The sequence below is a fragment of the Perissodus microlepis genome, chromosome 14, assembly GCF_051167445.1.
Source record: "Perissodus microlepis isolate ML-2025 ecotype Zambia chromosome 14, ASM5116744v1, whole genome shotgun sequence".
NCBI lineage: Eukaryota > Metazoa > Chordata > Actinopteri > Cichliformes > Cichlidae > Perissodus > Perissodus microlepis.
The window spans coordinates 6,002,111-6,139,274 of record NC_140474.1 but is presented as its reverse complement, the minus strand read 5'-3'; the positions used below and the strand labels follow the sequence as shown (position 1 = coordinate 6,139,274).

Here is a 137,164-nt window from a genome sequence, read left to right as displayed (position 1 = left end):
TTATCTGTATAGAACTTTAGAGCACACCTTTCACTTTATTAAAAGCACCTTATCAAGCACTTTATTTAGCATTGCACTTTAAGCATGGATTTGCACAGTAAAACATTTGCACACAAGAAGTTTAATTATTTATTGGGAATTTTAAAATCAGTTGGTAGCCTTGTTTCAGATCCTGCACAGCTGCTCCTCATCAAGGAATGTGGTGGTTGTCTATGAGGAGAGAAGAATGGTGATTGAGATTGTGATTAAAGTTTACCAGTAAGGAACACTAATGCAAATGTGTGTGTGTGTGTGAAATCTAGGAATAAAAGTGGTGCAAATAAGTGTTTGTAAGATAATGATTACTCACCTTTCTTGCCTGTGTCCTCTTCGAGGTGTTTGGGCAAATGTTTCCCTGGTGGTCCAGACACCATTTAAAGGTTCCGGGAGAGACCATGGGTTAAGAGAGTGTGGTGAATCTTTTTGTGCTTGAGGTTTCTGGGTTTTTATAATATTGGGTTTGGTGTAAAATTAAAGTGTGAATTATTTATCAATATGAAAATGTGAAATGTATTTATGTATTTATTTATTCTAATTGGTATATTGTGTACTGTGGTGGAAGGTTGGGATTTAATAATTTACCTGAGAGTGGAATAATGGTTTAGTCTGTGACAGCTGAACATATTTAAGGCTGCCAGTTGTCATTAGAGGGGTTGATTGTGCTGTGAAGAAGCTCGACGAGTTAATTGTTGTAAGGCGAGCTGTATAGCAAATAGATACTTTTTGTTCCACTACACGTGCCTTGGTTGATCTCACTGTGTTTCCAGCCGCTAAGGGCCGCCCTGTTACAATGGGTAATCACTAAAACAGCCTTCAGTTCAAAACCTCACCTCAGTCTATTGCTTCACACAGTTGTTTTTTGTGTCTGACAACTATGATCTACTCAGACATTGATGTCTCTCCTGCTAGGTGTCCCTGGAGTAAAGCCTGACAGGTATGAGGAGGGCCTAGCAGTCAAGCACTGCGCCCTGTCCTTGGTTGGTGAACCAATCATGTATCCTGAAATCAACAACTTCATTCGCCTCCTCCACCACCATCAGATCTCCAGTTTCTTGGTAACCAATGCTCAGTTCCCCCAGGAAATCAGGTACAAGCAAAATGAAAAAATATCTTCTTTGTGTGTTACATGATCTTTTTGTTCTTACTATTAAAGTAATCTTAAAATAAGTTTGATCTGTTTTCATACTTTAATAACCTACCTAACCCTAACAAGAAGATCAAAGAGTCAGTCGGGGGGGGGTGTAAGATAATCCATTTTTCAGTGCTTTGAGCAGGACATAATTTCAATTAACCTTCATTAAATTGATGGATTTTTAAAAACCTTAAATGTTTGCATGTACTGGGATAATTTGAACGCTTTCCTATAATTATATTAAAAAAAACATTTAAACCATAATGGCTGATTGTTGGTACCTTTGCCTGAGTGTGTAAAAATATATTATTTTCTGACTTCCCTTATGAAGGTGAGGTCTCTGTAGTTAATCCGTAAGACATACTGTAGATTCCAAACCCATTTTTTTCACCTACTAAAAAATTCCTAACCACGATAAGAATCAAGGTCTCGATTGTTTTTATTAATGTTTCTTTCACGACAGCTTCACCACAAACACAGTTGTTAGATACTAAGTGTAGTAAGTGAAATGTGCCTGAGATTCAGGAAGGACTGTAAACATCAACATGAAAAGTTTTTGTGAGTCACACTCAGTAACCTCACCAGGTCATTATTCACAGCACTGCAGGTTCTACTCTGCACTCTGTCAACACAGCACTATAACTGTGTTGTTTTCTGACATCCCTTCAGTGTGTTTTTTCTCTTTTCCTCTCCTTATACCCATACACAGTGGCTTGCAAAAGTATTCGGTCCCCTTGAACTTCCCCACATTTTGTCACATTACAGCCACGAACATGAATCAATTTTATTGGAATTCCACGTGAAAGACCAACACAAAGTGGTGTACACGTGAGAAGTGGAACGAAAATCATACATGATTCCAAACATTTTTTATAAATAAATAACTGCAAAGTAGGGTGTGCGTAATTATTCAGCCCCCTTTGGTCTGAGTGCAGTCAGTTGCCCATAGACATTGCCTGATGAGTGCTAATGACTAAATAGAGTGCACCTGTGTGTAATCTAATGTCAGTACAAATACAGCTGCTCTGTGACGGCCTCAGAGGTTGTCTAAGAGAATATTGGGAGCAGCAACACCATGAAGTCCAAAGAACACACCAGTCAGGTCAGGGATAAAGTTATTGAGAAATTTAAAGCAGGCTTAGGCGACAAAAAGATTTCCCAAGCCTTGAACATCCCACGGAGCACTGTTCAAGTGATCATTCAGAAATGGAAGGAGTATGGCACAACTGTAAACCTACCAAGACAAGGCCGTCCACCTAAACTCACAGGCCAAACAAGGAGAGCGCTGATCAGAAATGCAGCCAAGAGGCCCATGGTGACTCTGGACGAGCTGCAGAGATCTACAGCTCAGGTGGGGGAATCTGTCCATAGGACAACTATTAGTCGTGCACTGTACAAAGTTGGCCTTTATGGAAGAGTGGCAAGAATAAAGCCATTGTTAACAGGAAACCATAAGAAGTCCCGTTTGCAGTTTGCCACAAGCCATGTGGGGGACACAGCAAACATGTGGAAGAAGGTGCTCTGGTCAGATGAGACCAAAATGGAACTTTTTGGCCAAAATGCAAAACTATGTGTGGCGGAAAACTAACACTGCACATCACTCTGAACACACCATCCCCACTGTCAAATATGGTGGTGGCAGCATCATGCTCTGGGGGTGCTTCTCTTCAGCAGGGACAGGGAAGCTGGTCAGAGTTGATGAGAAGATGGATGGAGCCAAATACAGGGCAATCTTGGAAGAAAACCTCTTGGAGTCTGCAAAAGACTTGAGACTGGGGCGGAGGTTCACCTTCCAGCAGGACAACGACCCTAAACATAAAGCCAGGGCAACAATGGAATGGTTTAAAACAAAACATATCCATGTGTTAGAATGGCCCAGTCAAAGTCCAGATCTAAATCCAATCGAGAATCTGTGGCAAGATCTGAAAACTGCTGTTCACAAACGCTGTCCATCTAATCTGACTGAGCTGTTTTGCAAAGAAGAATGGGCAAGGATTTCAGTCTGTAGATGTGCAAAGCTGGTAGAGACAAACCCTAAAAGACTGGCAGTTGTAATTGCAGCAAAAGGTGGTTCTACAAAGTATTGACTCAGGGGGCTGAATAATTACGCACACCCCACTTTTCAGTTATTTATTTGTAAAAAATGTTTGGTATCATGTATGATTTTCGTTCCACGTCTCACGTGTACACCACTTTGTATTGGTCTTTCACGTGGAATTCCAATAAAATTGAGTCATTTTGGGGCTGTAATGTGACAAAATATGGGGAAGTTCAAGGGGGCCGAATACTTTTGCAAGCCACTGTATACAATATGTAATGTGAAGTGTAAGACGAAGTACCAAAAGTTTTGTCAGGGCAACATTGTCATGCTACAAAAAAGTGCACATCTGTTGTATTATTAACAATGTTACCTAACACAAATGTTACTTTGTTTGCAGACATGTTTTATTCAAGAATAAGTTTTCCAATTGAGTGTTGGTAAATGGTAAATGCCCTGTTTGTATAGCGCTTTACTTAGTCCCTAAGGACCCCAAAGCACTTTACACTACATTCAGTCGTCTACCCATTCACACACACATTCACACACTGGTGATGGCAAGATACATTGTAGCCACAGCTGCCCTGGGGCGCACTGACAGAGGTGAGGCTGCCGGACACTGGCGCCACTGGGCCCTCTGACCACCACCAGTAGGCAATGGCTAAAGTGTCTTGCCCAAGGACACAACGACAGAGACTGTCGGAGCCGGGGCTCGAGCCAGCAACCTTTCATTTACAAGACAAACTGCCAACTCTTGAGCCACAATTGCCCATTCTACGAGTGTTGAATAAATCTGCTAAATTCTTGATTAGATCAGCAGACAGAAATTTTTATTGTATTTTTATGTTATTCTTCATTCCGAAGAGGAAAGTTACCACTTCTGCACTAACTAAATTTATCATTGCCTTTTAATCTTTCAGTGGTTTTGTAGCCACACAGACTCTTAGTGAAGATGCTGCTGCTTGTTTAAAAAAGAAAAAAATATTGTATGTGTTCCCATTTAGTACACAGAATACTGCTGCCACTTTCTATCAGTCTAGACTGTAAAGGATGAATGCTGCGTGAGCCATTTGAAATGAACAGGATATTGACCTCTCTATCAAGAACCACTTACCGGTTTTCACGACACACACTGACATATCCAATATTGTGGCTAACTGGCCTGTCACAGACTTATCACATAGTCATCGAGCAAGTTAAAGGCAAGGACACCAGGCATCAGCCATTTATCCTGTCTGCCAGAGCTACCTTATAGGAGATGAGCTGTTGCACTTTGGGTTGGAGAATCTATCCCACTGCTCTTTTAACAAGGGGACGTGTGTTTTTGTTTTTTTCTTTATATATTTTTTTTGTTCTTTCACCAGTATTATAAACTTTCTTCATGTGGTACTTTCTGCTCTATTACTCTTTTCTGATTACTTATATGACCAAAGTTCAGTTTCACCCAAATAAGTTTTTTTTTCTTACTTGATATTTATAATAGGTACTCTTTATTTTTACAGTTTCTTTCTCAGCTCCAGCTCAGTATTCTCCTTGTTTATTGATTATCTATAGAAAAAGAAAGAAAACCTTTCCTTTAACAACAATGAGTATTTGACTTGATGTTCTTGTCACTGAATCAAGTTGGCAATTAATCACGATGTCTGAATAGGATATAAGTGCCTGCATCAGAGAACTGTGTTTTCTTAGGAGAATGTAATTTTTGTTTTAAATGCGTCTTAAATTTTGCAGCAGCTACATAATTATTGTCTTTTGTTCTCAACCAAATTCTTTTTAGGAGTTTGGTGCCAGTTACTCAGTTGTATGTCAGTGTGGATGCCAGCACCCAAGACAGTCTGAAGAAGATTGACCGGCCACTTTTCAAGGATTTCTGGCCGCGCTTCCTGGATAGCCTCAAGGCCCTGGGAGAAAAAGTAAGCTTTCATCCAGGATCTTAGACAAGTGATTGGCTGGGCTGTGGGGTTCAGTTTGATAAAGAATCTGACTCCTCAGTAAAATTCAACTGGATAAAAAACTAGGATTATTAAATTATCTGCAGGCTTTTACGATAGCATGGTATTGAGCCCTAAAAAGAATGTGCTTGCTTTCCATTGGGACGCTAAATTAAAAGAAAAATAAAATGTTTTTCACACATTCATACATTGTTATTCCTGTCCTAAAAATCTTGGCCCAGAGCCAAACCACATAACTGTCCTGGGTTACATAAAAAATATAGCAAAAATTAGCAGTGGCAATGTAGTATTTTAATACCATATTTTAATTGAAAAAAATGAAGTCATTCTTAAACCTGCAACGCAGATGTGATAATTATCAGTTTTATACTGTGTCAGTCACAGTTACAGTTTTAATGAGTGGATGTTATGCTGCTGTTAAAGCCTATAGAATTTCACTAACCTGAATGTCACTGTAAATATGATTAATTTAGTGCCTATAAAACAGTTGCTGATATGTTTTTTCCCAGGTCATAACAGCTTACAACAGCAGTCTTTGACTAATACTACTTTAATATCATAGTGTAAGTGTGGACCTAATTCACAAACATTCACTAGCACATTAGTATACAGAATAAAGCCTGCGACAACATTGTCTCAGATTGTGAGATAAACTCGTAGAAGCAATTAAAGATTGTTGGCTTGATCGACCTTTGTAGAAACCTCAGAAGGAGGGGTCTTCTCTGTTTACCCATTTCCATATATTGACACTGAGATCCCAACAAATGACAGGGAGCAGCTGTTCAAGTGTGAAATGTCGCCTTGCTATTCTACCTGTTCTTTTTGCAATTTTAAGAGAAACAGAGACCTTTGTTTTCATTCTTATTGTGGTGACAGTGGCCTTATCGACTTGTCTTTGTGATCTGTGCTCATAGATTCATTTCAGCAGGTTTAAAGTGCTTTCAATAGGCTTTTAGAAGTTTTTGTCATTCCAAGAAGAGGGAAAATCCATTATCACAACCTCCATCTTGCTACCTGGCTGCTCCCCCCCCAAATAAATAAATAAATAAATGGGTCTATTAACCACCAAATGACCTTGAGAAAGATAAAGTCTGCAGTGTCTCTATTGCAAATAAAACCTGTTCAATAAGTATGCAGATACTTTTTTTTTCACATTTTATGTTGCAGCATTTTGGTAATGTCAACCCTCCTTCAGCTTGTTGTTTTTTGTTTGTTTTTTTAAACTTGTATATTAACTTATAATTAAATTACTGTACAGAAGACGTGAGCAATCACTCCTTCTCCCCCCAAAAGGAAGGGAGTATATAATCGGTTCAATTTGTTTGTCTGTTTGTTAGCAGTTTTCATGATATCATTTCCAAATTTTGTGTGATGGTAGATCCCAATAGTAGCTCGAGCTGATCTAATTTTGGTGACAATGGCATCTTGGTCAAGGTCACACCAAATATATTACCCACAGTTTTTATGGATAGTCTTAAAACTACACTAGGTCTTGGAGGCACATGAGTACTTAGGCTGGTTAAGCATTTGACCTTGACCCCTCCATTGTTAGTATCCACGGTCAAACTTGACCTTCAAATTCAAGAAACCACATCGAGTAATATATCATATGAAAGGGCATGGAGTGAGCTTTGCAACACACTTCTTATTTTTTCAATGAGATGCCCTACGACATCTCATTGATACATAACATGCTTATATTTGCCAGTATTTGCCCATCATAGCCCCTTATATATTGTATACAGGTTTCTGTCTGCCCACTCTACCATGAAAGTCAGATCAATGTACTGTACAGGTGTGGTTATGATTGTTTTCCTGGAGCTTTTTCATTTCCAAATTGGATCTCTGAAGCTTAGTGGTCATCAGTTTGCTGGTTACCTCTCTTACCATGGTTTATTCTCTGCCACTATTTTTTTTTATTCCCAACACGGAGCTGTCTCTTAGCATTGCAGGCAGTTTCTGTGAACATTTTGTTTTTTGCTTTGATATAAAATATTATATACAGTAGTGTGCCGCTATCGATCATCTCTAAGATCAACAAAGGAAATAAAAAGTATCTAAACTAAAATATAGTTGCCAAGCAAGCAGTCTTAACACAAATTTTGAAATTCAGTTTCAGGTTAGAATTATAAATACATTTACAAAAAAAAATCAAAACGTATTTATTATGGAGCAGCAACATAACATACAAATTTGAAAAATACTTTCTCAGCTGTATCTGTGATGAGCCTGTGTCCTCATGTTTAATCCTTTAATATTGGGACTTCTTCATTAATGCTGCCCAGCTTGAGGTGTTGTTCAGTGCTTGGCTTGAAGCAAACTACAAGTGATCATCACACTCTTTGGATCTATATCACCAGTTTAACCTGACCACAGCAGGAAAATATGAATGTGCTGTAACTGCACATATGAGATGTACACACACGTGCACACACAATTTTACCCTGTGGCATATTTACTGATTTCTGCCTGCAATCTCATTATTGTAAATATTGTTCCATTGTCTAAAAGTCAGATGAGGCATCAATCAATACAATTATTTCTGAAGTTGTCAGAAATATCTGATATCAGTTTTTCTTGGCTAAGCATTTTCATTTGCATATTGCATATTAGTGATACTAGCGATGACATTTAATGCGCACAATCTGTTTTGCATAAATGTCAGCAAAAGTCAAATCTGCAGACCTTGCAATTATGTATGCCGTGCCATTCTGGGGGGCATGAGAATGTTGCATATTGTTTGTTTTTAATAGTCTGAATTGTAGTGTATGTGTCCATAGGGTTGGCTGGAGCTCAGGAGGTAGAGCAGGTCATCTACTAATTGGAAGGTTGATGGTTCAGGACAAAGTACATGAACACAGATGTTTATCTAGCATTAGAGGTCATGTGATTCAGTTCAATATGGATGTTGTACCTGTACTTCTGTGTTTGCATATGCACATCTGACTGTAATACTACAGCATGTCTGTGTGCAGTGTCCAGAAATAACCTTTCTGTTGCCAATCCCCCTCCCATCCCATTCACCTCCCTGTTCGTAAGTCTTCATTTCACGGTGGGCTCTCTCTCTCCATCCTCTTTGGCGCTTATCCTTTATGCTCTCTGTTTGACAGCTCTCCTCCTCTCCCCCACTTGGTCTCCCTGCCAGTGCACTTGGGATTGATAGAGTTGTGCCTTCGTGTTGGATTTGGAATAGAGACAGCTTGAAATACCTCACCTCCCTGCTTCCACTGGCCAATTATCCCCTTCCCTATTGGGCTGAAAGGACTTAGTGTTAGAGATAATCTTCGAGTGCAAGAGGAAGATGGAGAGGAAATAAGGGAAAGAGTGCGCTTTCTTTTCTCGATGTTATTTGCTTGAGTCTTTGTACCAACCATTTGTCATGTCATCTGTTCTTACAATCTCTTGTCTTTCCTTGCTTCTCTTCCTCTCTGTCATATTGACAACAATTCAGTTCCTACTGTATGTACACCACTGAACTGTGATTCTATATTTCCTGTTTTACTTACCTGGGAAAAATGGCCGACTCATGAGATACAGATCAGGTATTCTTATCCCGTGTTTCAGTTCAAAGCTGTTTATAATTTTAACATTTAAGCCTGCCCAGTATTGTGTAGGTACCCTTTGGACTGCTGAGATAGGTCTAATCCACAGAGGCATGGACTTTATAAGGTGTCCTGTGGCTTCAGGCCCCAACATCTTTAAAGCAGATGCTTATCCTAAAGTGCTGTAAGCTGTAAAATGGGTCCTCCATACATGTCGGTGGACTTGTGACCCGCTGTTTTACAATTGCAGTGAGCAGTCATAACAACTCTGTCCAGGGCCATAATAATGCAGCCAGATCCTTACCCTTGTCTATATTTCCTGCTTTCAACACATCAGCTTAAGAGTTGACTTATCACTGAAGCCTTATATGAATCTCTTGACAAATTGTCATAAACCCGAGTGTGGCAGGCAGGTTGGGACCCAAATGCAGGACTCTCAGGCTTAACTGAACTGCTTTATTTCTGGAAAATACTAATAACTAAATCCTACTAAGTAACTGGCCGCCACTCCACTCATGGAAACAAACACTGGAGGCGCTGAACAAGTGGGACACGCAGCAAGAGGGAGATCGCAACAAGGAAAACAAAGAGACACATATGATATATACACATGAGGGAATCAGGGCAGAGAGGAAACACCTGGGGAACACGGCTGAACAATAATCTAACTAACGAGATAGGGGAACAGCGCTGAGACGTGACTGACTAAACAGAGCGAGAGCAAGGAGAGAAAGAGAATGACACCGAACTTGACATTAATAGATCGACATGATGGGCTACACACTAGGGACACATTGGAGGAGACAGCAAGGAGAGACTAAGACAAACTGGAGACGAAAGGGAACGAATTTTTTAAAAAAAGAACTAAGAACTAGAAACATTACATAACTCGGAGGCTCTCCAAACTGAACATTAGCATCTCATTAACCTGCAAGAAGTGAACAAAAGACTAAGCAAACTCACAAACCTGTATCAAAGACCCAGAACCATGACACAAATGACAATATAAACAAATGCTGCTCAACCTGCAAATGCATTTTCCTTACAAATTTGCCACCATTTAAGGGGAAATAAACAAGCTTTTCAGGCATATATTACCAAGAAGTATTGTTACAACAATCAATTGTCAGCCAAACACAAATTTCTGTACTTTTCATTCTAATATTTTTAAATAATTTAACTTACTTTGTTCACGTTAATATTTTCATAACAAACAGCTCAGTTTAGGGCTACACTCTCCACACTCCTGCTTATTGAATGTACAAAGCCTAGGGTTCTCAATTCTAGAGCTACGTGGTCTTTTGTGGCAGCTAGAACTGTGTCATTCTCTTTCTTCATCCTTGAAAGGGAAAAAAAAGTTCTAAAATTTTAAGATGTTTACCCAAAACATCATTTCATTTGTGTAGTGTGCCTCACGGTTGTTTTCTTTTTATACTTCTATCTCCTCTGCTCACATAGCTTATGCTTACTGAAGCCGAACAACTGAAGGTGCTGGCAGCTTTTTATTCATTAAATGTCTACATGCAGTCCACAATTCCCTCCACTATTCACTGGCTTACAGTACTGCTGGAGTCCCAGTGTTTTGTGGAGATTTTTGTGTGTTGTATCTGTAGTGCAAAGTATTGAATTTGAAAAAGTGTTACGCAGTAAATAATATAACATGCAGCTCTTTTGTAACAGAGGGTTAGCAACTATTTGCTAACTGATTTAGGAGGAAATACGGCAGCTGACATCTGTGAGCAGCTGTGTTGCCTCCAGTGAACAGATGTTGGTGATGACATACTGTCAATGGAAGTGATTTGAAAAAAAAAACCCCGAAGTGGTTAAGATCAAAAGTTTGAAATGACTCATCAGCTTTGTATACCAATGTGTGCCAGAGGTAAATAATGCATGCTTGTCCTTTCTAATTTAAACGAATATTCTATATAATACACAAGTCACAAAGGTAGCTGTGGCTTAGAAACAGAATTAAAAATGAAGTTTTTCCTTCAGTGTTCTGTAATCTATATGTAAGTGTCTTGCAGATATATTGTCACTTCAGAATCTTTTGAGTAGCACTAAGAACTTAAGTTTATAAGTTCTTACCGATGAAATGTAAACTAAAAGATTGATACATATGGCATCTCTTTATTGGATATCATAGCTATTCCCACACCTTATGACTCCTTACATCACTCCCAAAAATCTGTTTATTCATCCACAGAAACAGAGGACGGTGTACAGACTGACGCTGGTCAAATCCTGGAATGTGGAGGAGATGCAGGCTTACTCAGAGCTCATAGAATTGGGCCAGCCAGACTTCATTGAGGTCAAGGTAGGATTTAACAACATTACGTTATTATCTCAGCATGTATATTCATGTATATATCATTGTGGTGTAGCATGATTGCCTAATTGCCTGAAGTGTGTAAAACATTTGTGCCGTTCCTGTTACTACATATATTGGATAAATTCACTGAACTGGTGGGCTGTGTACCACATTCACTGACCTTATCCTCGGTCATTTGGCGGATATGGTATTAATAGTGTGGGAGGGGACACCTGGTGGCAATCTGAGCTACAGCTGTCATAGTGAAAAATGTGCAAGAGTTTGAGCTCATTATGAAGTGCACCACATCAAGTAGTGTTGGTGATAGAGCCCCATCTTGGATGTCTTTATCCCGTTCATGTCAGAAAGACACTAACAGGTAGTCGGAAGGGGCTTTTCTGTCAGTAAAGACTCCAAAAAGTTTCTAGATTGCTCTTCTCACCTGTAGTGGTGAAAAGGTTTGGAGAATGCTCAAAATTAAACAAGCCCCCTGCCTGACAGGAAGGCTTTTGTGGAAGTGTGTTGAAAAAAAGTCGTTGTCTCAATTGTTAATCTACAACTATGAATTTAGATTTTTTTTTTAATGATAATCAGAGTTTTTGACAGCTCTATGCTCCTATTGTAACTGTTCCACTGAATTTAATTTAATTTAATTTATTTATTTAGGACAGTGCATGTTAATGAACATAAATGTAAAAAAATTACATGAATGTAAACATACCAGATTTTAGCCAAGGGCCAATTTCCATCTGTTGTCCATAAAACATAAAAAAAAGACATAATAATTCATAAAAAATTCATAATTCATTCATAATAAAAACTCCATCACCAAACTCACACATACACACCATTCTATTCCCAAATAAAACATAGAATCTATCTATAATAATATAAATTTTTTGGTTTTACTGGGGTAGGCGTCAGCAACCTTCAACATCAAACAAGCTATTTTAGCTCCTCCTACCAAACAATGGGAGAAAAAGAGCAGGATTACGGTTAATCCAAATTATAACCTGTGGTTGCTAACCTCCGGACTGGAGTGTCCAGACATTTTAGTTAGGGGATGTCCCACTGGAAAGTTCTTAATTGTCAGTGTTGTATCATTAAATTGTAATTATTGTGTTCTAGTCCCACAGATTGCATCTTAAGATCTGTCAACACACGCTTGTAGTGCAGGTTTATTTAATTCCCAATTCTTTTTCTTCCATATTCCCCAAAAAACACACATCTTATTAAAGCACTATATGCCTTATGATTATTCTGTCATGCAAAGACACCATAAATGTAAATATTCACTTCTTTATTCACATCTTCTGTCACTTCTACTGTGATTTCATTATTTCTTTTAGGGTCTGTCAATTATAAAAGTACATACATATAGACATAGACAAATGAGGCAGGTTTAGTGACAAAACACAGGATTTTGTGACTTGTGCAATTTTAGTTGATTAATTAATTAACTAAATTAATTATTTCTATATAAAAATAATGTAGAGAGAAAAGAGAAACATAAGAGAAATATAACACTATAAACAGTTCTTTTCTTTTAAGTAAAAAAAAATTGTTTCTGTCTGGCATTTGCGTCATCTTGTAGTTTATATTCCTTATAATAGTAAGCCAGCAGAAACGCTATGTCAAACAGAGATTTTTAAAAAAGTAAACCAAAGTTGAGTATTACTTGTGTTGATTCTACTCTAACTTGAGTGTGGAGGTGTAATCTGATTGGTCTGAAGTGTTTTGCTCTACTTCTTTCCTTATCCATTTACACATAAATGACACATCATCATGACACATCTTACATGTGCACCATTACCTGTCCCTTATCTTCAGTGTCCTGATATAAAGGCAGAAGAAGAGGTGCAAGGTTTCCAAAGTCAAAATTAATATTCACCGTGAGCCTCTGTCTGCACGGAGCCTCACATGGCAGTGCTTCCACACATCCTCTCATTCATAATCCAGAGTACAGTTTAGGAGTCCAACTATGACACAGTGTCCGCTGGGATCTCACTGCTCACTGTTATTGTAGCTATTACTTTCTTTAACCTTCATTCACGCAGGCTAGATTTACTGAAGTGAATGTTTTGGGGTTTTTTAGTACTAGGCTGCCCACAATTACACTGAATCACACCTGGGAGCTGGGTTGTACAAGCACAATGTTATCTATCAGCCAGTCAGGAGCATTTGGGGATTAAAAGTCTTAATCAAGAGCATCGTTAAAGGAGGTTAAAGATGAGGGTTTGTCTTCTGTGTGTTTTCAGAAAATGAAATCCCTAGGTTTTGTTTGTTAGTTCATTCCCTTTGCATTATACACATTTAATGCCAATTTTAATCTAAGTTACAAAGTGGAAATTTATTTATTTTAAATCACTTGTTCTGCCCACCTGCATTAACTCCATGCTCACTGTTGCTCACACTTTGCAAACTCACTTGGGTTCAGAACAGTTTTTGTGATTGTTAGTCACACACTAACAATACATTTCAATGTGGGGCATGTTAGATATAGCTTAGATAAATAACATTTACTGTCTTTGCATTAAATAGTTCTTCTATCAGAAAGATTTGCCCTGTTCACTATATGTCCCTGCTCTAGACTATAGTTTGCTGTAATTCTGCTCCTGCTTACTGAGGTGTTCTGTAGCCCACCATAGCATATTTGAGCAGACTGCTGACACTTAAAAAGACCGTAGAAATGTGCCTGTTTTGCTATCTCGGTTCACAGTCTTGACTTCTGCAAACTCCACAGAGAGAAAGTGAGATGACACTTTGCAGAACTCAGCAGCAATCATCTCCTCTCCCGATTCATGTTCTGCTCTTCTGATGTTGCATCATGTTGCTGAATGTGCAACGACACACAGACACACACAACAGAATTTGTTATAAGCAATCTATGCAGGACCACAAGTAAGATTGTTGTTGACCTGAGCAGTCTTTTCATTTTGCTGTTCACACCAGACATTGTAGCACTGTCTGGATGTCATGTCATTAGATTAAACATGTTAGTATATAAAAGGCACAAGTGCGTTCTACATTTTCAGTTTAAATCTTTAGCCTTGATCTTTTATGTAACTTTAAAGCACATATTGTTTCAAATACTTTTTTAAGTATTGTTCAACATAGCAAAATCAGTCACTGTAGTTCTACTGTTTCTTTTATCATTTCCAAATACGACATGTATCCTTTCATGGTAAATCAACTTTTTTCTGTATTTAGATGACAGGTTGGGAAGACAAAACTTCTCTCAGGTTCTGGCACAGAACTTGGTAGGATAAGCTATCTTTCACCTAAACTGAACCTTTTAGAGCTTGCTTTTTGTGTCTTTAGCTAGATTATATTGAAGTAAGTTGCCATATGGAAATGGTCAACAGGTTAAAAATCATTTCTAAACATGTCTTGCTCTGAGCTTATAATCTGACTCTTTTAGAAACTGGCTGCATGGCAAGGATTGGTTAAGAGCATTAATGTCAGGCTTGTCAAGCGTTTCCAAGGGAGCTTGGAAAAAATTATTACCATAACATTGGAAGACTTCAGTCTTGTAAAGAATACTTGATGTCTCAAGTATGACATGCAACTTTGGTACTTAGACTTTTTTAAATGTAGTCTTTTACAGAGCTGCTGGGGATTAGCAGGGTTGGGCATATGTACTGAGTTACCTGTCTAGATACTCACACGTTAAGCCATAGAAGTATTCCAATTTATTCTTTATAGTGAGTTGTAGTTGTTTGTTACCAATTCATCCTTTTACCTGATCTTTATTTCTACTATTTAAAGTTGTGTAGTGACATACCTTTATAGCTTGCTTTGTAGGTGCTGTAGAAGAAAAAGGACTTAATTTGCCATGTGTGCAAAAATTCAACCGCCTGTGTGGTAATTAATGGGTCCCCATCTGTATCTCCCCCAGTTCTTTTATGTACATCGTACTAAGTTTGCTTTGCTTGCTGTGTTTTATTGCTCTCAAGTAATCGGCACTGTGCTTCAAGCAAGGCTTTGCTACATGATCGAGTTTATGATGTGCTCCTTTTTCAATCCAAGTTGTCTACTGAGACAATTTATTATTGACGTTCTCTCACAGGACTCTGTATTGACCCAACACTACATGCCATTTTATTATATTGAAGAGGCAGAACACTAACAAGACAGTGGGGAGCATTGTAGTGGAGAGGAAACCACCAAATATGGGACGTCAGACATTGAAATATTTTTGGCTTGTCTTTTCTTATATGCCTTTCTTTAATGAAGGCAAACTACAAACCCACATTAACAGAATTGCCTGTGCTCTGGAGTGTGTAAAAACGTCAGCCAATAAAAGACCACAGCCTCTGGTACAGGAGACTAACAGCGATGCCGCATCCAGAGACCTTGAAATGTCCATAAAATTCAGTACTGTAGTGATGAGTTACACTCGGTTGCGCTTATCTCAACTTGGAAGCTAGCATTTGAAGTGACTAGCAGTTGGAGTGATACCACTGATATACTGTATGTAAATGCATTAGGGCTTTAATTAAAATGTGATGCATGACAAGCAAACCGCTTTGTCTTGACGGACTTGAGACCGTCACATACACACCTGTGCTGTAAATAGTACAACTTGCTGTTTCCTTGTCATCAGTATCTGCACAGTGATTACCATAAAGTACAAAGGTACATAAAGACAAAACTAATTTGAAAACATAGATGACAAATTATTATGGATATTTTACACAATTCTCTGTTATTGATCACATTTAAGCAATATTTTTAATAATATATTGGAAAGTCATAACTTCTACAGCACTAATTTCGGCTTACTTCCTCACAAATACAGCCACATTTTATGTGGTAGCGGGGACAGCGGTACTTTATTGCTTTATTCAATGCCCACATTTGCCCTAGCATTTGTCCAATATTCAGTTGTACATATGTAATTATATATCTATCAGTCTTTATACAATTTTGGTCTCTCAAAGTCTGACCTTAAGATCACTGAAAATCACAGTGAAATCTCTGCCTCATCTTGACAGTTAATAATTTAAGCTGTCTCTCTTGCACAGGTCACTCTCAGGGTGAACTCTCCTTCATGTTATAAAGGCTTTTGTGTCTTTTCTTCCTTAATTATCTTTCTCTGTCACCCTCTTATCTCTCTGTCCTCCTCTTCCCTGTTTCCACAATGAAGAGTATATTGTCCCTTACTGAACAGATAAACTTCTCTGGCTACTGGCAGCTCTGGGCAAGCTATCAACTTCAGCATCATGGGTCCAGTAATTAGTACATCCCAGGATGCATTAATGACAGTATGATAGAGCGAATTCCTTTGTCATCATATCGCTAGCTCTCAAATTGGCTTTTACTGCTGACCGATGGGGTTGCTTGGGCCTGTGAATGGCTTTAGTAGTTATAATAATCTTAACTTGTCCTTTTTTTTAAGATTTACAGTACTTTCCAACAGTCCTAAACCACCCCTTGTTTCTTTATATTTTGGTAGGAAAATTGGGAAAGAGTTGCAGTGATTTACTGAAACACATGCAGACATGGAAATATTATGTCTGCATGTACTATACCAAATACTATTAAAATAATAGTATTTGGTATGACCACCTTTATTCTTCAAGACTGAACTCTCTTTTTCTTTTGTCCTTTATTTGTCCAGTTTCCTCATTTTATCTTTAAGGACACACTGCACAGCATGCCAAGATATGCCAAGTTTTAGGTTTTTGGAAATCACCTTGTTTCAGCAAAAAATACAATTTTATTATCAAACGAAATTATCTTAGGTGTTTATGTATTTTAAATTGGTTCTTTCCCGAGTTGTCTGTTATCTGTAGACACAATACTAGTTAACCCTTGAGTTAGGTGCCATTCTTTCCTCATGAATAAATTCATAGGTCAGTGATAAATGGCTTAACAAACATGCTTCAGTCTAAAAGTGCTAAAGTCCAAAGGTTTGCGGATAGGATAAGGAAAAAATGCTAGGTTTAAGACTTTTTTGAGAGATTACGGGTAGCAGACTAGGAACATATAGAAGTGGGAAAATTTATGACATTGTTACCATAGTTATGATCAGAAACATCTGGAAACCTGAAAAAAATCAACTTAATTACCTTCCCAGTGGTATATTACAACAATTTTTTTTCAACAGTTGTTAAAAATGAGCCTTCAGAACAGCTTCAGTGTTCATTGAGTCTGTATGTGTGTGTGTATAGCATCCATTAATTAAGATGAATTGTGGCTCTTTAAGAATGATGAATTGCATGCATATGTGCATGTCCACCATCACCAGCAACAAGACCTTTATTACTGACCCACTAATAACTAGTTCGTCATCTTATGTGGCACAACACATTCTGCCTGTACAGTTTACCATCCTCTGTGCAATTGCCCAGTGCCTAATTTATCATCTTAGTCCAGCATCAATACCATTTACTCTGCCACAGTCTCTCACTTGGTCTGAAAGGAAATGGATTACTGAGAGCAAAAGAGACACAGAAAGAGAAGAGCCAGGCCAGCATGTAAGCGTATTGAGATAAATTTGGTGAAAAGTGCACAGGGATATGTTGCACAGTGTGAGTGAGGCCTCAATGACCAACATTTATGATTTCCATTAAAGGTAAGAGACATAGATTATTTGAACAGGTGAGGGACTCTTATTATTTTGCTCCATCTCTCCCACATAGTACAATATCTTCTACCATATATCTCAAAGATCTTTCCCCATCTCTTCCTGCTGCACACTCCTCCTGCGCAGGCCCCTTCCTGATGATTTATACAGAGTCCTGAATGGTTGATCTTTATTCAGCAGGCCTCCGGGCAAGGCTGATAACTCCAAGGTCTCCCATCAATTTTGTACAGCGCTCCCACTGTGTTTGCTCTCAGCCACCCAATTTCTGTCTTTTCAAACCCAACCCAAAGAAATTTTACACTCTGTGTTAACTTTTTTTTTTTTTTGGTGCAGTGAATTTGCAATCAGTCTTAGAAGACATATGAGGTTGGATTAGTGTAGAAATGGCTGCAGCTCACAACTGGATTCACAGATCCCCTACAGCTCCTCAGTAGATTGACTAGAATAAATGTGAATGGCAGTCTTGAAATGGGTGGACCGGTGCGAGAAAGAGATCAGTTGTAAAACTGCTGTTTGGGTAGCCTCTCTCTGAGGAGTGGAGTAAATTCTCCAACAGAGAAATGAAACTGTTTGTTTCATTTGACAACCAATTCTTTCTTAGGTGAAAATTATTTTTATTGGATTAAAAAATTTCACCTCAGCCATCAGATTTGTTTTGTTTTTTTAAATCTGGCTCTGTGAAATGGTGAAGCATCAACTATTTTTACTTCCCTGGACATGTCATGTCTTCAAACTTCCAGAGTTTGAAGCCAAATAGATTATTTCTAACAGACAAATTAGTACTTGGGGCTTTTTCTTTGGGTCTTACTTAACAAAGACTCTAAAAGATAACAAAAGCAGACTCAGAAAAGAAGAGTCACAGTACAGTATTTAAATAGTGGATTGTACCAAGAGTGAAAGAGATGATTTACACAGCTTTAGTTACAGTGCTTAGTGGTGCAGTGGTTAATGTATTCGCCTAAAAGCAAAAGATCCTCAGTTTGAGAATGAGAGGAGACATAGATCCCTGGGAGTGTTGTTTCAGGAAAGGCATATGACATAAAAAATCAACAATGCAGATTCATCTAGTGTGATTATCTGAGCAGCCAAATTGAGTTTTTAGTGAGTCCTATGATGGTTTGCAGATGGTGACACTAAGAAAAAGTAGGGGCACCAAACTGGAGGTGGCAGAGCTGAAGATGTTAAGATTTCCATTGGGACCATTATGGACAGGATTAGGATTGAGCATTGTAATGGGCAGAGGAGAGAGAGTGGATATAGTGGGCAAAGGATGTTAAATATGAAGCTGCCAGTCATGAAGAAAAGAGGAAAACCACAGAGAACATTTTTGAATGTAGTGAAAGAGGACAAGCAGAGGATTGGTGTGATAGAGGAGGATGATGGGAGAGGCTGAGGTGGAGGCAGATGAGGAGACCGCTAAAGGAACAACAACTGAAAAATGAAAACTGTGAAATAAATGTTGACAACAATATATCATACTGAAGGAACTGTGTAAAACAGGGTCTTTCAGCTCATTTTCTTCAAGCTTATAAGAACTTATAAAATACTGTTCAGGTGTGCTTTATGCTGTGAAGATGACCTACAGCAGTATATTTAACAAAACCATTCAAAGGTTTGTGGCTAATGAAATTTTTATCTTTAGGCATTAACTTTATTGGTTTCACTGCCTTTCACTAAACTTTGTGAGAAACATTACGATTATTGTGAATCACACCTTTTATTTAAAGTTTATGCAGTTAGTCGTTACAGGAACATGATGCAGTGGTTCATGTGTAAAGCTTTAATTAAAATAAGTAATGGCTGACTGGGTCTGTGTAAAGATTTCTTCAAAAAACAGTTACGTCGTGTGCTGTGGATTCTTGCTTTTAACTTCTCTGTAAAATCGTTTTCTTAAATGGTTTTAGGTAACATCTCTGTTTGTGAAGGTCCCCGACTCTTTCCAGTTTTTGCCATATCAATAATCATGTGTAAATACATCCATTTTTCCAGTTGTACAGGACTGTTTTTTTCTGAAAATCTCATATCTGAATAGGTACTACTGAAAACGTTCCTTAAATCCTGATGCATACACTGATTTCTTCTTCCTCTGTACTGCTTTGAGAGGTGTAGTGAACTATTTAGAGGCTGGCTCAGTGATTATTCACTAAGAAATACAAAAACTTCAAGCTTCTACAAAACAGTTGTCTGTGGCCTCTACAATCTTTTTGGTGTATAATGCAAAGCCTCTTCCAGTAAGAGCAAATGACAGTCTGACACGGGGTTTTAGTCTGCAACAGATTCTTCCAGATAATGGCAAAAGTTCGTGAAAGGTGTATTCACCTTATTGCTTTCTCCTCTGCAAAAGTTTCTCTTTATCTAGCGCTAAATCACAACAGTTCAAGTTCAAGACCCTACAATAATACAGAGAAAACACCAACAATCAGATGAACCTTACGAGCAAGCAATTTGGCAACAACAGAAGAGAAAACTCCCTTTTAACAGAAAGAAACCTCGAGTAGAACCAGGCTCAGGGAGGGGTGGGCATCTGCCTTGACTGGTTGGAGATGAGGGGAGGATGACAAACTGTGGAACAGAGCCAGTGATTAATAACAACTAAAGATTAAATGCAGAGTAAGAGCCACTATTGATCAGAAGACTCGTTGCTGTATATCAAGTCTTATCAATTTCACAAAATGAGCATTAGTTAGAGTGAAAAACATCAGGGTCAAATGAATCATAAAAGTCACTACATAAAAGGTGAATGGTCAGTTGCCAGTCATTGCCCTCATGGAGCCAACAAAAGGAACTCATTGCAGCTTAATTAGATTGTAATTGACTTGATCAATCAATTACAATCTGGATATTTTTATGCTTTACATTGAACATCTTTGTGGTTCCTTAAGATCTATATTGGTTTAAAAATTAACCAGTTTCTTTTTTTATGTTTTTGGTAAAATGGTAAATGGTAAATGGCCTGCATTTGTATAGCGCTTTTCTAGTCCTTAAGGACTCCAAAGCGCTTTACACTACATTCAGTCATTCACCCATTCACACACACATTCACACACTGGCGATAGCAAGCTACATTGTAGCTACAGCTGCCCTGGGGCGCACTGACAGAGGCGAGGCTGCCGGACACTGGCGCCACCGGGCCCTCTGTGGACTTCTGTCTAGTCTTTCAGTTTCTCCTCAGGATAGTCTACTTTTGATTGCTGTACTCTAAAGAATTTTAAGCAATAATACTTTGTTTTCAGAGGAAAGTATTTGATCTAATCTTACAGTATCTCACACATGTTATTGGTCTGGTAAATATTTGAAAGTCATACCTGTCCATAGTATCCAAAGTACAAGCTCACCAGAAGAGACTCTGCATTTTCCAGTCTTAGATATTTCACTCAGTTTCATTTTTCAGTATTGAGCTTTTGATGAAGGCATGAATACAGAAGCATTTATGCTTTTAATAGCTGATGTTCAATCAAAAAACCACTTCTGTTAAAATATGTTTCTTGGAAAATCTATTTATGTGTTTAAAAAAGAGAGAAAGAAAACAAATGGAGTACTAAGCAACTACAAGTGGATGTGTTTTAATGCTCTACGATGGCTGTTTTGCAATTTTAAAGACACCGATTCAGATATGATCTAAAAATCGAACTAGTTCTTCCTTTGCTCAACATCTCAAAAAGCTTTTATGAATGTTGGCCTTGTAGTTCGTGCAGTCTTGCTGACAGACACTGCGGCACTAAAAAAATTACTCTGTCACTCAAACTAAGGCCTTTGTATGGAGACAAAAAGCTGTTTTGCTGAAGTTTGTGTAGGAAATTATTTGTCCTTTACTTGCATCGTTTCTCTTCTGTATTTTGTGGGGTAAAAATATGTTTGTTAAAATCTGTAAATCTTTCTTTTCTGTACTCTGTTTCTGATTGTCTGCTCACGTGTCTCCAGGGGGTGACATACTGCGGGGAAAGCTCTGCGAGCAGCCTGACCATGGCAAATGTTCCCTGGCACCAGGAAGTGGTCACCTTCGTTCAGCAGCTAGCTGACATGTTGCCTGAATATGAGATTGCCTGCGAACATGAGCACTCAAACTGTCTGCTCATTGCACACACCAAGGTAATAACTCCTTCTAAGCCTCCAAAGGTTTGTACAAAACTACATAATGTAGCACATCTGAAGTTTTTGACAACTAAAGAATATTTGATACACAGTTATTATTTATTTGGAGTTTCTTCTCATCATTGATAAATACTTGGATCTCACAGGGATCCAAGTAATTCCACACATTTGATGCAGTTAGTGTCAGTTCAAGGTTTTAAACTTATAGTAAGGTCTGTCACTTAATGTGAGGAAGATAATTGTCTAATTCTCGTGCTTTGCTCAAGATTATATGACCTTTTTGACAGATAATCTAGAAAAGGTAAGTTTTTAAACATTATTCCACAAGAAATTGATTTTCAGGAAGTTAGTACCATCTATGCATCTGATGGAAAATTCTGATTCCTTGTAAAAACTATGAACTTGAAATTAATAAAAAAAAAATGAATGTTATCATTAGATGATACATAATTCTCTGTAGTTTTCCAGACACACACCTTTTTATCTGTTTTCTCTTCTAAGGTTGTTTTCCAGGCAGCCCAGTGCAGGTTCCTAGTTTTCAAATTGGCTTTTTGATTTTTATCTTGTTTCATAATTTATATAGTTTAGTCTGCTGTCTTTTGAAAATGTCCAAGCATCAGCTGGAATTTACTTCTACAGAGGCAAACCCTCAAAAAAATTCCAGTCAGTGTTGGGTTCTGCCAAGGCGACTGTCCATCAGCAGTTAATGAATGATGATTAATTGCCATCTTGGCTCTCTCTGACAGGAGAAATTCAAGGCAGCCAGCAAGCAAGGCACCCACACCTGCCTATCACAAAAACACATACACACATAGTAGGAACTCTGTTTGATGTACAGTCACAATTTATGGGAGTGCCAGTGCTCCTTATCCTCCTTTTTTCATTTTAGATTTTTTTTTTTCAGGTTGGGGGCAATGGTCCAAGTGTTTCTCTCTGTGGTGTGTTTGTTGACTCCTACTGCCGATTTCTTCTTTTCATTTAAATGCAATTGCTTGAAGCTATATATATAAACTGCATATACTGTAAACATCATATCTCTTGAGTCTTGGAAGATTTGAGATATGATTCTAAATAAGCTTTAGTTTTAGAAGTGCTGGCAGCATTGCACAAAGGATGGAGTGGATGGAAACGTTAGCCTGGCTACTGGTGACCATTCTTTTCCAGACTTGAATATCAGTAGCACTACTGATATATATAAACACACTTTTAATATGTGCACTGCACTAAGCAAATAGATAAGAGACTTCCACTGAATAATTACTGCAGTGATTAATGTGTTTTGGCTGGCAACGGGTCATTTAACCTTAACTGATGCAGTGAATAGCTTCTCATTTCTTAAAATACCATGATGGTGGTTGTGGAGAACATGTTATTCCATTTCTAAATGCTGAAATTGTTTATTTATGTGCTGAAAGTACTGAAACTGAGTTAAGAACTGTCAAACACATTATTCAATCTTGAAAGTTAATGGTGAATGATCATCTTTGTGGTAGAAATGTGGTCAAAAAGCATCCTGAATGATCACGATTGGACGTCACTTAAACATTTGGAAAAATCAGTAGAAAAACAGTAGAACTCGGAACTCAGTTCTACAGCGCGTTGTGAGGGGATTTCAAGGGATTGGGACTAAACACTTTAGCCTTAACCTCCTAAGACCGGAACTCTTCCACAGTATGCATTTTTAATTTCTCTTTGATATTTGGGCGTATTGGGGCCCGATGAATGTAAAAACAAAGAATTACCAGATTTTTATTATTTTTTTTTACCTTATTTTTGCTTTTAAGAAAAATAAGAGCCACATATGAGGATATTCATTTAAAATTTTGATAGAACAGTAGCAGTATAATGTCCTCGTAAGTGGATACCAGGCCCTTGTAGAGCAAAATTTAGTATTTTGGTCTAAATAACCCAAAATGTGATGTCCACATATGTGGACGCCAGGTCCTAGGAGGTTAAGAAAACCACTTATCAATTACGCTAGTCATAAAAATGGTTCAGTTGTTAAATAGCATAAAGTCTGGACTTTAGAGCAATGGAAAATGGTCATCTGGTCTGATAGGTCCAGATTTATTCTGTTCCTGACTGATGATCAGGGAAAGAGCTGGATGAAGTGATGGAGCCGTCATGCTTAGTGCCTACAGTACTAACCTGTGGGAGCATCACGATGCCAGGAGTCATAAGGCTCAAACTGTGAAACGGTGATCCAGGGAGTAGGAGACATCGTTTTCACACAGATTAGCCAGCACAGAGTCCAGACTTTAATCCCAGTGAGAATCTCTGGGATTGTGCCGTGGTCCAGCTCTCCCACCAACAGCACTAGATCCTAACAAAAAATTAATAAAACTCTGGATGGGAATAAATATTGTAACACTACATGGGCTTATTGAAACCATGCCACATATTGTAACCAATCATTAACTTGTCGGAGATAGCAATGAGGTGCAATGTTTATTTAACATTAGCGACAAATTATTAGGTCTGGGAATCTAGTGGACCTTGTAGTTCATCGTATTATCATTAAGTTTCTAATGTTGTAGAAAGCAAAACATTAATTACACTGCCATACTTGTATATTCACTTGCAGGAGACGGTTTACATGTTTTATGTTTGCTCTTCAGAATCTGTTTCCATGTTATTTTTAACAGGAATAATAATATGATGCCATATCAGGCAGAAATAGTTTGGGGTGTTTTTTGCTGATTAGAATATTTTGGATGGATCTTAAAATGCGTACTCATGATACTGAATGTTAATAATATGAATATGTTAAGGCTGTCGTTCTGTTCTCAAATTCCGTGTGAGATTTATTGATAATTAGACAAGCGTTTTGACTTTATGGAGATAAACTGGAATGTAAGCCCATAGATGGTACAAGTGCACAATAACTATTCGCTGTTTGTGTCTTTTTATCTTTTTCTTCGGACACACATGCACGAGTATGTTGTTTCCTGTATCACACAGTCCATCTGTGTGTTTGTCTGTATCAACCTGAACTCACACATACTGAAAGAATGTGAATATGTTTTTGTGTCTGTATTTAAGACCATACTGCAATTTATAAAACTGCCAGGGAGAAATTGCATTATTATAGGTTGTTATTTTTAATGAAACTAATGAGCAATGTTAATAAGAAACTGAATTATATCTTAGGTGGGATTAACAAGAAAAATCAAATATGGAAGCACTTAATTTTAAACTGATTTGTGCATAAATACTATTCAATGTTCAAATTTGAGCGACAAGTTAAAATACTCAGCTGTCAAGGACCATTAATTGAAAGGTCACCGCAGTAAGAGGATCCCTCAGATTCCTTAACCAAAAAGAGTCAGCTAAAGCCTTTTATTTATTCACCCTATGAAATCTAAAACTAATAATAATTCAACTTCATAGGAGATGATGATCACCATCATCTCTAAATATACCAAAGCACCAAATGGTAAATGGTCTGTATTTGTATAGCGCTTTACACTATACACAATCATCCACCCATTCACACACTGGTGATGGCAAGCTACAGTGTAGCCATAGCCACCCTGGGGCGCACTGACAGAGGTTTAAAGCCAGTACCTGCCTTAGATATATCTCTACAGTGCTCTCCAAAAGTGCCCTGAAGTCAGAGTGAAATGTTTCCTTTTGCTACTTTAAGCTTTGTAATTTCTCATGAAAACATAATGCAGTTTTTGTTATGCTATTTAACAGTTAACTGTAAGTTGAAATGTGATTCAGCCGTTAACACATGCTCAGAGCAGTGTTAATTTTGACTGCAAATTTTGATTTAGTTTTAACTATAGTCTTTTGAATAAAACATCATTTTGTGTTAGTCGTAACTTAGACATCGAGATTTTTTTTTCATTTTAGTCGACGAAATATAAGACTAATTATAAAGTTGATTTAGTTGACTAAAATGTAAAGTCTGAAGGTTTGTCATGCTTTTACTGGCATCAAATGTGAAATGTGTATTTCTAATCTTCTCTTCCACCCAAACGTTGACATTTTGCTGCATTTTTATGAAAAAACGGAGCATGTGAGCTAGTGGTACCGTTTTCAAGTGAAAGTGAAAGGCAGTAAGTGAAATGTGTGCATCTGGTCTTTTTACACAAGTTAATTAGTTCTGATTGGATCTGGTCGCTCCAGAATATTTTCATCTCATTTCTATTTTTTGACAAAATTGTCAATGCATTTCATCAGTTTTTGGCCTTGTGTATTAGTTTTTATTTAGTTATCGTCCTAGTTATGGTCAGGAAATAAAGGTCCCTGACAAAGACTGTGACACAAATTATTGGTCAGTGAAATTTACACCGTTTCAGTTGGTACTTTATAGATGAGTTCATCAATATTTATAGTTTTAGGCAGAGGAAAAGAAATCGCGATTGGTGCGCCAATGCCAAAGTGTGACTGGAGCAACTACATAGACCAAAGTAAAGAAATAAAAGGAAAATCAAAATTGAATGAAAACTTGAACCTCTGATTGAATGCCTCCCAGTTATTTCTGTGTAAATATTTACCAATGTGTGCGTGCTGGCACACTGCTGTCTTTGGGCATTCATCAATAATCCAGCAACTTTGGGAATTTAATTCACTTTTAGGTTCCTCTTGTGAATGAGACTGTTTTGCTTACAGGTCTTCAGGGTTTTGAATATCTTTGTGCAGCAGGAAGAGAAATCAGAATATGAATTCCTTCAGGTTTTATGTCAACTTACATAACAGCAGAATTTAATATGCATCACAGGGAAGCACATCAGTCTCATTTTGTGGGTGTGTGTATATGAGTGTGTCTATTTCTCTATAGCAACTAGCAATAGATCCTCCTTGCACTGCCACATCATCATCATTAGTTACTTTTCAACTGCTGGGATCCTCCCATAGCTGGGCATTTCTTTCTCTTTGAATCTCTGCCTCTCTCATCCATCGTTTTACTTTTCCTGCCACCCTTTTTTCTCTTTTATCTCTTCTCTCCTTTCCTTCCCCCGACTTTTCTCAGTTATTTTCAGTCTTCTTTCATCCTTCTCGGTTTCATTTCTCTAAGAGCACAGTGCAACGAAAAAACAGTTGAGACCCAACCTTGTTTTTATGAAAGGCGAGCTCACTTGCACATCAGTGCTTTCAGTAGACTTGTTTAGTTTTTGTTTTAAAGCCTAAATTAAGTCAAACCTTACATCAAATGTTTGAACGTTTATTATAAATGTAGGAACAAAAACATCCTTGTCCCTTCTGGGCTACTGTATGTGTTACATGTGCCTGCATAGAGATGTATTTTTCAAAGATCTTGAGTCTACTTTTAATACAAATTATGCCAGGTACATTGCAGAGTGTGTCTCCTCAATATTTCTGTCTTTGGTTTTGCAAGTTTTCAACCAGTGTAATGACAGTGCTGTAGTCTTTTGACATTTCTGTGATCCATCTCACAGAGTGAGATATTTTAACTATCTGCCCTGAAGCTATCGTTTGATTGCTTTTATGAAAGGTTGTTTTTGCACCGGGCTGTGTAAAGCACTCAGCGTGGTAGTGCATTGGTAACCTGTAGGTGCTATGAAGAGCTGTGTTTGTTTCTGGTGCTTTTGCTCTTTTAGCCCCACAACAACGTCGAATCTTAAATCTTAATAGACAAAGCACTTCTTTGTAGTTAGGTGGTAAAATTGTTCACTCCAATTATTATCGCTGCATCTCATGTATAAATTTTTTATCATTGTAGGGTGGGGGTTAAAGCTTTTTCCTTTCTGTGATTAACTTCTGCTGTTTCCTTTCTGTTCAAGATAACTTTTTAACATATTAGCGTTTGACATTTACATGGCTTCTATCAGGCTACACACAGGACTGCACACAAGTGCCTCTCCTGGTTGAATACCTCCCTTTGCAAAGCCAAAGAACTACATAAATCCAGCATAACTTGGAAGAGTTGTTTTTCCCCTCTACTCAGAGCACTGTGCTTATTTCGAGTTTACTGTACCTCCAGTTGATTATAATCTATAGACAGAGAAAAGCTGGAGCGGTCTTCCATCCATCCAGTTGCTGAGAGCTACAGCTCAGTGACATGTTCTAACATGAAAGTAGCTCATTTAGTTAGTTAAAACCGCTGGGTGCCTTGTTCTCCTCTAAGACGGCACAGCTTTGCTCTCACAGAGACAGTAATTGTTTACCGACATGCCAGCTAAACAAATATAGTCCTTCCTCATTACAACAAATATCGACTCCCAACAGGTGATGCTTCCATTATTTTGACTCTTCTTGGGCTTCATTAGAAGTGGCAAAGAGATTTTCTCTAATGACCTACGAAGGCACTGGGTCATCAACAGGTTAACGTTCAAAAGCCATTCTCCCTCAGTGAGGCATCATTAGTCTTTAAAGGGGCAAATCAGCATTCATGAGTAAAAAAGAAATTCATCAAGTTGCTATCTTTTTTTCTTTTTAGAAGAAAGTCAGTGATGTGATGTTACTCTCTTTTCCACTTGTTTATGAATAAAGTGGTAGGAGCAGTTTGGTGCGTGAAAATTTTAAAGTGGTGAGCCCATGTGCACTCATGGGGGTCAGGCTAAAGCAGCAGTGAACCTGAAACAAATTTTAAATGCTAAAAGCACAATGTTTGTCCCCAGTGACAACATGGTGACATTTTGCATCCAGTTACAGCTTATAGAAAACTTCCAAGTCTTCAGGGACCACTTTGAAATTCAAGCTTTGCTGTACAGTTTGCTATAAATAGCATCAAACTTCAGAGAAGTTTGGTTTATATAACACACGCTTGCTTCTTTGCCTGCCCCCTGTTTCTTTTCAGTCTTTCCCACCTTTGCTGATAACAAGGAAAACATCGTATTGTATCAACTAGAGAGCACTGGTGCATGCTGGGAAAGTAGAGGTCACGCTCTTCACCCACTGTGCTCGTCAGGGAAAACAGGCAGGCTTAGCGAATGATGATGGAGGCTCTTCCCTCACTGTCAAACACACAAGCTGTTCTCTCTTTCCCTGGTAGTTTGTGTGCCCCACTCAATAAACACACACACACATATTCTTTCTCCACGCTCCCCTGCCCATTTATCTCTGCTCTTTTTTTCTCTTTAGTGAGATGGATGGCAAATTGGGTGACGAAGAAAGAAGCAGTGATTGATAAAACAAGTGATGGGATTGGAAGGGAAGTGGTGGAGTTGATGAATCCCACACCATTTAAAGAAAGGCTCAACTTCTAGCCAGTGGTGAATGTGGAGGAAGAAGCTCTTTAATTCACACCTGTGAATTCTTTATTGTTGAATTTACAGCACACAACACTTTTGTGTTTGTGTGGTAATTTGCTGAGAGCCTTTGCTTTCTGCTTTGCTTCAGTTCCAGTGAAATATCCTGTAGAAATGAAATATGTGCATCTCTTGTTTTACTTTCATGAAATGACAGATGAAATTTGATGGGTGATATTATTTTCTGATACGGAAACGGCTGACATCAGTGGACATGGTGTCAGGTGGCCGTCTCCTTAAATTAGTGTTGAATTGCAAACAGCCTTAGCAAAAGATTTGCAAAGGCACAGAGTTTCCGCATACAGATCCCTAAACTCTACTTGGATTACTGCTTGTTGCTCATCTGCAACCTTGTTTCTCTGTTTTTTTGTTTCTGTGGTTTTAGTTCAAGGTGGATGGCGAGTGGTGGACATGGATCGACTACGAACGCTTTCAGGAACTGGTCCAAGCTTATGATGAGAGTGGAGGACAGCAGACTTTCTCTGCCTTGGACTACGTAGCCAAGACTCCCAGCTGGGCTCTGTTTGGAGCCCAAGAACAAGGTTTCGACCCTGCTGAGACACGTTTCCAACGACGCAACAAAAGCAAAGACATCTCAGGATGCTGATAGATGAGCGAGCGAGAGAAACCAGACAGAGGTAGAGTTACTATAGTGAGCGCCAATACTTAAATAAAAAACTGAAAATTTAGGGTTTGTTGTTTTTATTGCTATCCTCTTGGAGCTTCAGAGTTATTTGTGTGTCTGTATGTCCACAGCTGCCTTCCTTGTCATGTGGACTCCCTGGTTTAATTTCTCTTATATTTCATTTCTTTTGACATAACCTCTAAAATCAGCCATGGACCAGAAGAAATAAACTCACTCCTATTTTCTAGGAATTTGCCGGAACATCAGGTTATTGCTTCTTTTTCTTCATAGATGTGCCTAGATCTTTAAAATACCCCACTTTTTGAAATTATTATTATAAATATGAATGGCATTGATCCTTGTAATAAGGCAGTGGCAATATTTTACTTTGTTGAAGCCATTGACGGGTTTTTCGCACGATCTCATCTTCATTTCTAAAGCTTTTAAATCCAGGTTTTAGTGATGCAACTGCACAGCACAAGACAAGATTAGCACATAAGGAGTAGTGCCTATATTTCTCCTTATGTTGTCCTTGGGAGCGCCGCATCTTTCCCGGGCACCTTTGCTCTTCCTCCTACTCATTAGGACTGTGGTTGTTTTTATTTAGAAGGAAAAGAGTTGAGCAGTGAGAGAAGAGCATCAAGGCTGCACCTCCATGGGAGAGTCTTTTTACAGCACATGCTTCTTGATGCTCTTTTTTTTTCCAGTTTTCTTCCAATGCATTGCATTCTCTCTTTTCTGGTTTCAGCACTTTGTATCTGGATGATAGAAAATATGTAGCTTTTCAAACATATGATGTGAACTGTTTTATTAAAAACAAAATCGTGTGTTTGAAGTATTTCAGTATCGCAGTCATAAAAAACGTCAACATTTTGTGTTTGATCATTTGAGCTAAACTAAGAAATGTTTAAAATGTTTAATATGATAAAGCAGGCATGGTTCTCTTACTGTTTTACATCAAAAACTCAGAATCTTAGTCTATAACAGGTCATAGCTTAATTTAAACAACACTGGGTACAAAGATGAACCAGATTAAGGTCCAAGTTTAGATTGGATTGGTACTGTAATGCTGCTTTTTGCTGTTTAAATTCATATGTACCATCAAATGTTTGTCATGTCAGAACAATGCAGAACCTCTACTAGTTTGTTATTCAGTCCATATGTAAAAAATCCAATATAATTTTTTCTTACATGGATGAAAATCTACAGAATCACATGAATTTGGTTTGTTTTCTCGGGTCTCTGACGTGTTGGTGTGTTAATGTATCACTGTAATAAATGTCTTTGCAATAAAGTTCTTTCTCACTCGTGAATTTCATACAGTTCAAAGAGATCTTAAAGCAAATAACAATAACTTACTGTACTTCTCGCAGATTTTTGTTGACTTTTTACTTGCAGCAGTACTGAGAAGTTGACATTTTAACAAAGGAATGATTGTGGCAAAAGCAAACTGGGCTGCACTTAGAGGCCACAAGGAGAGCACTAACTGAACAAAAGTGATTCAGACATACAGTAGCCCCTTTTTTTAAATTTCTACATGTAACTTTGGCACTTCAGAAATAAAAAATATTAAAGGTGATGGTAGTGGTGAGTTAGGCATTTTTACAAACACATTATCCTCTACAGAAAACATTATAGCTACAGTATTGTGCAAAGGTTTTAAGCCATCCTTCATTTCTTTATATTAATAAATAGAGAGAAAAAATGCTATGTATTTTTGGGGACTTAGATTTTTTATTTTTATTATTTTTTTGTTATGTGTAGACACAAAACTAATTTGTCCCTTGAGTTTATTGGCTTTTTATGCTTGAATGATTCATAGATAAGTGTTAAGTGGCTTAACAAACAAGCAAAAAAGCTGACGATTCCTTTAAAAATCGTCAGCTTCAAGGACTGGATTGAAAATGAGTCAAAAAGCAGCCAGTGTCCAAAATCTGGGGACTGGGGAACTATTGCTTCAGACCACTTTAAAATAAATTAGAAGCAAGGGACATTAAACTCACGGTGGCATTCAGCTGTTCAGAAATTGTGTTCTTTTCAAAATCCTGCGTGTCTCATTTTTTAGTCCACGAGGTGTGGAGTAATTTATGTAAACTGTGAGTCTTCGTGCAGTTGGAAAATTCTTTGAGCTGTAGTATTGTTAGGTTTTTAAGATTACATATGGCCAGGTTGGGCATAAAGTCACTATTTAGCTATTTCTAAGAAAGCAGGGCTTCATAGTTCCTGCTGATGCAAGAAATGTTGAGATTCTTGAGTGTGGAGATTGTGGGGTAAACTGAAAGGTTAAATAAGTAGAGCTGCATGGCTTCATCTTTATTTCAGTCTGCAATTACCACAGACAAAAGAAAAGAAAGCTGTCTGGTTGTCTACTTCTATATAAGAGTAGGTGGATGGCTCTACCGCAGATAATAGCATTTTTTTTTTCTTTCATTTTGCAATCAACAAGAAGCAGTTCCTTTTTTTTCTTTTTTAAATAGTGGGGCACATATCAGAAATAGCTGTAAAACATTAATAAGCACCAGTAATTTGTAATCGATATATACTGTCCTTCACAAAGTTGAGGTAAAAATGCCATACTTTTAATCCGAATGTATGTAAAGCATGAGAGCACATTGCAAATTTACACAGTTATTTCAGGCTTTATTGGTTTAACTGTACCCGTCTCTGTAGTTTATAGTGAAATGTCAGAAGCATCTCAGACACGTCAGGAGTGGGAATCTGCCTGGAGATGTTAGGCCTGGGGTTGAAGTGACTGGTAATAGCTCCTTTTCCACAGGAAACTCATGATAAAAGAGCAGTATATGCACATTTTTTGTTGTTAAGTTATTTGCCTCCTTGAAGACAGAGCTCCCATTGAAAGAACGTGATACTGTTGCATCATTGGGTTGATGAAGTGTTATGTGCAGTAGGTAAGTCTGACTGTATTGAGGCAAAGGTTCACTTGAAGGTGATTATTAAAACATCTAATTTCAGTTGGATTTGATTGATTATTCATCATTGATTCACTCACAACCTTGTGAATAGTGAATAGCTCAGCAGATAGAGGTCATCTAATAATTAGAAGGTTGGTGGTTCGATCCCTTGCTGCATATTTGGTCTGCATGCCAAATATCCATAGGCAAGATACTAAAAATTCCCATTTCACTTAATGGCTGGACTGGTGTATTTTAGTTTTTTATTCATTACATAATCTTAAATCTGCAAATTTATCCGCCGAACATGGCTGTTATTTTTATTGTGTTATTGTGCAACACATTTAACCAGCACTGCCTCCTGTCAAATCTTTGTGTGAGTTTGTGTGATTAAGCAAGACAAATTTCTAATGTCAAAAGGAACATAATGAAAGCATGTTGTTACGTCCACAGTGGAATAATGGATTCAAAATAATAATTTCCCCATGACTGACACGGTCCCCCTTGTGTGCTTGCAATGTTTATTGCCATTAAGACTGGAAACTGGTGCACTCTCAAAGTCACTTTGGATTCAGGGGTGCTTTTTACCAAATAGCTTTAATGTCAGTGTAACTTTGAAATGTCTCCAAAAGAGTTTTATCCAGTAATACTGTGAAGCACTTTGTTGTTGCAGTTGCAGGTGACAGTTCTGGGTTCAAGACTGTTTCCAGAGAAGGCCATTCCAATATACACAAGGATAAATCTAACTGAATAAAAGTATTTTTTGCATGGAGAAATTGTTATTATTATTACTATTACTGTTATTGTTGTTTTAATGTGAAAGCATTTTTAAATGAGAGAGAAGTGCTCTAGGAGGACTGACGGAGGATGATCTCTGCTCTGATCTCTCAAACAATACTAGCAACTCAAACAAACTGACCTACCTAAACAAAGGGGAAACTTAAATAGTGGCTGATCAGCACACAAAAACACAACAAGGGGTAGAACACAAACAACCTAACTGTAACTAACATAATTTCCAATTCCCCTCCTGATCCAGAGTTATGGTATGTGCCAATTTGCTGGTCTCCATATAGGCTTGCTCTGCCCCTTTTCCACCTCTTGGCTCATCAATCAAAGGACTGGAGCAGCTGCAACTGAGGTCACTCAGAAAACAAAGATTAAATCATACATAACAGTCTAAACTAAAATGTGCGCACTTATTTTAGAATACAGTATTATGTGAATATGTAAATTAATTCTAAACCAAAACCAGTTATTTATTATCCTGTAAATTGAATCCTATATTTAAAGAAAGAAAAATGTGAGTGTAGTGTTATGTGTAAGCCTCTAATATTTGGTGGCTATTACCACTGTGTGGCTGTAACTGCAGCTATCACAACTTATTTCATCCAAAATGCTTTGTTAGGTTCACATGTAAAGTGCCATTTTAAAGCAGGGGCTACCAAGGGATATTATTTTTGGCAAGTAGGAAATCACTTTTAATTATTTTCCAGCTAGGTGTGGATTCCACTGTCTCTTTGGAGCCCAAAAGAGTACGAGCAAGGGTCAGTATGGGGATTTGTCAATGAATCATTTCCTTTACAGCCGTGGTTAAAAATTGTTTTAGGTGTTCATTTTTTTTCTCCTGTTTATGTCCCAGAGGGACATCCATTTAAAGCTGCTGCCAGTGTGTACAAGCTCACAGGTAGCTTCTGATTGTGAGGCTGTAAACACTTTGTCTTCAAGTCCATGGATCATTCTGCCTTCAGCATCCACTCAGGACTGTAACCTGGGAGTAAACTGTGTATTTATAAAGGCATTTTTAAGGGTGTGTCTAGAAGCATCCTTTATACTAATGTGCCCAGACCTCATGGGAATGTGAAAGTGATAATGATATTTGCAGATGACTGGTAAATGTGTTGGAGGACAAGATTGCGTGTTTTTTCAGAAGAGAAAAAAGTCTGTTTGCCTCACTGGCGAGTGTTCACAGCCTGTTTCAAACCATTACTCAGTGCCTCTTCTTCGTCTTCAGCGTCTGTGGGCAGCGTGTAGACTTGTAGGTATATGCATGTAATGTTTATAACTGTGCATCTGTGTGTTTCCTGTTTGGGCCAGATGTCCAAAGAATCTGGGCTATAAGCAGCTTCCTGTTCCTGAGTCTGTGTCCATGTGCAACAGACCATCAGTCCTAGTTGGTTTACCTGTCTCAAAAACCTGCTCCTGGATTATGGTAAGTCAAATCTTTGACTTCCTGTTGTCAGGTGACCCTTCGCACTTTTAAGTTACCTGCTGACAGTAGTTTTAGGTATGTCTCCTCATGATTTATGACAATATTATATAACAAAACTAATCTTTTTAGTAATGTGAATGTCAGCATTAGTGTTAACAGAGTCATGTGAGTGAACTGAGGCTTATTTTAAATATTATTTTGTGGGGGGGTTTCTAGTGGGGCTGTGACAAGAAATGAAAAAAAGAATAAATATACATTGTGTACTCTACTGAATGCTTTCTTTGGTGTATTGTGCTTTGAATAATGACATGCTCATTGTTCATGTTTGGTCTAAAATGTCTGAAAAGGCTGACCTATAAGCCTGCTTACACCCAGCTGTGTTTATATCTATAGTACCTGTACATTCAGAAGCTTCTGTGACTGCTTTGCTTGTCTGTCTGAACATAAATGAATTCAGACGTGCAGGGACGAGTGTGTCGGCACTCTGTCAAATCAACAGATTTCAAGGGAGCAGGAGCCAAATGTTAAGATGCCCGCTGCCAAAGAGGAAACTGCTGAAAAAAATAAAAGCCTCACACAACTGAAACAGGGACCCATATCTGGTATTATAATGCTTTATTACAAGCTAATGCATTTTCCTTACATGTTCAGATTGCTGTGGTTCAAATGTGGCAGGAGAGCACAGATCACACCCCGAGAATGTGTGATGGGAATCGTTCTGCTCCAGCTTCTTTCTCGTGCGCTCAAATTCATTTGTCACATCACTTGAAGCAGCAGTGAAGCTCAACTGTTAGTACAAGCCCACAAATGTTCTATCAACACATACACCTGACCTCTTATTGGTTGGCTAAATTAACTTTGCTCACTCATTTATCATCTGGGTCGTCATAGTGCGTTACTCAAAGATGCAACTGCTTAAAAACTGGCATTTGCCCCCAGAAGTATTGGGATGCTGTATTGGTTGGTTGTAGCGTGTCGTGTCTGTATGAGACAGGTGGGGAGAACGACCTTGATTTAGCTCATATGCTAATCCCCTCTTAAAACAAAGTGACTCAGTTAACCAAATGACCGTCTAATGAAGGCATCGCCTCGCATATTGATGCTTTATTTTCAAAGGAGGATTTGCATTCTAATGGTGTAATGAATTTTCGCCTGATTGCTGAGTGGTGGTAAATCACACAGCAATGCGATGAATCATAGAAAATCTGTCTCAATAATGAGTGCTGAAATGCATGCAAGGCGCAGAGTGATTAGGAGAGATAGGTGCTAATTGCCTACTGTGTGTCCTGGATCATTGTTTCTTTCCTCAGGCTCAGCTGTCATATGGTCTGTTTCACAACTCAGTGAATAAAAGGGGAAACGTCCATGCAAACATTTGACACCATCAAAAGCAATTAGCAAAATCAAGCTGAAGGTTAAACTTCTTTACTGTCTTTTTTGCTTTCTTGAGCACCATTAATGTTGACCTGCAAAATAAGTTGTATCCAAGTCAAAATACCTAATTTCACAAAATTAAGTATGAAGAAAGTACAAAATGACCAGGGTATATCTCCGTTTTCTGGCTTCACTTACTGTAATGTAAGAGTCACATGAGTCACCTTCATTCATATACTGTACCAACCCAACAGACACCTATCAGCTCTCATGCCGTGGCAGCTGGGATAGGCTCCAGTCTCCCTGTGACCCTGAATTAGATAAGCAGAAGAGGATGGATGGTAACAAAATAATAAAATACTAGAATTTCATTCAACAAAATTTCATACTACTACCCATGTCAGCACACCTGTCAGTTAAGACAGCAATCCCCTCACTCCAGTATGTGAACATATGCAGACGTTATGAACTTCTCTGCTGTAAAGTTTGTCATTTTCATGTGAGAGTCTATGAGGATTGTTTATTTTTTGGAGCCAGCCTCAAGTCCCATGAAAGGAACTGTGTCATTTAAGCCTTGGCTTCATTTTTCAGCTCCAGAGGTTACCACTTGTTACCTCATTAACATAACCCGGAACTTCCCAATCTACCTGTGAGTATGACCAGTCACAAACATGGACAGGCCCAATCCACAGAGTGACATAAAAACAAGAAGGAAACTATAATATTAGAAAAATATGAAGCTGATAATACAGTCTGAAAGCAACACAGCTCCTAGAGCTAAAGCGGAGGAGAGCAGAGCAGAAAGAGGGACTGTGCACATGTAAAAGCTCTGTATGAAAAGCACCGTATTAATGGGTGCACTTCAAGACTTTTGAGTGGCCACAAATAATAGAAAAGCTCTACATTAAAAAAAAAATCTAAAATTAAATCCAAAAAAGGCAATCTGAGGAAAAAGAGATCGTCTCATTTAGCAAACTTCACTGCCCATCACGAGGTGCCATAATGATGCCTATAATTACTTCTGTATTTCATTGAATTAATGAATTGGTTCAATGAAGAAATTCCTATGTTGCGTAAAACTTATTCTTAGATATTCTTTCAGCTTCAACTTTATCGGTGTTAAACTGTCTGAGAGCAAAAATAAGCACATCTAAAAACATACCACAGACTGGCTTCCAGTGCAAGGCTTTAGAGTTATATCGCATCCCTTCAAAACTTATGGTAAACTACTTGTAGCCAATAAAGACAACTTCATATAAAATTTATATTTATGATTTTTGCCAGTCAAAGACTTTAAATCACTGTTACTTACTGTTACCTCTCTTATAGTGGTATTATTTTTCAGAGAGCTGATTGGTTATTAGGTTTTTGTTTTATATGTATAGATCCTTTATCTTAAACTAATCTGCTCCAGAGTAGATTAGGTCTGAAGAATAAGTTTCCAAGATCCTATCAAAAGCAAATCCAATTTGTAAAGAGTTGAACTTCCTTCTCTAAGCATCAAAACCTTCTTCATTATATAAAGTGACTTAAATGGTTATGTATTAAGTTAGGATGCTGTTGTAGTTGAAGGCACTGTAAGAAAGTTTCTACGAACTGGTGCACATCATAAAAATATACTAAATTACAATCGCAACCAGAAAGCCAGAGATAGTTCATTCAATGTTCTATGTCCAGGAAGCATATGTAGCACAATTTCATGTAAGAATAATTGACTTGGCTCTATCCTGTTTTCATCCACTTACAGTTGGTGGCTGTGTCTGTATGTACACTAAATATTGCATTAAGACTTTAAGGATGCTCATTAGAATAAACAAAGTGGCAACAAAGAGTCAGTGTACATGTAGTGGGAGCCCACACAATGCTCTCAGTACATCTCCTTTTAAATATATTATCATTTAAATTGAGAGAAAGAGAGACACAGTAACAGTCTGGATTTTAAAAAGGTTGTCATATGCTATTTATATGTTTCTGTCTCATGGAGACTGTGTGTAGTCTCAGCGAGCCTATTGGTGGGTTTAGAGCACATTATTCTGTAACCTTTATGTCCTGTAGTCCGCTATCTGCTGCTCAGTTTGACTGATGAATGGATGAGAGGCAGGTTAGCAGACAACAAGCCTGGGTTGCACAAGGTGACTGAAATAAAGACCTGTGATACTTGCTCCATCCATCAGGGAGCATCCATCCATCTTCTTCTGCTTAACCAGTTCAGGGTCAGGAGGGGGAGTTGACACCCTCTCCCAGCTGTCATAAGACAAAAGCTAAGCGATAAGCAACCACTCACACCTATGGCCAGTTCAGAATCACAAGTTAGCCTAACCCCATGCATGCCTTGGACAGAGGCCCTCCAGCTGGCAGGTAGATTCAAACCCAGGACCTTTTTAATGGGAGGCCACTGCACCATTGTGCTTGCCCTTAAAGAGAGATATTTTTTTAAACTGACCTTTAAGATGACGGTTTTTAGCTAACAATGTGTTAACGGTCTGTCTGCTTTGCCCAAAAATTGAACACGGTCTCCTTTGTCCTTTAAATGCAGGTGAGTCTTGTTCTGTGGAGGTGGTTCTTCCATGATGTGCCATGTGAGAAGACAGATGGTTTGAAAGAGGAGCAAAGGAGGCCATGCAGGTCTGCTGTGAATAATCATTGAATAGAGGTGTCGGCTTACATCTCCATCTATCAGCCAACTACAATGCAGTCTTAAAATCCCATCCCAGGTGCTTCAAACCCAACTCACACCTTGATGACTCAGGTGACCTCAGTAGGTCACATGATAGGATGGGGCAAGGTCTCACAGCGGTTTCACCCCACCCCCGAAGTGTTGGTACTGTAGTAACTTTCTGGAAGTACTTGCACGAAGTTTTGTCAAACTCTGAAAATAATGAAGCATAATGCAAATGCAACTTTTACCAACAAAAATGCAACAAAATGTCCCTGCAAAATTTAGACAGAGAGACGCCTCAGATTTCTAGGACAGAAATCTTTCTAAAATATTCTTATACTGTAACCACCAACTGAAGATTACCGTATGAAATGCTCTCCTTTTTAAATCACCTCTCTTTAGATCAGTTCTCCTTCATTCATGATTCATATCCAATAGGGTTATTTTGGCACATTTACAGACAGGCTGCTGTGATGTGTAACTCCAGCCTGTTCACTGCAGTTTTTGGTGATTAAGAAGCTGAGGTTGAGTAAGTGAATCGGTTTAATGTGAAAAATATTAATGTAATGTAAACAATTGTACAGCTATTTTAAAATATGTCTGTTAAAGCAGGACTTTGCCTTAAATCAGACACCGTCTCTCACCAGGGTTAGTATTCTTTTGTTCTTAAAACAGTTTAGTTTCATTTAGTTTCCAGAATAAGTTTTCTGGTTTTAGTTTAATTGTTATTGTTTAAAAATCTGAGTTAAAAACTGAGTTAGTATAGGTATTACAGTAAAAACACAGAACCTTTTGAAAGCAGCTGACTCAGTGTTGCAGAAACCCAATGTCTCAATAAAAATGTCCATTAATGCCTCATCAGTCAACCAGTGATAACAATGTTTTTACCAAACAAACAAATACTAAAACTAAGAATATTTCCTGTTTTGTTTTGGTTAGTTTTCCAAGTTTAAAGTAATTTTAGTTGATTTTCATCGTTTTCTTAGAAGCTTTCTTTCTTTCTTTCTTTTTAAATCTTAGTTAACTACAATATTTGTTCACATATATTTTAACTAGAATAACCTTGTCTCTCACTCGATCCATGACAACAGCACAGCTTCTCCAGATACCTGACCACCCAGCGTGATGGTTTTTTATTTTTCAGAAGCCATGGATCTGACCTCCGTGCAGAAGAAGAGACTTGCTCAATTATATTTGGCCACAGCTCCTTCTGTCAATAACAGGCTAAACCATGGTAACCGTGAACTGACTGCACTATGTTCCTCAGACAGGACTTGAACTTGAACTGAAAGGTTTTTTCTCCAGAAAAATAAATAAATAAAATATCTAAACTCTTGCTGAATTATAAAAATCGCCAGGGTGTATTTTTGCATTTACTTAATCAGATTTATTTGTACTACTTCCTCACAGCAACAATTGGAAAGCAGGCAATTTGAAAAGCTGCTAGCTAACAGGTCCTGTCTTTGAACTGTGGGAGGAAACTGACACTAAAGGCTCTAAACTGCCAGAAGTGTGAATCTCAGTGTGAATGTGTTGGACTGCTTGTGTGTGATGGAGCAGCAACATGTTCTAGGTGTTCTCTGCCTTTTGCCAATACATTCAGAGAAAGTCTTTTTGCCACCGTGTCATAACATTATTGTCACAGAAATACTGTTGATCAAACTCTATTTTTCCCTAGTGCTGAAGTCCAAAATCACATTCATAAGGATTGTTATTAGCGTTGGTTATTTCAGTTTGGTTTTAAACCAGAGCTCATACCATTGCTTTAAAGACATGGATGGTAAGCTCCCATTTCACCCAATCATAATGCAATGAATGAGATATTCAGAATCATGCCTCTGACAATAGCCATTTAGTATTCACATAGTTCTAAAAAGACAGTCCTCCTCTTTGTCCCCTACAGAGATAAGCAGCAGGGAGAAGCTTTGTGGTCTTCAGCTGCTGTCAAGCCTCATCATTGAGGACTTTAATTTTGTTTCAGCAAATCCAGAGCAGATGAATTGACGCATTAGATTCCATTTTGAAAAGTTACATGAAGCCACAGCAAAACCAGAGACATTGTGACTCATTCCATCAAGAACACACACACACACACACACATAGGCTCAGAAATGCTGTCACACTGACACATGCACATACACACACCTCATGGTGATGAGCTTTCTTTGGCTGAACTAAGCACAGATTGGTTTCGTGATGCATGGTAGCTGTATGTGCATGTTCGGATGTGTGTGCAGAAAAGCTAATATCAAAATAGCTTTCAACGCTGCCTGCTTGAGGTGCATCATAAGCCCAGAGCTGAAAAAAACTGCTAAGACTGCAATTTATTCAAACATACTTCCTCTAAATTGCTTGGTTAATGACCTACCAAGCTTACTTGTTTACCTATTATGGGGGTTTCTTTATAGCACAGCCTCAATGAGAAGCTCCTTTTCAAGTAGTTATTAGACAAACAAAAGATAATCTTGAGTTGGATTAGTTGTCTTCTCTTGTTGTTTTTACATTCACAGAACCAGCATAACTCCCATCCTATAAGCTCCTTTTAATCAATGGAATATATTTTCGTCACAACATCCACGTAAATCCAAACAGTAACCCTCTAATGCTGGTGTCACAGTGTATTTAAGCAGCTACGGAGTTACAGGCTGTTCCTACCAAAGAGTATTTATGTATGCACTTCTAACAGCATGAGGGTCAATCTGCATGTAAACAATAGACCTCACCGGAACCCACAATCAGCTGGATCAGGGTGATTTCTCTACTCTGATTGCAATGTACAGGACACTGTAAAAAATGAACTGTTTCATAAAAACATTTCTACCTGTTGCTGATGTCTAGAGTCCAGAGCAGCAACACAGTAGCTATGTGTTGAGGAAACATCACTGAACATAATAAGACATTAATTTTATAAATTCTGGTCCTCATTATAGTCATGGCAGGTATACTGTGTTACTGACAAGCTGTGACCCTAAAAACAAGCACTGTCCCTCACATTGCTCCTCCCTCATCACATCTGGATTCAAAACACCAATATGGCAACATTGAAACCACTCAACGTAAGACATGAAAACAGGATTCACTAACAGATGTGTTGATCTCATCCATCTTTTATATGCACAAGTAGTTTCTTGATAGTCTGTAACAGATCATGGACTGTGTATAAAACCTTTGTTTTTGCCTTGACCTTCTTGAACAAGAGTCACATGTACACTTGCTTCTAATAACCCCATGTAGTGCGTGGCAGCTTTGCAACGCACAGGGTTTTGTGCTCGCTTGATAAAAGGAATTTCATGTTTATTGGACAAAACTGTTATTAGTCAATATGCAGTACATCCAGCGTTTCTCAGACTACACTGTAACCAAATTGTCTGCCTGCTGACTCACTCCAAGTCAGACCGGGTGACTCCTTCCAAATGCCTTAAAATGTGAAAAATAATTGTTGCAACCCTGACAGTATAAACGTGGGTGGCACTTTTGGCAGGACCTTTTTTGTCCTTTGGCATTCCTAGTGGGCACATTACCCTGAATCTAGAATACCACTATTAAACATACAATACCCTGTTAGACATAGGCATTCATTTGATTAAACTGACAGGAATAGGAATAAAGAAAGTGAGTGGGTGTGTGGAAAGAGCTCTGCCGTCAGCCTCGTAGCCTTCAGCAGAAAACAGCCGCTGACTTCTAATCATTATTGAACAGAAAATCACGTATTATTTTCATTACTGGTCAGCTTCTTTAAATGACTTTAGCGACTCATTTGGAGATAAGTTCCCATTGTTATAGTCTTTGTGTATATAAACACTGCCTCAGAACTGAAAAAAATGTCAAGGTAAAATTACATTTGGTTAAAATTTTGTATTTGTATGCATAGAGGCTGCAAATAATAATCAAAAAAGCATTTCACGTGCTGTATTGCAACAAAGCTGGGGCCTCTGGTTGCTGAAATGCTGGCTAATTGCAAACAAAGTCCTCATATTTAAACACAGACACTGAAAAGTATTTTCACCTGCAAATCACCAACTAAATACTAAGCCTCTCTGTATTTTGATTCCTTTAAAGAAGAGTTTATTTTCTGGGAACAGCTTTCATTAACTATTAAAATGTGCACTGTCAACACTGAAAAGTAAAACATGTATCACTCTCACGGTAACTTTGAACAAAAAGCAACCAAACTGAAGGACACACCCAACCAATATTAAACAAAGGGCCACGTGGGCCTGCTGAGACATGAGAACATGAGAAACACCTATCTAATGAGGTCTGCAGTGTATTCAGCTCAAACTGGTATAGTAAAGGAGGTTGAGGTAAACAACTTCCTTTCTCATATTAGGTACCAGATACTCTCAGACTTTCTGGGAGATGTCCGTGGTTTGCTCACGGCTGTTCTCTCACAGTATTTCTCCTCATTAAGGTAAACGAATTCCCTGTTTCTGTTTGAATCTGCCTGCATGTCCACCAATAAGACAAAATATCCTTAAGGCAATATATCATACATGATCAGTGCACCAAATATGGACATTTAACAACGTGCAGTGAAAAAGACGAAATTTGGGAATGTGGTGGTGGTAGTGATAAACAGAGGGGTGGAAAAAATCTGGAAAGCCTTTTAGTTAATGAGACACATAAAAAAAAGACTAATAATGACACAATGTGAAGTAAATACATCCATTTGTTTTCTTATGGGCTTTTTAGGGGTCTTTCTTTCTTCACATCATATTATACTGTATGGTAGATGACTGTCTGGCAGTGCACTAAGAATCAGAATTGCTTTAGCTTTTTGTTTGGGCAACATATCAGGATAGTAACGTTATTTTTAGCAGCAGCTTTCAGCTATAGATTTCTTCTTCTTCTTCTACTTCTTCTCCTATACAGGATAACTTCCTTCTGTAAATGCATGTCTTTTCTCAGTTCTGAACTTCATTCATTATAAATTTCTCTTTTTCTTAAGGAGACATGTTGTTCAAAAGAACACACTGCACCTGCAGAATGTCACTGCAAGCCTTTCTGATATACTCAGTCATTCATCAGAGAGTTTGTTGCCGTTTTTAGTCATCAGTCTTGTTTTGGGTTCTGGTAAACATAAGCCATTATTCAGCAGTCTGAAGTGGAGAGAGAATGTGTGATTAAGGCTTTGTTTGGTGAAGCAGGGCAGAAATGATGACTGAGCGTTGGTGAAAAACCTGTAAAAACTAAGCTCTCTGAGGAGCAAATACATGAATATTGGAGCAGCGAAGAGAAATTGTTGTATTGTATTGGAAACGGAATGTATTAGGAAATATGTTTTCTGTTGCTGGCAGTAAATTAATTTGAAATAATCCTAACACACAAACTTATTTTGGCTGGTTTGTCACGATGTCACGTCTGAAATTCGGAGAAGAGGCGGGGTAACCAGAAGAAATGTGTCCGGTTAGGTATTTTCAAAACGGTGCAGGTGTTTCCTCCGCTTGAAAATGAGACGATAGACCACGATATAAGCAAACAAGTAAAAACAGCCAATCCGCTGCTTTCCTGCTCGTTTGCGTATTGGTTTGGATTGAAGCGTCTCTGTTGGGCACTGGGCTGCTCTCATCAATCGTACTGACGCTCGGCACTTGTGTGTGTGGATCTTCACTCCTTGGATTGTGACTTTGAAACAACAGACCCAGGGCAGTGATTTTTTCTGATTAGATTCCGCAGTCTCTGTGAGTATTAGGGGCTACAGCTAGATGATAAAATATTTTAAATGCTGATGAGAGTTTGGCAAAAAAGTGCAACTCGAATAGATGTGTCCAACTGCTGCTGGACTTCAGAAGCTATTAAAACACACGCTGCCCTGCCGGTGTAGCATGGCCACGCTGCACTGTCAAAACAAAGGAATAACTAACTAATAAGAAAGCAATCAACAGGATCATCGTCGTCAGGATCGATCGACACGGCTGATTGAGGGAGTCCACCCCAAGTCTCTAAACTGGAGCCTACTGCGAGCATCGATTAACGGATTTGACAGCTCACCTTCAGACATCTAACAGCCTCAGAGGTAAGCAGTGGAATTCAGGCTATAAAATATCTTCACTGGGCAATGAATTGGCTGCAGCGCATCATTGGAATATGGGGATTTTTTTCTTTGTCCGCATTTAATCACACAAGTGCTGCGCTCAGCCCCACACCTGTTGTTGTTTGGCCCCGTCAGAACCAGCGGATGTCCACTCGTAGGAATCTGCGGGTGATTTTCGCTGCAGTTTTATGTGCCTATGCAGACACTGTGGAGACTGGGTGAAAAATAGGCTTGAACATAAGTCCGCATGATACTTCGTTTTCCCTTCTATGCACTGACATTTGCGCAAGATTTCAGTCTAATAAAGTCTAGCACATTGTTCCTTAAAAAAAAAAAACATGAATGTGGGCCAGCTTAAGCAAAATCGGGTTGAGATATATTTTCGACTGAAGTAGGTGTTTCTGAGACGCATGTGAGCTTTGAGTCAAACAGCATAAGATCTGAACTGAAGGTGTTTAAATGAGAGGGGGAATGCTGTTAGTGATGATGATAGCTGTTGGAAAATGTCATTTCTATCACACTGATGACAAGAAAGCACGGAAAGTGTCTGTCTTGTATGTATCTTGGGTCGATGTGAGGAAGGACTTCTCACTGTGGACCCCCTGCCGGGACGCCGCCCCCCTTCCACCATCCCCATCCTCCTGTTGCGAGGCGTCCAGCGCGCACTCTTGCTCCACACGGTGGCGCACGCTGTTATAAGACTCTCCCAACATGTTCCGCTCTCTGTGGTTTCTCCCAGCAGGTCCCCGTGTAGACCTGCAGAGCGCACTGTAAGCAAAACCCACTGGGTTATTGGGACCGTCTGTACAAAAACACCCTTTCAGCCTCTTTCACGTTACCTGTCATTTTTCTTTCTATTTCCCTGTTTTCCGTCTTTTTTTCGTCTCTAATTAATCTCTAATAATTCACGTGTCTTTATTTTCTTTTTCTTCCTCTGTATCTCTCCCTTTCTTTTCGCCTCGCCCTTTCTCCCTCTCTGTAGCTTCTCCGTGTGTACTTTGCCAGTACAGCCGCAGGCAGGCAAGCAGAGCTGAGTCTGTCATCGGGACTCACTAATGAGCCCTCTCTCCATTTCCCCATGTGGAGGAATGTTTGCGCTGTAGAGTGAGCGAGCGAGTAAGGGGGGAGAGAGGGAGACAGACAGGAGAGGGAGGGAGGGACGGCGGGAGTGAGTAAGAAGCCAAGAGTGGAGTGTGAGAGGAGCTACCGTACCTGCTGCTCTCACTGCTCAAATATTAACAACGGATTTCAGGGAACTGATGCTGCTGCTCTGGGACAAACCCAAACTGTGGAGGCAGCCGGGTTCAGTGGTTTGTGGACAGGCACTGTACTGCTGCTGCTGGAGGCACTGCATATAAAAGACTGATGGAGGAGGAGGTCACAGAGCCGGATCCTCAGATGGTGGAGCCCTCCAGCATGCCATCGCCAGGGACACATGCGGAGGTAAATGGAGACTTGCCGGGCAACCCATACCTGAGGGATGATGGGACAGTGGACGTGGTGGAGAGTCCGGCAAGGGAGCCTGTTGTGCTGCAGTATCCTACAGAGTACAATCTCAGCCACCAGTGTGGGTAAGAATCATCATATGGGAGAAACAGAGAAAGGGTCTGTTGCTGCAGGGAGCAGCTGATAATATGTGCAGAGAGGTGGCACTTCTGTGGAACACTCCCGTCTTTTCTTTTCTCAGTTTGGAGATTGAATTCAGCTTTGTAGTGATGGTTTGATGAATTGGCTTTGCACTCACTTGGCCGATGTTTAAACCCCTTGTGTGCCTTTGCTGCCCAGTCGATGGCACTGGAAGTCATAGAGCCATAATTTAATTTCACAAAAAGTCCATATTTCATTGACAAATGGAAATGTTTTTCATGTTATGATTTCAACAGAAATTTGTTTTATTGCCTGTTGTGACTTGTCACCTTACACACCATTCGAATAGATAAAGTTGAATGATCAAAAGCAACAGGCAATTAAATAAGTGTCACCATGACTTTTGAGAAGGGATTACTTTGTTTTCAGGTCTGTTTTAACAGCTGTGTTGTGCATTCGCTGTATTGAATAATATCGTCTTATGGTCACTGTGTTTACACAAACTGAGTCATCAGATGGCACCAAAGAGCCTCACACCACAGAAACACCATTGTAACCGAAATGACCAACTTCTGGTTTGGTCTGGAAATTATTATTTTTTCATTGTTTTTATTTTAACATCTGTCATTTCTCTAATTGGCAATTTATTTTATGACCAGTTGACAGACTATGCTCTCATTTTATTCTCTGTAATGAAAAATGATTTAACTACACACAAAGTTTCTGCTGCATTTATTTCTGTGGTTGGACCTTTTCAAGAAATCTGCCAGTGTAGCCAAAGTCTGTGACATCACATCAGGTGGTTTTGGTTTGCTGTTACATCTTTGATGGAGAATGTATTTTTACACAAAGCTGTCACTGTATTATGTCCATTACGAAGCTGATCTTGTGGCTGGAGCGGCTGCTGTTGGTACACATTGTTCTCCTCGTGTCCCGCTCTGTATTGGCCCATTGCTGTTGGCTGTTGTGCTGCAGGGTCTGATGTAAGAAATTGCCATCTGGCCTCCTTGTCATGCAGGAAGCTCTGAGTAAGGCTGTGCTCTTTCATCAGGTTTTGCTTTTTTCAAAAGTGAAACCTCAGAAATGAGGACGGGCTGCTTTTGCACTTTTGATGCGGTCATGGGTCAATTACTGATTTCTTATAGGAGAAGAGATGTGAGGGATTCAAGGGACTGACTGAGTTGTTTGTATAGTTATGAGGAAAAGCATCAGTATATTGGTGAAACTCCGTTTGATCATTTATATCACATCATATATTTTTTTTGTTCAGAGAGATAGTGACTGTTTTTGGACATTTACATACAGTTACGGCATGAATATACCTTAAATGGAAGTCCATTGTGCTTAAATTGTAGTGCTAAAATGGTATGAAAATTATTGAATTGAAAGAACGTATTTTTATTACAGCTCAATTCCATTATATTCAAACAAACATTAAAAAAGAGCATTTGGAGAGTATCTGCCCATAAAAATGAAATATTTTGTGGTTTATAATTTTTAACATTTGGGATTGTTTTGGCTTTTGATGTGCATGTTCAACATTTTTTTTGTGACCGTAATCTTTGGCATCCAGTTGATGGACAGTTTGCAGTGGAATGAGTTCATCATGTCTTCCCGCCAGTTATTTGAGGACATAAGACATTTTAATGACAGCTGCATAATTGCAGCATACTGCTTCTTCCTTTAGGGTCAAACAGTTTTGATTAGTCATGTCACCTTTGTATTATCCTTGAAGTGTCAGCACAAGTAATGCTTTCCCCGTAAGGCATGCGACTTCAGTGAGATTTTATTTATGTCTCAGGTGTAATAGGGTTCATTTTTGCAGTGACCCAGTCTTTACAGGACTAGAAAGTCTTAAGAGTATTAAATTGGTGCATTAATAGTTTGTTCTCCCTTCAGCTAATGTGTAATACTAATATTTTAAAGTGATTAAAATGCTTTGAAAACAAAGCTGTGAATGCTCCAAATGGCATTTAATTTTCTTAGATTTGCCACCTTCAAATAAAAAGTGGCTTTTAAAATGTCTTTCTTATATTACTGATTGTCATCCGTATTTACACAACCATCTACCATGAGTCATCTGTGGGAACTTTAATCATGAAAAAAGGAAACATGAGCTTCACTTTGCTCATACTCAACTTCAGCCTTTTTTTTTTTTTTAAACCATGACTGTTAAAAACATTCATGGACTTTTATCCATCTGAGGAAGATCTGTTTTTAAAATCATGTTCATGGTTAAGTTTTAATGTCAAGGTTTGTGGTTAGACATTGCAGAACAGTTCTGTGTTCTTTTTTTGAGCTTTTAATCTTATTACTTTTATCTTTGGGAAGAAAGTTGAGGATCTAAAAAATTAGAGACTTCAGACTTTTATCTGTGACCATCTCCTTCTCACCTGTCATATTTAACTGTCACCTCTACAGAACCTCTTAAAAAATCAAGACTCTTGATGTGACAGCTCGGCCCATGATTAAATGCCACAGGTCTAATCACAGCTAGTGCGAACATCAACAATAGTGTTCAGTCAATTCATACACTGTCCTTGAGCCAGATTCTGACTCCTAGCTCACTCCCTCACAGACTGAAAGTCACTTTGTGTAACAGCATCAGCTAATGGCCTCAACCTATTGTAAAATTTGAGTTACTATCCTATAAAACTATAGGGCGGGTTTCATCTGCTTTTAGTGCCATGCTCTTTTGTGAATTTACATAAAATGTACTTTTGGGCAAAATATCTTCTAATCCATTCTAGTAAAAATGAAACAATTAGTGGATTAATTGCTTTATGGATAGTCTCTTAAATGTGTGAGGATATGGTGCTTTTCTTAATTCTTTGTCATTGTGAGCTGGATTTTAGGCTTTTTGTCAGTCAGAACGAGTGGAGCGATGACATTCGAGCGGATCATGTTGTAATATTTCTGATTTAAATAAGTAAACGAGTGAAACCAGTTGTTTGTAACGGTTTGTAATCGTCCATCTTCAAATACATATACAGAATTTGTCATTCTGTGCCATTTCAGTAAAATCCTCAGGAACATCTGATGCTGATTTCTGTGGTTCACTTTTATCAGGCACTCGATCTGAGTATTAAATTCCATGATCTTGCCTCCTTTTCCCGTTCAACTAATATATATATATATATATATATATATCTCACAGCATGCAGAGAGTAAGGATTAGATGAAGGGAAAAAGTGGTCTTGGTTGATGCGATCACTTCTGATTTAAGTGATTACTGCATGCTTTGTTCCTGAAGGGCAAATTAGCTTCTTCAGCTGAGACCTTGATCAATTTAATCAGATCTAATGATGCTGAAAACTGTGAAGCGCTCTGTTCTACACTGTCTTTCTAAGGGGTTGAAGGTCAGTGTTTCATCGTCTCAGCACATTATTTCACACTTTATCTTTTGCGTTATTAAACACCATATCCTTGAGATATTTTAGTAAAGTGTTATCTAAATCTTATCCTTTCTTAATGTCCCATAGCCTTGATGTACGGAGCCCCGCAAGGGACATGGGAGAAAAAAAATTACGATGAACTTTTGCGAGATCTCGCAAAACTAACTCGGGATCTCGCAAAACTTTTGCGACATCTCGCAAAAGTTGAATTCCAACAATGGCGGCAGCTACTTGGTTGTAATATTACTCTTTCTGGGTCACAAAATAAACTTTTAAGATATTTTGAGGCGTGAATGTAGCTGTGTAAACGTCAAATATCTGCTCGGATTAGAAAATCACATATTTGCAAAAGTGCTCCGACGTTTTCGGAGATGTCTGACACCCACCATCTCGAAGCTAACAGGAGGTCGAGACCTACTACAGCCGGGAGGAACACCGCTCTCCCGGCACATCGTGCCTCGACCTCCCGGTCGGCTTTGAGCTGGCGGCCTCCGAAGAATGCGGCTAAAAGTTTTGCGAGATCTCGCAAAAGGCCATCTTAATTTTTTTCCTCCCATGTCCCTTGCGGGGCTCCGTACCGTACCGATGTGTAATTACATTAGTCTATATTTATTTTTATATTTCACAGTCGTTTTTTTCCTTTACATTTTGAAATTGAAACGTAAATGGACATATTTGGCATGAATAAATAAATATTTTGTGCCATTAACTGTAAGATGTCAGTCAGTCAGCTATTTCAATTTTAACATTTACATTAATTTCCACTGTCACTAAAAATACTGTATTACACCATAAATATGTGCAGTGGTAGGAAGACTGCAAGTAGCCAGTATTTACACAAGACAGTATATTCCTCTACAAACCTATCAGGAAGTGTTTTACAGTGTGCATTTTATTTAACAAATCTTGGTCAAATCAAATGATAGCATGAATAGCACATGAGGAAGAGATCGAAGGAATTGTGATGGAGTGGTGTGGGCATAACTGAATCAGCAGAGTGATAGCGGGAAGTGTCAGATTGAAACGTGTGAAGATCTGAAATGGCTAATACCACTGACTTCAGTGCTCTGCTTGAACTAACAGCATGCTAAAATGATTCTTTACTCTATAAATGTGTGGAAATAATGGAATATGTCTGCCACAGCAGCATATCGGGTTAAACCTAGTATAACTTAAAGGTCATCCTTGATTTAGGGAATTTAAGGAAAAAATGTCACCATGTGATTCATTTTCAACCAAACAACTACTAAACTGGGTTTTTGGTGAGATCAGGTACACAGATGACTGATTTAAAAAAATAACAGCTCAACAGTTCAATTACTGCTGGTGTTTAAAATTCCAGCAATCCAACAGACTAATAATTCTAGCTTGCACATAAAATCTTACTATCTGTTAAGATGCTCAACAACCATCCCAGGAATGTAAAAAGTAAGAATTGGATTTCTGCTGCTGAGTGTCATTATGTCATTCATTCTTAGTCTTGATTAGTGTGAGCTTTTCTGCTGAATACAGAATCTAATGAAAGTGAGAAAACTCACAATGGAAGCCACAATTTTCCTCCACCCTGAGAGTACACATAGTGCTGTTTGATCCTACAAAACCAAAAGTTTGCACCACAAACTGCCTTTTAATTTATTTGTGTCTCCATTGTCTGCTTTCAAAACATTTTCAATATGATTCTTGATATCATAATAAGCCATGTGTTGATTTCTGATATGAATTGAAAGTCGCCCTTGCATGGTCAACCATTCTGATCAATAGTTCCCCAGGCAACACAAATGCAGAAAAGTACCTGTGTAAATCAGCTGCTAACATGTGGGTTGGCTCGTAGCGATAAAGTTGAAAGAGCGGACAAGAAGGATGATTGTAATATTCAAAATGACAGCTGAGAAATGGCTGAATAATTGATGAATTAGGAAATGAAAAATCCTGACATTACGCGCAAGAAAAAGCTGCTCCTAATAGGCGGAGCTGCAGACGTCTTGATGTGCATGCTTATTAAACTGACAAACATGCAAGATGCAGAGACCGGTTGTGAACTGCGAGGCGACAGATGGCTGGTCGTTGTTGCAGGATGTAGGAAAATAAACCTTTCGAGATAAAAGAAAGAAACAAAGAGGGAAATATTAATGTATAACTATAAACTCCTCTAAAACCTTCAATGAAGGCTAAGAAAAGATCACCCCTGGCTTATGGTTGTTGTTATTTTGGTTTTGCAAGAAGAATGAGCAGCATGCCTTTGTCATAAAAACCTCTAAATATAAACTAACAGATTTTGAGGGCATAAAATTACTGTAACCCTAAGAGTGTAAAATCTTTTCCCTTTTCACATTTAGATGTATTCTAAATATTTTTGTCTAAGCTCTCATAACTGTGAGATGTATGAAACTCTGCTCTGCTGTCAACTTAACCCGTAAAGGAGATAAAACAATGAAAAATATGATTCTTTATGGTGCAGATCATTCAGTTCATTCTAAAAATCCTCCATTATGTCAAAGAAGCATTTCCTCAAAGGGCTCATCTAGATGAAATCCTGTCAGAGAGAAGGAAGTATCGCTAAGATCTCAGTGCTTTCACTTTCCCCCTGTGCCCTTGAGCTTTAATTTATTGAATAATTAATTACTTCAGACTCATTTGCACCTACATTGCACACAGGCATGCTCATATGCACCTAACGTAGACATGAATTCAGCACATTCACCTCAAGCTACACGCTGTGTTACTTTCCATTTAGTGAATGAGTTCTGTTTCATTTATGAAGCTTGTTTATGCCGCGCCTATTGGATTTGTTTTAGCAGTGCCAGAGTCACAAATGAGCGAAACTGTCGCTTTAAAATCTGATTATCTCTTATTTTCTTCTTGACTTAATTGTAAGTTTTGTTTGAAAGGGAACCTGCGCAGCTCGCAAATCAATTCTCACAGTTTTTTCTTTTTCTGTGGCTAATTTGAGACCCTAATAAGTTAATTCTACAGTGATGTTGCGGGGACCATGAAATGTCACACACAGAAGCTGCTGTTTTTAGAAATGTGTAAGGTGGGCTTTTAATGGTTTGTTTGTTTTTGGAATTAATCCTCCAAGAGAGAAGACTCCTGTACAGCTCCTCTTTTCTACCCTCACTGCTGTCTAAATGATTTCTTCTATTGTCTCTCAGGGAGAAGATGCCGTTCCACCATGTAACGGCAGGCCTGCTCTACAAGGGGAACTACCTGAGCCGCTCGCTGTCCGACAGTGACAGCGATGTGTTGGCCAGCATCTCTGTTGAGGAGCTTGACGGTAGGACTCTTCTGTAAACTGGCTACTGTCCTCCCTTCCTTATCCTTAATGATTTATTCAAAGGGAATAGGTTGCTTACAATCTTCCTACCTCCATAGTAATTGGCAACATCTTGCAGCTAATATATTAATATTCATTACTGCTATATGTTGTTACTCAAACCTGAGAAGAAAATCATCCATAAATGATCTTCTATTAAAAAATAAATAAAAAAATGATGTGTTTTGTGTCTTCAGCAAAAGCAAAGCCAGGTTTAGGCTTTTATTTACCAACTGTTAACTTATTTATGCAACAAACACAAATCCAGGCCTTGAGTTAAAAAAACAAAACACACTTTTTAGACTTAAATAGTGTGACCTGGAAATGTTGCTGCAGTGCATACAAATGATTATAAAGCCACTGTGGCTTCATGTTTAGTTACACTTCATGCCAGCTTAAGAAGGGTGTAGGAACAGAGTTAACCCTCTCCAGGCAGACGTTGCAGATTTGCAACAGTTAAGAACTAACAACCTGATTACCCCACATACATATTTTACGAGTTTTTTTTTACTCAGAAGTACCACTGCAGGACATGGTTGTGCATTAGCAACAAAAAACTTAATTTGGGCCTGAGAGGGTTAAAGGAAAAAGTTACAAAAAGGTCAGAGAACAATTAGCCTGTAATTGAAATCCAACAAAGGTATTGAACATTTAAAGAATATTTGACTGTGTGTAAAGGGAAAAAATTGTGTGCAAAATAAAAAAAACAAGTATTTTGGACGATAAGCCTGTCCACACTGTAGACTCTAAACCTATGTGGATCTCTTTTTCCCCCAAAAGAGTCTGTTCTGTTCATTTTATTGCCAGAAACGCTTTGAGAGACAATGCGGCGCTACAACACGAGCAGCATCTGCCTCACCGAGTCAACCAGCCACAGAAATGCAGTATTCTCTACATAGCTTATCTTACCAGGAGCATTTGTGGTCTGCTGGCCCCTCTCTGTCTCAGACGCTGTGTTTATGAACCCTTTGTTTTGCAGTATGTCTGAGAGTAATCACCCGGGCCCGTACAACACAAACCTGATCAATAATGGTCTGCTGGAGTCAGCAATAGCAACCTCACAGGTAGCAAACAAGCTAGACTTCCCAAGACCTTGAAAATATTAATCTTTTGATGCAACATTAAGCTGCTGCCTGGAAAATTGGCATTGCAAGGCATGGTAATGGCCAGATACTCTGTCAGGCTGGAGTTTTAATATGCACGAAGGGATTTGCTGTGTGTGAATTCCTCATTCCTGTTTCAATGGGTTCACGCTGTTTAGTGAATACGAAATGATCTGTGGTTATAGGGTCCTGATGAGGTCCATTTAAAAACGCTATGACTGTAGCCTGCCTGCACTGTAATTACTGCATAAGTATTTACCCTGAATTATATGCTGGATGGTATTACAGTGGGTTTGCAGGCAGGTCACTAGTTTGAATAGTGAAAGTCAGTAGAACCAGGTACGACTTACTCAGGCCCTCATAACTGATATTATTAAAAAAATGTGTCTCAGTCGTGCAGGTTACTTTTCCTAGTGATGTCTGTGATTACTACCGATGTCCAATATATCATTTAGAAATTAAAGAAGAAACAAGCTTTTCTGGGGAATTACATGTCGGAATAAAACCACGACTTGTGGTGAGGGGAGCAACTGTGTGCTTGGCTGTCTGCAGGTGCAGTGTGAAGTTTTGTGCCAACTAGAGGAGATGAAGAGGGGACTGTCGGTGATGATCCTAATTTTTAGTATTGATTAGTTTTTTTTTTTTAAACATCTTACAATATTCCAGAATATTAGCCTGCTTTCATGTGTATGTGGGATCTTTGTCCTGTTGGAACATCCAGTTGTGTCCAAGTTTTAGCCTTCCAGATGTTGATTTGAGGTGAAGTTGAGGAATTTGGAGGTAGTTCTCCTTCCTCAGTATTCCATCCACCTGTACCAGTACCACTTGCAACAAAACAGCCCCAGTGCATGCTGTTACCACCACCAAGCTTGACAGTTGATACAGAGTTTGAAAGCCTCACATTTTTTTCATGCAAGCACATCTTTTTTCATTGAGGCCAATCTTTATCTTGTCTGACCATAAAACTTTTCTCCAGAAGCCATTTGGCTTGTCCAAGTGGGCAGCTACAAATTTCAGTCAAGTTTGAAAGTGTTGATTTTGGAGCAGGAGCTTCTTTTTTAAGCCGCACCCTCTTAGCGCATGGTGATATAAAAGTCAAATTATTGTGGACAGTGCTGCTAGTGATCCAGCAGTTTCCTGGTCCCTGAACATCTCAGGGAATTTCCTCTCATCTGAGGGTGACAGTTTCAGTGTTCATCCAGACTTTGGTAAAATGGTGTCCAAATAACTTTGAATCTACAGTTGTTTAAAATTGACTCCAAGAGACTTTTCTATCTTGTGTTAATCTACAGTTTTCAATCATTAGAAGCTCTTTAGATCATCACTGTCTTCACTGACTCTGACTTTCCCATTGTTATGAGTATCGTTTAATCCAGTGAGTGCTATCTAACAAATCCTTCTTATCCTGACAAAGACAAACTGCCAGCTTTATTCAATAGTGATCACTAATAGGTTAATAGGCCTTGGCCTTGTCAAGTTAAACAACATTATAGAATCTTCAGCACTACTTATTAAAAAAAAAAATATTTGAGCCTGTATGTCCATCCAAAATAAATTCAAATTTTTGGTTTTTAGAGTCATTAAAGATGTTTGTGGGGCAATCATTCCACTCTGGAAAAATAACAAACTTGTAAACTTTTAACCCCTGTAGCCCTTCAGTTTCAGTCCCCTGATACAGATTACTCAGCCTCTGCGTTCTGCACATGTAACACTTCTGCTTCACAATATTTACTGTTTGTCCAGGGGTATTAAAAACCTTGCAGCTGCAGGCTGAGCTCTCATATGACTGGTAGTGTGGAATCATTCAGCTGATGAGTTTGTTGTTTAGTTTGTTAATGTTTTATCTCTCAGGAGGAGCTGCTGCTGCCAGCAGGGATTACTGAAGATAACAGCAGGCTCTTAAGTGTTTCTTACAGTAGGTACCCCACTGTAAGATTTAAAATATGTCAGTCATTAAGAGACTGCTGGCAGTTGTTCACCAGAAGCTGCACTGAAGGGCAACTTTAATATGTGAGGTTGATCCTGACCAGTGTTTTCACTCCATGTTACAGCATCAAAGAGAGTTCACGTTTCCGTGTATTTTCCTAAAACTAGAATGGGGAAAATCTCTTGTAAGATGTAGGATTTATAACTAATTCTCCTAAACACACTCGATAAGCTGTTCTCTGATCATCTGAATGTGAAATATTGTTCATGCCATTCCACACAAGCCTTTTTGCAGCGTTGCCCTTGCTCTGTGACCTGAGTGTAATCTTACGAAGCTCTAAAAGCCATTTGTAACCTCTTTGCACCTCATTGGTTTCTTTAAAAGTGGACAGTTTTTGTCTTATTCGTTACATAAATTGAATTATGGTGTAAGGAAGGCCCAGAAAAGAGCTTTTTGCAGAATAATAAGCCTTTCCTAACCAAGTACAAGCACAAACAACAAAACTTCAAGAGTTTTCCTGCCCTGTGTGCTCTCTGGTCCATCCGGAATCTATCAGGGAAAACCATGTTAATCTGTGGCGTTAGATCCTGAAAGAACAAACTGAGCATTTATTACAAAGATGTTATTATTACATGACTCACAGTAATATTGGGGCTGTGAAGTTTCACAAAATTGATCATAATCTCATAATATTTGAAAACTGCTACTTACAGAAGATCAAATGATTAACTGTATGCTTTGACCTTATGTGATCTCTTAGTCATGCTGTTGCTGAGTGAGGTTAGTACTCCAGGGTGAGAGTTGCATGAGGTCATTGACCTTTGGTTGCATGTGTGAATTTACAGAAACTCCTAGAGAGTCTTCATCTTTCAAGTTTTATGCAAATCAGATGACTTCATCTGTCACCACAGGGCAGCTTGAGAGAATTTAAACTAGTTCAAAAGTTTGAATTTCAAGACATATAATGAATTTTTAAATCTTTTATGACTGAAAACTAAATTTATTGAACTATTTTCACCACACAGCTGACATTTCATTCAGTGTAATTCTGAAGGTGCACTGGGACAGTTCTAGTGTAATAGCCCGGATGACAGACAGCATAATATCCAATAGCATCGAAACACTCCACCACAAATTCAGATGAATATGCATCCACAGAGGCAGACCTGGGTGAGTTCACAGTTTTTTCTAAAGGTTTTGTGAGGGTGGTGCAAGAAATTCTTCCTGGCTCTTCTGTCACAAAGCATGCTGAGTTAGAGCAGATGGCAGGAAGTCTACGGGTAATTTAGAGTTCCTTCAGCCAACCTGAAGAGAGACTCAAAGAGACACACAACAAACATTTCCAACTCCAGTGGGATAAAAGAAGCTGTTCCCACTTCTGTTTTCTACGAGTACCAGGACAGTTACCAATAGGGAAGAAACTGGTTGTGCAATTAGCGCGGAGAGTACCTGATGTATAGTTCTTGCATCCTGCAACAAACACAAAGAATCACACATACAGTCACACAGTTTTCAATAAACAACTCATCTGAGGAGGAGCTTGGGGAACTGTCCATGGTGCTGCCTGTGTTTTCCTTTACCTCAGTCACACTGGATACCACAGTACAGAATCCAATATTTAGTAATTAACACAGCACCAAACTCTAATAATAATAATAAGAATTATTATTATTATTATTATCATTATTTATTTATTTATTTATTTATTTATTTTAAAACGGTTAAAATTATAATTTAAAGTCAGGCAGCCTCTGAAAAATGTCTTCAGACATTTATCTACCAATGTAATGTTCATTCATTGTGTCTGCATCAATCAGTTATTTTATTCTCTGAAAATTGAAGTCAAACTGGACTGAAGTCAAATTTAAGTCAAATATACCACTGAATTTTTTAATAATGTTCTTTAAATAATCCCACAATCCAAATCAGGCCTTTTGAGATTTCAGAAAAAAACAAACAAAAAACATAATAAGAATTAGTGAAAAAAAATGAAGGTACAAATGAATAAAATCTGTTTTCTATGTAACACAAATATACAACAATTTGTTAACATTAAAAATACTTTTAAGCCAAAACATTAAAACAAATACCATTTTAAAAATACCCACGTAATACTGTGTTGGGGGTATGAATATAAGACCTCTCTCTAACACAGGGAAACAGGCATCTGCTCACACACACACACACACACACACACACACACACACACACACACACACACACACACACACACACACACACACTTACAACTAATTAGAATCATAAATCAATCATTTATGCATGAGGTACACTGCAGGCAAACTAATATGTATGCCTTTGATGTGATGGGTTGTTAGCATTTGTGTGTCTGTGTCCTGGGACAGATTATTTCCAGAAAAGTGGCTCGTGTTCTTGCAAACAATGATGATGTTTTACGTGCTCAGGACCAGCTGGTTGGGGAAGCAGTAGCGTGCCATTTTGAAAAAGGTCAACAGGGACGAAGTCCTCTTATTTATCTACAGTTGGCACTCTTCTTTGCTTAATGGCACAATTCATTATTTACACACCATTTATCTTTTATTATTCCCAATCATTTGCGAGAAGATCAGTCCAGAAGGACAGCTGTGTAACTGATAATTAGATGATTGATGGACTTGCTTTTTAATGACTGTTTTTTGGTTCTGGGTGCTAATTTCAGGTATAAAATGCTTTTAGTGTGTTGCTTTGCAAAGCAGTTAATTGCAACACAATGTCATTTATTTAAGACTTTTTTTTTTCTTTCTCACTTGTCATTAAAATATTTGCTATCATCCAACCATTTTTTGATTACTTTTATGCACTTGTGAGAATATTACAAAAACAAACACTAGCTACCATCAAATATACATTTTGTATGCAGGGATTTGATTCTGAGTCTTGGATGTGATGTAAACTGATTGTGACTGGTTTTTTTTATTGTTGTTGTTGTTGTTGTTGTTGCTTCCATAGTGATTTGGTAAATGTCCTCTGCTTTTACATTTCCTGGGAAGGATTGGGTTAAACCATGGTAAATGGCCTGCAGTTGTATAGCGTTTTTCTAGTCCCTAAGGACCCCAAAGCGCTTTACACAACCTGTCATCCACCCATTCACACACAGGTGATGGCAGCTACATTGTAGCCACAGCCACCCTGGGACGCACTGACAGAGGCGAGGCTGCCGGACACTGGCGCCACCGGGCCCTCTGACCACCACCAGTAGGCAACGGGTGAAGTGTCTTGCACACAACGACTGAGACTGTCCGAGCCGGGGCTCGAACTGGCAACCTTCCGATTACAAGGCGAACTCCCAACTCTTGAGCCACGATCGCCCCCATAAACGATCTACTGTGCTCTCCCGTCTCAAATTATTCAGTGCTCAACAGCGTGCTCATGCATGTCATGCAGTCATAGTGTTCTTCAGAGAAGTGACATTCCTCTTCTATTTAAAAAAACACCAGACGCCTGTCCGTCTCTCTCCCTTTTCTTACCATGCATCCTCGCTTATCTGTAGGCACACTTATGAAATATGCATTTATTAAAGCACTGCTGACTCCTTTTACTGATGGCTTGATCACACATCAAGCAGCTACTGAACCAGCTGTGTAAAAATAAGGCATTTTTGTCTCGGGTCTGAGAATTGGTGAGCTCAGCTTCAGTCGCTCAGATGACTAAAGAAGTCATTTGGATGAGTGATTAAACATTTATCCCATTGAAAACGGTACTTCCAGATAAATGGTATTGAATATGCATGTTCATTATCAATTTAAAGCTTTCTCAAATCATTCTATAAAGCAGAAAGTTTTTATATGATGAACTTATTCTCTTATCAAATGATGTGACCAGTGTGGGAAGCCGCATCTGGGAAGTCACCGGGTAACATTTTGGGGTTTCTGGGTCAAGATTTTCTGTTCCGTCTGTGTAAGAATGCAGATCCACTCATCCCTTGTCTTCACTGCTTTACTACACATACATTCACACCTGTGGCTGTGGGAATAAACATTTTTTTCGTTCTGTGATGATGAATGGTCCATTAACAGTGCAAAATTTTAACATACCTTGTGAGTTTAAAAACACTGTGCAATGATAAACGGTGGCGACAAAAGTAGTCCTTCTCTGACTGTATGTTTGCAGTCTTATTCAACAGAAGGCAAACTACACTGTAAAATGATCATTTAGCTGAATCAACATTGCTTTCAATCGCAAAAGAAGCTGAACATTACACACGAGCCTCACCAAATTTGTATTTTCAGTTTTATTATTCCCCTGTAGTTTATCTTCCCTGCAGTTACATGTATTCTCATAAGCACTGGTGACTCGAACAGCCAGAACATGCTAAACCACACTACAGCAAAAAACAAGGCTCAGTGTTTATCAGGCAACAACAAAGAAGGATGTTTAGCAGGATGGGAAGATGAAAATGTGTTTTTCTCTTATCTGTTGAATAGCATAGGTAGGGGTGTTATTCTACACAGTAAATGGTTCTATCGACTGAAGAAAAAATCCAATATCCTAAAGGTCACAAATTTAACGCTTGTAAGGGACGAAAAGCAGTGAAGCAAGTCCCACTCTAACTACCTCTTTTAGCGTAGCTTTGGATGATTGAAGCAGACCTAATCTGCTCATTTAGATTTTATATTTTTATTCTTGGACTCGACATAATATACAGTTAAAAATAATAATAATTTGCCTCGTAATCGGCCTCAGTGCAGTTCTTAAGTTCATTCATTGACTGAAATGAACCATTTGAATGCCTTTTTCCTCCCACTTTGAGCCAAGTTTCTCCTGATTGGCTGCCCCTCATAGACAGAAGGTTTAAATAGAAGGTGGAGTCAGCTTTTCTGTTCACAGCCAGGACTACATGTCTGAGTTGACCCTATTAGGGATATTAGAGCATTCTGAAGTGTGAACCTTTGGCTCAAATTGATTTCTTTTTTATATACATTCCTCAAAAAGCAACAATCAAAGATAATATCATATACCAGCAGGTTACAGTGGAGAAGGTGAAATCATGAAAAGCTGAGGTGACAGTGGCTGTGACAGCAGGTGGAGAAAATGAATCACTGGTCTGAATTGATCTTGTTAACTTGAGGCAGTGGTGCGAGACCAATTGCATCACACGGCCCAAAGCTAGGTCAGACAGGAAGTAAGGGAAAGGGAAGAAGATAGAGGAAGGTCTGTGGATGATGATGATGATGAATGAGGTGAACGTTTGACTTCATTGAATGTATTGTGAAATAAAAGTCTCTAGAAGCATATCATTGCCAAAGAAAGGAATCCCAGAAATGCGAAAGACCAAGCAAAATAACTATACCGAATAAGTGTTTGATTCCCCAAACTGGGAGCAGGAGGGGTAAGCCCTATTTATAGATGCTGAGTCGATATCCTGTTTGTCTTGGCAGAGATCAGAGAGGCGTTTAAGGTGCTGGATCGTGATGGAAACGGGTTCATTTCCAAACAGGAGCTGGGCATGGCCATGCGGTCTCTGGGTTACATGCCCAGTGAGGTGGAGCTGGCCATTATCATGCAGAGACTAGACATGGATGGTGAGTCACATGTACACACACACACACATGTAAAAATGCTCTGTGCAGTGCAGAATGGGATCCTCCCTCATGTGTTGCATAATAAAAATGTACACACCGTCAGTTTTTATTGTCTTATCAACAGGTAACTTCACAAATATCTACAGTAAACTGCAATATTTCTCTGTTCACTCTTTAGGCTTCAGATGCACTGATTACATCTCCCACCATCTCATGCATAAAACATTTATTCATGCCTGCATGACTTTGTACTATTCTTGTTTTCAGCTACTTGCTTTATCCTCTTGACACATTGAATTATCAAAGTGAAATTGATGCCCAAGGAGAGCAAAGTAAATGAAGAAATTTGGAGATTAATCAAAAGTATGCATGCATGAGATGGGGATAGTTTTTGTAGGTTAGGTGGGTTTTCACAATGGTTGCCCAGCAAGTACAGTTTGTATAATGTCATTGTAGTTCCTTCATAACTTGACAGTCTGGTATGTGAAAATACATTTAAAAAAATGCATTATAACAACAACATGTATAAGATTCTTGCAACATAAAGAAATTAGCTGAGTTTTATTTCTGCAGCACTGTCCTCACCTGAGACATTTGAACTTTTTGTCCTCAGAGAGAACACTCTCAGCACCAAGAAAATACAAACTTAAGCTTTCTCTTCTTTTGCACAGAGCATTTCTGCCAATACGGTCGTCTGCGTTAACTGTGACTGACATTTAATAAAGGGTAGACTCTTAAAATTATATAAGACTGGGATGGGAAAATGCAATATGCAAATGTCAGATTGCTGAAAAAATATTCACATTTTTCATGTTTCTATCAGAGGCTTTGATAAGTGCTTTTCAGTCTCAGAAAGAGTGAAATACTATAAATGTTCAAGGCTGAATATTAAAGTTTAAGAAGTTAGACTGCCTTTATGCTTCTGACTCATCCACCACAGAATCCCAGGAGACCCTAACTGCTGATCTTGTTGCATCGTCTGCCGCAACCAGAAGTTGAGGTTACTTTTGTCACAGCAGCTTTTGTCACCAACGTCCAGAGCTGTTTGTTTATTTATTCCCTTTCTTGTCATTTATCTTAGTGTATTGAATCTGAGTTTGTTGTGGTTTCAAAAACGTATTTTAATCAACTAGGTCAATTTGTTTGTATCGATAAATGTCTTTAGCAAAATACTGGGGATTTTCTTTATTTGGGCAGTATTGAATGCTGGAGCTGGCTGAATACAGAGTCAGGATACAGTCTTTATTAATTTTGAAAACGAACATAGAATAAGGTAACTCGGATCAAAAAAGAGATGGCACTAATGCAGGAGGCCAGTAGGAGGTAGGTTTTGTTTTCAAATAGGCTTAAAACATGGAACTGTGGAGTACTGGGAGCTTAACTGGAAATGTTATGGGTATTGTCATCTGCCAACACACACATCAAATCCTGCATGAGCTAAATGACCTCAAAGAAACACACAGTGCACAAACAAATATAAGAAAAAAATTCAGCACATGTTGTTTGAAAGAAATGATTTTGCAATTCAGCAATTCTCTTCTCGTGTGTATGTCCAGCAATGTATTGATGAAGAGCGTCAAGGGGACGCTGAATGAGGGAGAGTAAGGGTATTAGCAGATGAGTGGGAATGGATGATGGTGATTGTATCCTGGCCAGGTGGGCAGCTGTGAGGCTCTTTCACAGCCATTGATTCTTTGCCCAGCTGCCAACTCCAGCTGATCTCCAGAAGATACTGATCGGTTATGTGTTCTGCTTCTCTCTTCTGCCAAACCAATCCATGTGATAGTTGCTGAGCTCTGTTTGCCCTTCATGCAGAGGTGTGACTCCTCTTCTTTGTTCCTAATCACAGCATTGCACCAGTCTTTGTTGTTCACTCAGATTACACTTGTTCTTTGTTCTACTGATAATGGGCTTGATGTCTTCAATCTGTAAATTCTGAATACCAACATTTGCTTTTATTCCCTCCTGTCATTTGCCTGATTTGTTATCTTTACAGTGAGCAGGATTCTGCACATTTCTTTAATAATTCATTGTTCTGTTTCCAGCTGAAATGAAATGCTTGGTTGTGACATAACACAGGAAGAAACTGTTCAAAAGCAGGTGGCTTGGGCTATGACAGACACAGAAAGTGACTCAGTGACTTTGTGCATAATGTTCAGCTGTCAGAAACTGCGGATACATCAAAATGGGAGCTGAGATGCAACTGTGGTGTTTTAGGAAAGAGTGAATTACCCTGTACTGTGGCTTGTTTGTTTTTCTTTGAGGCTTTGTGCATGTTTGGTACAGCATCGAGGAATAATTTAAACAGTAGTAATTATCAAATTGGACAATCAACATGGCTTGTTGTCATTCAGTTTGCACACGAGTTTTTATCTGGTTTATCTTCTGTAATGGAAGTAAAAAGTTTGGGTGCTACTAAAACAACTGAACTAATGCATGTGTTAATGCACGTTGTAGAAGTATTCATGCACACAGGCTTGGAATTACATAAACCGATACAACAATGTAGCAAGAAGCAAACTGAACACATTGTTTCCCAGAGGAGCTGCCTTCCTGACAGCACCACTGGGGAGAAACACCTTCTTAGAAGTGGAGGGAATAAAATGTGCAACACTGGGGTAAACTATTTAATGCTCGCTGTAGTAATATGCACATAAATCAGCGGATTTTGTGTGTATTGCTAAATCCTGAGATTGTTCATAGCTCCCCTTTCTCACACTGGAGATAATTTTTTAATTTTTTTTACTGTTTTCAATTTCTGCGGGTTCATGCTTTCTTTTGGTTTTCAGACATTAAAGCTCTATATTATTTATAGTTTTCTTTAAGCGTGTTATTATTGGCTTTTTCGTGTTTATGAGGTTTTTGTTGTCTGTACCTTTTTTAGTTCTTGTTGATATCTTTTGTGTTGCCATTGTGTTTCTTCAATTTTGTCTCCATTTTTGTCTTTTTGTGTCAAGTTAGTCTTGTTTTTCTGTTCTATTTGGTTGTTGTTGGGTTTTACTTCCTTTGTCTTGTTTTCTATATTCGTTTTAGCTCTCCTCCCACCTTTTACCTCTCCCCTTGTTATCTGACATATGCACACCAATCAGGCATAACACTGTGACCACCTCCCTAATATTGTGCTGGTCCCCCTTTTGCTGCCAAAATAGCCTGACCCATTAAGGCATGAACTACACTAGACCCCTGAAGATGTGTTGTGTATCTGGCACCAAGATGCTGGCAATAGGTCCTTTGAGTCCTGTAAGTTATGTGGCGGGGCTTGATCAAACTTGTTTGTCCAGTACATCCCACAGATGCATGATTGGATTGAGCCTGGGAAAATTTTGAGGCCAAGTCAACACCTGAAACTAAACTCACCCTGGGTCTACACACCTGAATCAAATGATTAGTTCATTACCAGCCTCTGGAGAACTTCAAGACACATTGAGGAGGTAATTTAGCCATTTGAATCAGCTGTGTTGGATCAAGGACACATCTAAAACCTGCAGGACACCGGCCCTTGAGGCCTGGAGTTGCTCACCCCTGCTTTAGGGAATACCGTTCCCATGAAAGGATGTGCATCGCCTGCAACAATGATTAAGTAGGTGGTAGGTGTCAAAGTAACATTCATATTCAACATAAATGGCAGAAGCCAAAGTTTCCCAGCAGAACATTCCCCAAAGCAGCACACTGCCTCGGTTGGCTTGCCTTCCTCTTATAGTGCATTTTAGTAGCAGGTATTCCCCAGGTAAGTACCCGACCAGCCACATGATGTGAAAGAAAACATGATTCTTCAGACAAGGCAATCTTTTTCCATTGCTCCATGGTCCAGTTCTGATCCTCACATGCCCATTGTTGGTGCTTTTGGCAGCTGACAGGGGTCAGCCTGCCTGCAGCTATGCAGTCTCATCCAAACTGTGATACATTGTGTATTCTGACACCTTCCTATCAAAACCACTCGTCCGTTAGATTGGACCACACAGGCCAGCCTTTGCTCCCCACATGCATCAGAGAGCCTTGGTTGCCCATGACCCTGTCTCTGGTTCCCCACTGCTTCTAAGACATGAACTCTGAGGGCAAAACATTCACACGCTTCCTAATATAACCCACCTGTTAACAAGAGCCATGATAAAGAGACAATTTTTGTTATTGTTTTAGTGGTCACAATGTTATGCCTGATCTGTGTATATATTATCTCCTATTGTCCTTTGTCATGTCATCCCTCTTTGCGGTTTGTTTCCTTGCCCTGTGTGTTATGATTTTTGTACATTTTGGATTCCCTGCTCTGTGAATATTTTGGATTACCTGTGAGTGATCAGCATTAAAGCTGGATTTTGAGTTTATTTTCTGTCTGCCAAGTTCTGCATTTGGGTCCACGATCTGCCTTCCATGCAGCAAATCCTTAAGAGTCACTTTAACTCACTTTTTAGTTGATGGGTTTCTGAGGAGCTGTCAAAAGAGAGCGGAAAGTTTTAAAAATGTTACATTTTTGGCATGACAGACAAATTGAGCAAACACAGAGAAGCAAAGATTTCAGTGACAAATTAATTTAAACCACATTTCTCAAAGACATCAGTCAAAAAAGAAAAATTACCACCTATGTTCAGTAGTTTAGGCGTACTAGTTGAAAGTAGTAGGGGGAGGATTTTGGATTATTCCATAAGGTTTAATGTTTGTAGGTGTTATGGTTTGTGTGTTTAACAGTGTCTGTCCTACTTGGACCTCAAATAAAATTGACACAATCGTACGGGCATCTCTGGGCATCTCACATGGCCCCAAATGCCTTCAACAGCTAATTAACAGCTGACACAACCATTTGATGCAAGTTATTCCCCAGCTTACATTCTCCTTCTTCCTTTTTTATCACATTCTTTTACTATTTACAGCATTAAAAAGAAAATAACCTTCTAAAAAAAGAAAATAAAGGAAAACTTTTCTTTTAATTCTTTAAGCCCATCAGTTCGTTCCAGTAAATGCAGACTGTCACTCCTGGGAAAGCAGGTGGCTGAGTGGAGTGCTATTTTAGTCATTACTTCAGAGCTACTTTAGAATTATTCATTCTGAAGCGGCTTCCTTCATGCCCCCATGCTTTGTGAGGAGCTTCTTCATATTCCCTAGAGCAGAAAATATCCTAGGATTGTCGCAAACAGGTATTTAACTCGCTGATCATTCGTTCATTCATTTATTTTTTTCTGCCCACTTGATTTCCACTCTGGACCTCCAGGGGGGCTGCAGCCTCTGCAGTGCAGAGTGCACCTTGTGTGGGAAGTGCATGTTACAATATGGCATATGGAGTATTATGATTCATCTTTGGTATTGGTGGTGGTGTCTTTTTTCCTGAGATGCTTTAGTCTTACCTAGTATAAAAACAATAGTGGCGCTTTAAACAACTTCCCATAACATGTGTGTATACTAGTCTGTTCTAAATGTATGCATGATTGTTTTTCATCCTGTCTTACCTTGAACCCTTTCACCCAGTCCACCTTAACCTCTACTGTCATCCATCCATCTTCCAAGCTTGACATCCTCGAATCCTGATGTTGCTTCATCTGGCCTGTAGCCCTGCATTTGCCCTGCTGAATATGTATGGGCAGAAGTCAATGACATGATACTGTGCCAAGCATCCTCCAGAGTGGGTGTCACTATTGAAGCTATTGAAGGAAGTGGTAGGTGCAGATAGAGGCGTCCTGCATCGGTAACTTTCCACTGACAAGGCCCGATACTCATCTGCACATAAAGCAGGAGCAGGTGGGAAGAAGAGAGAAGAGCAATTAGTTTACAACAGTGACAGAGAAACACAGGACACAAAAAAGAAAAGAAAGACAAACTAGGTTTTGAAAGACCAAAGATGACAAAGAATTCAACGTGTTTTGTTGTTCAAAATCAACTTTCTCTTTATTTAGGTTTTATGTCATGCCTTTGTTCAATAGGACTGAATTCAGAGTGTGTCTGTGAGCAGATTTATTTGAAATCCGGAGACTGCAATTCTCTATGGGCTTGAGTGATTTTGTTTCCAACTCATCTCATTTTTCACAATTCCCATAACCTATAATGTGCAGCAACTATTGTCAGTGTAGGTTTGGGTCATTTAAACACTGAAACTATGAAACCAGGCAAACGCTACAGAGGGAAGATAATGAAACCCTGCTGGGATTGTAAAAACTTTCCACCCAAAGAGAAAAAGGGCTATACATTTAAGGGCATTCAGCTGGATCAATATAAAACTCTGATCTGTTTGTTTGAATTGTTCCCCTCTTCAAAGTTTTGATGCTTTGTTCTGGCAGTAGCTGTAACAACTGTCAGCAGGCATCTGAGATCAGTGCTGCTGGAATTGATGTTCACTGCAGGACTCCATGTTTTGAGTGATAAAGTAGCTGCAAACTTTGATCTGCTCCACAGTCTGCATTATAGATCTAGTCAGAACTCAGTTTTTTTTTTTATGTCTCATCTCAATAGTAAATGTCATATTGAACTGTGTTATTTGAAGCATGCTGGCTCAAATAATATAGGGCGAAGACAGCACAGCATCCAGAATTCTGTTTATGGTGGAACAACACTTCCTCCCACACATTGTAGAAACCTTTTGAATCCCCAGAGGCCTCGAGACTGTCTATACATTTACTTTTTTCCAAGAGGTCAGTCAAACTGGCCACATTCTTAATAATGCATAAATTAACTTTGTATTTAAACTGTAAAAACTGCACCCTCCACATGCTTTTTAATGAAAAGGAAGTTGCTACATAGATCAAAATTAATTTTTCTACCAGGCTGTAAATATGTTTATTTGTCCTTGATGTAAATATGTAAAAATTGTGTATGTTTCTGTTCTGTGTCTTGTGTACTGTTTGTTTGTATATGTGTCTTTCTTGCTGCTGTCACACCCAAATTTCCCCTTGTGGGACAATTAAAGGATTATTCTATTCTATTCTATTCTATTCTATTCTATTCTACTATTTCTGCCACAAGTGGCCCTTAGAGGAACTGCACTTGATTTTTCAGCTCCACAGGTTCCTGCTTACTAATAACTGCTTTCCTTTGTGCATCTGCAGCTCACAGAAGAAAAATAAATCACATTATAGGATAGAAAACAACTAACAACGATGGATTTCATTAGTGGGAAATTTTTTAGATGTTTGTTAGATGACAAATGCCATGAGTGCTTCGTCATTGATCAACAATCTGTCCTCTCTTTCACCATCAGGGGACGGGCAGGTTGATTTTGAGGAGTTCATGACGATTCTTGGTCCCAAGCTCCTCTCATCTGAAACGAGAGAAGGCTTTCTGGGCAGCACAATCGATACCATCTTCTGGCAGGTAAATCTTGATTCTCTTTTACCTTTATTCTCTGTCACACATCTGTTTTGTTACCACTTCTGAGTCATGAAATGACTGGATATGATGATGAGACAGATGCTATATGTCTGAGCTGAAATATAAATGCAGCATCATTCTTCTACGTCTTTGTTTTAACTGAACACCAAGGAGCAGGATTTTTAAATCTCTTTACAAAAAAAAAGCTGCATGTTGGTCCAAGAATGCTGTCCTCAGTCTACTGTTCTTAACCCTCCTGTTATGTTGCGGGTCAGATTGACCCAGAACAGAAGAGATGTCACGTGTCATCTGCATCACTAAAGGAAACGAAAAAAAAATCAAAATTATACAAGAAAATTGTAAAATAATCAGTGCCAGGGTTTCTGACACTTTTGGATGAGTAAACATGCCCTGGGTCAAATTGACCCAGGAACATAATTGGTGTTCCTGGAAACCAACATAACAGGAGTGTGGTGGAGTTTGTCTGGTTTCCTCTAGATCTCTCACATTACATTACATTACATTACATTACATTACATGATTGGTTACTGCATCATTACGGTACAAATGATGACCAACTGAAAAGGTACATTTTAATTTTAGTATTAAAGAATTAAAAAATAACAAAACACCAACGCCAAATTAACTTAATTACACTAATTAACTGCACTATGAAAGCAAAATAGAGCTCATATATATTCTACATCTTTAATGAAGCTGTGCAGAGTTTTAATTAGTTTTGCTCTTACGCAATCAACTCTGTGAATATATTTTAGATTTTATGTTCCTGAAAAATAATATTTGTGTTAAAGTGACGACATCCTGGAGCAGCTAAAGGGTGACGTGTCTTCTGAGTACTAATGGATTCTGCAGTGAAATACAGTCTTCTGAATATAACTCCATTTCCAGATTTTTTTCAATCCTTTTTTGAAGGGCAGTGCAAAATACAATTTTTATATATACTGATCTCCGTTGAGTTATATTGTGACCGACTCACAGCATAAAGGGGTTTCAGAATCTGAGAACGGTAGTAAAAAATGTCTGAGTAAAATAGTTTTGCTTTGAGTGAGCTAGAGTGTTTAACACACACAGACACACAATAGAATGGAGGACAGAGCCTGAATGGGCATGTAGACAAATCTAGTATGTGTGAGAGAAAGAGCACAGCATTTGGCACTGATAGTAACACTTGGCAAGCCTGCCCCCCTGATGTAATCATCAGCTTGACCCAGGCTTTTTCTCAGGGGAACAAGCTTGTGGTTTACACCGTGAGGACACAAGTCTTTAGAGGTATGAGTGCAGGACGGCAAATGTACTGCCAGCCACATTTGGCCGATGCAGTGACCTTGGCTTGTAAAGAAGAGCGGTTGGCTTGAAACAGTTTGTTTCATTTTTTTTCTTTTTTTCAACCCCTCAAGTAAAACTGGTTGTGGTTTACGGTTTGTTACTCCTGCACTAATAAACCCACATTTCAAGTCAAGACGAATGCCCAGACGCAGAAATCAAACACCTCATCAAATGTGTGGAGCACATTCAGAGGGAAAATGCACTGCAGACCATCTTTTATTGTAATTATTTCTTCACTCACCTCACAGATGATTACTTGCTTGAGACATTACAATTTTGTGCCTAGTTTATTTTATTGTTAATAGTGTATAACTGAGCCTTATTCAAAGAATTTGTTTCAGTGTTCCTCTTTGAATACATAAGTGTTTTTTTCCCCTAATTATTAGAATATTGGAGTAGATGTTGAATTTTTTACCTTGCATCCTAGTACCAGGGTGTTAAAGGTCATTTTTATAAAATATCTCAATAAATGTTGCATCCACTCTGCAGACAGTAACATGCAGTGTTTTGTGTTTGGTGGGACAATTGAAAAATGAAAATGATCTTAGCAATGCAAGTATGCATGGAGAAAAATAACACTATCGGCTCAAAAGCCTTCCCATCAGTTCAGCAGACGCTGAATAAACCATCAGCTGAGACAACTCATGCTGCTGGCTCATTATGTCCCACTCATTAAGATTCAGAATCAGCACTTCAAATCAAGGGCTCTTACATGCTTAGAAAAATGCAATTCCTTTGTGGTCATAAACAACAGGATAAAAAAATATATCACATTCATTAAAGAGAGAGAGAGAGAGAGACAGTAGAAATGTTTTTTTTCCTTCTTGCTGACAATGATGCTTAATGCATTATAGTTTTACTCGCTGAAGATGCACAATTCAGTGCCATTAACAGGAAAGAAACATAATGACTATGTGAAATGCAAAAGATGTGGTAGAGATGAACCAAGAGCACATTATGAGTGTTTGTTGGTTTTTACTGCAGTAAAAATAGGCTGTTGAAGAAAATAACATCTGTTGTTTCAGCCCAACCATATTTCAATAGAAGTTGTTGGAGACAAAACAAATGCTAAGGAGAGTTGGTGTCAGATATAAACTGTAACCTTTAGTTCCAAATTAATGCTAGCTGTGATTTGCATCGGGCGTAATGTGCAAATCGTCAGAGAATGCAAAGTTTTTAGCCATAATAAGCTTTTTAGTCGAATTCCATCCATTTTTTTTTACCTAACTAGAATTGCAGGATGTGGAGTCAGTCCTAGCTGGGCGACGAGCAGGGTACAGCCTGAACATGTGTAATACAAAGACACTGACAGCTGTTCACACCAACAGCTAATTTAGAATCAACCTAATGTGTTTTCAGACACGTGAGAACATGCAAACTCTACACAGCGGACCAAGAGGTACAAACCCATGGTATAAAATGACATTGCTAACCATTTCATTATGGTGCCAAGGTAAAGACCTTAAACTATTATGCAGCACAACCCAGACATTCCTTTTGAAGAAGCACTTGACAACAGAGCCAAAAAAAACCAAAAACGTTTTAGAGAGACGTAAACTCTGGCAGAACCAGACTCAGGGAAGATGGTTAAGGTCTACAAAAACTGGAATGAGAGGGAAGTCAAGAGAGAAGAGCAAAGACTAAAAAAAGAAGTAATAATAAAACAAATAAATGATATAGTAAGTCAGTCAGCTAATATGTAATTTTTCTTTTCCCCATAATGGTAACTTAGAGAAACTGGCACAAGTATAGTTCAGGAAACAACAAAGTAGATATAATACTCCACTACATTAGGAAACGGTATACTGTATGTGCAAAGTTGGGCTTCAATAATGACATTCATAATTCTCATCATGACGTAAAACATTTTAAATTTTCAGTAGCTTTTAAAACCGTTGAATATATAACAGTTAAGAATAATTAAAATGATATAGACTCACAGCTGCAGATTTGTCAGTTTTATATCCATGAGGCGGATTCCCCAAAGCTCTGTTGAATGGAGATCTGTAGAGGTCATCTAAGTACATGGCGCTCATGCAGAAGAAACCGGTAGGAGGTGATTCGAGCTTTGTGACATGGTCCGCTAGTTTGCTAGAAGCAGTGATCAGATTGGTACACTGTGGTCACAAAGGGATAGTTAGGTTTCACCATTTAAACGATGCTCACATGGTACCAATGGGCCTAAAGTGCCAAGAAAATACCCCCCCACACCAGTAGACCATTATCAACAGGATGAACCGCTAATAATAGACCGGATGGAGCCATGCATTCATGTTGTTCATACTAAATTCTGAGGCTATCCTCTTAATGTTGCAGAATAGCTCGAGACCCATCAGACCAGAGACCGTTCAAGCCCATCTGCTTGAGGGTTCGACATGTTGTGTGTTCAGAGACATACCGTGGTTGTAATAAATGGTTATTTGAGTTGCTGTTGCCTTCCTATCATCTCAAAGCATTTTCACCCAGAGAACTGCCACTGTCTGGATAATTCCTTTACCTCATTCACTATAAACTCTGCACATGGTTGTGCAGGAAAATCCCAACAGATCAGGAGCTTCTGAAATAATCAGACCAGCCTGTATGTCAACAACAAGGATGTTATGCTTAAAAGTCACTTAAATCACCTTTCTTACCATTCTGATGTTCCGTTTTACATACTTGCATTGACCATGTCTACATGCCTAAATGAACTGAGTTGCTATCCTGTGATTGGCTGCTTAGACATTTGCAGAGAGTTAAGAGCCGTTGAAGAGAGGTACATAACAAAGGGGCTGGTGAGTGTAAGTCCAGGTATAACAGTGATGTCTGCAACTGAATAGACATCTTTAAAATCTTTAGAATATAGTATGTAGTCCCATGGACTGGATCTGATGAGTCAAGAAATTTGTTCTGCCTTTACAACCAAGTAAAGCAGTCTCTGGCTGTATAGTATATGCTTACTATATGTTTCCCAGAACCTTTCCCATGCTTTATATAACTTTTTATAATTATGCTTATAATTATTAGAATTAACATCCTTCAAATCTTGAACTTTACATTGATTTAGCACATCTTAATAATTTGCTTTGATGGAAGCAATATATTCAATAATCGTGACAAGGAAACAACGTGCACAATACTGATAATATTTTTGCTGTAGGAGTTTTGTGCAACAAAACAAGCATCAAAGCATTTTACGGAGTACACTTTCCTTCTTTGCCAGCATTTGTTTTCTGTGCTCGTCCATCAGAGCAGAGCGGGATTCATTCAGCAGGAGTGTGACACAAGCACACCCTGCACTCAAATGAACCTTATATTTTGTTGTGGTTCAGTCCTTTTGAACCCTGAGAGTAGCTCTGTTCTTGACTTGGAAGAGAGATTTTTTCATTCCAGCGATATCAAGAAAAGTGTCACATCCTCACCAGCTGGGGTGATGGGATAATGATTCACTCGCTGTCACACACTCACTTTCCTACTCACCCGTATCTGCTCCTGAACAGTTTGTTAATGTATCTAATTATCCCATTGGATAATTATGAGCTTGTATTTTAACAACTGCAAACATTAAAGTTGTTTTTTTAAATCAGCAGCAGCAGCCTGATTAACAAGACAAACGATTAGTAAACAAAACAATGAACATTCGTAAAATCGTTTTTCAATGCCTGCTTGATTGAGATCAACATTATTTTAAATTTTCATTTTTCATGTGCAGGCACTTAATTCCTTCAACTGAAAATTACTGAAGATGTATGGAATACTTGTTATATAAGATCAAAGCTCCCCTGCACTTTTAATTGCAGGTCAGTGTACCTTGCATTGTGCTAATTAATCCCTGAGTAGGATGGTGACTCATCAGTGAGATGGTAATTTATGCCAAGAACCCAAAGTACAGTACCATGGCTTTGAGAAAAAATAGTAGAAATGGAGATCATATAAGTGCTGTCATAAGTTGTGAAGACAATGAGTCAGAGGTCAGATCTGGTCAAACGCAGTGTGTTTCCTCTTTGTGCGCTTGAGATTTATCAGTTTTTAATTAGTGAACTTCAAGGTAATAGTGTGTACCTTTTCAAGGATCATAAAGGTACAATAAAACTTACTTATTTGCACCATTTCTCAATATTAACTATACCCATATGTTTTGAAATTTATATTCTGTTAAACAAAAATAAAAAAATAATTGAATAAATTTCATTCAATAGATTCTCTATCAGTCTTGTATGTCAGTGGCACAGAGTGACACTGTTTCCTGACAGCAAGAAGGTCTTTTTACTTTTGGGGTTTTCTTCAGGTGTTCTGGTTTCCTTTCAATTCAGTTCATAATTGTAACTTGGGTGTACATGTTGATATGAATTGCATAAAGCTTTAGAGTAAGAGATTTTGGAACATGTACAAAATACATGAATTGGTGTTTTTGTTATTTAAAGGTACTGTTGCATTAGCGTATAAAATTGTAAAGGTTGGTTTCTATAAGTTGCAAACCACAAGGGTAAAAAAAAAAGCAGACCTGCGAAGGGTTCATCAGTTGGCCTCTAGAGCATACTCCCAAATGGCGAGTAAAGTGTTATTTTCTTAGCCCATGTGCAACAAAATAACACCCTGCACTGGTACTAAATCCAAGGAAGCTTATGATAATGTTTGCAGTTTTTCAAGCCATGTAAGCAGTTCTTGTTCGGGAAAACTTGGTAGACACTTTCATGGTCCCAGACCTGACAGCATTAAAAAATAAATAAATAACAGTTTAGTTTGTCTAACGCTTTGGTACTGCTGAATAAGCTGTATGTGAACAGCAACAACAAACATTATATTCAGGTTTCAACATTTTACACTTGGTCAACAATCACACCAACCATAACAGACAGTCCCATCAGCGTGACATTTTGTTTTCCAAAAAGTGGCTTTTAAAAGTGCTCCTCCTGGAAACCTGTCCTCTGAATGTAACTTTATTTATTGTGTGTGTGTGAGGAGGACAGCTTTGAGGACCAAAAACTGGCATTCCACTGTACTTGTGGGGACCAACTATCACTTGTGGAGACAAAGTTGTTTTAGTTTTCCTTATTTTTGCACATTTTTGGCACATAAAGTGAAATAAACTGAACATGAGGAAGATGATCAGGGATTTTAAGTTGTTTTTTCTTCACTGTGACACTCTAGAATGTATTTTTACATCTTTATCTAAGACGTAAGTACAGTGCTAGCTCACTTGTCCCCCAGTCAATCAGCATTCAGTATCATATTGTGTATATAGTTTTTTTTGGGGGAGCCAATAGCCTTTCTCAGAAGTAAAACTGGCAGCCAGGAGAAATGAGTGACCAGGTTTCCTGTAACTCTTTGACAGGACACCAGGGGTTTTCTTATTTTAGAGCTATTTACCCTATAATTATCCCATGTGCTGCACACCCACTTTAAATAAGAAAAAAAATACACCAACAAAGTTTGGCTGTTATTGTTTAGCTTTCTGGCATGTAATTTGTTTCTTTCTTTCATTTATGATGATTTCTTTATTTTTTCTTAAAGGTAATAAGATAATGTTTTTTTCCTTATCACGTTGATTTATTATGGGCTGTTTCCTTTAAGCCTAGAGACAAAGTCATTTAGTCCAGTCAAGAAACCGAAGTATCTCCAGTGTTGTTCTTGTTATTTGGTTGATGCTAACTGACCGTGTGTTAAAGTCATATTTGTATACAATGTAACTCCACAGAACCTACTTGTATTGCCTAATGTGAATACAAGTGTTAATGTAATCACAGTGTTATTTCTATAGAATAGATCTTTATAAGTTTTATTTGTCAATCTTTTTTCTACTTTTAAAGACAAAGAGACAATACACATAAAAACTAGTTTTATGTGGTAATGCTAAATATAGCAGACCCTGATTTGGGTCTTTTTTTGTTTATTTTAAACCAATATGTGTCTGAGTGCCTCTGGGTGCTTTAACCCTGTGATAAAATATTACATCCTGCAAAAATGTCAGCTAATCTTCCCTGAAAGTTATTTTTGATGGAGAGACTTTAGTGTTGGTTTCTCTGAGGTGCAGCATGGTTTGCAGAGCAAATGTCAGGAGGAAGCAGTGCACAGCAGAGAGGTGTGAGGAGCGGTCAGTCTAACGAACAGGTATTCACCTCCAGGTCATGAGGAGTCCTCGAAATGAACTGAAGCGTGAGAGGACTTTGCTGTTTTTTTAGGCCACATGTTGATCCAAAGAAACAAACCGCAGCCTGGACTGTAAAGTGTTGTTTACATGTGAGCACTGTTGGGCAAAAAATTTGTACCTGGTGATTTTTTTAGACCTTAAAAATTACTTTTAAACTAGTTAACAACTGTAAGTTGCTATGCACTGCTGTTCCTTCTTTCTAGATATGAGTGAGTTTGAAAGAGCAGTTAAAAAGATGCTGGGTTCTGAAACATAATCTGTTTCTCAATAGTGCAAAAGCTGTTCCTCTTTCTCAGCAGTATATGCCTCTGGCATTTTGTTACACGTGACCAAATAATCGTTTGTTATTAAAATGCAAAATGTTACAGTTGGCACGTTCCATAACACATTATCAGAAGTGCTTTTTAATGTAAGTCTATCAGTCATGTTAAAGTCATGGTGAAGAATCCAACTCTGGACATTTAGACATGTGGCTTGTCTGGCTTGTAAATGGAGATTTTTGCCTTAAATCAGATCCATTAATCTTTTTTTTTTCTCCCCTTGCCGCCAGGGCACAATCTTGGATTTATAATGACTTTAGAAAAATCATCTGTGATGAATAATATGCATGTCACAATGATTTTTCTTGAGACATTTTAGATTAGGTTAATATTTGTGTTGGCCCCTGCAGAGTTACCCTGGAAGTGAAAGTCTGCCATGAGCGCTGTAATTGTTTCTGTGCTATGGTTGTCTCTGTGGTGTATGTAAAGATCATATGCAATATCATAATAGGCTTATTCCAAATGTCAAATTCAAATTCAAATCAAATTCAAATTTTATTTGTCACGTACACAGTCATACACAGTACGATATGCAGTGAAATGCTTAGACAACTGCTCATGACCTAAAGGAAAAGGCTATGAATAAGATAGGAAATAAATATGAAAAATTAAAAAGGGTAAATTTAACTAGGAAGGAATAAAATATATTAAAAAAAAAAAAAAAAAAAAAAAAAGAAATTAAGGTTAAAAATGAAATAACTGTACAACACAAATTAGAATGAAGGGTAAATTTAACTGGGAAAGAATAAGATAAAATATATAAATTAAAGTTGAAAATAAAATAACTGTACAACAAAATACACAATACACAGTATAGAACTATATAAGAATGTATGAAGAAATATAAATAAATAAATATATATATACACACACAATAACAGCAGCTGTACAAGTATTAACTGGAAATGAAGAATATAGTGACCAGTGTTGTGCAAGCCACATTGTCTTGTGCAGTGCAAATATGCTTAAAGTGATTTAAGTGATGAAGTGAAAACAATGTCCAGAATGTCCAGTGTGTGTGTGTGTGTAAGAACTATATGTGTGGGTCAGTACTGTGTGGTGGTGTGATTGAGAGATCGTATCGCCTGCGGGAAGAAGCTCCTCCTCAGTCTCTCTGTGTTGGTCTTCAGGGAGCAGAATCGCTTTCCTGACCTCAACAGAGAGAACAGTCTGTTGTTGGGATGGCTGAGGTCCTTCACAATCTTCCTGGCCTTGGTCCAGCACCGCCTGCTGTAGATTGAGTGCAGGTCAGGGAGCTCGGAGCGGATGGTGCGCTCAGCTGACCGCACAACCCTCTGTAGAGCTCGCCTGTCCTGCATGGTGCTGTTCCCGAACCAGGTTAAGATGTTTCCCGTCAGGATGCTCTCTATGGTGCACGAGTAAAAGTTCCTGAGCACCTTGGAGGGCAGTTGGAAGTCTCTCAAGCGTCTGAGGTGGTAGAGACGCTGACGGGCCTTTTTCACCACGGTGTTGATGTGACAGGACCATGACAGGTCCTGCGTGATGTGAACTCCGAGGTATTTGAAGCTGTCCACTCTCTCCACTGGGCACTCGTTGATGACAGGGGTCTGGTAGTTCCTCTCCTGCTTAGTGCTGAAGTCCACTATCAGCTCCTTTGTCTTACTGACGTTTAGAAGGAGTCCAGATCAATTTCATTTATCAATTGGGACGGTCAAATTCTTATTACAAACTTTTATTGCATCGAATACAGTGGCTTGCAAAAGTATTTGGTCCCCTTGAACTTTTCCACATTTTGTCACATTACAGCCACAAACATGAATCAATTTCATTGGAATTCCACGTGAAAGACCAACACAAAGTGGTGTACACGTGAGACGTGGAACGAAAATCATACATGATTCCAAACATTTTTTACAAATAAATAACTGAAAAGTGGGGTGTGCGTAATTATTCAGCCCCCTGAGTCAATACTTTGTAGAACCACCTTTGCTGCAATTACAGCTGCCAGTCTTTTAGGGTTTGTCTCTACCAGCTTTGCACATCTACAGACTGAAATCCTTGCCCATTCTTCTTTGCAAAACAGCTCCAGCTCAGTCAGATTAGATGGACAGCGTTTGTGAACAGCAGTTTTCAGATCTTGCCACAGATTCTCGATTGGATTTAGATCTGGACTTTGACTGGGCCATTCTAACACATGGATATGTTTTGTTTTAAACCATTCCATTGTTGCCCTGGCTTTATGTTTAGGGTCGTTGTCCTGCTGGAAGGCGAACCTCCGCCCCAGTCTCAAGTCTTTTGCAGACTCCAAGAGGTTTTCTTCCAAGATTGCCCTGTATTTGGCTCCATCCATCTTCCCATCAACTCTGACCAGCTTCCCTGTCCCTGCTGAAGAGAAGCACCCCCAGAGCATGATGCTGCCACCACCATATTTGACAGTGGGGATGGTGTGTTCAGAGTGATGTGCAGTGTTAGTTTTCCACCACACATAGCGTTTTGCATTTTGGCCAAAAAGTTCCATTTTGGTCTCATCTGACCAGAGCACCTTCTTCCACATGTTTGCTGTGTCCCCCACATGGCTTGTGGCAAACTGCAAACGGGACTTCTTATGGTTTTCTGTTAACAATGGCTTTATTCTTGCCACTCTTCCATAAAGGCCAACTTTGTGCAGTGCACGACTAATAGTTGTCCTATGGACAGATTGATAGGTTTGTAGCTACGTTAAGGACAATTTACTACACAGCAAAAACAAGACACAAGTAGGCAAAGTTCTTCGTGTTACTCATGCATAAGGGAGAGAACCACGACAAGCGCCGTTCCTTCGCTTGACCCCAGTCGCTCTCGTCCGCTCCCCCGTAACACTGCTCTTTTATTGAGGTTACATGAATATACATAGGTTCATTAACATATGACGTCTCCATACACACAAAAAGTACCTTGCCTGTGTGTGTGTGTGGTCAAGATGTGACCCTGTGAAGACTCCCCAAAGCTGGTGCCAGGAGTCTAGCGGTCCATCTAAACAAAAGGCTCTTACACTCAAACAGATATACGTGTGTTTGCTATACCATATATCAGCAAGAGAAGATACGACCTCTCCTAGGAGGTGTGTGATCTATGCCAGAACACTCTGTAGAGGAGTGAACGCACCCCCCTCTTCATGCTACACAGAGTTGTTACAGACCTCCTAGGAGAAGACATTCTTTCTGACAATAAACAATACAAATCTAACACAGATTTCCCCACCTGAGCTGTAAGTAAGTAAGTAAGTAAGTAAACTTTATTTATTAAGCGCTTTTCACAGACAGACAATCACAAAGCGCTGTACACAAATATTAAAATATTAAAATAAACAATAAAATCAATAGACATTATATACAATGTAAAAGATCAAATGAAAATAATGCAAAAAATATAAAATATGTAGATCAACAAAAGGCTTGTTTGAACAGAAGAGTTTTTAACTGTTTTTTTTAAAAGAATCCACAGAGTCAAGCAAATGTAATTGTGGTGGTAAACTGTTCCACAGCCTTGGTGCAACAGACTGAAAGGCTCTGTCCCCTTTTGTCTTCAGTCGTGTACGGGGAACAACTAAGAGACTCTGAGTCTGTGAGCGGAGATGACGAGCAGCAGTGTATTTTATAAGAAGCTTGGATAAGTAATCTGGAGTCTGGCCATTTAGTGCTCTGTATGTTAAAACAAGAATTTTAAAGCAAATTCTAAACTCTATTGGGAGCCAATGTAAAGAATATAAGATGGGAGTGATGTGAACACGAGTTAGTAGTCTGGCTGCTGCGTTTTGTATTGTCTGGAGGCGAGAGAGAGATGATTTATCCAAGCTAGTAAACAGGGAATTACAGTAATCTAAGCGTGATGACACAAATGCATGAATGAGTTTTTCCAGTTCAGCTGAGGAAACCATATGTCGCAGTTTAGATATGTTTCTTAAATGATAGAAACAGGAACGAGACAAAGATTTTACATGAGAGTCAAGGCCCAGAGAAGAGTCAAATATTACTCCAAGATTTCGAATATTTGACTTGACAGATGGACAGAAAGAGGCAAGAACCTGACTGATTTTAGAATGTAGCTCAGGAGGAGCTATGATCATGGTCTCGGTCTTGTTAGTATTTAGAACAAGGTAGTTGCTTGAAAGCCAATCAGAAACCTGGGTTAAGCACTGGACTAGGGTGGACAGCCTATCCAGCTGATGAGGCTTAAAGGACATATGGAGCTGAATGTCATCAGCATAAAAATGATAAGACAGGTCGCTAAAAGATTGAATGATACCAGCTAAAGGAAGAATATAAAAAGAAAATAGTAATGGACCTAAAACTGAACCCTGTGGGACACCACAGGTCAGGGCAGCAATGTTAGAGGAGAACCTATCAGTGCTAACAGAAAAGGTCCTATCTGATAAGTAGGAAGAAAACCAGTCTAGGGCAGAGCCAGATATACCAGCCAAAACCTTGAGCCTGTTAAGTAGGATTTTGTGGTCGATGGTGTCAAAGGCTGCACTAAGATCAAGCAAAATGATCACAGAACAGTTCCCTGCGTCAGATGCCATTAATAGATCATTATAGACTCTTAAGAGAGCGGTCTCTGTAGAGTGCTGCTTTTGAAAGCCAGACTGAAAAGGGTCAAGAATGTGTAATTTACATAATAGAGACCTGAACTGATTTTCAACAATTTTTTCAAGTAATTTACTTACAAATGGCAATTTTGAAATAGGTCGGTAATTACTAGCAGAGCTAGGATCAAGATTCTGTTTTTTTAACAGAGGAGTTACCTCAGCATGTTTAAAATAAGATGGAACACAGCCTTGCCTCAGTGAACTGTTGATGATGGATAGTAATGTGGGACCAATGCTGGTGATAGACCCGGACAGGACAGAGTGAGGTAATATATCTACAGAGCATGATGAGGATTTCATTTTACCTAAAACTATAATTAAGTCATTTAGTGTGATTGGAGAAAAGGAGGTAAATGATCCAGATCTCTGCAGCTCGTCCAGAGTCACCATGGGCCTCTTGGCTGCATTTCTTATCAGCTCCTTGTTCGGCCTGTGGGTTTAGGTGGACGGCCTTGTCTTGGTAGGCTGTCACAGAGCAGCTGTATTTGTACTGACATTAGATTGCACACAGGTGCACTCTATTTAGTCATTCGCACTCATCAGGCAATGTCTATGGGCAACTGACTGCACTCAGACCAAAGGGGGCTGAATAATTACGCACACCCCACTTTGCAGTTATTTATTAGTAAAAAATGTTTGGAATCATGTATGGTTTTCGTTCCACTTCTCACGTGTACACCACTTTGTGTTGGTCTTTCAGGTGGAATTCCAATAAAATTGATTCATGTTTGTGGCTGTAATGCGACAAAATGTGGGAAAGTTCAAGGGGGCCGAATACTTTTGCAAGCCACTGTATTCCTATCATATATTAAAATATATTTTTAACAGTATCAGTGGTTTTATGTTTTTTATTCAGTTCCCCTTTGTTTTGTTTTTCCATCTAGCTTTTGCAATAAAAGAAAATGGTTGCAGTTTTCAGCAAAGTGGCATCATAATTTAATCAAAATCTTGTTTTTGAGACTGGCTAAATCTGCTGGTGCTCTAATCTGCCTGCTTTACTTTCTGATAATGCTCTGCATCTGCTAAATGGATCAGTTATGGACAAATGGGCTTGTTGAATGTTTCAACAAGCCCATTTGCTGCTGATTAGTTAGTAAAAATAATATCCAAAAACATCCAAGCCTTTGAAAGATTTCTGCAGGTACCCACCAAAAGGGAATGGTTTGTAGGAATGTTTTTGAGGCTTTTCTCCTGCCTCAGATTGTTGTGTAAGTGTTCTGTCAGATAGTGCTAACAACACAACAACCACTCACAGCAAAGCATCTGTCCACATGACATTTCTTTTCCGTTATTTATCTGGTCATACACTGCTTACACATGTCTGTCGTTTTGTTGTTGAAGTTGAATGTTTAACATAAACCTCTGCTGTACTTGACTTTAGCTTGACTTCCTGTGCCTATGCAGGTAGAGCCTTCAATAATATCCATGCCTTAGTAATACAGCAGGCTTGAACTGATTCAGGATCAGTGTTTGAATTTGCCAAATAGATACATTTAATAAATGTCCTCAATCATTTTCTTTTTTCTTTCTCATTCATTGCAATGATTAGTTATAATTGCAAGTTTCTCAGATTGCCTTGCTAAATTACTGAAATTTAAATGAAGATGTCTGCTGATGAAGAACTGCTGACTGTCAGATGTCCTGCTCCAGGCAGGTAGTATGAGAAGAGCCAGCACTTCTCTAACAAGCAGCTGCTGGGTGTTTGATAGATTCAAGCCCAACGTGCAGGATGTAAACAAACTCTAAGGGCGTTCACTTACCGGCTGGGAAGGCTGAGACGAGAGAAAAATCACTTTCCCTCCCCAGGCATGGCCTTGAATGGCAATGAAGGTGGCACAGAGACACAGCGTTACAGACAGCTAATCAACACCCACACGTGTGCACACGCATGCACATTTTCTGCGTTTCATTCCATATGCCTAATCATCCTCCTTCCAGCAGTCTGATCTACTTTAAGTGTTGTCCCGCTAATGTCCCATGTTCTCCTCACATTGAAGCACAGAGGTTGGGAGGTGAATTATAGAGGATTATCAAAGTGAAAATGACTAAATTTGTCTCTGTCGCACCATGTCTTAAAGTGCTATCATGCATCAAGAAGGGCATTATTTTTGATCCCTGGCCAGAATCTTTTCCTTGAGGCCGTCAGTGCCTTTGCGAGACAGAAATGTATTTTCAATGAGTTTTCAATGCTGACTTTGAATGAGAGCAAGCAGTAATCTCTTCATGCTTAAAAAAGAAGCCAGTGTTGTAGTACCAAAAACTGTAGTTCTTCAAGTCAAACCCTTCAGTGTTACAAAGAACAACTTCAGCCATAAAAAATGACATCTTTAGAGCCTAAATGGTTTTATCTCCATGTGAAATTTCCCTCTTTGTGACCATTTTTATTCTTTTGAGCCTTAAAGCTTTGGGCGTGGCCATTGTGATCGACAGGTACACCATTACAGGTTGCTGTAGCCAATCACAGTGGCTCCACTTCCTGAATAATAATAGTAAAAATAATAATAATAACTTTATTCAAATAGGACCAAAACATAGAATTAGTGCTTCACAGTTTGAAAAAATCAATTTCAATTCAATTCAATTTAATTTAAACAGCGCCAAATCACAACAACAGTCGCCTCAATGCGCTTTATATTGTAAGGTAGACCATACAATAATAGATACAGAGAAAACCCAACAATCATATGACCCTCTATGAGCAAGCACTTTGGCAACAGTGGGAAAGAAAAACGCCCTTTTAACAGGAAGAAACCTCCAGCAGAACCAGGCTCAGTGAGGGGCGGGGCCATCTGCCACGACTAGTTGGGGAGAGAGACAGAAGATGGGAGAAAAGACACGCTGTGGAAGCGAGCCAGAGATTAATAACAGGTATAAAAGTATACAAGTAATAAAAGCTACACATTAAAGATAAGTGTATGCAACAAACATACACACATAATCAACCACATGGCCTCACATTCATTCCAAAATACACATACACACAACTGAACTGAACCTTTCAACTGTCTTTGGGCTGTCGGTGCCTTTTAGAGTGTTTTTTAATTACCTGATAATTTGCTGACTTCTTTTTTGGGCTGTAAGCTACACATCAGTGTTCCAATTTTGGTTTGTGTTATTTTAGTCTGCTACTTGGCACTTATTAGCAGGTATTAGTGTCTGTGTGATCCAGTTATACGGTCTTTGGATGCCGCTTATTAACCAAGTGTTAATAAGTTAGCACTCCATCTTCATTTCTAAATATTGTCACATCCGTCTCCTAAGGACAACAGAATGTATCATGTCAGAGGGGCTACTTCCATCTGTAGTTGGCACATTGGTTTTATTGGTTGTTGGCTGTTTTCATTTTTCTTTTTACGTAATCTTTGGGAACGCTGACACTTTTCTCGAGACACCTCACCTCATGTTGCTATCGATTATAAAGTGGCAGGTTGCAGTAGGAGGATTATGACTTTATTTGTTGGTTAACAGAAATATATAACATAGAATACACTGTATCAGTACGACCATTAATCGTAGTAAAACTTTAAAGCCTTAAACTTACTGTATCTACATCCATGCTGTTCGTGATGAACACTATATTGCTACTGTACTGTTGAGTCAGGCTGATAACTTTTCTTCTCTTAGCTCTGAAACAAGAAAGCTGCTGTTTGAAGTTTTGCTGCTCGTGGAAAAGCAGCAGCAAGCACCCTCAGGCCTCCTGCTTCAACTCTTAATTTGATTCCTGCCTCTGCCTGCTCCCTTCATCATTTGGAGCCTCGTGTTTTTTTTGTTTTTTTTTTGTGTACACTATGACATTTTTGTTCCTTTTTCTTCATCCTAACTCACGCTCCTTATGTTCCATGTAGCTTTAATTACGTGTGAGTCAGCTTGGCTCCTTCAGTGATTCACTTCATTACAGCTCTTTCTCATCCACGATGCAGCTCTGAGAAGTGTCAGCACCACATCACTGTATTTTCTGCACAATTGCTTGACTTAAAATATGCACAAAATTGCATGTGCGCACACACACACACACACTGTGGAGGAGCATTTGTGTTATTGAGTGTCCAGAATTTTAATGATGTGTCTGCCAATCAGAATAAATTTCTTTGACTATATTACACTGACACTGATTTACTTGAGGCGATCTTATTCATTTTTATCTACCAAGTAATCACAGCGTAAAGCCCTATTTAGATATATATGGAGAAAATCATTTGTCAGCTAAATGTAATCGAAAAGACATAGGTCTGTTTCCCACTATTCATCATTTCACAGCGCTGTACTTTTATCCTCCGAGCTGCACTTCAAAGTCCCATCAGGCCTGCAGACAGAAAGGATGAAGAGTGAATATGGATGTATAGGACTTCAAAAGATTTGCACCCCATTCACAAAACTTTATTTATTTATTTATTTACACAAAATAGTCAGAGTTCAGGCGTTTTTACTAGCCAAACTCACAATACTGCATGAATTAACATTTCCCCTTGACTTTTAAGTACAGGCTTGGTGATGCAGTCCTTGACATACTGAAAAAGAACACCTTATGTGACATTTCTTTGAAGATGATTTTAATTTCTGCAATACAAATAAGCAGGTGGATAGACAGATCTCTCAGCTTTCCCCTGCATCTACAATGACGTTAAATGTTTTCTTTGGGGAATTATTACATTGGTGCTTCTCCAACTTTTTCCATGTTACAGACTAAAAAAACAAAATAATTTTTTGTGACAATATGCAAAATTTTCGTTTTGCAGTACCTTATAAACTGTATAAACTGAACTTAAATTGAAGGTTTCGATGGAAGTTAGAGTTGCCTATGTTGCGCTAGCCGATATAAGAAAACTTCTCTCAGTTTGGATCGAGCTTTAATTAGATTTTTCTACCACTTTAAGATGAGAAATACAATATATAACCAGTTGTCCTTTAGCAGGGGTCCTGCTACCCCGTGGGTTTAATTAAACCATGTTTTAATCTGTACTATCAGCTATTGAACTGCAATTCAATGCCAACACCTCTAAGTAAAATTGTGCTTACGATTTACTCGTTGTTGGTTACTGGTTGTTTACATTTCTTCCTCATCTTTGTGTAAGTACTCGCTGTACTTAGCTCATTCTCATATCTTTTATCTCTCTTCCCTGCTGTCTCCTCTGATGTTCATTCTTCTGCAGTAAAAGGTAATGAATTACATGAGGCACACCACATAGATCCACTGAAAGCCAATAATGAGGGCAGTGACCCTCAGGCTGCTCCTGTAGTCTGCTCCAGTACAGGGGTTAATGGGAGTAATCTCACCTTGATTAATCATACTAACAGCAATTGGCTATTGGTAGCTTTCTAAGTGGCCTTAGGCATTTTCCCTTCTTCCCTTATTTTCCTCAAACTGTCTGTGAAATAAACTGTCTAAAGTCTGCTGTCCTGATCCAAGTATCATGCCAGGATTCACAGATTTTAAGTGCCTAATATGAACATTTATCTGCAACTGTTCAATCAGATATTACTGTTTGTATATGAAAAAGCTGTAAAAATTCTTAGGATGAGGTTTTTTTTGTTTTTGTTTTTTAATTTACCATGTGTTGGTCGTGGGGCTATAATGAAATGTGCACTGGAGCACAGAGGTTACAGACCTCAAGACAGAAGTAACTCTTTTTGTGGCCCATAAGAGTCTCACTGCAAGTCATTTTCATCAGTTTCATCATGTGACCAATGTTTATGTAACTTCAAAACACTACATGACTGGTTCCAGAAATGAGCTACAATTCATTTTCCCGCCTGTTGTTACCCTCGTGGCACATGTTATGTTTTCTTTTGCTCAATTAATCTTCTGGCCTTTGACGGCTTGGTGACGCAGCGGTAATGGAGACATAAATTTCTCCTGAAGGCTTTGGGCCTTTTAACGGAAACAGATAGGCTGCAGAGATCGATAAAGACGCTGAGCATTCATTTTAACAGGGAAGAGAATGTGTGCATGTTAGACCTGGGTGTTGAGCAGAGGAGGGCATAAATAATTGACTAAACTGAATTGCCTTACAGGTTGCATACTTAGTGTTAGTGAAGATTTCTATTCTCTTTACTTTACACTTCCAAACTGCACCATCCCACACTGCAACAAGTGTACCTGTGTGTAGTCACAATGACGATTGTTGAAGGGTCTCTTAATAAGGAGCAGGGTAGAAATACAGCAACCAGCTTTTGGATGCCGTCACTTTTCTCCAGTGGAACTCACAAATAGCATCTGCAGTAATTTATATACTGCTGTCAGACTGATGTTTTAAGATCAGGGGCTGAACTTGCTTGAAAACACAGCTAGTTATTTACAGTGTCAGTCAGACAATAAATCCAACATTTACGAAATGCTTCCACTTCTAATCCTCCTTTTCTTCTTTTTGGTTTCCTCATCATTAGCATTTATATTAATAAATGTAAAAAACAATTGAAGCGCTAATCAAAAACGTCTATAAAGTCATATGATTTAGTGTTCACTGAAATAATTACACAGAAATCACACCTGTAAGTTTGTGGAGTTTCATCTGTATTTAACATAAAACAGATGTGCACCATCACAAGTTTTGGCTGTTAAGGATGTAACTGTGCAGACTCCATAGTGGAGGAGTCTGTTTCCATTTAATACTAGTTGGATCAGCACTTAATTCACAACCAGTGTGAAAGTGTGTAGGGGCTGGACTGGAACTCAGTCTTTGCTTTTTCTTCTTCTCCCTCTATCTCACTTCCCTTACCTTTGATTTCGTTGTCACTCTACGGCTCTTGTTTGTTCTTTCTTTATCACTCCTGGTCATCCCGAGTACACCGAATCGCTCCTCATTTAACAAGAGAACTGCCTTTTTGCTCACACTCTGACCTTTATTAGTTTCAGTCTTCAGCTCTGCTTTTGTTTTCTTTCAGGAGTCAGTTTTTTTTCCATTTGTGTTCTGTAACTGTAATTTACTTTAGAAAAAACATTTAATTTTAAAGGTCTGTAATTTCAATGCTTTCTTTATTCCCTTTATTCTAATTAGATGCATGTTTTGATGGTAAGCCTTTTTTTCTGAACATCCTAATTAGGACAAGTATTTTAATTTTCAGATTTAGAAAATGTATATTTTTAAGCGGACATGATATCGTGAAAATACTGAGATTTGGATATATGAGTAATGGATGAGTGTTTTTTGTTTTGTTTTGATTTTGCAGACAGTGCAGCACAGCCCTACAGTGTGTAGGGAACAGCTGGGAACACCATACGTGCACAGCTGTTTGCGTATAAACCTCCTTTCAGTATTGCAGGTGTGTGTGATCTTGCACTATAGAGGCCATGCCAGGTGTCTTACTCAACTGTAAGTTTTTGTTACTTACAACCATTTCGTCGGACTTGGAAATCACATCACATATTTGACATATTTGAAGCTTTGTCTGTCAAGCTTCTGTAAAATTCTCCCCCAAAGTCCAGAACTCTCCTTTTTCCAGCTTGGCAACAGCATCCACAGATTACATGATCAGTTTCTGTTACTGTCATGTTGCCCTGCAAAAAAACAAACCAAAACAACAAAAACCCTGGTGCAGTCAGATCCCTGTAAAATCACCACCTCACACTTTCTTATAATCAGCCTCTAACAATACACTGAAATGAAAAAATGAAATATCTCTTATTTCTATAGATAGTGTTTACATTAAAACAAGCATAGAGCATGTTCTTCTGCATTCAAATCAAACAGGGTTCAAGGATGTGCCTCCTCAGCTGCAGCATGTTTTAAATGGATTAATATTTCTACCATTTGGAAAAAATAAGACTTGCAAGTTCATTGCATTAGATTTACATTAGCAAATGCATATAATTGGATTCGTCAGTGTGTGGGGAATGTTATCTGTAGCTCTATAATTTGGCTGTAGTGCAAAGGGCTGAACTCAGCAGATGGATGGATGCTGGCTCTTGGCACCTTCTCACCGCCTGTGTGTGTGAGCAGCTGAGTACGCCTCATTTACGGGTGTAAAGACGAACATGGCTTTCTCCACAATCCCAAATCCACTTTGCGGTCTTAAGAACAAATATTCAAGAGCAGTGTTGGTCAAGTTACTTGAAAAAAGTAATCAGTAACTAATCACTGATTACTTCCCCAAAAAAGTAATCCCGTTACTTTACTGATTACTTATTTTCAAAAGTAATTAATTACTTAGTTACTTAGTTACTTAGTTACTTTTTAAAAACACGATTTACAACCTGAATGGCTGATAAAGCGATAGATCTTTCAGCCCAATTCTACTTTTTCTGCATAATCCATCATACAAAATGTAATCAAATGGAAAAGCCTCTTTTTAAAACTTGTTTTATTAGTTTTAATCTTTTAACTTTACGCATCAAGCAAAAATTTAATTATATGCAACATTCTCTGACTAGAAGAAATTTGTTTAATATTTAAACCTATTTTCTGCACATTCCAGCACATAATTTTTTTTTTGTTGTTGTTACACTCAGTCTTTCAAATAGATGCAAGTAAAACACAGCAGAAAATAAATAAAATCAAAGACTAGCGGTCCTATTGCTCTATTTTCACCTGTAAAGCAGGAGTGGCGTAGGCGGAGGTTTACCCTGGTGCAGGTGAGCCGCAGCGGTCAATGGAAGAATCCGCGAGTTTCTCTGTGAATTTCCCATTACGTCATAGCGCACTCGGTGCTTGCTTGGAATTTTAGGGGTTGTTTTTTTTTCGCTGCAAAAAGAAGTTTTCTTCCCACGCACAACGGACACTAATGTTTTTGTCACTTTTTATGGAATTAAACTTAAAATAAGGTCAGTACTTCCATGCTTTAAACGCTGCACACTCATACTCTCTCCCGCACTCCACATATGATCCATTGTTGATCTGCACACAGCTGTTGTCATGAACGTGGCACTTGCTTACGTCACTGTCATGAGACATTCTCGCAAAAAAATCACGGTTTTAGTAACGCAGTAACGCAGCGTTCCTACGGGAAAGTAACAGTAATCTAATTACCGTTTTTGCAATAGTAATCCCTTACTTTACTCGTTACTTGAGAAAAGTAATCGGATTACAGTAACGCGTTACTGCCCATCTCTGTTCAAGAGTTTGCAAAAAGTCAATAAATTCATGGTTTAAATTCAAGGATAGTGCTTCTGTATGTGTGGGCAAATACGATCTCAGTGCATCTCCTTACACTGATTTTGATTAATTTTATGGTAGTTACAGTTTTAATGAACTTCAAGACTCTTTTAGTAAAAGTGTTTCTAAACCTTGCATCAAAGGCTCTCACAGTGACTCAGATATGTTATAGTACAGTTATAATATACCCACTGTTCCCATGAAATAATTGAGGAGAATATTAAAAACAGAAAATCCACATTTTGAAATATAACCTGTCCACTTCTTAATAAGTAACTGTATTATTTGAGTCTTTATGACACCTCATGCATTTATTAAAATGGTATAAAGTTATGTCAATGCAGTAATATTATTAGTGGTGTGATTATAAGGGCCTGTGTCCATTTTCTCTACTCAAACATTTGTCAGTTGAAAACTTTTGGAACAGAGTGCACTTCTCAATTTCTCCCACAAACCAATCAAATTCAAAGAGGAGTGGGACTTATGTTATCAACACTGTAAAGAGTTTATCAGCATTATACACTGGACCCTAAAGTTCTGTGAGTCCAGCTATAATAAACAAACCCAGTCTCCCTTGCAAATAGTTTGCATCTGTTCTTGTTGAAATGCTATCTTTGAACTTTAGCATTGGAGAAGAGGAAAACCTGACAACCACAACAGGTGGTTTTTCACACACAGTGTATGTGGTGCAGCATGGAAGTGCGATGGTTAGCACTGTTGCCTCACAGCAAGAAGGTCCTGGGTTCAAATCAACCATCTGCTTCTGTGTGGAGTTTGCATGTGTCTACGTGGGTTCTCTCCGGGTACTCCAGCTTCCTCCCACAGTCCAACGACATGCAGATAGTGAGGTTAGGTTAATGTCAGTGTGAATGTTGTTTGTCTCTCTGTTAACCCTGCGACAGGCTTGTAGGTTTAGGAGCCACAGTTATGGTATATCCCTTAAATGTTCAAAATGGGAGGGACTTCCGACTAATGGCGGTTTGGTGCAAGTAGCATTTTTGGTGAGCTCTTGCAGGGTCGGCCTTTTTTAAATTATTATTGGGCACTTTTTCTCTGACTCGACCACAAGCGATATCTATCTCATTTTAAAATAGTACATTGTTTGATTTTGCTCACTAAAATGCCACCAAAGCCGACTAAAGGAGGAAGCTCGGTCTGGCCTCACCTGCGGCCTGCTTCTCCTGACTACCCTTTTACCCGTCCTGAATCGGGGACTGCGGCCCAGGCCGCCACCAATAGCGATGTCAGCGCTCTCAAAGCGGTGCTGCTTTCGGCTCTCCGCGAGGACTTTGCTGCTACACTTAAAACGGAGTTTCAAGCTATCCTTGGTGAAAGTCTTTCCTCCATTAAGTCCGAGCTGCTCTCCTTCAAAAAGGAATTAAATGTTCAAAATGTAATTGTAATGCCTGTGTAACATATTGGTTTAATAACCCCTGGATTTATCCGTCAGTCATACATGGCTTTAAAAAATATGCCAGTTGTCCATGTTGGATCCAGACCAATCAACATAAGGTTTATTATATATATTTGATCTGTTCATTTACTTTTACCAAAGCTTCTTGTGCTGTACAACACATATCTACCTTAGAGTCTAAACGGGGTCCTGCAAACTTTAGTAGTCCCTAAGTTCCTTCAATTTGAACACACAATCACGTGAATCTGTTTTATCCCCATCACTCTGTCACGGATTCAATTCATTTCAATACAAGGCTCCTTCTGAGCTTTGACCACAGCAGACCTTAACAGTATGTGACATTTCCAACTTCTCCAAAGTCTCCATTAAAGTTCTCTGTGCCTGAGGCATGTGATTGCACTTCAGACTGAACTTCTTAGGAGAATGTGTAACAAAGAAGACTGAAGGTTTCCAGCGTGGGCTCCAGTATGAAGCTGTAGGTCACAAACCACTGGGTGTCCTACTAAAGGTCTTTTCTGTGAGTCACTTTAGGTTCAGGTGTGTAATTCTTTTCTACTCCCCTTTCTTTCACCATATTCTCCATAAAGGTCAGTCCATGCTTGAATGTGAATGTAGGTTGAGAAAGTCTGTGGGATATGGGAAATGAAAATAAAATGGCTTTTTCTTATCTTCTACTGTAGTGCTCTGTGAATAGAGCTATCCTCTGGCTCATCCCTCTTTTTCTTGGCAAATGAAGTTCTGCCAGTCTCTTGATGGGTGCCAGCGATGCCGTCTTTATTGGAAAGCGAGGCTGCATAAAGGTTGAGTAAACACAATTAGGCTGCCGACCTTTTCCTTTGGGGGGGAAGTAACACAAAAGTTGGCAGTAACTTTAAGTGGCAGATGCTGCAGGGGCACTCCAGGTAGATCTGTCTGTTTAGTACAGACCCTCTCTCTGTTTTCCAGAGGGAGATGCGAGGAGAAATAAACAGAGCTCTGCAGTCTGTGAAACATCACATCCATTTCTGAAACAGGAGGCAAAACATATTTTTATGCTGCTGTACATGGTTGCTGATGTGAGATTGTTGCTGTATGAGCTTTCCAGTTAGGACCACAGCAGCAGCAGTGTCCCCATTCCTGAAGAGAGCAGGCGCATGAAAATGATCAAGTCTAACACATACAAAGGAGAATGATGGGTTGTGAAGAGGCTTGCAGATGCATGGCTTTGTTTGAGATTCGCTAGTTGGTTGCTTGGAAGAGTATTAGCTGAACGGCTGGGATTATGGGCTGAGCTTGACTTTGTTTCCTGCCTAAACTAATGCCATACTCTATTTAGTCTCATAAAAAGTTTGTGTTTGTTTATGTTTGTCAATACTGAACTGTGGGGCTCTTTATTATCTGAAAAGTATGTTCAATACTAATGTAGAACAGCGGTCCCCAACCCCCGGGCCTCGGACCGGTACTGGTCCGTGAGTCGTTTGGTACCGGGCCGCGAGAGTTGAGGCTCAGGTGTGAAATGTATGGTTTTCAGGGTTTTCAGCTCTATTTTGCTATCGTTTTTATCGTTAACTCGGTTTTCCTGGGTCTTTTCACGTGTGTTATGAATAAATCTTTTTTTCGGTACCGGTACTAGTTTTATTTTGTTGTATTTATCTGCGACACCTTAAAGTCCGGTCCGTGAAAATAATGTCGGGCATAAACCGGTCCGTGGCACAAAAAAGGTTGGGGACCGCTGATGTAGAATACTTTAAGTTTGGTGGTCAACAAGGAGTCACTGTTTGAGTTTCAGTGGTCATCAGAGTTTTTTCTGCTTACTGTGTTATTCTTTTAAATGATTGATAAATTTTATTATTTTATTTTTAGTCTAGTATAGAGTAGAAAGGAAGATGGGTTGTATGCGAGGGGGAATGGCACATAGAAAAGCGCCTGGAGCAACCTCGAACCTGCGGTGCAGCACTAAGGACTAAAGCCTGCACAGGGTCACCTGTTCAACCAGGTGATGCATCGTGTTGCTCCTTCTATCTTTTCACAAAAATGCAGTAAAATGAAGAAAATCAAATAACTGAAGAATATTGAAGTATCAGTTGTTGTATTGGTATAAACCTTTAGTTGTACTGGTGGTTTCAGGGGAAATATTTAGTAACTGTACCTTCATGGGTTTGTTTATGTTTTCTGTCACTGTTATATTTACATTTCCACTGGATTAACTGTACCTGCTTTTAAATTACATTTCACAATGTATGTGATTTGTTAGTCTATTGTTGCATAACTTTATTTTACTTTTGTCTTGCCAACATTTACATTTACGTTCACCTTTGATTAATGAGCCGGCAAACAAAAGACGAAACATTGACCCAAAATTTAAATTACCTCTGATAATGAATCTTCATGAAGGCTGATTAACATTTGAGGTGTGATTGGTGCGAGTGTTCATTAGCTCACTCTGAGAAGGCTGAGCGATAACAAATCGCATCGATGGTAAGTGTCCAAGTGTGATTTATGCAGTGGACTTGCCAGAAAGTCCAGTGAATGTTATCCTTCACTCTCTGGACGAGTGTCATTCATCATAATATCACCAAGTGCACCAAACACAATCTGGATTTGGTGTTTGTAAACTGACATCAAATGTGTTGAGAAGCTGGATAAATTTAGTAAATCATATAAACTCTATATGAATGAATAGATAGATAGAAGGTGTGTGTGTGTGTGTGTGAGAGAGAGAGAGAGAGAGAGAGAGAGATAATATAACACACACACACACACATACACACACATATATATATATGTATATATATATATGTATATATATGTATATATGTATGTGTGTATATATATGTATGTGTATATATATGTATATATATGTATATGTATATATATGTATATATATGTATATATATATATATATATATATATATATGTGTGTATATATATGTATATATATATATATATGTGTGTATATATATGTATATATATATATATGTGTGTGTATATATATGTATATATATATATATATGTGTGTATATATATGTATATATATATATATATGTGTATATATATATATATATATATATATGTATGTATATATATATATATATATATATATATATATATATATATATATATATATATATATATATATATATATGGTTTGTGAAGAAGCTCTCTGGAGTTGCTTGACTGAACCAGAATGGAAACCTTTCTGTTTATACTAATGATTATGTTAATAATAAAAACTTTTTTTAATAGTGCAGCAGAGAAATGTGGTGTTTCTCACCTCGTTCACAAAGTTTCAAAAACAACATGTGCAGTGAGAGCCTTTTATGAGCATCAAAAATGTGAATAAGCATTTACATTTCTTTTTCATGTAAATGCTTATTGATGTTGTATTTTCCATCATCTTATTTCCTGTTTTTGTTAAAAGAATGGGATCATTGTTGATTGCATATTTTTGATATCACCAGGTATTTGAACCTTATTGTTTCCTCACGCACATACTTCACTCTCTCTTCACTAGCAGGTCTGCATTAAAGAAGACAGATCGGGGACTGCTGTAGCCCAAGGTCATTCACTCTTGATGTGTCATATTTTGTCATTTTACTGTACTAGTGTCACAGTTTGAATATGTGCACTCCATACTAACACATATGAGGCCACAGAGCAGGAAATTATTTTGTAATAGAATGACTTGGGCCGACATTATTTTTAGTATTTTCAGGGGTTTATGTTTATAAAGATAACAGTGGAACTTTTGTAATTATTTCACTGTTATCATTGTTGTTATTGCTACTATTTTAATGAAGACAGAGCTTGTGTCCCGTTAACGTTGACTTCCTAGATCTCCTTGCGCTTCTGCCTGTCGTAGCTTTTTATGCTCCACTGATTTGGCTGAGCTGTTGTTACACAGCTTATCAACTTCAGGGTCATACTGGGGCAGTTCCCATCCATGCATGTCCTGGGTACCGCGGTGAGTGTGTAATACAGATAACAGAGAAAAGGCCTGACCACCTGATGTGTTCAAGGCCATGGTATTTGGCAACAGCGCCGAAGGTGATAACTAATTGAGTAAAGTAGTCTAACCTGTTTGAAATGAATGCGTGGACCATTTTCCCAGTTTGAGATGAGAATTTTCAAACTTTCAGTATGTTATGAATATGAACGCATTTTTGGAACAACAACAAATATTTCTGGTTTCTGCAGAGCTACAGAGAGACCGTCAAAACAGAGTACTCCTCCAGAGTAGAGAGAAATAGTACACTGACAAAAAAATCTATGCATATAATGTGCATTTATAGATTGATACAGATGAACATCCTCTGCATAAGAATGGTAAGACATATTATGATTTCTTTATGATAGTACAAAGTGCGAGTGTGTAAAGTTTAAAGAGTAGCAAACCAAGAATTGATCCTTGCGGAACCCCTCAATTTTTATTTTTGCAGATCTAAAACTAATAATTGAATTGAAACATAAAATGTTCTGGTCCTTAGATATGATGAAAAGCAGTTATGAAGGCTTTGGATTAAAATATCATAATCAAGAGTGTCGAAAGGCAGTGGTGAGATCAAGCATAATTAAGACTGAACGACTGTAACTCGGTGCTCTTAAATAATCTTTCTCACTGCAGAATGATGGACTTCAGTTTACTTGTAAGGTAATTACTGATATCTTTCCTCGTTAGCATTGTGTTGGCACACACCTGAATCCACCAAACCTGCAAACTGCTAAAATGTCTGCTTTTATAGAGGTGATCACACTTGCTGATGATCAGTTAATTAAAGCGAATTTGATTAGCAGCATCTGGCAGCTACTCATGTCTTAATTCCCATGGAGGCAGTAAGGATATACTTAATACTTAATGACATGGTGTAATATGTTATCTGTTGTTCATCTGATGCTGCACTTACCAAAATTTAAGACCAGAATAATTTTGTAATATCCTGATACATGAAACGTGGGAATTGAAAGCAGATGCATTTTGCTTTTACCATGACTTTCTTAATCCATTCATTCTTTTCTGTAACTGTATAAACTAAAAGTGTTACCAAATTTTTATTCCTACAGTGTGCACAATGGACAAAACATCAATATAGGAACAATATACGTTGCCTTTGTTGAAAGTAAATATCAGTGAGTTTATACAAGCGTTTAGACGAATTCAGAGGAACTCGCTGTCCTCGCAACTGGCTCGGGACTCACTGCTCTTTGTGATTTCATTATGAGTCAGGTTTGTATCATAGTCCGGCTCTGAAGCTTTTCTTGTTGCAGAATAAAAAGTAAATTAAATTATCCTACTGCTCCTAAGTAAAGCGCTGCTTTCCAGCAAAGCATCGCTCGCCAGCAAGATCTTCTTGATCTGACCTTCAGACACCTCTGGTTTAAAAGTGGGTGTGTCTGTAAACACTCAAACAGAACCATAAATCAGCCACTCTTTGAACATAACTCTACCTCATTCAATTTAATCAATGCATCAGCGTTACGCAATGCTCTGATTAAAGTAAATGTACAGGAGTGACATCTGTAAGATGTACAGGGACGTACTGGAACATGAAGAGTGATTTATTCATTTGAACTTTTTGTCCTTTCTTACAGGGAACATCACTTATTGTAAGTCGCCCGAAGCAAAAATCTACTCAGATTTTTTTTTTTTTTTTACTCCACAGCTTAGGGCGATTGAGACTGTATTTGTAATGTTTTATTGAGGTTTGCAGTCTAGTGGAACTCCTAGTGGAAGGATTGTGTCACGCACTACCCTGCCAGGCACGTACGGCAAGCTTATTTATGTGAAGGGAAAATGGTCTCTTTCTTTTTAAAAATCTCCTCCTCATCTCTTTCTCCCTCAGTTCGACATGCAGAGAATCACCCTGGAGGAGCTGAAACACATCCTGTTCTGCGCCTTCCGTGACCACCTCACCATGAAGGACATTGAGAACATCATCATCAATGAGGAAGAAAGCCTAAAGGAAAACTCTGGCAACTGTCAGACAGAGTTTGAGGGAGGTGAGCTGAATTCCCTGAGCTGGCTTTGCACATAGGCATGAAGATATATAGATATATATATATATGCCGGTGTGTGTGTGTGTGTGTGTGTGTTGGGCTAGTCGTGTGTAGGTAGAGACAGAGAAAGTAATCCATACTGTCAGGAAGAATTTGAGCTGTCTCATCGAGATCTAAAGCCAACACAGTCACAGCACACCTGCTGATTTATTAATTTGGGGGCTTTCGTGGGAACTGGTGTCAGCTGGTCACCTGTTTAGAAGCGGCACAGATGAAATATACATGAATTCACTCTGCAGAACTATCCAAGATCCATCCAAGATTCATGGATATCAGAGCAGCAGAGCGTATTATAAGACTTTCACTCTTATCATAAAAACAGGAAATGCAATTGTTTCTTTCAAAACCATTTAAAATGTTTTTTAAATGCCAGGTTTGGAGTCAGATTTGATGAATCATCCCTTTCAGTCATCTCTGCTTTGGGTGCTGAGAGAAATACATTCTAAACAGACCACAAAGTGACTCAATTTGCATAAAACATTTGCAGTTTGAAATGAAATGAAACTTGGCAGTATTTTGTCACAGCACTCGGCATTCAGGCCAGGCAGTTCTGAGCATGTATGTGGGGGGGATCGTGTTAATAATCATCTGTTTGGCTGTAACTGAACAGATGCTCTGCAAGCGAGAGATATGTTCAAGCAAACTTTGTTATTAGAATGTATTTATCTTCTGCTCCCCACTTAAAAAAGCTTCAGCCTCTTCAAAACTGCACATAAAAAGTTATACTTTGGAATTTTTTCCCCAGTTTCTCACCTAAAATCATGTGTCAGCTTTGTTACATTGTTACATTTTAGCATGTGCAAATTAATTGATTTCATATATGTTTTGAAAGCAGATTAAAAAATGGCATCTATTGTGTTTCAACACCAGTAACATGACTTTTAGAAGCACAGAAATCTGAGTCATAACACCAGCAGCTCCTACATGTCCTAAAGCAGCGTCCCAGCCTGTTTCGTTATGCAGTGAGTCTGTGCTTATCAGTCTCTTTGGTTAATACTGTGTGAATGAAATTCCAATGCGTTGAGATTTGTCTTTCTAGCCACGGCCGTTTATATTTCTTCTGTGGACCAAAATGACTCTCAGAAGCAAAAGAGACTTTAATGTCTCTCACAAACACACATGCCTGTGAATAAAAAAGGGATTTACTAGGCCAACACTGGTGTCACTGAGAATGGACAAAGATTGCACAAGCACTTTATCAAGCTCTTAAAACTGGTGTAGAGTGATGACAACATGATGACCCTACTAGGTTTATGATTAAGGCTGCCCACTGCAGAATCTATTGAGCCCAAGGTCTTCAAGTACCACCTGCCACACAGGGACACCAAAAAAGTGCTCAGTCATGGAGAAATCGATACATCAAGTCATGGTGTGATTCATACTGAATACGATTCATCATGCTACACTTGTGCTTATTACTTCAGCTTTCTGATATATGAGGTAGCACAAGAGGCAGTTGATTTCCCTCTGGCTTTTCCTCGTACTGGATCAATATGGTGGGAGGCTGAAAAACAACTGGAAAAAAATGTAACCACTGATCCATAGAAGTTCACCAGACGCTGATTCATTGCTGAACAAATTGCACCAATAGCATAAAGTGCGGAGAAACATGCTGGAGCTGCAGCAGCCATCCACAGAGTGCCACTTGCAAGTGTGGAAATCAACTGTGATCCATGAATGTCACAGCTGCCTCACAGGTGTGGAGATTTAAGGGCATATAGATTGAATCTCTATATTGCATAGGCTGGTTAGTTTGTGCACTTGCGTTATGTAAGGTGTGATTGCTGACTTTTTCAAAATATCAGTGTTGTTGTTGCTGCTTTCAGCATAAAAGAAAAATCCCCCTGGAACATATTTAACAGGTTCAACTAAAAAGCAACTAAATTACGCAGCAATTCCCAGTTTAGCCCTCAAAACTCTCTTTTAACTCGCTTTCCTTTTTTAATGCATTTATCACAATTTTGCACCACAGATTCTGCTAAAGGCTTTAGGGCGATCGTGGCTCAAGAGTTGGGAGTTTGTCTTGTAATCGGAAGGTTGCCGGTTCGAGCCCCGGCTCGGACAGTCTCGGTCGTTGTGTCCTTGGGCAAGACACTTCACCTACCGCCTACTGGTGATGACCAGAGGGGCCGATGGCGCCATATGGCAGCCTCGCCTCTGTCAGTCTGCCCCAGGGCAGCTGTGGCTACAACTGTAGCTTGCCTTCACCAGTGTGTGAATGTGAGAGTGAATGAATAGTGGTATTGTAAAGCGCTTTGAGGGGTCCCTTAAACCTTCTTAATTAAAAATGCATGGTGTTTACAAGCAGTCAAGCACACATTTACTTTTCTGCAGGAGTCAATGTATTGTGACTCTTCTCAGTACTGAACAAGAAGAAATGTTGCTAGTAGCTGAACAAATACAAACAAATACAGGGAGTGCAGAATTATTAGGCAAGTTGTATTTTTGAGGAATAATTTTATTATTGAACAACAACCATGTTCTCAATGAACCCAAAAAACTCATTAATAGCAAAGCTGAATGTTTTTGGAAGTAGTTTTTAGTTTGTTTTTAGTTTGAGCTATTTTAGGGGGATATCTGTGTGTGCAGGTGACTATTACTGTGCAGAATTATTAGGCAACTTAACAAAAAACAAATATATACCCATTTCTATTATTTATTTTCACCAGTGAAACCAATATAACATCTCCACATTCACAAATATACATTTCTGACATTCAAAAACAAAACAAAAACAAATCAGCGACCAATATAGCCACCTTTCTTTGCAAGGACACTCAAAAGCCTGCCATCCATGGATTCTGTCAGTGTTTTGATCTGTTCACCATCAACATTGCGTGCAGCAGCAACCACAGCCTCCCAGACACTGTTCAGAGAGGTGTACTGTTTTCCCTCCTTGTAAATCTCACATTTGATGATGGACCACAGGTTCTCAATGGGGTTCAGATCAGGTGAACAAGGAGGCCATGTCATTAGTTTTTCTTCTTTTATACCCTTTCTTGCCAGCCACGCTGTGGAGTACTTGGATGCGTGTGATGGAGCATTATCCTGCATGAAAATCATGTTTTTCTTGAAGGATGCAGACTTCTTCCTGTACCACTGCTTGAAGAAGGTGTCTTCCAGAAACTGGCAGTAGGACTGGGAGTTGAGCTTGACTCCATCCTCAACCCGACAAGGCCCCACAAGCTCATCTTTGATGATACCAGCCCAAACCAGTACTCCACCTCCACCTTGCTGGCGTCTGAGTCGGACTGGAGCTCTCTGCCCTTTACCAATCCAGCCACGGGCCCATCCATCTGGCCCATCAAGACTCACTCTCATTTCATCAGTCCATAAAACCTTAGAAAAATCAGTCTTGAGATATTTCTTAGCCCAGTCTTGACGTTTCAGCTTGTGTGTCTTGTTCAGTGGTGGTCGTCTTTCAGCCTTTCTTACCTTGGCCATGTCTCTGAGTATTGCACACCTTGTGCTTTTGGGCACTCCAGTGATGTTGCAGCTCTGAAATATGGCCAAACTGGTGGCAAGTGGCATCTTGGCAGCTGCACGCTTGACTTTTCTCAGTTCATGGGCAGTTATTTTGCGCCTTGGTTTTTCCACACGCTTCTTGCGACCCTGTTGACTATTTTGAATGAAACGCTTGATTGGTCGATGATCACGCTTCAGAAGCTTCGCAATTTTGAGACTGCTGCATCCCTCTGCAAGATATCTCACTATTTTTGACTTTTCTGAGCCTGTCAAGTCCTTCTTTTGACCCATTTTGCCAAAGGAAAGGACGTTGCCTAATAATTATGCACACCTGATATAGGGTGTTGATGTCATTAGACCACACCCCTTCTCATTACAGGGATGCACATCACCTAATATGCTTAATTGGTAGTAGGCTTTCGAGCCTATACAGCTTGGAGTAAGACAACATGCATGAAGAGGATGATGTGGACAAAATACTCATTTGCCTAATAATTCTGCACTCCCTGTACAGAATCACTGCATCATAGTCTGCAAATGCTCTTTGATTGTCTTTTAATAGCAGTTTGGAAATCAGCATCACAACAGTAACAAGTGGAAGTGTCATAAATTAAACCAACACATATGGTTGTCAGCTAAAGTTACCCCGCTGGATAAGGACAGAAGGATGAATGCATTAGTCAGCAGCCACTAAGCCACCGAGCACTTTATTACCTTGAGACCACAGTGGCCCGGAGAAAGTCCTCTGTGGATATTTGGCAGTTGTATCATTAGGCTGGGCGGCTGCAGAGGTGTTTTATGAGGCTGACATTGGATTCAGTTGACTGGACTTAGAACGATTGTCTAGACCACAACTCTCCTCCCATCTTCAGTCCAGCAGCTGAACACATGTTCTTTCCATTTGCACCCTGCTAGCTCATCCTCAGAGATGTATGTGAAAGATTGGGCAGATTTTGTTTAAGCAAGACTTTAAACGAAACTGATTTAACAAAAATTGTGACATGTGTAAAATCCCTGAACTCTATTAACTCCATAAGATTTAATTGACTTGTTTGGAGCTGGTTGGGGATAAACTGCCTTCAGACGTTGTGGTAACATTCAACAATCACAGGCTCCTCTGAAGAAGAAGAAGAAGAACTTAAAAGAAAGCAAATTTATGACTACAAAGCCGGGGAAGGCTATGAAAAAGATTTAAAAGCACTTCCAGCTTGAAATTTCCACTGTTCAAAATGCCTTTAAGAAATAGTAGCTTAGAGAGATGGTGGAAGTCGTGAAAAAATGGGGAACAGGAAGATTTAGCTGTCTGAAGACTCATGCCACACTTCTCCACTGAAACTGCAAAACAATTAAAGATCACTTCACCTGCCAGCAGCGCTGTTTTGTAACAGATGAAGACTTTCATGTTGTGTCAGCAGTAGATTAAGATTTAGGGAAACAGGTTTATGGAGGGTAATACTGAGCGGAGAGTGATTTCTCTACCAGCTCCTTAATTTCCATCTATGTGACACAAATGTCTAACAGATGACACTGTGAATGTGAGTAACTGTCGGTGTCAGCATGCTGTTCCTCAAAAGAAGCAGCCAAAAGATTTGTTCTTAGAAAACTACCCTAAATTGTTTGTGTACAAGGAGCAAACCACATTTAAACTCTTTACTCACCCAGTGTTGAGTTATGTAACCTTGGCATTTCGGTTTGTTCTAAGATGTGGATAAAATGACAAGTTTTATATAAATTTGAAAGCCTGGAAAATAATTATTCAGCTCAAAATTGCCAAGTAATGAAACCACCTCAGCCAAAAATGACGCAGCCTTTTCTGTCCTACATTCCACATTTTCTTTGGAGCAGCACTCAAGAAGCATTTTTGATGACTTCTTTGTGTGAAAGTTAAGAATAGTGCTGTGTGTCTGCAGGTCTTTGGCTCAGCCTCCCTAATTACTGTGGCCCGGAAAATCATTTCACTCACTGCAGGGAGGACGAGCTGCTAAATAACTGGTCAGGGAAAGAAATTGATCGAGCCAGAAGTAAGAACCTGGCCTGCTGTTGTGAAAATGTGTGTCAGTTTGAAATCCCATTTCATGACCTTCAGTTCAGCATCCTGTCCTTTAGTCTAAACTCAGGGTTTATGGAGACGAGATTTTAAAATCCTGAGTTTGAGGTTTTTCGATGAAATACAGAAATCTCCCCCAAACACATTATACCCCTCACTGCTCATTATTATACAATAGTACTCTTCCTTCCTGTTTATGTGAATGAGTAGGCAAAATATTAAAACCCCCTCTCAGTGTGATGCGGTTAAAAAACAGTACAAACTGCAGCTCTCAAATGGCTCAAGAGTCGAATCGCTACCTTTCAGACAGTTTCAATTAAAATGAAAGAAAGAAAGGAAAATTATTTCCTTTGAGAAGGTAATTAGGATTTTTTTTTTTTTGCATGTATTAGACTATATTAGCCATGAATCTGGTGTTCCTGACTAAAGGTGACTGGGTGGGTTTTTCAGTCTGAGCCTCCGAGCTCTGAAACTCCCCTCTGATAAGCTGCACAATAGGTGAAATCATTAAAAATACTTTTTTTAAAAAAATCAGTTTTTCTCCTCCAGTTCATGTTCTGTACTTTTCTTTGGGTTTTACTGACCCGTTTCTGCTGGTTTTATCTGAATATCTCATGTAAAGGAGTTATTTAAAGGTGCTTCAGGAAAAGAGTTGATATATAACAAGGTACAGCGAGCCTGTTTGACAGAGTTAAAAGAAAATCTTAGAATACATGCTATTTATTTAAATAATCCAATCTTTAGCTTAAAGATTCTCCTATCACTTTAAAGCCGCTAGACTAATTGGGCTCTGTTTTGTGAAATTTGGCTGTTGCTGTGATGTCTGGACCGCTGAGTTGTGGCTTAGTGGGCCTCTCTGTTGCTTCTTTCAGCTGGGATCCAGAGCAATAATTCTCCTTGTCATGGCCTATGGGAGATCACACCTCAGGGTTATTTCTTTTGTTCTCGGCTATAGTAAAACATTTCACAATAAATTATATTTATGTGCTGAACCCAATTCGAAGTAGGTTTGTTAATAAGTTATAAGTTAACGGAGGAAGCTGGGAAGGAAATGTGGAAGGTGGGGAGACAGGAAGGAAATTAATGCTAGAGATGGGAATGAAGGGAAGGGAGAGGGCACAAAAACAAGGAAGCTCACAAAGAGACTCGGAAGTAATGGACGAAGACATAAAAAAAATTAAAGAAGAAAGGCTTCAAAGAAGGGAAGATGATCGGAAGAAAGGAAGGAAGGAAGGGATGGAGAGAGAGATGAAGAAGCTACCATTGGCTGCTCTCTTATTCAGGAGTCACCACATATTTGATTTGCCAGATTTTTCCAAATTAAATATTCATGCAACCCACAAAGGATTTGTGTGTCCTTCTGGGGTCGAGCCGGGAAATCTTTTGTTTGTTAGCCGATGAAGATGGTACGGATATGGGGAAAAGATGAAGATGAAGATGGTTAAGAAACAAGGAAGTGAGAAAGGGAGGGACACGTAGCAAACCAGGAGTGGAAGGAATGAGGTAGGAAATGAGGAAGAAAGGAACGGAGGCAAGGCGACCAGTGAGGAAGATGAGGAGGAAAAAAGAAGGAAAAGCCAATATCCTGAATACTTCTTTTGCGTGGGTGTGCTCATATTCAGATCTTTTTCCTCCAAGCCCCAGAATTCAACATATGCCCTCTAATAATCCGGACTCTTTCCATGTGGGACCATCCTTTGCTCTTGGTCCAAGCTGAGTTTTTATCCTCGACACCAAACCACAAAAAAGACAACAGAGCAAGACTTACATTTTTAAGCATCTTAGGGCACTTTGTAATAGTATTCAGCTTTGAATGGCATTCATCTTTCCTGGGAGAGAAGTGTTGACCAATGAGCTGAAAAAGTAACACTTCACAGCAAAATAAACCATTGAAAGTCTGATGCGTGTCAGTGAGCCCTCTGTTTTTCTTCATTATCGTTGTCTGGGCACAATAAATGATTTATCCAGTCTTATTAGAAGCAAAAGTGGTACCATCATTTAAATCTGCTTATTTTTTATTTATGTCCTTCATTTGTGTTTGTCTGCTTCTCACATCTCTTTCAGTTCACCCCTCAAAGAAGAACCGTCAGACGTGCGTGAGGAAGAGCCTCATCTGCGCCTTTGCCATGGCATTCATCATCAGTGTCATGCTCATCGCAGCCAATCAGATGCTGAGGAATGGCATGGAGTAGCTGTGCCCACTGTGAGCTGGAAACAAGCCAGCCTGCATGTGCATGCCAGTGGGTGAGGTCGTGTCCCTGTTGATTGGAAAAGAACTGCAAGGAGTAACGCTCGAAATAATCAACGAAATCTGTTTTTAAAATTGTTTTTAGTGTTTTTGAACGAGGGCCACGTCTCCACCCGACGTCCAATAAAACCATGAAGCCAGCATGAGGAGTCGCGCAGGACTCCTCCCCCTTTACTCTGACAGGGACACTCAAGGGCTGACATTACACATAACATACTGTTGTCTCTGTTTCCCTGGTGTAATAAAAAATAAATAAAAAAATCCGACAACGATGCAGGAGTTAAGAGCTGTTCGCTTTCCCGGCAGCCGAAAGTGATGCACTTCTGCTGATCTGTCACCCACCAGAAGACTCACGAGCTATCAGGGCTGCAGTCTGGCTCCCAGGAGAGAAAGGAAGGAAGGAAATGTCTGCCCTCTTATTAGAGCTCCTGAGAAAAGATGATGGCAAAGCTTGCCACCACTGAAGCAGGAGGATCTGTACAGGCCACAGCTTCTCTCACGTTATAATACTCCAGCCCTCCATCTAACTACTCTCTCTGGGGGCTACTAGGTGCTGGCATCAGTTCATCAGCCCTAGAAGCCAATCAGTCAAGCATCTGAAATGTTATATGGTAACTCTGGGCTTGTTTTTTGAAAGAACACAGAACATTGGGAAATATGTTATTTTTTCCTCTTCCTGGACACTGTTGGGTGAACAGTGTGCAGAGTGCGAAGAAAAAGTCCTATTTACAGAAAAAAAATCCACCCTCCAATGCTCTAGGTACTGTGTGTGTGTGTGTGTGTGTGTGTGTGTGTGTGTGCGCGTGTGGTATACAGGTGTGAATCCATTGCATTCAACTGTGTCATAATGTGTAGGTGGAAATAGCGAGGATAATGGTAGAATCAGAGTGGCGAGATGTTTTTCCAGCTGAGAAAACTTGAATCTTGCTTTTTAATCTAAATGTAAAATGTCTTGTGGCATTGAAGCATTCAGGCTTCATGTCAGAGTTCCAGCACGATGTCTTTTGCTACTCTTTGATGACAAGGGACTGCTACCTAACCCTAACATATCACTGTTTTAAATACTTATTTAACAAAAAAATTTATGATCTGGAAATACATCTGTGACATCATCATGTGGCATCGTCGTCATAACTCGTTTAGGAAGAATACAACCAACCAAAGACAAGTCACCACCAAGAGAGTGATAAAGTGTTTCAGGGTGGATTTTTTTCATTTGAATTTTGGGTGTTTTTTTTTTCTTGTCCTTTAAATCACACCACATCAATTTAAAGATTTCTTAATGCTGTGAAAAATTGCTGAGCAGTTCTAAAACCCAAATTTAAAAGTTTAGTATCATCATAAATGTGGTATATATTATTAAAATCAAAGGGTTTTTCAAAATTAACAAGGTACACTTAGATTTTTCAGCTGTATTAACTTAAATCTGGGTGGCTCCACAGCGTAGCGGTTTATGCATTATTTGCCTTCTAAACAAAAACTTTCAGGTTTGATCCCAGGAGGAGGTTTGAGTCCCTTCAGGGCCGCGTCAGGAGGAGCATCCATTATGGAAAAACTGACAAATCGAACATGTAGAGCTACCTGCTGCAGTGACACCTTGTGATTAAGGGAGCAGCTGAAAGTAGCTTGCATTATTTTAATCTTAATCCAGTCACACATGACTGGATTATCTGCAGAACCAAAACTGTACAGAGTCCGCTGATTTATAAATCTTCTGATTTATAAACTATTTTTAAAAAATCCTTATTGATTTTAATTACTTTTCACAGCAAGAGTAACTAAAAGAGTCCACTCGTACTCTTATTTTAGACAACTAGATCTTTATTTCTGTTCTTTAAAGATGCATAATGCTCTCTGTATCTGTTTGATCCTGAGAAATTTCCCTGGACATGACCGTTTTAGATCACACCTTCTGACCTCTTGAAGAAAAAAATCTGCAAAATAATTGATACTAATAACAGTTTTAAGTTGCAGCCCTTTGGCTGCAGAATAGACAGAATAAGAAAAACGTAATCATGTGCACATTAAATGCAGCTTCAAGGCTAGAACCTAACTCGTGTGGAAGAAAAACATGTCACTGACTCACTGACTTAAGTACTCACCATAATGAAGAATATATTTTATGACTACAGAGATAGAAGTCAAATCGTGCCACTCTTAAATAATTCCGAGGCAAAACAAACTCTCTAAGGCAATGTACAAACATTCTCACAGCACTGAATAATTTGACGGTTCCTCTCCCACCGAGGACAGCTCTGAACTCCTGCACTGACACCCCCCCCCCTTCCAGGGGTCAGAAACACCCCTGTTATCAAGTGCATGCGATCAAGTCAGTGTCTTCTGTAAATACTGTAACCCATGTCTGAAATGTCTCCAGTGTCTGTTGAAGTGTACAGTATCTGTGTGTGTGCATGACCGTCGGTGCTCTCTGCTCACTCGGGTTCAGAGGTGCAGGGAGGAGGCTCAGCAGGAGTAGAGGCGGCTGCTTCATCACAAACATGCCAGGCGCAGGCGGTAAAGGCCCTTTCTGTTTCCTCTCAACCCTCCTGCCAAAGCCATAGAACTCTGCAGAGGTGAACCAGACAACACAATATAGACATTTTTCCCTGTTCCTACATGGAAACACAAGATCAAACGGGCATTTTTTTTGGCATAAATATGTATATCATATCGGACTCAGTTTGTTCCTGTTATTGTTTTTGCACTGTACCTGTCATCCATTCCAGTGAAACGATGCAGAAGGTTGTAGGTTTGTGCAATAGTGCCATCTAGAGGTGAAGTAACATCACACTGGCCGTGGTCTTGTCTCGTCACGGTGTTTGCGTGTTTCTCCCTCTCTGCACACTCATGGGAATGTGCTGTCAGGCAGGACTCAGCGTTATATTCACAATATGTGGAAAATATATTGATATTGAATGTTCAAATATGAGGATTTTTATGTATAATGTATAGGTTGACTTTGCTCTACCTACACTTCTGGCAGAGCAGCACTTGCAATGCGAACACATATTTAAACGGTGTATTTATAGGAACAGATTTCTTGCCTATGGCAGACAAAGTGATTTTAAACCTGTAAAAGGTTTCATTCACAGATGATTTATTACTATCGCACCCTGGAGACTTCATAAAGAGCACTGCTGCAAAAGCAGCCTAAACAAACTTGTACAGTAGGTCACGCTGGTTTCGTTTTTCATCAAAATGCTTTTTTTCTTTTACTATTATTTTTGAAAACGTTACAGCACTGGTGGACATTTCCTACCAAATAAGAACTAGACACTACTGTTATGTAGTGGTTAATTGGAAAACTGTTTTATCACGAATTTCTTATTTAAAAATAATTAAAATTTTATTTTTATTTTTTTTTTTTTTTTGATGGATGCTGTTATTGCAGTGATGCTGTAATTAAACTGTCTTCACCCCAGTAGAATGATTGCATGACTCCATCACTGAAGTGGAGGGTTTGTTTTGGAGGGGAAACGCACAGTGTCTCTTCAGTAGCATGGTGGTTGGATCCCACATTTGTTTCTTATGTAACATTGTAAATAGCTACTAAGACAGCATATCTATTGGACAAGCACATATTATACATACTTTGCACGTGCAGTATTTAAACATGTAGACTAGAGAATGACTTTCAGTTGTACTATTTATTAGAGGAATACTAATTATCACTGTAAATATGAAAATCTGTACAAAACATCAAAGCATTAAGAATACTTGCAATAAAAAGACATTTTCTAAATGGTGCTGTTTGTCTTATTATGCAGTAGACTTAAGATCTCACTAGTTATTAGTTCAAGATCAGGACAAAGTGTTCAAGGGATTGTACATTTTAAAATATAATTTACTATCTGATCCTATACCATGACATTTAAAACATTAACATAATGCTCATTTAAATAAAATAAAAAAATCTCTCACTTTGTGATTTTTTAAAAAGCAAATAGAATGCATTTATCAAACACTTTTAGTTAATGTTTGTTATGGAGTACTGGCAGAAATCTTTAGCCATTCCTCGTTGCCTCAGGGGCAATGATTTATTTGAACATGTGCAAACATAAATGGAAATATACGTAAAATCGAGTTTATAACAATATAACAAGCTTGAAAGTCAATATTTGGCATTGTAACTGTTATTCTTCAATTCTAGTTTTCTTGTCATTTCCACAGGAACAGTTTTCCAGGCTTCTTGAAGGATATTCAGAGCTCGTCTTTGGGTGTTGTCCGCCTTTTGTTCCATTCTCGTGTCACAATGATCCTACACTGCTTCAGTAATATTGAGGTCCGGGCTCTGGGGAGGCCATGCCATGACTGATGCTGTTCTATTGTATGTTTTTCTATCCAGGTATGCTTTTACTGTATTGACAGTGTTTTGGGGATCATTGCTATCCTGAAAAATGATGCATTTGCCAATCACATGCTTTCCAAATGGCATTACATTGTGGGTTAAAATCCATTGTTACTTTTCTATATTCAAAATTCCATCAATCAAGAGTTTCCCATCCTTAAGAATAGCTTCTTCTTCTTCTAACAATTTCTGACAAGGGTTCAGCAAACGGTAGATGAATCAGCTGAAGGGCTAGACGCACCTTTCAGGTCCTGTGTTGGGTCTTAACTCAATTTTTCCTGCTATTTCTTAAGGACATGACTTTCAGATATTGTTAATATGCTGTAGATAGTTTATTTTAGGCTTGCCACTTCTTGTTTTGTCCTCCAATTGTTCAGTTTCCTGAAATTCAGTGACACAATGTAGTGATTGATATTTTCAAAAATGCTTTTTTATGACTGTTACATATCTTTGGTACATTCTACATATTGCTTTGGTTCCCTGTCTTCGCCTCAGTCTTTTATAAATGCTAATGTAACAAAAAATAACAGAAAACTCATCTATTTACTCATAATGGATCAATCAGGGTGTTAGTAGAAACTAACATGGAGGGTGTGTGTGGTTGAAAGACAAGGCCTGAAGAGGAAATGAGGGTTAGGTGAGAGGCTGAGGACGGAAGGACTGGTGGAAACATTGGGGTAAAACAATGGATTCACTTATTATTAATTATTAAACACTTGTTATTAATGGAGCAGTAACACTGAGAAAAAAAATCATTAAACTTTTACTCCTACTGACAAAATTAATCAAAAGCATTTTTAATTATGAACATTAAAAGTACTATTGAATGGGGAAAAATCACATCTATCTGGATTTCTTTGCTTGTTGATTTCCAAACTAATATAAGTATTTTTCTGTACCTTTGCACTGATTTTCCCCTTTAACTGAATTTATCCTGCCAATGCTTTTTTGCATGTGCCATTTGCTGCCAGAAATCAGATCATCTTTTTCATATAAATCTATGTACAAAAAAAACAAATGTAACCATCCCCCTTTTAAAGCTGGAATCAGTCTTTGACTTTGCCTTTATTCTTCATTGCTGTATTACCTTTCCTCCTTCTGACCTTACTCTTTATGGACACTTTTAGCATAAATATAGCATCTGGTTTAGCAAACCTTATAAAGGGAAAATTGATCTGAGGAATGGGAACAAAGCAAAAGTCATCATGAACGTGTCAGTTGAGGCTGTTAATCACTGCAGGTCACCCTGCTTAAAAGCAGTCCAAATCCCTCTTTACGTGAAGCCTTTGCTTTTATTATATACTTCATATAACATATCATATTTATTTCTAACCACCATGACACCACAAGAGGGAAGCATTAGGCACTGAGATGGTGAAACTGCAACTGATAAAAATGCACTTCATACATATAATGCAGCAAGCTAATCGATCTGTTGAAATTCACAAACACTTCTGCAGAGTAGATACATTCATTTCATTTTGTAGGATAAAAATATAATTTCCTGCCTTGTTAAGTATCACTATAATAGAAGGACACCGGCGCTAACAGCACCCTGAAATCTACTCGGCAACAGCAATGAAGCAATGATGGAGATAGAAAGATAAAAACAACCATAGAACCTTATTTTGGTGCAAAGTCAACAAATTTTATAATTTATAAATTTTTCAATTTTATATTTTATATTCCCCTTGCCATAAGAGCTGGGTAACACCCAAATTTCTCATCTGTGCAGTAATAAAGGTTTATTCTATTCTAAAACTTTAAAACTGTTTTTATTCTAGTATATGACTTTTATGATCACTGAAATTAAAGTTAATATAGATATAGCTTGAAAATAATTGGACAAATAAGTGCCTGGAGATGTTACCAGAATGGCTCCAGAGTGTGAGAACGACATGTTTAGTACAAAAGAAAGAAGAAACAGATTTTGGTTCTCACTGTGAAGTGAGGATATAGTATAAAAATAATTGGTATCAATAGCTTTTACTCAACAATGAACACACAAGGTGAAGTAAACGTAAATCACAGTCTGATAAAACCCTTTAATAAAGCACATTCAGTACATGTTCTGAAGCTATTACTCTGGCTCTGTTTGGGGTCATTGTCATGCTACAGAATGAACTTAAGCGATCTGATTATTTTGCATGATAAAAGATCTAATTGTAGTTCTAGTCTCTAGTTTTGACACGCTCTCTGCAAAAAAAAACCCCCAAAACAACAAAAACGAAAACAGCGGGATGCTACACCATGCTTCGCTGCCAACATCTGTGCCTAAAGAGTTGTGCACAGTATTGTGTGTTGTATCATCTGTTACCCTTGCTGCAGTGGGTTTTGTGAAATTGTCACATTTTCATACAGTGTTGCTGTTCTGTCAAGTAATTACATCTGTATCTCTGCTGCTTTTTACAACTCTTCATCCCGAAGCAGAGAGCAGGCTGGGGTGACAGCTGCAGTGACACTACCCTCCAATCACAGAAAACATACAGCGCCACATGGTGCATATTAGAGCAAAATCATATTTGACAACTGTGAGTTCTCTGCTCTGACATTAAACCACAACCTCTTTCATTAAGTGCTCACAGGGAGCTGCAGGACACTGCTGGTCAGAACAATGCAAACAATGATACAATAATGTCAATGAATTCATTTTCTAGATTTTTTGTCATCCTTTAAAAATAGCTCCATTTTTTTACATGCTAAAATCTACAAATTATACAAATTTCCATCCCCATAAATGCAACCTTGTCTTAGTAACGCAGCGAGTTTATTTGATCAGTTTGTCCTTGTTATTATTTACTGCTGGCTTACATTTAGCAGGACTTTAACCAACATATGGTAATCCTATTTCACGCCAGAGAACGATGAGCAGTCTCTTCGTTAAGAGTCTGATCAGCATTCAGTGTTATGTTAGCATGCAGGCTCTGTCCCTCAGAGCCGCCTCACTCTCTCCCCCTCTCTGCTAGAAACAGGCCCTTGTGCTCCCAGCAGTCTCCTCCTGTTTCATTTACATCTTAAGCATTTAAGCTGATGCTTCATCCAGAGCAGTTTAGCGAGAGTAAGCAGTAGGAGGTCAGTGTCTGATTCAAGGACACTATTTACAGGACATATGGTTGCTTCAGGATTGAACCCATAACTTATCATTTATAGGACAGTCCCTTTAATGTTCGGCCACCTGGCTGCTTCATTTGTGGCTGGGTAATATTGTGTAGAAGCGCTTTTATAAAAGATGTGATGAAAGTACTCTTAAGTCGAGTTGGTGTAAGTTACAGCAGATGCCATGCAGCTGGAAGCTGAGGGTGAAATCTCTTTTGAAGTAGTCTATTTTGGGGGATGATTTTGAGGACTAATCTCACAGCATGGGGAAAATATTTTGACCACAACCATGAAAATGGATGGAGCAGTTAAAAGGAGAGCAGCCCGGCATGGTAGCTCATCTTTGCTGTCTCTACCTTATTTATAGTCCAGAAAAGCAAAATAAAGCATGAGTTTAGCAGCAAAAAACAAACAAGCTTGAAAATAAAATTAAACAGAAAAAAATAAGCATACTAATTAAAGTATGACGAATTTAAAGACTGCAGATGTATCCTAAAACACAGTAACAAAGCACAACCCAGGAAACCAGTTGTTTATTGGAAGACAATCTTGGGAGCAAAAATCCAGCTGATCACACTTATGCAATTTAATATATGACATCATATACATCTCAGTACGTTAATAATTTCAGCCTTTAAGGCCTCCTGCATTTCCACTATTGGTACTTTTGTGCATTCCTGATTCAATCCTCCTCTCTCGTTCATGTTCCAACCCTTTGTCCAAAAAAGTGCTTCCTATGTTTGACTAGGTTTTCAGTAGTTATGGCACACAGCAGTTAACCAAATAAATTAACTTAGCACAAATAAACTTTGTACCCAACTGCTTACAGTACTTCATGCTACGAGATATATTGCATCTGATGCTACAGAATGCTTGGTGGAAAAATAGCAATAAAAGTCAGAATCCATAAAACATAGAAGTGAGATTTAGCCCAGAGTCCTTGTTGGGGTGATTTGGGGAAAAAAAAGTACACCAAGTAATATTTTTAGCATATTTTTGTTCAAATTATAAATATTTACAAGGATTTGAATTTTCTGAAAAACATAAGAATCACTTTTCAGGCATTTTTGCTAAACTATAAAATTTTCTCCTGTCACGAGTAGCCATTCCTTAATTTCTATGTACCATAGACCAGCGGTCCCCGAGCCATGCACTGGTACCGGTCCGTGAGTCGTTTGGTACCGGGCTGCGAGTGTTGAGGTTCAGGTGTGAAATTTATGGTTTACAGGTTTTTTTTCGTTTTATCGTTAATATTTATTGTTTTTATCGTTACCTCAGTTTCCCTGTGTCTTTTCCCGTGTGTTATGAATACATTTTAGTTATTTAGGGCCGGTCCGTGGCACAAAAAAGGTTGGGGACCGCAGCCATAGACTAAAACCTTCATGACATTGAAAACTACAAATGTAGTTTGATCAGTGCATATAACTGAAATTTAATTCCAGGTATTTTATTGTTTGTTTTTTTAATATCTCAAAAGACAAAGTACGTCAGTAAGAATGAAATATTGCAGAAAGACTGATGGAAGATGGAAACTTTTTTTCCCCTTCACATAAGAAAGAACACGCTTTTGGTTGATTAAATGTCTACTAAAACTTAAACACTGTAAAGAAGTGGCACACAGGAATTATGGCAACATCACATTGAAAGTTTGTAAAATTCATATAGAGAAATGGTCCTCATGCTAAACTTTCACCACGTTGAATGTCCATGTTTTTTAAAAAAAAACTAACAAAAACAAAAAAACATCAATTGTTTCCAAACCACCTCATCACTCGTCTCCTTAAAGCCATCTATTTTTGAGTCTTATTTCAAAAGCTAAGGAGCCCCCGCATCATTGATTGTCCACTGGCCAAGGTAACGTCAGGTGACAGCTCTTGGAAATAGCCTTTGTAATTGGTCCCAATGAAACTGGCCAGGCGATCACTGCTTCATAGTGTTCTTGATGGTCCACCTCTGTCCCGAGCAGGGCTGCAGGACCAGCAGGTGGCCGAAGTAAACATTAGCCGGCACCACCTCCAGACAGCGTCCAGTAGCCCGATTTATGATCGATTCGTTCTGCAAGGCAGAAGGAGATACAATACTTTGTTTTTAACAGATTTCACAGATGGTCTGTGAACAATGCGTGATGGTGACAGAACAGTATGTAACCAGACCAAGCCTTATGTGAACTGTTGCAACCTCTTTCTTAAACAAATGGCACTAACTTTTTACCTTACATCTATATAAAATAAGTAAGGTCTCCCTATTTCCCTAAGACTTCTACGTCTGCAGGACTCTTCACTGCTTGTCCTGCTGTGTGACAAAGAATCGATGTGGCAGAAGGTCTGTAGCATCACTATTCAAGCTCTCCTCTTCCCGTGCAAAGACAGTTACAGGCTGTAACTCTTTAGTTTTTAAAGGTTACCCAAACAGAACTAAAAGACCAATGGAAAATTGACTTACAAAAGGTTTTTCACATTAAAAGAAAAAGAGAATCAATGCCAAAGTAAAAGGTATATTGAGTCGCTTGTTACAAATTTGTTTAGTGTTATTACCCTTTAAGCAGTCTGGGTTTAGTTGTCTTAAAAGGAGCCCTTATTTTCTAGCATAAATATAATTTTACAACAGTTATTGTTCATATTAATCATAGCCAAAGTCTCAGTTTATGTGCAAATAATCCCCGTTAACCAGACTGCTTTGATTTCAGTAATAGCAGAGATGATATCCTAATATAGTCATCACAAACAGACAGATCTATCTGTGAAGTCCTACTGGCCCCGGTGTTTGTGAGGGTTTTAATACAAAGAAAGGTGGCTTCAACGGAGGTATTAGGAATATAAAGGCGGTTCTGTCAGATAAAGCATGAACTACGGGGCTGCAGCAATGCTGAGTATAAGAGAAATGAAGATTCATACAAAGCTACTCTCATATTAGAGTCCAAGAGAAAAAAGAATGGACCCAGACATGAGCACAATGGGTCCCTTTTAACCCTCTCAGGCTCAAATTAAACTTTTTGTTGCTAATGCACAACCAAGTCCTGCAGTGGTACTTCTGAGTAAAAAAAACTCATAAAATATGTATGTGGGGTAATCAGGTTGTTAGTTTTTAACTGTTGCAAATCGGCAACGCCTGCCTGGAGAGGGTTAAAATCTGACATATAGATACTTTTCCTCTCAACTCTATGCCAGTAAATTTTAGTTTTTCTTATAAACACTCAGTTATATCATTGAAAAAGACAGATTTCTTTACACTTCTGACCTGAGAGAAATGCCATGTCTTCTGTTTCACGTTGGTCACCTTTTCACAGTTGAGGAGCTGAGGAAAGTTGCTGATCTGATCGTCCACCACACAACGAGTGTCCTCACCAGTGCTGCCTAGGGGTCCCAGAAACAGCTGACCTTCTTTAGTGTAGCGTCCTAACTAAGAGGAAAACAGATACGTCACACATACAGTAAACGGAAAGTTACTGAACTGGCTGAGTGAATACTGTTCTCTGTATTAGCTAACAATGAAATAAGTATGTGATGATGTACAAGTTGAAGGTAACCCGGCAGGAATTTTCCTTGATTATGCAAGCTGTTGGCTTTTTTTTGCTTGCTTTGAACAAGAGGATGGTGTTGTTCCCAATACTGCTGAGAGGCAAAACATGTCTTTGTTCTTCACTGAGTGCTAAACACAAAGATTTTCTTGTACATCACTGCTAATCACAGTGTTGTTTCAGCAGAGTTCTAACCCACATATAGCCCTAACATTTTATATACACCAAATTCTGCAGTTTTCTCAACTTGACAGAAAGAAAAAACAGAAGTGAGTCAGATTCTGCCCGATCTGTTTTCTAACCTTTGTGTCTTTCACTTCAGCTTTTTCGTTCAGATTAATAGTAACTTCCACTTTAGCAGTGCAGATAAAACAGTTCCTTTGGTTGCATCTAAAGCTCTGAGGCTTTGAGTGTGCTGACGATAAAGACTGATTGGGAAATTGTTTATATCACATTCTGTTCCTAACAAAGCATGAATAGTGGTTGCAATGCCTTGCAAAAGATATAAAGATAAAGCTTTCCATCAACCACCCAGTCAGTCTTTTTGCAGAGTAACTGCATCCTGTTTGCAGTACATCATACAAAAGTCAGGTGATTTAACAGCGTTTGGACTTAAAATCTTAAAAAATCCCACTTGTGGTCTCTAGATGTCACTGCTTCTTCTTAAGAACAGAGTATTTATTAAAATGTTTTTCTAGTATTTCTGACCACTACAAGTTACATTCACCTTTTCACACATATTCATATCGCACTTTATTTTATGCACTTATGTGCTTTATCTGTTTTGCATACACACCTACAGCCAGTCACCATTTAACCTAACGTGCATGTCATCGGACTGTGGGAGGAAGCCGGACTACCTGGAGAGAACCCACGCTAAGACACCATGGGGTCGCTTTTATCTCTGTGGAAGTGCAAGTGTGAAAAGCTGGTGGTCTAATAAAAACTGAAGACTTTTTGTTCCATGAAAAGGATAACTTTAAAAATGCAACTGAAGCATGTCTTGTGAAGAAAGTGTGATGCGGCACTCATTTTTCCAGAATTGAATTGAAATTTTAGCTCTTTTAGCATTTTGCCACTGAAGCCTTGACTTTCTGCCTAAAGCACCTGTTTACCACTGTGAGCTAAAAAGAGAGGCCCTTAGGGCCGAAGGGATGAAGAGCTGACACTGGCTGACTCAGGGCTTCAACACAAAAAGTGCAAGACACAATTTTATTCTGACAGCAGAACTCACTCCTTGGAGGATTTCAGCTGAGCCTGTGATTGAGACACAGCTGCAAATCACATCACCGGAGAAGCTCACTGTATGTTTTCATGAGAAAGCAAAGCGACTGGAAAAACATGGAGTATACTCTTTAGTATGGTGGTGAGGAAGAGTGTTGTACCTGAGGACCCCACCCATGGCATGGGTGCAGGGTGGCTGTGTGGTTCTCCTTCACACCCTGATCCATACACAGGTGGCTTGCTTTAGAATTGCGGACCTTAAATACACAAAAAAAGAGTCAGACTTAATTCATAAAATATAAATATTCCCCAAAATAATTACTGATTAAAAATGTATAAAGGCTAAAAACAAGGATGTGTCAGTGTGGATCAGACAAAGTTCTAAATCTCATTTATTTTCTATTAACAGCTGAGAAGATGTGGATGTACATGCTCTCTGAGTGCCTGCTTTCTTGTTATTTTTTGGTCTGTGGAGGAGATACAAGTTTCTTAGCACTTTGTGTAAGTCTCATTTATTTAATTTCAGTGGTTTAATTTGTACATCAGATCTTACATCTACAAACTGTTACTTTTTCCTGTGTCTTTGTCCTTCATGGCTCACCTCACCGTAGAACAGCGTATCGTTGTACCTCCTCATCTCTGGGTAAACGTTGTCTAGGTACCAGTGAAAGCTCTTACATTGCAGACTCTTCCTCAGTGCAACCCTCTGTGATATGTCTCCGTAATCAATACCGTGGTTCTGCAAGAGCAAAGGAAGTTATTATGCCTAAAGTCTCTACATAAATTGTGGAACCAAAAGAAAAACTGTTTGGCTCTGAAAAGCTATTCTTAGTACATGAAAATATGGACATCTGATAGTCACAAGCAGACAGACAAGCATGACTGACAGCATCCTCTCTAAGAGAGGTCTTGCTGCAGAAAAATGCCGTTCTCACCTCCATGGGGATGTTCCAGGCCAGGTAGACATTGGACTTGTACTCATCCATCCAGACCTCTGCCACACGCAGGGCATTACGCCGTGTGTGGAAAGCTATGTTACTGTGGTAAGGTTTCTTCATTCGTGCAATATGAGCCACTCTGGAGCAAGGCAGCACCTCCATACTGCCTCCACACAGCCACACCTGTGGGTAGTAGGAGTATGAATTAAAGCTCACAATAATATACTGCTGGCTGCTGGGCAGCAGGAAATATAAATAGGCAGATGCACAGTCGCCGCGATGTCCTGATTTATAAAGTCAATTACAGCTAACAGCTGGAGCATAGAGCACCTGGAAGGACGTGTTTTCTTTGTGCTGGAACTAATGAAAGCTATATCTGTACATTTAGCAGTCCTTCTCGGTTTTTCTTCTTGTTTTCTCTTATATAAAAAATATCTAATTGTTGCTTTTATTCATTTTTTTCTAGCCAACCTTAAGGGGCATCAAGAGGAGCTGAGGTTTTCGGCACTTCAGCACTGGGTTAACTTTTAAGCTCCAACTGTGAGTATACATACATAAATGCATGTTTTTTTTACTTATATTGTTTGCTGTGACAACGTATCATCCAGAGCACTCTCCCAGTCAGCGAATACACCATGATGATTCCAGGCATGTCATTAAAGATCAACAAGAAGAGACGGTCAGAAGCACAAGTCATGCTTGAAGATGTGGCCAAAACATCTTCTACGGTTCACCATGCTATTTCCCAGCTTTGATGTAGGACAGCGGGCCAGAACAATAAGACATGAATGCTAGCATAGCCCCAAGAGCAACACAACAACAGCTTGGTCAAATGATTAAAGTTACTATTGCAAACGTCTTGATGCATTCTCAATCATCCAGGAAAGTCTGAAGACTGAAGAAGTCACTTGGATGAGTGACGAAACGTTTCTCCCACAAAACGCTACGTCCAGATGAACAGAATCAACTTTTGGAGATACTATTGCAAACCTTAATAATAATAATAATAATAATAAATTTTATTTGAAAGCGCCTTTCAGAACACTCAAGGACACTGTACACGGTAGAATAAAAAAAGCAGCATAAAAGCAAGCAGTTTACACAATCATAAAAGCATAAGACAACAAGTGAGTTTTGAGTTGGGACTTAAAGAGAGAGACGGAAGAGATATTTCTTAAATCAGGAGGTAGGGAATTCCAGAGTCGTGGAGCAGAGCAGCTGAAAGCCCTGCTCCCCATGGTGGCAAGACGGGGGGAGGGGACGGAGAGAGAAAGGGAAGAAGAAGATCTAAGACATCGAGATGGGCCGGTGATCTGAACCAGATCAGAGAGATATGGAGGAGAGAGATGATGAATAGCCTTAAATTTGTACAAGAGTATTTCTTCTTCTGCCACTGCTGACCTGACCAAGATTCGTTCCTTTTGTTGCTTCTCATTAACAGAGGTCAAAGAAAGTTTAATGAGAACTACTGGACATCATTCATTTTTGGTGCTAAAGGTTTAAGAATTAACTGCAGCAGAAGAGGTGGACCTGCTTGTGAAGTGGTTTAGAAAAGAAACCTCAGAGCATGAAGGTTGAATCAATTATCTCCTCATACAAACCACCCAGCAGCTGAGCTGAAAATGATATCAGAATGGCTAGAACAATGTTATGGCGCATCTAAAGCTACTGAAATAGCTCTTAATGCAAAACTTTTAAAAAGAGATTTTTGACCTAGCAGATTTGCTATTGAAGAAATAGGAAGCTGAACAAAATAACTTCCTCCCAGTATCCTCTCTGGAAACAGCCAGTGGTACTCATCCCTTTTTCCGAAAGCTTCTACACAACCTCAGGAAAAATGGACATGCCCAAATAAGGGCATCATGTAGCTATAATCTCTAAGTTGATCATGGTGGAATCCAAATTTGAAATGACCTAGCTGTAATCCTTACTTCATTCACAATGATAGCCATCAAAATCAACAGGTCAAGACTGAGGTATCCTCTGCAGGTTTGGAGAACAAATGTGCAAAGCCAGCAACTGACCAATTAGGAACTATCCCAGCCACAGAAAAACACAGCCCTTAAACAAACACAGAGGCATCAGAGGAAAACCCCTTGAAGAACAGATGAGAACAGGACATGGTGCTGTGAATTCATTCATGCAGGACTGTGAGTGAGATCAAACCACTGCACCCTGAATTGACCTCTCACTGTTAGGTAGAATTGTTGTGCACACCCACAAGCTTCAAAAGGAGATTAACTGCTCTCATAATGAATAATTTACCCAGAAAGTGGATCTTGGCGGGGTACTCGCAGAAGAACTGAGCATCAAAATGGAAAAGAAAGAAGATTTAAGACACGTTAGGCATGGTAGTTGTTGACGGAAGGACCGGTCTGAGTATTTTGGAAACTCCTGATCTACTAGGATATTTCTGTACAACCATCTCTAGGGTTATCCCAAGGGATGGTCCAAAAAAGAGGAAATATCCAATGAGAGGCAGTTCTCTGGGTGAAAATATCTTGTTGATACCAGACCCGACCAGAGACTGCTTTGAGCTGATAAGAAGGCAACAGTAAAACAGATAACTTCTTCTTAAAAACCACTTTTGCATTACTTTGAACCGTGAACCTTGAAGAATTTGGGCTAGAGCAGCAGAGAACCATATCAGGTGCTACTCTTGTGAGCTAACAGGAAAGTAGTTTCTTGAATATGACAATGAGTCCAGTGGTTTCAAATGGCCTCCACAGTCAGGGGATCTCAATCAGATAGATCACCTTTGGTATATGGTGCAATGGGAGATTCCCATCGTGAATGCACAGTTGACAAATCTGCATCAACTGCATGAGGCCATCATGCCAAGATCAATCTTTGAGGAATGTTTCCAGTACTTTGTTGAATCTATGCCATGAAGAATTAAAACCGCTCTGAAGGCAAAAGAGTGTCCAACCTAATACTGACAAGGTGTATCTAATAAAGTATCTGCTGAGTGTGTCCAACCCACGAGCCTTCTGCTGTGAACATAATGAAGACATAGATATCCAAGCTATCTGAACCCATGTCAAAGTGATGTGAGCGTAACAGAAACTTCAAACTGACAGGTCGCCAAACAATTGCACAGATGCAACCTGTTTCACTCCTGACAAACATTCCTACTGGATAAAAAGTTGGTCCGTCAGTCTTTCTTCACACTGGGAACAATATGAAACATGTTCCATCCACAGATAAACAGCACTACAAACAGAAAATGGGCACATAGGTTTTAAAGATAACCTATGTGTTTCTGTTACCCAAGGACACGGGTGCTAACCAACATGCCAAAAAAAACATTTTTACTGCTCTCTGCCACACTCTAAGATAAAGAAGCAGTACTATGATTTCATGTAAAATATGTTGGACAACAACCATGCAAAATTGCCCCATAGAGGTGCTGATATCTACTGCTTGACATTCATTATCCCAAGAATCCTGTTAAAACCCAAACAGTCATTGATTCAAGTGCTTGTTATGACAGAGTTTCTCTGAATGAGGTCCTTCTCCCTGGACACATCCAAACAATCCTCTTGTAAGGGTTGTAGTGAAATGTAGAAATGTTGTTGTCGCAGGGCGAGTGTGTCCTACTGCTTTGTAGTAAAAGAGGAACAGAAAGAATTGTGGTTCTTGAGATGTGACATTGTGGGCTAGATTCATGTCTTTGCTAATACTTCATCTCCAGCAGTTGTAATATTTTTTATAGGTGCATTGAAGCTGAATTTTAGCTGTTTTATTGCATCTGTACACGTTTACTTATCTAGACTTAATTTTGGGGGGAATCTTGATATTTTTGATGATAAGATATAAGAACTTTCCATTTCAGATTCAAGTTATGACCAAGTCAACTCAAAGACAAGGAAACCGTTTTTGTCTTTCTAAAAATATTTGATTGTTTAGCTTGCTGGATAAAAGCCAACATACTCGGGTTGTGAAATTGTTTGACGTTATTTTTTCAGGAAAAATCTAATAACCTTGCAGAAAAACAAAAGACTCTCCAATCTCTCAAAATGTACAGAAACAAACTCCAACCTTCCTGCTCTACGTGACCTATTTATCTCCATTGCCCTGCTGTGAGCTGCTCACACAGGACTGGTCCTCCAGGACTCTTAATGGGGCCTCATTTATCAGTGGTGCCACGCTACGGTGGCCACTGCTCCACTTAAAACCTACAGGGGTAAAGAGGGAGCAGGAACAAGAGGAAACTGGGTGACACACAAACCCTGATGCCTAGTTCGATGTTCTCCCCTCCGTAGACGTCCATGCCTGAGTCGAGTAGACCGAGTTCTCCAAAGTAGTCCCGATTGGCCACAAAGGAGCATCCAATCATGGCAGGCGTCCTGCAGCCAGGAAAACACACTATCATGTGACACTGAGCGTTTGCAAACACCAGAATGTGGTTTTTTGTGGCTTTATCTGATGTTTATTTTTGAGTACTTTTCTACAACCCAAATCTCCACTATGCAAAGTTTCACACTTTATATTTCAGCCTATCTAAACATTTTTGTGCATGCTCATGCGATTTATTCTTATTTTTAATTAAAGAATGGAAGGAAATCCAATTTAACACAAATATATGGGTGATAATCAGATAATTAAAATCCTATTTTCACCACTCTCTAATTTAGGCTGTAATTTTTTTATTGCTTTAACAAAGTCTGGTTTTCCATCAGGAGCTTTTTTCTTGTTTTCCCCTAATCTTCCCCAAAACTAAAAAAAGGACTTGGTGGCAGTTTTATTGAAAATCTTAAAGAAGTGGAAAAAAAATACGTCTCAGAAGTGTGAGATCTGTGTTCACGTTTAAATGGGAGAAGCTGGCGTACCTTATTGGTGCAGACATGTCTCCCTCCTCCCACCACTCTTTGGGTGGATTAATGTACATGCACCACAGTTCCCAGTTGTAGCCATGGCCAGAGTTCTCATAGCGCTCCACCTCGAAGGTATCGTGCTTGATGTTGTCGATTGACGGCAAGATAATCCTCTTGTGGTTTTCTTTTATTCTAGCTAGAACTGGTTCTGCCCTGAAAAAAGTGCAAACACACACACACACACACACACTCATTTAGTTGACTTTACTTTGTGCAGAAACAAAGTTTATAACATCTTTTAAGAGCACCACTTTTTTCATCCACTTCAGTCAAATAGAAAGTTCCTTGTGTCGTCCCAGTTTTATCACTAATTCTGTTTGATTCAGCCGAGTTGAGCTCTGCAGGGTGCAGTGAGAGAACTGCATGGTATACCTTAAGTTATGCACTGAGCTCGAAAATGAGATCCACAAAAAGACATCAACAGGATGTGGCAGTTGTCTTAGCGGGGTTAATAAGGTCCCTCATTGCATGCTAATTTCTTGACAGTATTTAGCCTTTGATTCAGTTCACCACCAAGCGCTCAGCTTTTTTGAATCAGTACAAAACCTTCATTTTTTATGGTTACTAAAAATTTACTTTTACGACAAGTTCTCCAAGAGGGGTCCTGTTTTGGTGTGTGTTTTATGTGTGCTTGTGATGTTTTTTTTTTAAATAAAATCCGTTCAACCTGATCCCACAGCCTCAAGTGTCTCATTTTAAAACTTCTCAGGTGTGAAATAGCTTGGCTCTTCCTTTTATGCAGCTTCAGCTATCCTTTGTCTTCTCTTTCCATGGTTTCTTTGCTCTTTGTAGCACTCTTTTAACACTGATACCCAAAGCTCTATTATTGTCATTGTTGTTATCATGAATAAGTTATTCCAATGTTCATACATTTGGCAAAGATATGTTTTTTTCCTGATTTAATTTTGAGTAGATGTCATTTTTGTTTTTGAATGCTTTGTTTCACTTTAATTTACACTAAAATAAGCCTTTTTCCAAATACCAAAAATTCACTCCTGACTGTTAATAACACTGTGCTTCCCGCTAGATGATAGGACCCACTCACCATGATGGGGTGAACTCCACATGGGCATCAAAAAATCCTGTCACCTCAGCAGTGGCTACCTTCCAACCCTCGATCCTGGCCCTGATCAATCCCTCTCTCTTTTGGTTCCTTACAATCTTCACCAGGCCAGGATAGCGTTTGTTCACATACTCCTCCAGTGGACCTTTCAGTTGCTCTACAGTTCAGAAAATGAAGATAACACATCAAACAAAACAAGTCAGAAATGCTTATGAACACTGATCTTTAGTTGATCTTTGAATCTGCAGTTTAGCTTATAATCTGCACATGTATCCTTGAACAGTCTGCCAGCTGGAGTTTTCCGGTATTTGATCTGATGTCAGGACTAATAAAGCCTGAAAAGAATATATCACCATTGCAGCTAAGTTGGCGAGTTTAAGAAGAATCTCTGCATGCTAAGGAAAGTGCTTGTATTTTTTTCTTAGCTTCTCTGACATCAGATCCATTGCAGCCCTCTTTACTGAAGAAAGGAGGAAAAAAGGAAAAATGCTGTTCCAGAGTCCCCTCTGGCAGCAACAATCAAAGCCTGACACATTATGCCTAGCTTGCATAATTATTTTCATGCAATCATAATAATTGGAATTCATGTCGATAAATATGAAAGGACAGCAGAGTGAGCTTAAGCAACCATTCCCAGTATGACAACTCTTTTGTCTCACTTCTCTCACTGGCAGCCTGCACTCCTTTATAAACCTCACATCAAGCCTTAGTATTGGTTGCGTGAAACAACATGATAAGAACACAAAGGGCAACCCACTAAGCACTAAGCAGTGTTTTTTATTTTTATTTTAGGCTGTCCAGAGACAAAGAACTAAAAATATTCAATATACCTATGAAAATATACTCACTGTATATATATAATCAAAGCATTTCTTTAGCAAAGTGCACATACTAGCCCTTTTTAAGTTCGTTGACATATGTGCACTCAAACAGGCCCAATGAGATTGAGGGTTATACCCCAATTATTTGTGTTAGGTTTGTAAGCTTTTCCAAATTAATACACAAAATCAGCAAAACCACCATAAAGAAAGCTTATTTAAATAAAGCTGATATTGTGAGAACAAAGCCCAAGGGGTGGAAAATGAGTAAAAAACCTGTGAAGCAGAGAACAACATGAGGGACTGTTGCAGAGCGCATGAGTGAAACAAGCTCACAGATGAGCTGACAAAGATTGGCAGAAATCACTTTAGAGCAGCCGGGTAATAAGGAACAGGTGAACATAGAGTGGAGCAGATAATTACGAGGAAAAACCCAAACAAATACTTTCAGACAATCCTAAAGCTCTTATTTAGTTACATAGAGTCATGTGTGAACATTTTGTCTTTACATTTTGCTTCCAAGGAACCGAACTGTCTTTTAATTCTGTAATTTTTTTCACGTTCTTCAGGCTTTCTGAAGGTCCTTCAAAGTTTTTCTTTGGACATCATTTTATTATAATTTTCAGTGCAGTCCTTTATTTGTTTGTTCCTATGAATCATTCACACATAATAAAGGCACCTAACTCAAGGGACAAATGTGTTACTGGCACATTACCAGGAGCTTGTCACAAATACACAATTTGTTTCCTGCACAAAAAATGACAAAGATAACACACCAGCAAGGTGATTACCAAAGAGCTATTAGCCAAAAACTTGACATATGTCAAGAAACTAGTAGAGGACAAAAGAACTGGCAGCTTAAATAAAAACATCTACAGCAGACAAACAGAATTTGAAAGTTGTGTCCTTAAGAAATAACAAAAAACTGACACACAACCCGAGAGATGCATCTGGCATCTGCTACATCTATTTCCCATTTTCCTAGCAAAATACAAAGACATGATGGCTTATTAGCTCATCCTATCCTAAATAATCACTGATGTATGCCAACTATTGTCACTGCTACACTATCAAAAGCTGAAAACAAACAACAACACAGTTTATAAATAAAGAAATAAAGAAGCACACATACAAATAGAGAGATGACATAAAAGTTCTCACTCAGCTCCCTGCGGTGCTGTTTTAAGCTCCAACTCACTCTAAACAACACCAACGGGGGTCTACAGCTTCCTGAGCATCAACGACCGCGCCACCTTTGATCTCTCAATCAACTCATCAGCCTTTTCCCTCCGGACCAAAACACTCACAGCCCTTCTTCCTCTGTATCACACACCCACGCGCACGCACACCCACACACACGCACACACACACACACAGTGATATACAGAGCAACATTCCTTCAGAGAAAAACACATTTCTCGTGCTCTGTCTTCCATTTCTTTCTCTCTGTTCTCGTACTTCTTTTTTTTCACACATACTCTTCATCACAAACTCATTTCACATGCGTGTTTTTTTTCACATACAAACATATATGGCAAGAGCATGGCGGTGGGTGTCTTGCAGGCAGTAAGAGGGGTAAGCACTATTTGTTCGCTCGCCTCGCCCTGGGCGCCACTGCAATGTCTTCCTCTTTGTGATGGATAGCTGGCTGTCAGCCAACCAGCAGTGTCAAGTGAGAGAACGCTTCAGCTGTCTCAGTCCTTTCACTCTCCCACTGTGTAGCTCCGTGTTTCTTATACTAAGTCCCATTGTTTTATAAGAATGATTAAAATACATCTGTAAGCTGCACTGTCACATATGCTTCTTGATAATGTATAACTTGCTGCATTACCAGATGCCAAAAAGAAATTAACACTCAGACAGCACATTCATGGCTAAGGCTAGTTTTTGCGATCCACATCCACACATCCACTTCCATTAAATAAAGCGATCCACATCCACAGCAAAATTTCTTCCTATTCTTTCTTTATCCACGATGCACCACTCCACCGGGTTTTATAAAATCTCAGCAGGGAGTTATTGTGTATTCTTGCTACAGACAAACAGCACTGACAACAATCCTCTGCCAAGGTGATTCTTGGAGTATAAATTATACCAGAAAATACACAAAGAAGTCCAAAAATGTGATAAACATGAATCACGAATTAAACTAGTTCAGAACCAAAGACCCATGTCCAATTTTCTATTTCCTGCTTGAGCAACATTTTGTAAAAACTTCAACACACAGCACTTTTAGAAAATGATGTACCCTTTTGTATAAGAATGAAATCATGTATTTGCGACACTAAAAGCCAATTGTCTTGGGGAGTGAAACTGAAAAGGTAGGGAAGTCAGAAAGTGTTGGGTGTGAGACTAAGGCATTGTTGGCTTTGATCTTTTCATCGATTTGTTGACAGTACATGAATTAGACATTGGCAGCCTTATCCCCTAAAGCCTCGACTATCTCATCTCTTTCTTCCTGTTTCCTTGTTATTTTTCTTTGCTTTCTGTTGCTTTCCGTTCTGTTAGATTGCTTCTTCTCCCTCTTCTAGATATTCATTGCCTGCGCTCTCTCCCCTCCTCTCTGTCCGACCTCATTTATCTTAGAGCCTCCCTGTCTCTCATCCTTTCCCTTTCTTGATGCCACTTTCTCTAATAGCCTGGTTTGCTCTCTGAGCCTCTCCTTCTCATCTCCCTTTTTCTCTGTTCTTCATTGCCCCTCCTTTCACTTTGCCTGTTTTCAAACCCTTCAGCTCTCTTCATTCTTTGACCTTTTCTGTCTTCTACGTCATCCCCTCTTCTCTTATTTTTCTCCACCAACACCTCTTTATCTCTGCTGTGCCTCCCCTCTCCTTTTCACTTTTCCCGATTTATCTCCTCGCCCTCCTCTCATCCCTTGCCGTCTCTTCATCTTCTCACCCTGCCCGGTAAATATGACAGAGACATCTCTCCTGTGACATCCAATTGTGTGTTCTGCCTCTATCTGCCTGTCTGCCTCCACAAACATTTGACACCATCAGTCACCTCGGAAAATGCCTCTTTTCAAAAGCAATGACCACAGCTTTTGTCAAGGAGACGCTCATCCCCGTGACATGCAAACACGCCCCATCAGAAGTCTGATGCCTTTCATCCTTTAGAAACAATGTTTCAATATATCTGCATGTTTAAGTGTAACAGACATGAAAAAAGTATGAACACATGCTTTGTGTTACATTTATAGTGTGTTTGTGTCTCATTGTGATCTGCCCCAAATGATCAGCTAATGTACATATCTGCATAGTTATGGTTGTTCCCACCCTCAATCCTAGCCCAGGTTCAACAGTAGCCATGTCTACTAAAACATAATTACCGGGAACAAAAATGTGGTTTGGTGTGTTGCTATATTTAGTTTATTAAAGTCCTTTTATGTCTTGCTTTCAGCTCCTTTATCACAGTGAAGCTGGGTCAGATTAGGACACAAATTTGTCATGCCAAAGTCAAAAAGGGTAGCTCTATAGGAGACTGTGTATGCAATAATCTTCAAACAATACTGGTTTTAGAGGGCTGTAATGCTTTGCCCTAGTTTCCAATGATTGTTTTGACATTTGTAAAACAAGTCTTTTGCCTGGTTGTAACTTCAATCTACAAAACTCGCTTACAAAATCACACAAACTCAGAAGCATTTAAAAAAGTAAAAATAAAGAAAATACTACACATATATCTAAAAACTGGAATCCTTGATGCTGACAGATTGAAATCATTTTTATAATTTGGCATTTTGTAACATTGACAAGAATATTTATTTTCATATGCCGATGCCTGTATGAGAAAAAGTATTCAAATATTCTCTTTTTCACTCACTAGTTTCAGTTTTATAATGTAAAACGTAATTATATAATTATATTTACGTTACATGATACTTATTGTATAAGATAATTATTTCTGGGATACTGAATGACAATTTGATGTGTATTTTGTTGCTTTCAGTAGAAATCCTGCTGATGACTCAGTGGATTTTAGATGGAAATTCTGTGTTTCACTCACTATAAACCATCTTCTAATCAGAGGGCGAAAAAGCCACTCTTCTTATTTGGTATTAGCTGAAGGAAATATTTAATCTATACTGACCGTCATCGCTGTTGTCGTCCACCAGGATGACCTCCTTGAGCAAGTGCGCCGGTGTGTGATTGACAGCTGAGTGGACTGAGCGCAGGATCACCGACAGAGCCTCGTTGACGAAGATGAAGATGAGGGAGATTTGGGGAAGGTCTCTTGAGTAGCTGACCTTTCTACATCTGTAGAAAGACACGACACAACACCTGTAAACTACTTGCATTAAGTAATACGAGGTGCCAGTGGAGCACTAGAGTGATGGTTTGGGAAAATTAGTCTACAAAGTTATACAATTAAAAAGACAATAATGATTTTGTATTGATGAGCCCATTTACCATGATTTCTAACATTTCTGATCAATTAAATGTTATATTAAATAACAAGGAATACGCCTTTCTTTTTAAAAATGAGGACATTTCTCAGTGAACCTTAATTTTTGAGTGCTCGTATATTTAATTTTGAATTTGTACGGTCCACTCAGCCTCAATTATTCCAGCAAAAGACCAAACTACCTCCATGGAGCTGCTGACGTCTTGTTCAATGGGGCTGAAAGGCAGAGCAAGTGCCGCTTCCTGTTCAACTATAATCGCAAGGATTTTTTTTCCACATTGGCCTTTTAACTGCATGTGCTGTTTCAGATAGAAACCCTATTTTTAAGTTGTTTTGTTTAAACAGCTCTAATGAAGAGGAAAGCGGCAGGGTGAGGCTTTGGCTCTAAGTTTAGCACATGTGGGAAAGGAAGGGCTTCTTTTATTGTCGCCTTTTCACGTCTTTTTTTCTTTTATCGATTATCTTATTTCCTCTGTGAAATAATAGCTAATTAGAAGTTATTCTATAACAAATCCAGTGTTTTCAATTCACGAGGTTGGAGAACACTTTTTTAGGGTTTTTGGCAGGAAACCATTAGAAAACAGAAGGCAACATTAACAAGATTAACCACGAAGAACTGGGACATTTGTCACCTTTTTTCTCCTTCTGATACAATATTGCAAAAGTCTTGAGGCATCCTCATTTCTTTATATTCTGCTGGGAAAATGGGAAATAGGCACAGCAAATCGAACATAGCCTGGACTCTCTCTTTCCTGAACACACTGCTTTAGTAAATGTTGAGGTCTGGGCTCTGGGGAGGCCAATCCATGACTGATCTAGGTATACGTTTACTGCATTCACCGTGTGTTTGGGATCATTGTCATAATTAAAAAAATATGCCTTTTCCAACTAGATGCTTTTCAGCTGGGACTGCATGATTGATGAAAATCTTAATATCTGGTTCATATTTCCATCAGCTTTCTCAAGATTCCCAACACCACTGGCAGCGCCTTCATCGTGTTTTACAGATGGATGTAGACACCCTCTCTACATGGAGTCATATCAACAATTATTTGAACCAAAAATGTCAAATATGAATTCATAATGCTGTAAGACATGTTGCCACTGATATAGTCCATTTCTTGTGTAATTTACCATACCTCAGCCTTTTCTCCCTGTTTCTCTTCATTAAAAATGGCTTCCTGACAGCCTTCCACTGAGACCATTTCTGATGAGGCTTCAGCAAACAGCAGATGGATCCATTAAAGGGCCAGTGCATCTCTCAGGTACTTCAGGTCTTTGCTTTTCTTTATCTTTTTCTACATCTTAAGGACATGATTTTCAGATACAGTTCATCTGCTGTACAGAGTTATTTAGTCCTGCTACTTTTCCAGTTTCCTCAAATTTTTTAAGGACTCACAGCACGCCAGATTTTTGGGAACCACCTAGTTGGTTCAAAATGCTATTTTTACCTATCAGATTTTGTTATCTTTTAGATTCTTAAAGATTCAACTAAACGAAAAGAAAATCTGGCTCCTTGAAAGCAAAATGTTTTTAAAAATTAGGCATATCTGAATATTTTTGCACTGTGCTGTATATGTAACAGAGAGGATTCCAGAAGATCCCTTAGGTTCACATGAATAAGGCTTAAAAAAAACTACAAACATGATCACAGTCTAGTGGAAATATAAAATGTCCAAAAACTACTTCTTCAGACAATTTGTTAACAACTTTTAATTAATGGATGTGCAGGTAAAGCTGTATGTTTGAAGAGCTTCCTAAAGAAAAGCAAGAGGCAGACTAGCCTGACGGGAACATATTTTAAACCCCTATATTACAATCATATCGGGGATATACTGCATGTACATACACTGCAGGTAGGAGATACTACAGCAATTATGTTAATACAAATTGAGAACAGGAGGAGGCAGGGACGGTGCAATCAGCGTAACCAGTTCCAGCAGTGTGTAGGAGATGGAAGGGAACAGCGTGAATGATTGCAAAAGTGGGAGTGTGAACTTGTCACTTTACAAGTACAGCTTCATTGATTAATCTGAGTATGACTGTGATTATGGCTGTAGGAGTCAGCTCATCAGCTGATGGCCATTCTAATGGCACTTATCAGACTTAACATCACTACAAGCTAATGCTGTCACATCTATGATCGGTATTGATGTGCAGTACGGGTCCACTTTTATTTCTACACATGTACCACATTGCTGAAAAGAGAAGCAAGTTTAATAACCCTAGAAAAGCTGAGCAGGTTGACAGAAGATCATTTAAAATGCTGTTTTTATTTTTTCCTATTTCTGTTTCTCTTGCTCCTCTCATACTTCTCCACAATCTCCTTCAGTCAAACAGAGTAGACTCCTCTGACACCAGCTTACATGCTGTCTATGTCTGAAAATGCCGCACCCCAACGTGCTTCACTGGCCACATTGATCGAAGCAACATAAAAGACCTTCTAGAAGAAGAATGAGGGCACTGGAATTTCATCTAGACCAAGGATCCAGTCTTTCTTGTCATCAGTGATTTTCAAAAAAAGGGGCTGTGACTTGCTTCACTATCAGCTAGCTGGAAGCTACAAACCCTTAACTAAGAATGACTGAAGACATAATACACACGGCTGTTTGTATATGACGATAAGACATGAAGACCATACACATAGAAACGTGCAGTCATTACATAAATAAAACCATGTGCAAATGTGAGGTAAGCATTTTGTACCCAAGCACTGACTTACACATGCACATGCACACACAGCACACTGTGAATGTGTGCGTGAACGCCTGCTGACCGATGTCAAACCAAGACTTACAGTGCAACTTCATCAGATATGAGCATAAGAGGCTGGGGGAGAGTAATAAAGACTGAAAGGGGGACGTGAAATATATGGAAAAATGAGCCAAAGGATTCATGTATGCTGTGAAAAGCAGCTGGTACAATAAGAGAGCCACCAAAGCACATACTCGACCCAAACCTCTGCACCTCTGTGCATATACTGTTACTACCTAATACTATAGGGTTGGGATTTTCATATCAGTTTCACTGATATGTGAAACTAAAAATGCAAAACTATAGCATATCGAGCACAGATGAGGCTGCCTGGGAGAGCTGCGTTACACCACTGTGCCCCCTTATAATGGCTGTGCTCTACACATGCATGGATATGATTAGACATGACTAGTCTGCTGATTGCCACACAGATGTGATTACTCAGTTACTGTGAAGCATGAATGAAACAGCTGATGCCAATCAGCTAATGCAAGGGCAACCTCAGTGCTCTATGCAAAAGTGTGGGCACTCCTGGGAAAATCACACATTTATCAATTCACTTATTCAACAAAGAGCAGTTTGACACAGCATATCTCTGATGCACACCTTTCCATGATGAACAAATTGGATCCTTGGATTCAAACAAATATCTAGACTCAGATTTGTTTGGGTTATTGCCTTAAAAACAGCAAGATAAAGTCTCTCATTTTTATTATTGATATTTAATAGTTTTAGTTATTTTTTTTTAAAACATAAAAAAAAAATTACATTTTGAGCTACCTCACAATGGTAAAGAATCCAGAACCAGGCCAACACTAGAAGTCAATCCTTTCTACGTTAAGCCAACCCCTTAAATTAAATTTTAATGCAAATTCATGCTTCACTTTTTGAGCTATACTGCTATCAAACAAACAAACAAAACCAATGAGCAATCATTTATTCAGTTGTTAAATATACATCACTTTTTATTTTAGGATCTTAGAAATAGGACTGGAGCATGTGCAAACATTTGGGCTGGGCTATAAAATAGTGAGAACTCATTAAGTCGTAAGGCTGGAGGCAGGTCAAAAATTCTCATCTGAAGTTCGCAGCTGATGGCATTTCCAGAGTTGATAAAATCTATGAGTCTTCGAACCTTGTGGTGACACTCAACAGCTCTGGGCTCCTCTTAACAGATGACTAAGGATCAGAAAATGAACCTATCTAATGCCTACAAAGCAGGGTGGTGCTATAAAAATATCAAAGTGCTTCCAGCTTGCAATTTCACCAGATGAAATAACATAATGAAAAGGGAGTTGAGGGGCACAGTGGAAGTTAAGACAAGATCTGCGAGAGTAGAGAAACTCTGGTGAAATGAAAAACAAATCTTACATATGGTCGCAAAAAAGTCAACATCTTCAGTATGCAAGCACAACTTTTGGATAATGCAGGCAATAAGTTTTAAGACTCATTAGCTGAGTATTACTGACGTGTGCGTGGGCTATATTTAGAAAATAAATAACACTGCATTAACATTAAAAGGTGTGTTAGAGACTGAATTTATTCATACATCCACACGTACATCAGTTTTTACTGGAGCAAAATAAAAATTAGGACTGTTTTCAGGGAGTTCTACATCATCCAAAGCAACTGAGACACTGATTATGGAAAAATTATGCTGCTCATGTATTTTCTTTTTAATGCTGAAACGACCCCAAGTGAAACGTCAACCGTGTCCACTGTGTTAGGCTCGAGGAGGATATCTCAGAAGCAAAGAAAAAAATTTTAAATTTGGATGACTCAACCATCTGAAGCGCAATTTAAAGTTTCCTCACTTGACTTGTACTCACTTGCTAGGCCGATGGTCTGGTATTGTGCGGTCCAGAGAAATTCTGTCACTGAGGTAGGCATTATAGCCGTACTTCTCCCTAAGGTATTTAGCGTCACTCTCCTCAGCCGGTGACAGCGTGGCGGGGAGGCCGCCTTTACCCCGACCCCCAAAGCCCTCAATCAGGCCCAGAGATTTGGACAGACCTGAGCAAGGCAAACAAGAGAAGATTACATGTCAGGATCCTTTAGTGTGCCTGAGTCACTCTCCTCTCAGTAATGCATTATACAGCCCACAGCTGATAGCCTGCCTTACCATCACAGCTCCAAACTTACATGAATATACAGTATTTTGTCAGTGGCTGTCAAAACAGGTGAACTTCTGGGCCGAGTTCATTAGAACCAGAGTTGGCACAGAGTCACAGAGAATATCTTCAATCTATGGACACAATTTACAAATAGGATGTGTGAAATATTCCCAATCCAAACCCTCCTATCCATTCTGAGGTCAGTAAGCCTTCATTTAATGATGGGGAAGAAAATGAAACTCTAAACATAGGCTAAACTACACAAGTGAAGGCTTTAAAGCTTTCACTCTGTCTGTAGGGGGGACGGAGAACAATTAACACATACCACACCATCCTTCACAGTGTTTGAACCTCTGTGTTGGCAAACATCCTGCATCCTGAAGACACCAGAACCCTGAAAGCTCCTTCTCGGAAGTTAACATTAAACTCTAACCTCCCGGAGTGCAATAAAGACATTGTCTTTTCAGGGATTAATTAAAGTACAATTCTGGATAACCTTACTACTGTTGCAGGGAAAATCAATTCACTGCATCCTATTGTAATCAGCCCCATGTATCCATTTAAACCCAAACCTGACACACTTGTATTTAAAATTAAATGTTTTATTGGAAACTTAATTACCATTGGTGATCTGCTGCTCTACTGCTGGAGTATTAAATATGCTTGGTAGTTGCTGACTCTTTCTTCAGTGGTTCAGTAGATGTAGACTTTCTAACAGAGAGCACACTCTCATCGTGCATGACCCATAATTACTGAAATAATGTGAGAGGAGTGCCAGATCCAGCAGCTGACTCTGTTAGACAATATTAGGGACAATGCAGGGAGGCTTATTCATTAGTTTCTAACATTTCATGTCAGGGCTCCAGAGGGAGTAAAAAAAAAGTCAGACAACACTGACTTTTAACTTTTTCAGATTCCTTGAGGGAAATCAAGTTGACACGTTCTTTCACTTTAAATGTTAACGTGCTCTTTACCGTTTAGCTGCCTGTACACCACGTCCTCCAGAGAGCTGAGCCTTTTCAGCAGCACCTCATGGCTGACGCTGGGCCCCTGTGCCGTCCCGTTGCCCCGGGCTCTCTTCCCATCACCCGCGGCCTCTGGACCTGTGGTCTGGATGCTGCGTGCGTTGTTGCACTTGGCCCAGAAAGTAATGAACCCGGCAACCGCGAGCACGTTCAGCACCAGTAAGACCCTCCATCTTCTGAACACAAAAGCCATTAAAAAGTCACCAGTGTCCGGGCTTCCAGTGCGTAAGAGGTCAGGAGGAGGGACAGTCTCAGGAGAAACCTGAGGCGCGTTATAGTTACAATGCGCCAACTATGCATGCGCCCTTCAGCCTGACTTCAGAGAAGTGTGACAGAAAGCAATGCTCTCAACCGCGGTGTGTGTAGCTGACTCAGTCCGCAGCCGCAGCAGTATACACTCGCCCCGTAACGTGTCGAGATTCAGGTCTTCTTTGCCTTGCGTTGCGTGGAAAGCTGCAGGGATAATTCACATCAACAGACCTTACGAGAGCTGCAGAAACTCACAGTTTTTTTTCTCCACTTCTGAGCAAGTGACATAAGCTGCGCTCTTACCATTTGACACTGGGGTTATTCTAGGTTGCATCCCCCTTCTGATGAAATTCGGGGGCGCCTGGCCATCGGCTTTCATCCGTGTCACCGCCACTTCGAGCCTTGCTTTACAATCATGTAAGACAAAGACACGAGCATATGTTGGGCTTGAGGAACAGATACTCCTAAATAATTTAACAGAGAGGAGAATATCAAGTGTGTCTTTTTTTTTTTACCCTCTCCTTTGCGTCTAACACAAGTCGGCAGTGATGCGACTGAAGCGGGCAGCGCGCAAAAAAATTCTCTCGCGGATGCTCAATGAAAACCTTCTTAATGTTCACTCCAAATTTCCGCTCCTTGTCTTGTTCGCACGTCGTCTTTTACTCCCGACACTCGTTAATCACAGTGAAACGTAACTGAGGAGACTGTGCGGATAATGAGCGGAGGGCAGCGATTCCGGGGATGCAGCATCCTCTCCCCGGTGAAGGTAGTCCGGAAACGCAGCAGCGGCAGCAGAAGCAAAGAAAAACGACGCTTTCTTGTTATTCTCTAAGCGCTTCTTGTTTGTTGTGCTCTGTTATTTCCTCTAATTCTCCCTACAGTGTGTACAGCCCTCATCGGGAACGCAGGAATCAATCCGGCAACGTTTCACTTACAGCAGGTCAGGGGGGTGGTGGGTGGGGTGTCTGCTTACTGGCACCCAATTAGCTGCAATTATCCAACATTAAATACTGGATTTTACAGTGGGTCACAAAACGTGGCACAGTTTTTATTGATAATTTCACCACAGGAGTCTGAACAGTTTTTTCTTTTTCTTTTACACATCTGTTTCACACAAGTCGTTAAAATCACAAAGCCCGAATAGACAGTAACCCAGTTCTGCTTCTATACTAA

General features: G+C 39.0%; 3 protein-coding genes across 8 annotated transcripts in view; 2 read left to right on the top strand and 1 right to left on the bottom strand.

Moving 5' to 3' along the window:
• tyw1 (tRNA-yW synthesizing protein 1 homolog (S. cerevisiae)) overlaps window positions 1–30,858 on the top strand; it is a 65,433-nt gene extending 34,575 nt beyond the window's left edge. The window contains exons 12-16 of one of the 2 annotated variants that reach the window (XM_084950050.1): window positions 949–1,126; window positions 4,987–5,122; window positions 10,907–11,017; window positions 21,525–21,692; window positions 29,301–30,858. In XM_084950050.1, coding sequence (XP_084806176.1) covers window positions 949–1,126; window positions 4,987–5,122; window positions 10,907–11,017; window positions 21,525–21,692; window positions 29,301–29,522 — 815 coding nt within the window. In that variant the 3' untranslated portion in view covers window positions 29,523–30,858. The other variant, XM_084950051.1, reaches the window with a different exon arrangement.
• Window positions 30,859–44,088: 13,230 nt separating this feature from the next.
• caln1 (calneuron 1) lies at window positions 44,089–109,309 on the top strand. 2 transcript variants are annotated; one of them, XM_084950268.1, is made up of 6 exons: window positions 44,089–44,713; window positions 52,866–52,987; window positions 61,453–61,596; window positions 68,777–68,889; window positions 97,594–97,750; window positions 105,384–109,309. In XM_084950268.1, exons 2-6 carry the CDS (start codon window positions 52,873–52,875, stop codon window positions 105,509–105,511), a joined length of 657 nt encoding a protein of 218 aa, XP_084806394.1. In that variant the 5' UTR covers window positions 44,089–44,713; window positions 52,866–52,872; the 3' UTR covers window positions 105,512–109,309. The 2 variants fall into 2 exon arrangements, with proteins under 2 accessions (XP_084806394.1, XP_084806393.1); XM_084950267.1 differs by lacking the exon at window positions 44,089–44,713 and adding an exon at window positions 45,879–46,302.
• A 4,219-nt stretch (window positions 109,310–113,528) lies between these two features.
• On the bottom strand, window positions 113,529–136,952 carry galnt17 (polypeptide N-acetylgalactosaminyltransferase 17). Of its 4 annotated transcripts, none has more exons than XM_084950742.1 (12): window positions 136,295–136,952; window positions 135,692–136,195; window positions 134,433–134,616; window positions 129,535–129,701; window positions 124,613–124,787; window positions 123,523–123,720; window positions 122,922–123,039; window positions 118,688–118,873; window positions 118,354–118,491; window positions 117,914–118,009; window positions 116,249–116,410; window positions 113,529–115,066 (listed from the first exon to the last, which is right to left on the bottom strand). In XM_084950742.1, exons 2-12 carry the CDS (start codon window positions 135,933–135,935, stop codon window positions 114,932–114,934), a joined length of 1,803 nt encoding a protein of 600 aa, XP_084806868.1. In that variant the 5' UTR covers window positions 135,936–136,195; window positions 136,295–136,952; the 3' UTR covers window positions 113,529–114,931. The 4 variants fall into 4 exon arrangements, with proteins under 4 accessions (XP_084806868.1, XP_084806870.1, XP_084806869.1 ...); XM_084950744.1 differs by having other exon boundaries at window positions 135,692–136,396; window positions 136,507–136,952; XM_084950743.1 differs by having other exon boundaries at window positions 135,692–136,392; window positions 136,507–136,952.
• Window positions 136,953–137,164: the final 212 nt, after the last annotated feature.

Excerpts from the sequence above, each read along its gene's own strand:
- caln1 (XM_084950267.1), top strand. The coding sequence starts at position 46,097 with ATGGAGGAGGAGGTCACAGAGCCGGATCCTCAGATGGTGGAGCCCTCC. Across the intron at positions 46,303-52,865 it reads AATCTCAGCCACCAGTGTGG|GGAGAAGATGCCGTTCCACC; the intron begins GTAAGAATCATC and ends ATTGTCTCTCAG. Across the intron at positions 97,751-105,383 it reads TCAGACAGAGTTTGAGGGAG|TTCACCCCTCAAAGAAGAAC; the intron begins GTGAGCTGAATT and ends CATCTCTTTCAG.
- galnt17 (XM_084950740.1), bottom strand. The coding sequence starts at position 135,935 with ATGGCTTTTGTGTTCAGAAGATGGAGGGTCTTACTGGTGCTGAACGTG. Across the intron at positions 123,721-124,612 it reads GTGGAGTTCACCCCATCATG|GGCAGAACCAGTTCTAGCTA; the intron begins GTGAGTGGGTCC and ends CACTTTTTTCAG. Across the intron at positions 116,411-117,913 it reads GCCATGGGTGGGGTCCTCAG|TTAGGACGCTACACTAAAGA; the intron begins GTACAACACTCT and ends TTTTCCTCTTAG.